The sequence below is a fragment of the Puntigrus tetrazona genome, chromosome 3, assembly GCF_018831695.1.
Source record: "Puntigrus tetrazona isolate hp1 chromosome 3, ASM1883169v1, whole genome shotgun sequence".
Classification (NCBI taxonomy): domain Eukaryota; kingdom Metazoa; phylum Chordata; class Actinopteri; order Cypriniformes; family Cyprinidae; genus Puntigrus; species Puntigrus tetrazona.
This window is the reverse complement of record NC_056701.1, coordinates 23,261,915-23,384,827: the sequence shown is the minus strand read 5'-3', so window position 1 is coordinate 23,384,827 and position 122,913 is coordinate 23,261,915. Positions and strand designations below refer to the sequence as shown.

Sequence of the window (122,913 nt, the reverse complement as noted above, 5' to 3'; positions counted from 1 at the left end):
TTAAAAACATGAATGATCTAAGGATCAGTGACTGTTTCAAAAATCTAAATAAAATGTCATTTTATGCTTACCCGAAAGCCTAGAGTTTCTACATCGGGCTATTTTCTTCTTGTTACCATTTTGTTGATTCTTCTTTCTTTTTACCCCTTGTGTTCCTTTTATTTTTTCCGTCTCCTCAATCCAGTCAGATTCTGATGAGCTTCTCCCATCCTTCTTTGAATCTGGAAATGATTCATCATCCATCCTGCCACAGCCATTGATTCTGTCAGTGATTTTTAGTGATCAGACGCCTCTGATCATAAACACTTGCTATGTGGTAAACATCAAAATATATATAACTAAATATACACAAAAACTGTCCTTATCTTAAAACGAGAACTGCTACCAAAACTAAGAAGTGTTCCGACATTTAGTTTGTTCTTTGGTGAACACATCACAGCAGCTGGATTATTAGATGTTTGGCTGCTTTTACTTTAAGAGCTGACGCTTCTCAATGTACACGCATGCTTGTAGTTTCATTTATGCTTTATTATGAAATGATACATAATATTTTTCATGCAACTGAAGAGCATGTGCTACGAGCACAGTATAACTTTTTTCTTTTTTACTGACATATGGTCTGACGATATTTCATCTGACCACAGTTCAGTACTTCTACTGAAATACTGAAATATTTCTTACTTCAGTAATGGCGGCGATTGTTCTAGCGGTAAGCTCAGGAAATTAGTGATCGGAGTAATGAATAATTGTTGTGTTGTAAGTTTGATTTTAGTTGTTTAGAGTGTATAGTGTAACTTTGTATTAATGTCCCCATTTTCTTATAAATCTTCTAGGCTGTGTTGGAAGAGGAAAACGAGGAGATGCGATGATTTTACTTAAAACACGCCTCCCGGGTTTTGCAGTGATTGGTGCAAGATGCCTTGGGAGTAACTCCAGTGATGAAAACCTCAAGATTATTGTAAGTGATTCGGATTTGTGATTGACATGTTTGTCTACTTGCTCACTGGACGAATTTTATACTGTTTACACTGTATAGCACTGACAACATAACACGCCTGTTACCAATTTAATGACTACTGTGACAAGGGTCCCGAATGGAGAATCAGCGTCGCCCCGGAAAACAACGAGGAGCACCTGTCCGCAGCTCATCTAGAGCCCGAGGCATGCTACAAGGAGAGCCTTGACTCCATGAGGCTAAGCACTAATGCCAATTCTCACCGATCAGCCCGCTCACAGAGGAGCACAGCACGGACTCACTGCACCGGACCACATATTTGAATTACCACTATTTCTTAGCACCACTTGAGCTCTCCTTGATTTTTTTTTCACTTTGTGACGCTACTTTATACACATATAAATATAACTATGCATGTGTTATTTCTTGAATGATACAAGTGTAAGAAATAGGCAACCCAGCAAAATGATTTTAAAGCTCACTGAGGCTGTCTCTCTCTTGTATGTTAGGTAAGGTCTTTGTGTGTGTAGCCTATATAACAGGATTCCTCAAATCCTAATGGAGATCCAATGCACCGCAGAGTTTAGCTCCAACCCTGATAAAACTCACTACCTGTGATTTTCTAATGATCCCGAAGACACTGATTAGCATGCTTAGGTGTGTTTGATTAGGGTTAAAGCTAAACTCTGCAGGAAAATGGATCTTGGGGGCCAGATTTGAGGATCACTGCTATATAACAAACATACAACATTCACCTGGTAATAAGTGTCTCTCATAAATTATATATAAAATTCCTTTTGATTGAAAAGGTTTATCACATTTGATCAAATAATACGCGATACTGATATTTTTACTTATTTAAATAATACATAGATAATACATTTATACAATTATCTGTCCCCTCCCATTTCCTGTTTTTAGCGAAAGCTGACATCCGGTTTAGTGGCAGCCACTTCCTGCTGACAGCTGCCGATTTTTCTTCTTTAATGTTTTAATGAAGTTGTATTGAAAGTAACTTTTACTCTAGTCTTTACTACTTTATTAAAATTAAGCTAAACAAAAAGGCAAAGTTTGCTTTCAGAAGCCGTCACGTCTCTCGCCTGGTGACTCGGTCGGACAACAACAAATGTCGGGAAACGACACCTCTGGCCGGTCACAGATACCACACGGACGATTGAGTATAAAGACGGCAGAAATAACTTGATGTAGACTATTCTGGTTAAACGGCACGCTTTTCCTATCAGAGGGGAACGACTGTTTCCGCGCGCCGACTCCGCCCACTCAGCTATGACGCGACACAGGCCCGGGCAAGAAAAATAAATCTGTTAAAAAAAACAACTCAGAAATTATGAGAACGTTGTTTACAAAAACTCAAATGAAATGCAAATACTTTCTTTCCAAACACTTTAATTACGGAGAACTTGTCAATTCTACGCATGTTAGGAAATTAATTATTTTTGTACACAATTCCCGGTCGCACCACGTGATATTTTAAGGCTAATAGATTCAAATATATATATTTACAATCACTTAACTTAACATTTTATTATGAATGTGTGTGTACCCGACATTCTTAATGTTTGAACAACTGCAATACATGTTATCCTTAGCCTATGCATCCTTCAGGCTACCTTGTCATTGTAGCCAAAAAGTGTTATTGTTTAATTAATTAATAGCAATAAACCCATATGTTTTCGAAACGCTTGTTTTAGGAAAAGTGCAAGTAAAAAAGACTATCTTTTGTAAAACGTGATGGCTAATTCGAAAGCGAAAGCGTTAGAGACCGGTTTATAACGCCGAACGAGGAACGAGCTTAAAGCGAGATGTCTTCAGTTACACGCATTCAAATACTACTCTTTAACAGCAATAATCATAACCTCGGTTGTTACCTCAAACAGCGGTGTATTCTGAATTATCGTCCGGCTGATAGTAGACAGAAACCGGGAGGAGCGCGAGCAGGGCGCGCGCGCACGACTGGGGAGGATGCGCGAGGTGTCTTCGCTTCAGCTGGCATTTTAATCATCATTTATCATCACAATGCTTCAAATAAACCTTAAATGAACCACAAGGCCTATTTTTTATTTATACATTGAGCTCCAGTAAGAGAGGCGGGATGTTCCATACCATTTCTTTTGCTGAAAACTATTGAAGTATGTTGATAAACAAACACTTGCAGGTTTAAGTAAATAAATGGTGACTTTAAATTTAAATTAAACTTTAAATTTGGGTAAAGTATTATTATATATATAAAATACAAATGGCTACAAAACTAAAATAAAATACACAAAAATACCTAAAACAAAATATAATAATAAACATAAGAAACACAATTTTAAATTAAGGTATTTATTTATATGTAATGTATATCTGTATGTACAATATTAATAATTATAAAAAAAACCATGCAGAATAATAAACAACAAATGATTCAAACAACAAAATGCTGCAACACATATTTTTTTTTTGCGCTATAGGTTTGTTAAAAAAAAAATTATTTATCTCAGGTTAAAACACAAAGCCACAAATAAATTAAAAAATATAAATTTTTAGAATAATTTTCCCCAAAAAAGAAGAAAAGAATACAAATATCTGGCTCTGTAGTGCTTTTAATGCTATGTATTTGGTGGTGGGACGGGCTGTTTATCAAAGAATGGAAAATGAAGCAGGTCAGAAAGTGTGATCAGATTGTTAAGGAATCTATTTAAAACAATTATTGTTCTTGCGGTTACAGAAATGGCACCCTTTTCCTTTAAGGTACCTGAACAATGACAGTGATGCTCCATTTCTACATGGAGCAGAAGAACAAGTTAATAGTAGCAGATCTTTATACTGTCATAATCAAAAATACCAGAAGTATAATGTTGGGAAAGACTTAATCCCACACTGCATTTGAAATATTTCATTACAAAAAAACATATAGTGTTGAACAGAACAAAAGTCCTGTACTGCATCCATCCCTCTTCCAATATGCTTATTCTTTGCAGGACTGCAAAATTAATGCAAATTGTACATATATATACATCAAAATGAGATCTAATGAATATTCATAATTACTATCAGATCTCAACTGTATCTTTGAGAGGATTGTAAAAGAGAGCTGTCACTGAATACTGAAGATTTTCCTGAACTCTTCCTCAAATATTTGCTTCAGGCTGGCACCCATTCGGCCAAAGTCATTGTCCTTTAAAAAGCAACGAAATACAAATAAATCTGTCAAAAAAACTAATGTCATGTATGTCTCCACGTATAAGATTGCAAAACAACTTCATTTCAACAAGCCATTGATCTGTCATTTGATTATTTATTTATTTATTATGTAAGATGTTTCAGTGACTCTTACCTTATTGAACTTGCTGCAGTTGCTGAAAATGAGTCGAAAGTCAGAGACGAACGCTTCTATCGTCCGATACTCGCCACTTTCCAACTTCTGCTTTATTCTGTCCAGCCACATCGGCTGAGTTATGAACTCAGAGTATCTGGGCACCTGGAAGTCATTTTATATTGTGTTTAATGCATTAGAAATGTCAAGTTGACTACTTAACCATAACCCAAACTATTTAAGTTACACTAAAGCATGAAAAGAGTATAATTCTGAAGCTGAGTCACATGAAAAAGAGTCAATCTCACCGTTGGTCGTGGGTCCTCAACAAACACCTTCTGGATGTCCTGTCTGTACACACATAACAGGAGGTAGTGGCAGTGCTAAAGATGACAAACAACACACATATCTACTGTTAGGACCATAAATAATTCCTTTGTATTTAAACCTGCTTATCAGCCTATGTACGCAGCACTTTAAGGCACTGATTGTCTTACAAATGTTTTTATATTCAATATTAAAAATGCTATATTTATGTGTGAGTGCGTACCTGGTATTTACCACCTTATGGTGATCAAATGTCCTCACAAGGATAGTAATACCAGTAAATCATGACCTTGTGGGGACATTTTTTTGATCCCCGTGAAGAAAACAAGCTTATAAATCATACAGAATGGAGTGTATTGAAAATAGAAATTGAAATGTACAGCTTAAAAACCATCACTCTTATGGAGTCCCCACAAAAAATGGAAACCTGTCTGTGTTTACCAATATGTGTTGAGAGATTGGGGCGTCGAAAGCTTCTTGTTCAGACACGTTACTGGAGTCACGCCATTGCTGGCTGTTTCTGAACACGCAGAAGGTACAAATCCATTCCCTACAAGCAAACACACACATATACAGGATGAATGTACAACACGTGTCGTATACTTGCTGAGTGAATGATTTCTATGTGTGTGTCTCTCTCACCCAGATGAGTCTTCAGGTACAGCAGGTAGGTGACAGTCTGAATGAAAAGCTCGTGGACACTCGTCACAACACACGAGATCTCCCATAGAGCGACACACATAACACTCATCATCATTGTTCTGGGCCATCTAGTCAGACAACATCACATTTCATCATCATCACAGAAATAAGCTTAAATGCATTGGGGGTAACGCATTAGAAGTAACACGAGAAGGAAATATCTAAGTTACTTTTTTTAAATAATTAATGCAAGTTTCCCATGTATTGACTGCCATGCTGAGAGAAATCGGAGGGTAAGTGCTGAGGCGTTGCGTTTGAACATGTTAATGTAGTTCTTAAATAAATATGAACATGTATTTACTGATCTCAACTGTACACAAAGGGATAATAAAATAATAAAAACAATAAAATGCAAATTCAGAATATTATACAAACCTACGATACGAGTCAGCAATATTTTGCAAAAATGACACATTTGTATTTCATTTTTGTTATTGCTGAATAGTGTTGTACATCATATTCTTCATGCTATTTGTATGAACTGCACCCTACTGTACAGACACGCATTTACATTTCCTTCAGCCTGATTTAACTTTTGTTGTGAAAGAGCTTTTACATTTGTAAAAGAATACAGTTTTTATATTTAAAACAAACAAGCAAACCCTGGCTTAAAATATACCCAGATTTAAAATATAGGCAGTAGCACAATATTGAAATGCATTGCTTTTAAAAATGTAATTTTCCACAGTACTGTCCAAATCTATGTGAGTTTCTTTTTACTGTTGAACACAAAAGAAGATTTTTTCGCACTAATATAAATAACTACAATAATTACGTCAACTGTTTGGTTAACTGTTGGTAACAGTCTTAAAAATATCCTCTTCTCTGTTCTCATAATCATAAAAAATGATTAAATATTTCAGATTAAGATGTTTCTTACCATATCTTCCTTTCGAATACTGCATTTCACACATACACACAGAAGTGAATGGATGCACAAGATGTCTTTCTAGAAATAACAAGAAAACAAACAATGAATAAAGAAACAAATAAATAAATACTCGTGCTTTTTGTAGGCACTCTCCTATTTGGTACCTGGAGTAAAAAGTTGAGTGTTTTTCCATGGCACAGTATGTCTTTCTTCCAGTGTCCATCAGTGAGAGTCGGCTCCTGCTTTACAAATTCCTCCGGAGTGAACCATCTTTCCTCAGTACGTATACACTTCCCACGATACCCTGCAGCACAAACGTAAACATAAACACTTCCCACTCAAACCTTTTATGCAGACAAAACAAACTGAGTTCTGCACAAAAATCAGTGCAAAAACGTACCTGACGCAAACCTGTTTTTGTACAGAGTCCCAGTAAGTGAAGCACAGGTGACCGGTAAAGAGGGAGCCTGAAAAACAGACAGATCTGACATGTCTTCTTCTTCAACTCTCTCTCTTAACTCTGTTCCTCCTCTTCTCCCTCCCTGCTCCTGGAAATCATCATCATCACTTTCCTCCCTTGAACCAGAGCTCGTATCTAAATATTGAGGAATAAAACACATTACTGCATTCAGACAGACAGCAGAGAGCGTGTGAACGAGTGAAGATGACGGGTCCTCACCTGCACCGGAGCTCTCAGATGAGCTGACAGGAAACCTCCCATTCGTGTTCTGTAGGAAGTAACAAAGTGACTAATGAATGTCAAATGAAAACAGGGGGAACGCAAAACCTGACATTGCGCATAGAGTGACAGCGTACTGTTTGGACACATGTTCTCGTTCTTCTCTCCATCGGTGGACACCGAAGATGCTCCTCCTGAAAAAGGATAAAGAAAGTGAAACACTTGTATACGAGCGGTCTCTTTAATGTAACTATACATTGGTATTTTAACTGAATGTATTTAATGCAGCTATTTATTTGATTTCATACAAAAATATGTTCTGTACTTCTGTTGCATCTGTAATTCCTGCTAAATTGTGAGCTGTACAATCCAACATTTTTTCAAACAAGACAAATGTGCAAGTTTTCATTCATAACAGTAGTTGTACCAATTAAGCAGTAAAATAAAAATGCCATTAAAAAGTGCATGCAAATTAGATATTTATGTTCATGCAGATATTGTACATTAGGAATGCACTAAAAACGAAATTTTGCCAAATAAATACATCAACCTGATAATGTATTGACTAAATACACAATTGTCACGATGGCAATCTACATGTTTTGTTGACTCTGAACTTTAATTTAAAAAATGTCTGTTCCCCACTCTTTGTTCCCTTGTTCCCTCAGAGTCAAGTTCTAGTTTTTCTTAGTTATCATTCATCCTTGCTGTTTTTAGCATTAGTAGACCACTGCCCATGTTTTGGACCCCACTTGGATTATTACTTGTGTACCTGGATTATCTCTCTCGATTTTGCCCTGTTGGATTACGTTTGCCATTGACTGACCCTTGCTTGTTCCCTGGACTATTCTTGTGTCTTGCTCATGCCATACCTGTATACTGCTGTATATTGCTCGACCCTGACTGTATTTTGACCACATTTGTTGAAATAAAGTTTTCAAATGGATTCGCACGCCTCTCGTCTTGCCAGTATTTGTGCAGCATAAAATAAGTGTACAAAACCCAAGCACAATTTGCGAATGCTTCTTTTGAAAAAAGATCCAGAGAATCCCAACAATCTGTAAGCGCTTGCATTATTTACTTCGATGAGTTTCTTAAGCGGCGTGTTTCTGCAGCGGATGCTGACTTTCCAGTTTTTGCACTTTTCCTTCCCTGCAAACTTCTCAAAGTCATTTGGGGTGAACCAGAGTCCCTGGGACAAGATACACTCTTCCCCTGCAGGAGAAAAAGACGGGATGCATTCAGACCCATAATAAAGAATGGCAAATACATACTATAATAAAATAAATAATAATTGCACTAAAAACTCAGTGATGGTGAACCTCTGGGCAGTTTCTCCCGATAGAGAGTGCCTTCTTTATCCCCACAGGTTACAGGCAGCTGAGTTTTATAAATAGGCCATGTCCAAATTTCTTGCTTGTCACCTTTCTTCACAGGAGATGCTGAGAAAGAGAGAGAAGAGAGTGAACAGGAGAGAGTGAATACGTCAGGCACCAGGAAACAGAGTGCAAGTGTTAGTTAGTAGTAGCGATACTAGTATAGTTTTTAACATTTTGAGTAATTTAGTTTATAATTTAGTAATTTAGCAAACTTTCCAATTTGTTCTCATTTTTAGTTATTTTAGTACATCAAGAACAAATGAAAATATGAAAGTAAGTTTACTCTGCAACTCTGCAAAAATAAAATGGTTTATAACATATTTTAGATTGTTTAGTTAAGGTTTCCCCTTCTAGGATCGCCACCTTAACGTGGTGGAGGGGTTTGAGTGCCTGAATGTCCCTAGGAGCTAGGTTGTCCGGGGCTATATGCTCCTGATAGGGTCTCCCAAGGCAAACAGGTCCTAGGTGACAAGCCAGACAAAGAGTGGTCCACCCCACCCCTTATGGATAACAATAATAATAGAGTCGCGACGTTTGGTTTTAGGGACATGGAACATCACCTCTCTGGGGGGGAAAGAGCCTGAGTTGTTGCGGGAGGTAGAGAGATACCGGCTAGAGATAGTCGGGCTCACCTCCACGCACACCTTGGGCTCTGAAACCCATCTCCTCGAAAGGGGCTGGACTCTTCACTACTCTGGTGTTGCCTGCAGGTGGTGGGCTGGTGTGGGCTTGCTCATAGCCCCCCAGTTTAGCCGCCATGTGTCGCCTCCCTGCGACTCCAGGTTGGGGGAAGGACTCTCACTGTCATTTGTGCCTACGGGCCGAATGGCAGCGTAGAGTACCCGGACTTCTTGGAGTCCTTGGGAGGGGTGCTGGAAAGTGCTCCAACCAGGGACTGAGGGACTTCACCGCTCACGTTGGTGATGCTATCGACATCTGGAGGGGTGTGATTGGGAGGAACGGCCCCCCGATCTAAACCAGAGTGGTGTTCTGTTGTTGGAATTCTGTCCTAGTCACGGTCTGTCCATAACGAACACCATGTTCCAGCATAAGGGTGTCCACTAGTACATGTCGATGATCGACTTTGTGGTTGTATCATCTGATGATCTGATCTGTCTTGGCGGCAACCCCAGAAACCCGGTGGTGGACACCGGAAGTAAGGGATGCAGTCAAGCTGAAGAAGGAGTCCTATTGGGCCTGGTTGGCTCGTGGGACTCCTGAGGCAGCTGACAGATACCGGTGGGCTAAGCTGACCGCTGCCCGGGTGGTTGTGCAGGCAAAAACTCGGGTCTGGGAGGAGTTTGGGGAGACCATGGAAAAAGACGGCCTCAAAGAGGTTCTGGCAAACCATCCGACACCTCAGAAAAGGGAAGCAGTGCCCTTCCAGCACCGTATACAGTGCTGGTGGGAACCTGCTAACCTCGACTGGGGATATTATAGGGCAGTGGAAGGAATACTTTGAGGATCTCCTCAATCCCGCCACTGTGACCAGCTCTATACCCTCTTCAGGATACTGGAGGGTTCCTGGGAGTTTGCCCAACCAGTCCACATGTGTTTTGTGGATTTGGAGAAGGCATTCGACCGGGTTCCTCGTGGTGTCCTGTGGGGGGTGCTCTGGGAATACGGGGTAAGGGGCCCATTGTTAAGGGCTGTCCGGTCCCTGTATGATCAGAGCATGAGCTTGGTTCACATTGCCGGTATTAAGTCAGACTTGTTCCCAGTGCATGTTGGACTCCAACAGGGCTGCCCTTTGTCACCGGTCCTGTTCATTCTTTTTATGGACGGGATTTCTAGGCGCAACCGGAGGGGGTCCGGTTTGGTGACCACAGGATAGCGTCTCTGCTTTTTGTGTGCTTTTTGCGTCTCTTCCTCCACCTCTCAGAGAGGCCAGCTGAGGTGGCTCGGGCATCTGTTCCCGATGCCTCCCAGACGCTTCCCAATGGAGGTGTTACGGGCATGTCCCACCAAGAGGAGGCCCCCGGGGAAGACCTAGGACATGCTGGAGGGACTATGTCTCTTGGCTGGCCTGGCAGCGCTTTGGTATTCCCCCGGAAGAGCTGGACGAAGTGTCTGGGGAGAGGGAAGTCTGGGCGTCCCTGCTTAGACTGTTGCCCCCGCGACCCGGGCCCCGGATAAGCGGTAGTAAATGGATCGATGGATGGATAGTTAAGGTTTACTTTATTATAAGCAAAAAAATATTTTGTTTTAGTGCTATTTAAGCCAAAGAGAAACTAGACCCTCTGAAGTTCAGGGACTCACAGAACGAGGGTTTTTTGTCCGGTTTCTTTCGCTTGGGTGTGGACGCAGAGGAAGGACCAGGATCATCACTATTCTCACTACTTCTATCATCTTTACTTCTCCTTCTTTTGTAGCTCTTCTCCTTTCCTTTTTCTGCCTTTCTTTCACACTCCTCCGCTGTCTCGATATCCGGAGGTTTCTCATAGAGTTTGAAAGTGCCTGGGGCAAAGGAAGAGTAAAAAGATATGTATATGAACATATTCTTGATCTATTATAGTAAAGTTGCTGATAATAGTAAAAAAAAACACTAACCGTCCTGCAGACTGTTTCTGAGGATGCGTAGTGTTGGATACAGCTGCAGGATATGATCTTCAAACACACAGCGCCAGAACCGATGTATATACTCAGATCTGTTTTTCTCCACCCAGTCCAGAACCTCATAGAAGCCCTTCTCCTTTTGCTTACGAGAACGCATCTTTTTCACACTCTACAGACAAGAACAGAGAGAAAGACATGAAGGAAGATGATCAGCAACCATGATTACAAAAAAAAATCTGATTTACTTTCTATTCCTCCAATAACCTGAAATTTTTTTTATCACTGTTTCCACAAAAATATTAAACAGTTAAATATTAACAGTTTTTCTTAATTGACTAGAAAATCAACATATTAGAATGCTTTCCGAAAGAGCTGAAGACTTCTAAAAATGAAGCTTTATTATTACAGACATAAATTACATTTTTTAAATTTTAATAATAGTTATGATATAATATATATGTAATAAGATCACAATATTACTCTTTTATAACCATTACAGGCAGCCTTTGTGTATTTTTGGTGTATATAAACAACACAGAGAAGCCACAGCTTTTGTAAAGATGCTATATACAGCACGTTGGAAATTTGGTATTGCTATTGCTCACATTAGGGTGCAATGGCCAATAACTATGGTGCAAATGATAAAAAAAAAAATTCAATATAAATAAAATAAAATATATTGTCTTTACCAAGTTACTTTGTGGTAGAACTTTTTGTTTAGTTTCAGAAATAGAGTTACTATATAAGAGTTACAGCTAGCCAGATAAACCTCTAAAACGAAAGTAAAATACACAGGGTGGGTGAGAGAGAGTGTGCATGTAAAGGTGGGCGTGTTTCTACCTCGTAAAGTTTCTCCGGCACCAGATCGTGGTCTCGCAGCTGAGTGAGAAGTCTGTGCGGTTCTTCTAAGCACGAAATCTCTGTCTTTTTCCGGTGGAAGAAAGGCAGCAACTCTTCATTCGTTAGAAAGTCTAACGGGTCCATTTGGGTGCCGACTCCCATTAATTCGATCTATAGCGGGGAATAAAATCATTTCGGTCACTTTACAGATGCCATGCTTAATAACGCGCGATGCAACGCGTACAGTTCCGTGTCAAAAGCATAATTATAAAGCAACGTCTCACACTCTTGTACCGACCGGATAGGCCAGATGTTACAGTACGCATATTTCGCTTGCATTAAACGCAACAGCCGCACGCTTTCTCGGTCTCTTGCGTACCTGTCACCGCCCGAGCCGTTTCAACAGGTCTGTGTATTTGACACGAAGAGTGGTGAAACAGAAAGGTCTCTTTCCAAATCTCCCGCCTAGATGTATGGGACAATCTGCCTCATAAAGACAGAAGAGTACGGAAGTGATGTAGGGAAAGCGAATGTTGACCTGTTGCAGGGCTGGAGTTCCGCTAACCGGGTCATTCGGGCGCAACGACAACAAAGCGCCGTCGGGACATTAAAATAAATAACAACAATAATCATTTAATTCATGCAAAAATGATCTGTCTTGAGATCGATCCTTTGCGCTCAATTTGTGCGGAGATTGTTTCTGGCTTTATTTAAGTTTAATGCACGACCACGTTAACATTTAAAGTATGCAGCAAAAATCAGCTACTCTGATCAAGTTTGCCATTTTTGTAGAAAGCATAAATTTTTTCAGTGAAATGTGTTTCACTAACTATCAATGCCACGTGTCTTAATGAATACAGGGTGTCCGTGTGAGAGGTCCTTAAGATTTGCTTATGCTCCCATTAAAAGAGCCCTGTAGGCTATTTCATTTTATGATGAACTCTTTGTTTCGTTTATCGCGTGCTTTGTTTGTGTTTATTTTTTCCACAGTAATGAAAACATCTTTCATAATGACAGCATATTGTGATACGGTAGTCTGCAGCATCGCGCATACCTCGTATTAAACAAATCTAGTCAGAGTAAACCAAAAGCGCATTATAGCACATGAATGCTATATTGCTACGCAGTGAGCGGCACCGAATATAGGGATTTAAACTAAACACCTAAGAAGTAAGTCTGAACACAGATAATTAAAAAAAAAAAAAACTGCTAATTATTATTGTTGTACTTTATTAACAAATTATTAATGTTAACAACATCAAGCATGACATGAATGAAGAAATTATTTAGATTTTGCATTTCGCACCTACGTTAAAGCTGGCATATGAAAGCTGCGGTTCGTATGTGTTGCCTCTTTGTTCGAAACTGTAGAGTTTCTGTCACTACAACAAATTCCTCGTATGTGTAAACATACCTGGCAATAAAGTGATTCTGATTCTGATAATAGTATTAAAGACATGTCAAATCCACTCCTGCCGGTTGGCCACTGCTTTAAAAGGCTGATTTGGATATGCAAATGAGAGACGAGTACTTTCGGTAGTAATGTCTAATGTCTAGAAAATATCTTGGAAGAAACTCAAGTGAGCTTCAGAAGACGGGCAATGCAGCGCACATGGGAAATACTTACATAAGTGTGTGAGTCATTTTTTAGTTCACAAAGTTTTGTTCAGATGCCTATACGTAACTGCAGAAGGCGTTTGCTGGCATATTGGATGACATTAATTGTTGATACATACATCTGTCAGGTCTGTGCTCAGATACTGATTGATGTGGAAGGATGTGGAAACAGGCATATTCATGTTGATAGGCGTTACTGTTTCCTGTTAGTCTTTACATTATTGCAAAGGCTAGGTTTAGGGTCGGGGTAGGTGTGGATGTTAATAAAACACAATCTGATAAGTTAAAAATGTAATTTACGGTTAGTTTCCCGCTATTGTTAGCTGCTGTATCCTTTCGTGTTTTGAAAAAAAAAAAAAACGTTCGAAAGATCTAGTTGGCAGAAATCCAGCCCTGTAACGAGTTAGTGCCGTCTTTTATACACCACTTCCGTGTTCTTCTCACTTCATTAATCAGGTCGAAACAGGCAAGAGATCTGGAAACAATTCTTTCTAATCCTCGTGTCAAGCACAGAAATATACAAAATCAGGCAGGTAGGCAAGAGTCAGATATGCATATTGTTCTTAATGCACATATATATATATATATATATAGGCAAAACATTACTCTATATATACTGTATATATACATATACATACAGTATATGTAGAGTAATTTTTTGCCTTTTTTTAATAAAAAGGCATGTTTTTCATATGTATAGTATTCTACCAAATGTTTTAACTATTAACAGTACATATTAATGAAGCTCTGGGAAAATAATTATAGATGTTTAGACACTGTTTGCGAAAGTATTCTGCCCTGTTAGTGACATATACATAGCTATCACAAAATGAGAAAGCTAAAAGAGAAAGCTTTTTTTATACAGCATATGTCCCTTATGTAGTATTTTTTATTCTTGAAGCAATAACAAAACAATTATTGATTATTAGAATACGTCTTGATTATTAATAACATTTCGGTTTACGTATTTAACACTACAAAAAAGATCACAGCAGCGTGAGTTTGAGTAGGCAGCAGGTGCAAAGCAAACTCAGGTTTTTGCCGAGCTGGTAACCCAGCTGCTCAGCGAGATGGAAAACATGGAAAACCACATCTCCATTCTCTCCTTCAGGGAATGAGGGTTACATATGTAACAAGATGTTGGCTTTGAGTCCTTCACTCTCAATGTAGTGCCCCTTTCAGTGTCCTGTGCAGGCCTCCTACAGCCCATCAACAGCCAATCACTGCCATAATAAAGCTTGGAGGATATTTTTAAATGTACCTCTAATTGTATTCACCTAAAAGAAGAAAGTAACATAAACCTAAGATGGCTTGAGGGTGAGTAGATCATAGGGTAGTTTTCATTTTTGGGTGAACTATGTCTTTAATAATCAAAATAACCCAACTGCAGTTGACCTGAAAATGCACAATTGTTTTTGCAAATTTTAAACTTAAATTTCTCTTAACTCTTGTGGAGTCATTTGCACTGAGGACATGATCAAATTGATTGCATATATCAATAAAAAGGTAAATAATGAATCTGAAACAGAACACTGTAAATAAATCTGCATGCAGTTATAAAGCCACTAAAATGCTTTCATGTCGCACTATAGAGTCGGCACCCAAATGGACCCGTTAGACTTTCTAACGAATGAAGAGTTGCTGCTTTTCCTCCACCGGAAAAAGACAATGATTTCCTGCTTAGAAGAACCGCACAGACTTCTCACTCAGCTACGAGACCACAATCTGGTGCCGGAGAAACTTTACGAGGTAGAAACACTTTTCATCCACCTTTATATGTGACCCTAGACCATAAAACCAGTTATAAAGCTCAGTAAGTTCTATTATATAGTTCTATTATAAGTTGTGTAGTTTTAAATACAGTTAAGTTTCAATTATATTTTCAGTAATTAAAAGTTTAGCAGAATGAACAGATCACTTCCAGAGCACAGGCATTTAAATTGAAGATTTCTGACGCAAACATATAGCGACACAAAATTAAAGCATGCAGAGTCTGATCTAAAATCTATTATTTATTTAGTATTATTATTTTATTTAGTTCTTTCTTTGTCTCATGCTTTCTCTTTCATACATTTGGTTATAGTGACCTTACCCTTCAGAAGCGAGTGTCAAGCGTTAAAACTCATCAGATGTCACCAACAGCAAAAAGTCGTTGATCGTTTTATTCATTTTAAGGCCATTTATGAATGTATGTATATACAAGTAGAGTAGCTTATCGACGGCGCTCAGGTGGGGGGCAGAGCATTGAAATGTAGAATAACTAAGGGGTGACAACTTGCTGATATGAGTGCAATAATTCCAAATGAATGCCTAAAAAGATCAAATCAAATTTAACTTAAATTTCTTACCATTCTTACCAGCATGATATTACATTCAGATATCATCACTTTACTGTAGTACTGCACCTCCACTTAACTTATTAAGCATACGTTTAAGTTTGTCAGTATTAGTAAGTACAAGTGTGTCAACTCATTGTTTTGCATATTTAGGCATGATACGTCCTTTTATGTCTTTCTCTCTGTTCTCTCTCTGTTCTTGTCTGTAGAGTGTGAGAAAGGTGCATTCTCGTAAGCAAAAGGAGAAGGTCGTCTATGAGGTTCTGGACTGGGTGGAGAAAAACAGACCCCAGTGCATGCATCGGTTCTGGCGCTGTGTGTTTGAAGATCATATTCTGCAGCTGTATCCAACGCTACGCATCCTCAGAAACAGTCTGCAGGACGGTCAGTAGGACGGTGATTATTATTAAGATCAGGAATGGCCAAAAATATTGGCTCCCTTACAATTCTGTCAGAAAATGCCACTCTTCTCTCATAATATTTTTGCAGTTGCAAATGTTTTGATATTCATGTTTGTTTGTTTTTTGCATTGGAAAAACACAAAAAACATAGAAGAAAGTCAATGCTAATACAATTCCATACAGAACCCCCCAAAATGCACTGGACAAAATTATTGGCACCCTTAACTTAATATTTGGTAGCAACCACTTTGAAAAAAATAACTTCTTTCTTAAACCTCTCTACTGGAATAACTGCTCCAGGTCATTCAGGTCATCTCTTCACGGGTGTTCTATGAGATTCAGATCAGGCCGTTTCAGAAAATTTCTAAATTCTCTGGTAATCATCAGGTTTCATGATAGCGCTCACACAGTCAATGCATCCAGTGGCAGAAACAGCAAAGCAACCCAAAAACATCTTTGAACCTCCATCATGTTTGACTATAGGGACTTTCTTGGAAGGCCTCTCTTTTCTGTAAACAGTGCAGTATCAAAAAGCTCTACTTTTATTCCATCTGTCCAGAGTACAATCTCCCAGAAGGATTGTGTTTTGTCAAGTACGTTTTGGCAAACTCCAGTCTTGCTTTTTTATGCTTTTGTGTCAGCAGTGTCATCCTGGGTTAGTGCGAGCTAACACTGTTGTACCCTGTGTCTGCAGATCAGCTTGAATTTGTTTGGAAGTTAATCAGATTCTTTATCCACTATTTAAACCCTTCCGTCCACGTTTAGGGAGCTACAGTGCCTTGGGCTGTAAACCTCCTGATGATATTGCTCACAGCAGACACAGGAACATTAAGATCGCTCGAGATCACTTGTGCATGTTTTTCCTCATTTTTTTCTCTCAGATCCACAGACAACACTTTTTCACATTTTCTAAGTGTTGCATTTTCTGACATAATTGTTAGGGTGTGGATATTTTTGGCCATGACTGTACTTATATACTGTATCTTTTTCTTCTTTTCTTCATCCCAGGCACTTTCCAACTCTATGAGAAACCTTTGGATATTGACACACGGAAGGAGAGTGAAGCAAAGGCAGAGAAGGAGAAGGAGAAGAGCTACAAAAGAAGAAGGAAGGATAATAGAAGTAGTGGGAATAGTGATGGTCCTGGTCCTTCCTCTGCGTCCACACCCAAGAGGAAGAAACCGGACAAAAAACCCTCGTTCTGTGAGTCCCTGAACTTCAGCAGTTTTCTTCACGATTATAGTTAACATTGAATGCAGTAATGTGTTTTATTCCTCAATATTTAGATACGAGCTCTGGTTCAAGGGAGGAAAGTGATGATGATGATGATTTCCAGGAGCAGGGAGGGAGAAGAGGAGGAACAGAGTTAAGAGAGAGAGTTGAAGAAGAAGACATGTCAGATCTGTCTGTTTTTCAGGCTCCCTCTTTACCGGTCACCTGTGCTTCACTTACTGGGACTCTGTACAAATACAGGTTTGCGTCAGGTACGTTTTTGCACTAATTTTTGTGCAGAATTTGTTTTGTCTGCGTTAAAGGTTTGAGTGGGAAGTGTTTATGTTTACGTTTGTGCTGCAGGGTATCGTGGGAAGTGTATACGTACTGAGGAAAGATGGTTCACTCCGGAGGAATTTGTAAAGCAGGAGCCGACTCTCACTGATGGACACTGGAAGAAAGACATACTGTGCCATGGAGAAACATTCAACTTTTTACTCCAGGTAATGAGAATACAATAATAAGAGAGATAGCATATCAAACATACGATTGTTTAATTGTGCATTTGTTTGTATGCTTTTTTGTAATTTTCAGCAAAATATACTGCGCATCCACTCCTTTCTGTGTGAATGCGTGAAATGCCGTACTCAAGAGAAAGACATGGTGAGAAACATCTGAAATATTTTATCATAAGCAGTCATCGTAAAAATAATTTAGGTAATAACTTAAAGTCTCAATCTTTTAAATAAGTACATTAATGTTCATGTAAAGATGAGCGGTGACAGCAGAGTTGGGGATTAAATTGCAGCTTTATTAAAATAGTGATGCAGTCCGGCTAAATCACCAGAAAACAACATCCAAGGTGAGACAAAAGAGTAAATCAAAAACAGACAAGGGTCAGGGCAGGCAGCGAATGAAACGGGGAGACACCTGAGAAATGTAAGGTACAGCAAACTAGACTTTTTTTGACTGAAAAATGTTGCACAGTCATTTTTTCTAGCTTCCAGTCTCATCCGAGTCCAGCTATTTTTACCTGTACAAAACAGTTCATTTTGTTGCTTGATATGTTTAAAATTGGTGTGTCTTATCATGATATTTTAATGTATTATCTTAATTATGAAAACACAGGTTTGTAGTGCAAACAGTTCTACAGTTTACTGCGCGTTGTTGCTTCTAACAAACCTGAGGTTCCTGGCTTACATCCACGTTCAGGAAAAAGGTGGATCGTATGAGACTAATTAGGTGATGAGATACAGATGAATGTGATCAGTGAGAGTATGACACCAGTCTAGATGGAGTTTCCAGCTGGTGATCGTGTAAATAATCATTAAAATAAAAGTTGTGACCATCACTAAACATTTTATATAACATTTGTTTTTTAATGTTTTTGAATAACTTTTATATTGTTTTAATTGTACACGTTAAGTCATTTAATAACAGACACTTCAAGCTTTCTTTAGATATACCGTATTTCTCATGTCTTTTTTGTTTTAGTGACATATTTCAGGAAGATACTTACAGAGATGAAAATTCAGAAATCACATCCTTGTTTTCTTTTTTTTTTACAAAACCAAATTAAATTATTGAAATAACTTTGAGGTTTACATTGTAGTTTTTTAAAATAAACTTGAGTAATTAGCAATCAGAATTTTTTAATTCATCAATCATTAATGTAATCAAATTACAATTTTAAAGGAGCAATTATTAATTTGTAGTGGATTACCTTTTTTACCATGCTGAGAACAATTCTCAATCCGACTCGGATTTTTGAGTTGGACGTGACACTTTTGTAATTGTCATGCATCTCTCAGTGATCGGTTCTGAGCAGATTTTGCTTATCTCAAACAAGCCTATTGTGATTTTCTTTCAGATGAATCCAAACAGAGTCATATTAAAAGCTGTCCTGACTCTTTTGAGTTCTAGAATGTCATGGGCAGGTGTTTTTGTTCAGTCAGATTGAGCGCATTCACGATGCATCCATGTTAAATGTGCATCTCACCGGTCCACTTAGCAGAAGTAAGGAAAAAAAGTGTTTATATCATCTTAAATATGGATATTTATCTTCCAAAAAAACATTGATTTGCTACAGGAGGCCTTTATTTACCCCCAACAGCTGTGCAAGGCACGTTTTATTGTGCTTAGATTCCTATGAATTAAAGCAAGTTTGTAAGACATAAGAGCCATTTCTATGATGATGAAATGTGATGTTGTCTGACTAGATGGCCCAGAACAATGATGATGAGTGTTATGTGTGTCGCTCTGTGGGACGTCTCGTGTGTTGTGACGAGTGTCCACGAGCTTTTCATTCAGACTGTCACCTACCTGCTGTACCTGAAGACTCATCTGGGTGAGAGAGACACACACATAGAAATCATTCACTCAGCAAGTATACGACACGTGTTGTACATTCATCCTGTATATGTGTGTGTTTGCTTGTAGGGAATGGATTTGTACCTTCTGCGTGTTCAGAAACAGCCAGCAATGGCGTGACTCCAGTAACGTGTCTGAACAAGAAGCTTTCGACGCCCCAATCTCTCAAAACATATTAATGGTAAACACATGCATGCACACACACACACACATTTTGCATCTTTTGAGCTAGTTCACCCAATTACTGTCAATTACTCACCCCCGTGTCGCTCCAAACCCGTAAGACCTTAGATTATCTTTGAAACACAAACAAAGCTATTCTTTATGGAGTCTGAGAACTCTTTGACCCTCCCATAGAGAGCAATGTTTCACGATCACAATCTTTGGTTAGGGTTATTATTAAAATTTAAGGTGCTCAGATTTTTCAGCAAGTTTAGAAACAGAAGAGTTATTTATGGTCCTAACAGCAGATATGTGTGTTGTTTGTCATCTTTAGCACTGCCACTACCTCCTGTTATGTGTGTACAGACAGGACATCCAGAAGGTGTTTGTTGAGGACCCACGACCAACGGTGAGATTGACTCTTTTTCATGTGACTCAGCTTCAGAATTATACTCTTTTCATGCTTTAGTGTAACTTAAATAGTTTGGGTTATGGTTAAGTAGTCAACTTGACATTTCTAATGCATTAAACACAATATAAAATGACTTCCAGGTGCCCAGATACTCTGAGTTCATAACTCAGCCGATGTGGCTGGACAGAATAAAGCAGAAGTTGGAAAGTGGCGAGTATCGGACGATAGAAGCGTTCGTCTCTGACTTTCGACTCATTTTCAGCAACTGCAGCAAGTTCAATAAGGTAAGAGTCACTGAAACATCTTACATAATAAATAAATAAATAATCAAATGACAGATCAATAGCTTGTTTAAATGAAGTTGTTTTGCAATCTTATACGTGGAGACATATTTAGGCGATTATTGATGATTATTGTTGATTTCACGAGAGGACATTGGATTTTTGACAGATTTTTTTTATTTTGTTCTCTTGTTTTGAAAGAACAATGAGTTTGGCCGAATGGGTGCACGGCTGAAGCAAATGTTTAATGAAGAGTTCAGGAAAATCTTCAGTATCGATTAACAGCTTTTACTAATTTCTAAAGGATACAATTGAGATCTGGATTTTAAATGTCATTATAACCACTGTAATAATAAACATTCTGAAAAAAAAAATTATACTATTAGACATTTCAAAAAATGTTTAAACTACTCATGTTTTTTATTTTGTAGACCAGAATGTTCTCAATTTAAGCCAGGGCTGTCCAAACTCAGTCCTGGAGTGCCGGTGTCCTGCAGAGGTAATTCCAACTCTAATCAAACACACCTGAAGCAACTAATCAAGACATGTTAGAAGATTCAATGCAGGTGTGTTGAGGCAAGTTGGAGCTAAACTCTGCAGAACACCGGCCTCCAGGACTGAGTTTGGACAGCACTGATTTAAGGTGTTTTACACTGAATGGATCGATTGGCTGAACACAAATATGCCATCAGAAGGAGTAAAGAAGGATTTTCAATAGCAACATTTTAAAGGGGTCATGTGATGCGATTTCAAATTTTCCTTTCTCTTTGGGGTGTTACAAGCTAGTTAGCGCATAGATATAATCCCTCTCACTAATAAGAGTTGCAAAGACTAAAGTCTCAAAACCAAGGAGATATTCTTTATAAAAGTGATGACGTTTCCCTAAAAAGACTCGTTTAAACATGCCCCAACTTTTTTTCCAAAAGAGGACATAACTAGAAATCAGCGGTTAAGTTGTATTTACAACACTGTTCCAGGACAATTCGAAACAAATATTAATGTTTGCGCCTTTGCAGAGAATGATTTCTAAAACCTGCAGAGCGGCCTATGCTGTCTGTGCACAGAGACTATAAAGTGAGACCAAATTTAACTCTGCAAGGACAGTCTGGTGCTTCTGACTCGCAACCTTTTCTTATTAAAAGAACATGCTACTTACTAATCAAACGCAAGTTTTGAGCAGCATGGAGTAATGCTTGATGTTTGTCGTTTCTACGATCACAAATGCAGATGGAAATGTTTATGAGACGCAATGCAATGTGACGTGTAAAAAGACAGCACTAAGTTATTATAATAAGGAATTATGTCCCCACTGGATGCAACAAATACCTAATTTGTAATGGCTTTTATTGTTTTTGTGTCATCGTGCTGGGACATGGCATCATGTTATGGTAAGAGGAGTAACATTTTTGTCAGACGCTTGAGGTATTCGCCCAATCACAACGCCCAGTGCTGGCCAATCAGAAAACACCTCGCTTCTCAGAACAATAAAGATACAAATCAACAGGAAGTTTCAGGAAGAAGGGGCATAGAGGAGTAACAGTAATGTACAATAGGAAAAGAATGTGTTTTTTGCACCTTAAACTGCATAAACATACTGCATTACACCAAATACACAACATAATGTTCTTTTTAGCAACATCATATGACCTCTTTAAAATATGGCATAAAAGTAATTCTACGATTTTGGTTATTGTAGACAAAAAATTAAGTTGTACTTTTGAAAATGAAGTTAAGAACAAATGTTATAGTTAAATTATAGTAACCATTTTTTAAATAAATGTTTGTATTATTGATTTCAAGTTTGTTGAGTAAAACTTTTCTTATACCCTATTGCATTGCCTTTGTGTCATTATTTGGTGGTTGAAAGAAAATTAGTGTGTGGATGTGAAAAGGACGTGCTTTTGATGTCAGTTTAATATTTGGCCTGTACTCTCCGTGGTTTGATGAGCGCTGTACAGCCGTTGATGCCCTGGTGCTCACATCTCCAAAAACATCAAAAGCGATTTTTCAAATAGACATTTACTAACAAACCATGTTTGAAGTCGAAACAAGTACATTCTTGACTAAAAAAGCTCTTGGGCTTCAATGATAAAATGAAACCTTTTTAAATGTGATCTTAGGACCACTTCACAATTATGCGTGTGATTCATAGAATAAACGTGCACGGAAAACACATGTACCCGTCTCTCAGATGTGAAATTCTCAAATCACAAATGATCTTGAACTTGTGAATGGTTTCATCTCTCTGCCTTGTAAATGACTCTTATTTGATGTCAATTACATAAAAGATCACCTGTCAGCGAGCTGCAAAAATAACTTATATTAAAAAAACCCTGCAGTTATCCCGACAAGAAAAAAATGTGTACGTCTGCTCAGACCTTGACATGATGCTTAAAAAGGCGGTTTTTACATATATGAGCATTGGCATGGATTTAAGTGTAAACAGTCAATCATTTAATCAGTCAATCATTTTTTTATTTATGTAGGCTTTTAACAACACAGGTTGTATCAAAGCAGAAGAATACAATGATAGGGATGTATAATGACGAGATTGTACAGAAATATAATCAAATCTAAATTACGTACCAAATTCAGAAAATAAGCACCTGGATCTGTCTTATATACATGTGAAGGAGCAGCAGTAATGTCTGAGCATTACTGGGGTTTACTGGGTTCTGACTCCAGTTCATACTCCTTCAGCAATCTGTAGAATTCTGCATAAGCTTCTTCAGAGTCGAGAGCATCCAACAAGACTTTCAATTTCCTTCGTAGTGGTATTAGATCAAGTTCTCTGTAAATTTCAACTGTAATCATGAACATAGACCATGTGGAGATGTCTGTGTTTGTTCACAAATTCAGATTCTGATTAAAAAAAAAAAATAAAAAAATTCAACTTTTCAAAAAGCTTTGTGCGCAATAGAAAAAAACCCAACAGATTCTGATCCTTCTCTGAGCAGGGAGTTCTATACATCTTGATCTGGCGCTATAAATAAAAATAGAAAAATAAGTCATAAAAACCTTTTACAAACCAAAACCTATAAATGTGCTTCAAATGTCACAATATTCTATTTAGTTTCTGGCAGAATGACACTTAACACTTATCACCGTATGTCAGGTAAAAGTGCACTCAGGAATAAAATAATAATTTTAAAAGGAGTCATCAGATGCCCGTTTTCTACAAGTTGATACGATCCTTTAAGTACTTCAGTCTGGATCCAACCCTTAAATGAGACGACCAAGAGCTGATGCCAACCCACAGACAACATACAGAATTACCCAATTTTTTCATAAGTTAACTATATTACGTTTCTACAATATATACATTTCCTGTAAAGCTATTTTGCAATGATTGTATTATAAAAAAGCACTGTACAGATGAACCTGAATTCAATTATAGTAAAATAATTGAGCTGTTTTAATCAAGCCATTCTAGTCCATGATGCTTTAAATGCTAATGAGCTCTGTTGACCCCGCCCCTCTCTTCTGTGTTGTGACAAGCAGACTGTAAACATCAGCTTTAAAACTGGCTAATTAGCATGTAATTAAACACAGCTAACTTGGGGGCGGGGCTAAGGTAAGACGGCCTTTTGAATCAACTCATGGGCGGGGCCTGTGAAAAACTACATCATTCTGACCGGAATCTCAAAACAATCTGATATGAGAACACTGTGTGGACTTTTATAATTATAGGATGGAAGTGTACACACTTTCAACACATTTATGTTCAAACAACTTATAATAACCCCTTTAATTTATATTCATTTTAATTTTATAATTTATTTAGGAATAATATGTGTGTCTGAAACAAAAGCTTACATACAATCACGATGTAGGTTAAATCTGTTTTAAAGCTTCTATTATTTGTATGCTTTTTTATTTCACAACTGGTTTTACCTGGTTTTATCACAACTTCATACCCATGATAAATTCTAGCATTGCCAGCAACAATTATTTATCATCCATTACCTGTGAGAAGGATTTGTTGTGGAAGCCACACTTCACATTCATCAGTGTTATCCATAAGACTTAGCTTGACCTCCTTATGCCCGACATTCACAAGCACTTTAAATGTGGGATGATAGTCTGGACCAAATTTAACCTTAAACGTCTGGAAAAAAACAAAAAAAAACAAAGAAATTCTTAGGCAGAAAAAACTAAAAGGCCTGATAAATCAGTGTTAATCATTGTGCTGAAATGTGCTAAAAATTGTTTTTTTTCTCCATAATTTTCATTTTAGAACTTTTAATTATATTGTGGAGCTTTTTCAACAAAAAATAATGAATAATGTTTAAATGAAATAAGATGTTACCGCTCTATGCACTGTAGATATCTTTGGTTGACAGCACAACTGGTATTGTGTTCCTGGGACGAGACAACACTTTGAACTGGTTTCAATATATTTATTCTTCATGTGCTGGTTCATGACCTTAAGAAGAGGTTGGGTTTAAAAAAAAAGACTGTGTAGACCAGCAAGAGCCTAGGTAACAAAAACGGTCCCTCGCTACATAATGAGACAAAGTCTCCTCAAATAATAACTGAACAGCCTGTTATTTTTAACACATGTAAGAAATTTCACATTAAACAGCGGCATTTCCTCAGAGGAGTCGAGGGAGGCAGTGCCTTTTTTTGTAGTACAAAAACAATAAAGCAAAACAATGACAATATTACAAAGTATAAAGTTATAAAGTTGTATAAATAACTTTCTGTTCTAAAGAAACAGTCTCCAAAGCAACTCCAGCAGGCAAAGTTAAGTTAAAGCGGGAGTCTGTGTCTCTCTCGCCTCTCCTGATCCCACCGAGACTCCCCAAAGTGTGTCGCAAGTTTTCTGGGAGGTAATCGAGAATAAATGGGGAAAAGTCAAGCAAGAGGAGACAATGCCCAGTATGATTGGATATGACTGATTGAACCATTGATGTCACATTTTAATCATGTCCCTACTACCTTTCTGGGCCTTGTCTATGCAGATGATATGCTTTTGCATTGTGGTGTCAAAATTATACAAATTATACACAAAATAAGCCATTTTACGATTATACGCTCATCAGCGTGCCTCATATTAACATGCTTTGGACGGTCACAGAAACACCATATAGAGCGGTTTCAGTGATTGATAAATAAAAATGACAAATGTTTACGGAAAATACATGATCTGGAGTGAAGGAGGTCCAATCTTTACCTTTGCAGCCTGAAAAGTCAATTTGAGAAATAGTACATCCTGCAGTTTGAGGATGTGCAATGCTAGAGCCTCGATGCAGACAGGCTGAGTGCTGCATTCATCCAATCAATGACATTGACACCACAAATATGCAAATACGAATGTGAACCCATGGTTTAGGAATGTAAACTATTGGTAAATTCTGAACATTGGGCTTCTATGATATGGATCAGAGACACGAACACAAACCCACCCAAATGTCAAAACCTGGTTTTTAGTATTACATTATCATTAAAACAAAACGTATCAATACCTCTGAAAGTGGAACATTCCATGGGAGCAAATGGACATCCAGCATGTGATCTTTCCTTCTCACAGTTACCGGGCGGAGGAAGACAAGTACTTTGGCAATGACAGGGGAAGGAGGAGAGCTCGTCTTTTTTATGAGCCCAAAGATGGAGAGATCTTTGATGTCAGTCACCACAAGAGCTTCAGTCACTTTAACTGGATTGATTATTATTGGTACATTACCACCAGTGAAATGGGCTATCGATAAACAATCCATGTCATGCTCTGTAAAGAACACACAAAAACAACAATTTCATTTTGCATATTCAGATGGCTTTCCAACAGAGCTGATTATTTAAGCCCTCACACTGTGAGAATTGCATGCATCGGTTACAACTAGCATGTAGAAGTGACGCATACCTGAGAATTTTTCACAGTGTGGAAGGTGCAGTCCTGAGATTAAACCATTCAAACAATTAATGTTGTACAAGGGTCCTGCAGGCTGCATCTCCCCCAAACCCAACAGATGAGGATCCCATGAGACAGTGTTATAACGCACCTCTCCTTCACCCTCCATCACAAACATAAGGCTGGTCAGACTGCAGCGAAACTGACCAGCATATGGACACACAAACCTGGAGGACAGATCATTTTCATGTTATTAAATAATAATGTCTTGCATCTTTTATTATGTGAGAGTGCAGGGTGTGAATCTAAATCTGCAACAGCAAGAAAATGAATAAGGCTAACACACACACACACACACAAAGGGGTTCAATACCTGTATACTTTTTTGTGTTTGTCTTTGCGACCTTCCTTCAGTATTTCAGGTGTAATCTCTTTTGCAATTTCTGATGACTAGAGTAAAGGAAAAAACTAAACACTGGCACCTTTTCAAACAGGGTACAAAATGTTAAAAAACTAATAAAAGCACATATTAAGAGTAAATACAATACAATATAATAACAATACAACAAAAAAACTGAAGTTTAGCATGTAGGATAGCTAAAGGTTTTCTTCATTGCATGGTTTTGATGCCAGCTTTCTAAGATCACACAAATGGCATTTTATTAGTTAGGAATAACGTCACCTTTTCAGTATTCAGAAACATTCAGCAGCTGTGAAAAGAAGGTTTTTTATATGTTGTACGTGCTGCTAAATGACAAAGCCGCAGGATTCTCTGTTTCTCTCCAAAATCAAAATGAACTGAGCTTGCAGTTGTTGTATATACTGTGTACAAGTAGTACAGCTTGAAAGGGGAGGGTTGATCAGATGAAAATACTAAATTACTAAAAATGTCAAGAATGCACAAATTAACATAGAAAATGGATGGTTTTACAAGTAATGCTTCACCCCACATGTTTAGTTAAGCATTAACTCTAATTCTTAAACGCTTGGCTAATGTGTTCAATGAAATGTACATTTTGAATAATGATAAGTGGATGTACAGTGTTAAACAGCAACAAAGTCATGTATTGCATCAATCCACTGACCTATGTGAGGCTTCAAATTTTATTTGAAACAAAATGGGAAACATCTCCCGGCCCGGACACGAAAAGGATTGACAGATTGATAGCTCTATCTCGATTGAGATCTAATGAATATTCAGACTCAGATCTCAAGTGTATCTTTGAAACACTTTTAAAAGGCCTGTCATTGGATACTGAAGATTCTCCGTAACTCTTCTCTACAAAATGTCTTCAGCCTGGCACCCATTTGGCCAAACTCACTGTCCTTTAAAAAGCAAAAAAATTAAAAATAAATAAAAAATAAAAATCTGTTCTCTTCTAAAATGAATCATCTCAACAATAATGTCTAAGACGTGTTCACGACTGCAAAAAAAAACAAATTTTAACAAGCTATCTGTTATGTGGCAATTTATTTGTTATGTAAGACGTTTCAGTGAATCTTACCCTATCGAACGTCCTGCAGTTTCTGAAAATGGGCTTAAAGTCAGAGAAGAATGCTCCTACTGTCTGATACTCGCCACTTTCCAACTTTTGCTTTATTCCATCCAAAGACATCCGGTGATTTAAAAAGGCTACGTCCTGTCTGTACACACATAACAGGAGGTAGCGGCAGTGCTAAAGATGACAAACAACACATATATCCACAATTAGGCCCATAAATAATTGTCTGAGCAGCATATGTACTGTAGACATCACTTAAAGGCACTGAATGCTATGACAAATGGCTTGTTTCCACTGAGTGGTACCGGTTAGTGCAATACAGTATGGTATGACTCGGGATGGAACACCCTAATCCAGTGTCATCGTTACCCTTACTTGATAAGTGTGTATTCGATCGATGATAAAACGAGACAATAAGCACAACTTTTTTGTCAGTTTTAACTCTTATAGCCATTTTAAAAGTATAAGAGGCTTAAGAGGAAATAAAGACAAAAGTAACCATGCGGTAAAGTTCAAAATAAATAAAGTTAAACATAACTTTGTACTTATCAAAAAATTGGCAAGGCTGCTCGAAGTGGAAATCGGAATACAACATTTTCAAATAGGCGCTCTCCTTTTAAATAGATTATAAATTTATTGCACGTACACAAAAGTGACGACTTTAGGCAACCAATCACGGTTCTGCAGTGAGTTTAGCTCCACCCTTTTGGTACCCTTTGCTGTGCTAGGGTGCTTCCTTATGGAAGACTACCAAAACAGTGGTACAGATTGTTATTTTTACATCTTGACACTGGAAACTGACATAATTGCATAGCGTACCGTACTGTACCGTACACTCTGTGGAAACGAGACAAAAGTGTGGGCACCATAAATCTTTATGGTTATCTCTTATATTAAGGTGCTGAATTTACCAATATGTATTGAGACACTGGGGAATTCAAAGCTTCAAGTTTAGACATGTTCAGAGCGGGGTCAAGCCGTTGTAGACTGTTTCTTAACTTGCAAAAAGTACAAATCCATTCCCTACAAGCAAACACACACATATACAGGATGAATGTACAACACGTGCCGTATACTTGCTGAGCTAATGATTTCTATGTGTGTGTCTCTCTCACCCAGATGAGTCTTCAGGTACAGCAGGTAGGTGACAGTCTGAATGAAAAGCTCGTGGACACTCGTCACAACACACGAGATCTCCCACAGAGTGACACACATAACACTCATCATCATTGTTCTGGGCCATCTAGTCAGACAACATCACATTTTATCACCATCACAGAAATAAGCTTAAATGCATTATGCTCTTGTATTTTGCATTCTTGTTTAAATACATGAGAATCTAATCACAAGAAGTTGTATTTGACTGCAAATGGCAAAAAATTGCAGGTCCACGATTTTTTTTTTACATTCATAAAGGGAACAGAAGAAAGAGTTGTGGACGTAAAGCTGTGGTCGGCAACAGGCAGCCTAGTGAGGTGGGTCAAGCAGAAGTTGCCAAGGTACTTAAGAAGCTCTTCGGTGGCAAGGCTTCCTGGGAAAGTCTATGCCAGGGTACTGCAAAGGAAAATTTGTCTAATAGTCGAATCTCGGATCCAGTATGACCAGGCGTTTTTCATCCTGGTTGTGGAACAATGGACCAGCTCTACACCCTCTAAATGATTTACACTTTGTCGCCGGTCTTGTTCATTATCTTTATGGACAGGATTTCTACCACACCCAGTGGCCGAAGGGGATCTGGTTTGGGAACCACAGGATCTCGTCTATGCTAGGATGATGTTGTCCTGTAGGCTCTATCAAGCCAGAACCTTCAGAGCTGGAGCAGTTTGCAGCTGATCCTGAAGCGGGTTAGAATCAGCACCTCCAAGTCTGAGCCCATGGTTCTCAGTCGGAAAAGGGTTTCAGCTTACTTACTCTTAAATATGCATCGCATAACCTGCTTTCTGACTGCTTATCATAAAATATTTCAGGTAGGGATGTTTCTCACCATGTCTTGCTCTTGATCGGAACGGATGCACAGGATCTTTTTCTAGAAATTACAAACAAACAAAAAAGCAAACAAACAAATGCATAATTCAACAATCGTATGTTTGATATGCTATCTCTCGCATTATCATATTCTCATTACCTGGAGTAAAAAGTTGAGTGTTTTTCCATGGCACAGTATGTCTTTCTTCCAGTGTCCATCAGTGAGAGTCGGCTCCTGCTTTACAAATTCCTCCGGAGTGAACCATCTTTCCTCAGTACGTATACACTTCCCACGATACCCTGCAGCACAAACGTAACACTCAAACCTTTAACGCAGACAAAACAAAAATTCTGCACAAAAATCAGCACAAAAACGTACCTGACGCAAACCTGTATTTGTACAGAGTCCCAGTAAGTGAAGCACAGGTGACCGGTAAAGAGGGAGCCTGAAAAACAGACAGATCTGACATGTCTTCTTCTTCAACTCTCTCTCTTAACTCTGTTACTCCTCTTCTCCCTCCCTGCTCCTGGAAATCATCATCTTCATCACTTTCCTCCCTTGAACCAGAGCTCGTATCTAAATATTGAGGAATAAAACACATTACTGCATTCAGACAGACAGCAGAGAGCGTGTGAATGAGTGAAGATGACGGGTCCTCACCTGCACCGGAGCTCTCAGATGAGCTGACAGGAAACCTCCCATTCCTGTTCTGTAGGAAGTAACAAAGTGACCAATGAATGTCAAATGAAACTCAGGAAAAGCAAAACTTGGTACATTGGTATGCTGAAAAAACATACTTTTTTAATACAGGTTTTCTTTTTACGCTTCCTCAGTGGACAATGAAGACGCCCCTCCTGAAAAAAACGAGAAGTTAGGTAATCAAATGTATATCAAGGGTTTGATATATTTAATATGGCTCCATATTTACCTTATGTTATAAACTTAAAGGGTTGATAATAGGGCTGGGTACTGATACAAATGTTTCAATTAGATTTCTATTCAAAAGCTTACAATCTAATATGATTCAATTTTTAATTCCATAATGATTATTTTGGCTATTTATCAGCTACAGGAAATGGCAATTTTCCTAGTAAAAAAAATGTATCTCTCAATTAATGCTATAAAACACAGCTGAGAGTCAGTTGGTACTACATTATATTATTTAGTAAGAAACAATCAGTCTATAATTTTAATGGTATGGTTACATAACTGTTATATAACAAAAAAATCCAGAAAAAAACACTTTAAAAAAAGTAATCAATTAATTAGATTTTTAATAGGTCAAATAAGTATTTGATCCGCTATTAATCAGCAAGATCTCTGCCTCCCAGTTGTCTTTATACAGGTTATAAACTAAGAGTAGGAGCACTCTCTTAAAGGGAGTGCTGGTAAACTCAGTTTATTACCAGTAGAAAAAAACACCTGTCCACGGATCGATCGATCCATCCATCAATCAATCAATCAATCAATCAATCAATCAATCAATCAATCAATCAATCAATCAATCAATCAATCAATCAATCAATCAATCAATCAATCAATCAGATTCAAATCAGACCAAAGAGCTGTCCAACGATGTCAGGGACCAGATTGTAGATCTACACATTGTAGATGCTGGAATGGGCATCACAACCATGGCCAAGCAGCATGGTGACAAAGTTTTTTAGCAAAGATCCCAACAATCTGTATGTGCTTGCATTATTTACTTTGATGAGTTTCTTAAGCGGTTCGTTTCTGTGGCGAATACTGATTTTCCAGTTTTTCCACCTTTCTCTCTCCCCAAACTTCTCAAACCCACATCGGGTGAACCAGCGTCCCTGGGACAAGATACACTCTTCCCCTGCAGGACAGAAGAGTAGGATGTTTTCAGACCAAACACTGCACATAAATAGCATAATACTATAATAACATATGTGATTATGAACCTCTGGCCATTTTGTCCCGATAGAGAGTGCCTCTTTTATTCCCACAGGTTACAGAAAGCTTATGCTCGTCTCTTTTCTTCACAGAAGATGCTGAGAAAGAGAGAGTGTCTGGGACAAAGAAAACAATAAAAAGTCGTATTTATATATGTAGCCATTTTTGCTTTATCATTGCGTAGGAATCCATATAATAGCAGCCGATGTTACCTCTAATTTAGTTTTTTCTTGATGAGCATAACTTTTCTCTATTGGCCTCATTTCGAACACCTGAGTTATTATAGATTTGTACAACACACAAACAAAAAAAGGCTGTAACTCTTAACTTTAACGCGCCATTCATATTTGAACCTTGAGGTAACTATAGGATGTACATTTAGGTCACTTTTGGTAAATTTTATCTAAAATATAATAAACAGCCATTCAAAAGTCTGGAATCCTGGCAGCCTTTGCAGGCATTTGTAACAATATATATCATGTACATATTTTGTAATTTAAAGGGGTCATGCTGATTTCCATCAGTTGATATGATTCTTAATGAAAAGTCTACAACCTACTTTACCTAAAATTTCTCAATGGTAGTGTAAAAAACCTAAAAATAAGCTCTTTTCATAGCAGGCCATTTCCTTGCTTGTTGCTTTAAATGCTAATGAGCTAATTCACCGGTTCTAACTCTACAGCGGTTTACCCTACAATGGCAATTCTTTTGCTTTTACTAGAACTAGAACTAGATTGCGTCCTCAGGACTGCAATTAAGAACCGCTGATCTAGATAACAAAACATAAAGATGATAATAATCAAAAACACTAACCGTCCTGCAGACTGTTTCTGAGGATGCGTAGTGTTGGATACAGCTGCAGGATATGATCTTCAAACACACAGCGCCAGAACCGATGCATGTCCTGAGGTCTGTTTTTCTCCACCCAGTCCAGAACATCATAGAAGCCCTTCTCCTTTTGCTTACGAGAACGCATCTTTTTCACACTCTACAGACAAAAACAGAGAGAAAGACATGAAGGAAGATCCATCCCTCACCACTAACTTTGTATCGCACCCGTGTTGCATTGGCTTTTAAAAGACTAGTTTGATAATGACTTTACTCGTCTGCTGTTGAAAAGAAGGGGTACAAGACACCTAAACACTTTTGGCCACCAGCGTTAATCCAACAAAAGTCTGAAAACGATTATGAGGTTGGGTTATGTGTCATATTACCTAATGAGATAAAAAGAACTGTTTTGACTTATGCTACCTTTCATAACAATTTAAAAATAGGGTTTGTATTTTGCAGTTCTACGCATGTAGTTGTTGTCATTTCATTATATATATATTTTTAAAGTAAGCTAAACAACCAATAATTTATTTCATTCATTTTGTCAAATTCTAACATTGTGTTTAGAACTTCATGTATGTAGTGAAGGACAGCACATAATGTGTTAAAGTATACCTTTCTGGCACATTACATATCTTCAACACAATGAATCAGTTTTAACACACACAAAAACATCCTGCATCTCTCCCATTAATGTGCAAAAATTTGTGGCACTGTTATAATATGCAGATTTACTGAAACACAAATTAAACACTGAAGAACAATAAAATTACATGAATAAGCTACGTTACATAATACATATATTCAGCAAAATGCTACTCTTATTTTTCTGGCCGACCGAGTTTATGGTCATTGAAGGTTTTTACTGAGGTACATCTGACGTTATACGTGACATTATTAGTTTACAAGCTGTTAAACTGATGTCTTTCCCGGATGAAACACTGACATGAGACAGACTTTCGATAATTTGTACTCCTTTTTTCACCATACCATCAAATGTTTATTCATTTTAATTTTGTGCTTAAACTGGTGATGTTGACTTGAAATTTTGTGATCCATACATACAAAAAAAGAAACTACAGAAAATCTAATAGAAAATAAGAACTACAGAGTTTACAGAAAAGGCCCAGAGAACCTTCAAGATAAAAGAATTGGCCAAAATCACAACCGAACAATACATGCAACTAGTTTCTGTACATTTGTATGTGCGGATTACTTGGGCTGTCATCGATGTCTGGTGAAAATTTTTTAATCAACAGCACATTATTTTCTGGGAACAACTGCGGCATGTTCAATACTTATTTCACCCCCAACTCGTCACATACTGATGCTTGCTCAGGTCCCTTGTATAGACTTGTATAGACTGTATGGAAATACATTTTTAGTAACTTTTACTTTTAGGCTATGTTTTACAGTGTTATTGGTACTTGAATACAATACTTTGTACCTTACAGGGTAATTTTGTGACAAATGTACCTTAAGTACAAAAACAATACCTTATTTTTCTGTGTGCAGGGATAAATTTTATTTAAATGTATATTAAAATAGAATATGTATATGTATATATATATATATATATATATATATATATATATATATATATATATATATATATATATATATATATATATATATATATATATATATATATATATACACACACACACACACACACACACACATATCTATACACATATACATATATTAGTTTTGTTTTTGTTTTTTTAATATTCAAATTTAAACCACCATTGAGTGTTTGATCACAGATGGAAGTTGGTCATTTACAGTTGTTAAAATATGCTATTTATAGGCTTTTGGTATTAGCAAATTAGTATTTTATATGTTACACATTCATTATTATGAAAACGTCACATCTCAAGAAAATCACATACAATCATAATCATAATGTGTTTATAGTGGCTGTTGTCTTATTTATTTCTGTGGTCAAAAAATCTTAACATGTGAGCCATGTGAACAGTATGATACACATTAGTAAAAGGATTTTGTCTATATACACTTTGGACGGCCTCAGCATATTCTATAGTTAGTGGTGCCTGGAGAAGTGGGCATACTCTTAAACGCTGTCTTTAACGTGTTTTTAGGGAATATCTGCATTTTTTTCACATTTGATTGAATTAGTTATTCAGCGATTAGTAGTGGTCTGAGATGATTTTGGCTAATGCAGGACACTACTGAATTAGAGGGGATTTAAAACTGGGTACACGCAAAGCCAAACAAACATGGTGAAGTTTTTGCAATGCACTATGAGGCACGCCAAAAAAATGTGGCAGTGATATTGTGAAACTCAAAAAATCATCCAAATGCTCAAAAATAGCCTATGGGCCCCTTTTAGAAAAAGTACACTGACAAAGTACACTTCCCCGGGAACAATGTACTGGTGCGGTTGAATGTACAAAAATAATGTTATTATGATACCATGTCCAAAAAAAGTGAGAGAGAGAGAGTGTGCATGTAAAGGTGGCCGTGTTTCTACCTCGTAAAGGTTCTCCGGCACCAGATCGTGGTCTCGCAGCTGAGTGAGAAGTCTGCGCGGTTCTTCTACGCACGAAATCTCTGTCTTTTTCCGGTGGAGGAAAAGCAGTAACTCTTCATTCGTTTTAAATTCTAGAAAGTCCATTTAGGTGCTGACTCTATAGTGCGACATGAAAGCATTTTAGCGAATGCAGCTTGAGATGCGATGCAACAGATGCAGCTGTATTTCAAAATACATTATAATAATGCAACGTCTCACACTCTTATACCAGCTGAATAAAACAAATGTTACGTACAGATGTTTTGCTTGCGTGAAACGGAACATCTGTATATTGAGTAAAGTTACCTGTCGTCGGCCGAACTGTCTAGAAGAAATCGTGTATTACGGTATGTGACTCGAGGAGAGGTCAAACAGAAAGAGTTGCTTCAAATTTCCCACCTCTATCTTTTAGCCTGTTTAATGTCGTGAGAAGAAAGTGGAAGTGGTGTAGAAAACGTTCATGTTAACCAGTTACGGGGCGGGATTTCTGCCAGCCGTATGGCTGCTTTCTTTCAAAACACCTACGCATGACAGCAGGGCGAGGGTAGATCTTAGGCACACCGTTTCTTACCAAGATGTTCATCGTAATTGCACGTGTTCCAGTTCTGTTAGTTACAAAAATGCGAACAGAGGTAATAAATGCATGACTTCCTGACTGAAAAAGTTTTATTATAATGCAATCAACCATGTGCGTTGATCAATAGAGGTTTTTTGTTAATGGTTTCTTTAACCGACCCCTTCAGACCTGAGAGCAAAGCCGTGCTTATTTGAGAATAACAGCTACGCCTTTCCTTCTTCGTGTGAGCGTTTGGCCAGTGGGTGTGGACAAGTCATGACTTTTCTGTATGACCCCTTTGGACCTTATTCTTGAAACGCAAAATGGCCAACAAAAAAAAGCATCAAGTACCAAAAGCAGCCCATAGCAAATTTGTAATTTGTCTTTAATTGAGGAATATACATTTTTATATATGCTAATAGGCTTTATATGTAACGATTATCCTAGCACTCACACCTCTATGTGAGCTTTCAGTAAATATACATTGTTTTAAGTTTTTTGTGGCGTTTGCATTCATACGGTTGTTATTTTGTCCACCAGAGGGCGCACATGATCTAAAAAAATAAAATAAAAAAATAACTTGACTTTCCACACAGCAGGTTTGTTTATTAAAGTGTAAAAGTCTTTAATAAAAATGTAATATAAAAATAATAATAATTAAAAAATTAAAAAGGAAACTATTTAGATTTTTGTAAACATCAGTCTATTATACCGATGTCTCTTATATTGATACTATTTAGTTTAATCAATAACACTTATTATCTGTGTATTTTATAATATCGGGTTGTATGATTTAATACATTAAATCATATAATGTAGTAATCATATAATATATATTACCAGCAGAAAAACATGCAGTCACCAAAATGCAGCTTGTAAAAATTATCAGTTTAGTTTTTTTTGTTTTCAATTAATGGCATTTCATCTGGGAGTTTCTATAGGCTACAAACCCTCCAGTGTTTTATTGGACAATATTCCCCGGGATGCCGTCCTCGCCCATCTCTCTTCACGGAGCCTAAAATTACCGCTTTGGAGAACGACAAAATAAAATATTAAAAATGAAGCAGGGAGCAGTAGCACATCTGAGTCACTTTCAATCCCCCTCGGAACTGTGTGTTGAAAAGATGAGTTTACTCGCTCTCCAAACCTTTGCGGCGACTTCTTCTTCTTCTAACACAAAAGAAGACATTTTGAGTGACTTCTCTGAAGAAGAGTGCGATGCTTTAAAAAATATTTTCAGAAATTACCTCAAGAACTATGCACTCAGGAAACAATACCACACGTCAACATGAAAACGCCTCCGCATCCTTCCTTTCTTCCTTCTCTTTACACTGCTTTTTAATCACTTCGCTGACCCAGAACAGTACAGTTAATGTACGATTTTTTATTTAACAGATCACATCAATCGGTCTCCGAAGACAGACCTGACAGATGTATGTGGGCTCAATAATAAATGTCATTAGATGTGTTAAACAACACCTTCTGCAATTACATATAAGGGTTTTGTAACAAAAGCCTGCATTGTTGGCAGGTGCTGCATTTTCTCTGTTTTGGTATTTGTGTGTATTTATTACTCACGGTCCTGTGCCTTATGTAAGTAATTCCCATGTGCTCTGTATTCCCAGTCTTCTGAAGTTTACTTGGAAACAGTTTCTCGCAAAATATCTCAGACATTAGCACAGTTACTTTGCATCTCTCATTTGCATGTTCACATAAAATGTCACCTGAGAGCAAAGCACACATTTTGTTATCGTTGAATGTTTTCTTTTAATAAAACCTGGCAGTTTGCTTCGAAAAATACCATATTTTGCGCTCAACGAGTCAGGTTTGGAAAAGCTCGAGGGTGATTAAACGGTGACAGACTTTTCATCAATAGGCAAGCTATCCATTTAAGTGAGCTGTCTCTTTAAATGCAAACGTTAATTCCTGCTTAGCTGGCGATGCATCGCAAGAATCGAACCGGAGACGTCAGGCACCCTTTTAAGGAAACATGAGCACGCGCAACTTGACGTCAGAAATCCTGGATTTGGGAAAACATACGCACACGATCAGGCCATACGCAGACCAGCACCAGCCTAAAGCCAGACCTCTGCTGATCTCCAAAGATCCTTTACATAACACGCGGCGCTTGTAAAAGAAGAGGCCGGGGGAAATCAGCCTTTTAAAGCAGCGGCCAACCGGCAGGAGTGGATTTGACATGTCTCTATCCCCACAGCGAGCAGACGCCATCCACCGCATCATTAATTCAGAGGCTCGCCGCCGTCCGCGAAGAGGCCCATCCCCAGCGTCAAATCATGAACGTGCGGCTTCTGCGTTTCCACAGCTGAAGTCCGGTTGCACAACACCCTGAAGCGCAAACAAACTAAATTACAGAGATGTTACTAATTAATTAAGCGCGCTCCGCAAGCACGAGAGGAGCGAAGCTACGCTAGAAATCATAGATTGATGGGATTAGTATGCAAACTTGCCTGAAATGGCGGGATCGAAATGTGCAACTTCCAACGGCTATGTTTGAAATGACTGAAGTACCGCTGCAGCCTGAAAACTATGCAGTATGTAGTATGCAAAGAACATCGGATCAACCTGCTATGTTTGTCTAAAAGAGCAGCGCGCAAAGGACTTTTAGACTTTCAAAGGTGCTGTAGACGAAAGTTACGGAGATATGTTTTGCACTCATTTTTCCTCCAAAAATCTTCGTTATGCGTTATGATAAAGGAGGTTGGCTATAAAGCAGGAATGGCAATCAAATTAAAATGATGGTGAAACATAAAACCATTAATTTAAAGTTGTTAGTTACATCTTAAGCTTATTGCAAAATATGCATAATACGCACACGATAAACACATGAATTTGCCTTTATGAGGTCTTCTAGTGGCATTTAGCTACCAGTTTTAACTGCTACTTAAAAGCAGCTGGCAGCACTGCTCTTTCCACGCAATTTGCTTCCCACAACTTTTCTGCTTGGCCTCATGGGTAATGTAGTTTTTCCCATGAATTCTACCGATAATTAAAATATTGCAAAGCAAAATGGCTTTAACAACAGCATTTACCAGAACTCACAACAGGCCTATAAAAGGCCTATCAGCAATTTCAACCCACCCCCACGTAACAAAACATTGTGTATCCCACACTCAATTTCATCCTCGAGTTGATGCATACTTCTGTGTTAAATGTTACTGATTGCATGGTGTGCCCAATATTTTTTTTGAATAGCAGGCATGATTCAGTATATCATTATGCTGTTCCATTGCACATACTGCCAGAGCTTTCAATTACGCACGTATGCAAATAAATAAGCAACAAAGCGTCTTGTTAAGATTCACTTAAATATGACCCATTTCCATATTTATCTGTTCCACAAACCCGCTTTCTTGCATATTATTTACGTCATTTTGACAAAGCGTCACACATTACAATACTTTGCAGCATCTTCGAGACAACAGCCTGCTGTCTCACTCATGAATACACCAGAGCATCCTGCCATCCTGTTTATTAATACTGTATGTGTCAAGAGGCTAGACGTCAAGCTCAGGGACAGACTATTAAATATTCATCCCCCTTCCCCTTTTATACTCTTTTTTTTTGTGTGCATTACCTTGCTAATTCTTCTCGTCCGTCAATACTCTCTCCACACTCTCTTCCACGTGGACGGCCGCTCCGTTGTTTGGGCTTCAGACGGAACCGCTGAGGTCGAGGAAGCATCTGGAATCCGGCGGTCTTCTAATTCCTGCCTGAATAAGAAATTTATGGATGAAAACTCAACGCACACAAATACAAACACCGTGTGAGTGACATATCTCCACATGTGAGGGAGGGAACGTGTTGGAAACTCTCTGCTGGTGCATTCGCTTACTCGCTGCCAAGCTATGAATATTTCATTCCCCCCCGAGTGAGAAAGAAAGAGATTGAGAGAGATGAGAAGTTATGAGAGGAGTCATCGCAACTAATCGCAAACAGTTGCATGATTGGGGAATAAGACCAATGGCGATGGCAATTACATTTTTACTGCATGTTTGATCAAATAAATACGAACAGTATTGTATACGGGTATGCGTTTTATACCAACGATTCAACCGACATACGTCAAAGGTCATCATTTTAATTGATTGCATCATTACTGTGTTTCTTGGTACGGTAGTGTATTCCTTCATAAATAAGGTTATTTGTCTACTACAGTAAAAAATTGTGAATTCCTACGAAGAAATTAAATGGGAATAATTCTTCGTAAACCAATGCTCCTTTAAATGTGGGCTGTTTCCATTCTACCCTATAACGTCCAAGTTATGTTATATTGTGAATTAAATCACAGCTAAAGGGTCACTGTTAGGAGCCTCACAGTTATAGCATAACTACCGACTAAAACTTAACTAAAAAGTAAAACGTGTGCATGTAAACATACATTGTGTTTGACCAATCAGCGCCCGCAAAGGGGGGAAAATAAACCATAAAAACAAGTGAAAAGAGACACCGAAAGATAACTGATTTGTATTCATCCCTCAAACCCACTCTCATTCCCTCACTCACGCTCTATCTCACATCCAGTTCACTTTCTCACTTCACCATCAATCCTCTTTTAACACACACACACACACAGTTATGTAATCAGTGTAATCCCTCTGCTGCTTCATCTGAACATTCATGATCCACAAATCACTGATGATCTTCATCAACTGCTGCTCGCTTTTTCATCAATCACTCTACATCTCTCTACCGTTCAATCTACACTCTCTCTTTTCTTTTCCAGGAAGGTTCTACTGCGAATGACAAATTCCTTTTCTCTTCCATCTTCCCCCTCACCCCCCCTGTGTTTTAGTGCATATTTTACCGTAGTGTAAAATCTCAGGCGTGATACATTCCTTCTGTCTAATGATCTCGTTTCGGATCTGATCTTTGGCACGCATTCCTCTTCCTGCCGTGTCTCTCTGCGGTATGTTCCTGGTCAGCAAAATGTCAGGCAGATCCTGCAGTCCCCCAGAGAGAGCTAAGCTGTTAATGAGGAGCGCGAGCCAGAGACACGCGGCACCAGCCCACCATCTGATCTGAGTTCAGTTCATCTGAAATACAGAGAGCGGAGAAGAACAGAAAGAGAAAGACTGGGAGATGCAGTAGAGAGAGAGGAAACAGTATGTCTGGGCAAGAAATGATCGAGACACAAAGAACACAGAAAATAACATGGATATTAGGAAAAGTTTGTAGATAAAGTCCATGTTAATGGAAAACAAGATAAGTGGCACCAATTTATATATATATATATATATACACACACACACACACACATTTAGCTGAAAATGTACTCACCCTCAGTTCATCCAAAATGTAGATTTGGACAAATTTAGCATTTATCACTAAGCATTTATTCACTGCAGTGAATGGGTGCCGTCAGAATGGGAGTTGGGAATGACAAACTACATTACTGCAATAATTAGCCAGGGAAAACATTTTATGGGACCCTGGAACAGTAGATGCAGCCAAACACATGAATATCTCTTGGTAATTAAAAAAAATATATATTTTGTATAACCAAATAGAAATTCTTCAGATTTCAAGAATCTGTTAATGGATATTCAAACTCAAATTTTGCATTTGCCGATACCACACAGTAGACTCAAATGTGTTTTTTTATAATTTTTTTATTTATCTAAACAGAGCAATTATTGCACAGAGTTGACAAAAATAATTGAAAATTGAATAAAATACCATAATAAAGTCATTAAAGGTTTTTACTGCATTTAAACATTGCAGGAAGAAAGATGGAACATTCTGATAAAATCTTGCAGCATTTAATCTCAGCTGAAATCAAAAGCACTGTTTGTACTCGTAACCGTTTCTCAGGATGACGACTGTAACATATTTGCATACATCCTTTGAAATCAAACTGATGAACTTGGCAGCAAGTTAGGTTTATATATCAAAAGTGTCAAAACAGCAATCTTTTAAATTAGCAGTGACCTCAAAAAAAAAAAAAAAAAAAAAAAAATTTAAATGACATTTGCATCTGTTTCATTCATGTGCACTTAAAGGTAAACTGTTCACTTTAGCACTTGGACCTTAGCTGCATTAAACAATTGCAATCAGTGGCATGACTGAGCTGGACAGAAACAATGGTTTGGAGGCGGAGCTACCAAGATGGGAAATTTAAGTTTTCCATCCTCCATTTATATGATTTCATTCAATAACACTCATGGCACAGAAATTCCTCCCATAATAAAAATACAAACATTTCCGTTACATAAGCATGTATAATGTACCATCCAAATAGAGCTAAAGACTGTTAGAACAGGTTTAAGGTTTTAAACAGTACCACATTTTGACAGTTAATGACATTTATGGAATTCAGGGCTGAGATGTCGTACCGAAAAAAATGAATAAAAAAGTAGTAGCTGTATTATTGCATGACTACAGAAACCTTCAGAAATCAAGTTCTGAAAATTTATATAACATTCAAGTAATCACACACTTCAAATGCTGGTTACGTAAAGAGGGGGAAGAGGACAGGGCGTAAGATTCTTGGGGTGACAGCGAAAGGATAGGGGGGAAAAAAAGAGAGCGAACGATAAAAGAGAAAGAGGAATCTGAAACAGGTGGTCGAGCAGCCCACTGAGAGAGACACTGCTGGACAGGAAACAGAATGAAGGAGACAGACAAAGACAAAAAGAGAGAGAGAGTGAATGCATTTTTTAAAATGACACATGAAATGGAGTGCAACGACACACATTCTGTCCTGATCAGCCTCACACAGCAAACACACTCCTACGACAACCTGCCAGACAAATACAACAGAATACTCAGAGCCTCAAAGAGAGCGAAAATCAGACTGACGCTTCAGTACATTACTGTACATTCACTCATAAATGCATTCAAACAGACACACAACTACATTTAACTGTAAAGGTCCTAAACTTTCTTTACATTTTTTATATTTGTCATTCTTTATCATTAAAATTGCTGCTTACAATGCATTTTACCTCAGAAATGTAAGACTACTGTTCAAAGGTTTGAGCTGTTGTTTTTTTTAAGAAATTCATATTTTCATTCTTCAAGGACACATTTAGACATTCATTAGATTGCACAAGATTTAAAATAAGCACTTCTTTTAGACTTTCTGTTCATCGAATAATCACGGACAATACATACTGCAGCTTCTCTGTTTTCAACATTGATTAAAAAACAAAAAAGGTTTTTAGAACGATTTGTTACTGAAGGATCATGAAGTCTGTTGTAACGACAGCTCAAACTTTAACTCTGACATCACAGCAAATTAGAAAACACTGGTTTTAAAATCGTAATATTTCCCAATATTAGTGTTTTTGACCGTTTTTTCTCAACCTTAGTGAACTTATGATATCCGCACTCAAACCTTTTAACAGTAGTCTATTCCCAAATGAAACGATATATTCATCATCAAGAGCAGGACTGTGTAAAGTGAGCATTACATACCTGAATGAATGAATAAATAGCTATTTGCTTATTAGTAAATGTTATTCAATAGCACACGTGAGGTCAGAAAAGGCTTTTTTGGATTAATGTACACAATGTACACTTTACAGTGAAAAAATAATGATTAATTTCTGAATGAAAAACAACATTTAGTTAAAAAAAGAGGGTGGGGCTGCACTTTTATCCAGTTTGAACTGACTGGCCATTAAAATGAGCTTAACAAACCAGAGTTCATTCATTCATTCAACAGTGATGAATGCTTAATAAGGAGAAACTTGAAAATAAGGGATTCAAAATCACATAAATTAGAGTACATTTTGATGAAAGATTACAAAGGCAAAAGTTTTCTTTGGAATAACGTGCTATAATGAATTGCACACATTAAAAGACAAACATTTTAAAAGAAAGTAAACAGCGCAGGAAGAGGAAAAAAAAAGAAACATTTTCTAAATGAGGTCCAGCAGTCGGTTGCAATCAACTCCATAGGTTCGATTAAAATGATTTTAAAAGTTAACAAAATTCCTTGAAATCTGTGTTTATGGCTAACAATTAAAGCCTTTAAAATGTAAGACAAAAAAAGAGTGATCTGAAGAAGTGCACAAGAATCTGAATCCCCCCCCCCGCCATACAATTTCACTCGCGCACACACACACACACACACACACACACACACACACACACACACACACACACACACACACGCATACAGTACGCATCTCAAGTCAAATAGGGCTGCATAGTTAGGACAGATCCGTGAGTATAAATATCTCACAGTGGCGATTATGTGGGCAGGAAGCAGCATCAGGAGCATTTCCAAACGCATACGGCCAGACTTCCCCCAAAGAACATGTAGAGCAGGTTCCTGACTTCATGGCTCACCTCGAACCCAAACCCCTCGCCGATCACCACATGCCACGAACTGCCAAACTTCTTATCCATGGACTCCTTGATCATCTTGGCAGCGCTCTGAAAATAGAGTGAACCAGCGAGAAAGAGAGCGAGATGAAAGCATGTAGGCTACTGGAACAGTCCAGATGGCCAGACTGTGAGCGTGTGAAACATCCTGACTCAGTACTAGACGGAAACACAGAGCCCAACCCCACCTGTGTGACCTGGGGAGCACATTTATTTGAAAGCCTGCGCTTCATAACACACACACACACACACACACACACTCAAACCTGACTGACCTCATTGTTGGAGGCAAATTTCTCGCAGGCTGTGACGCAAAGCTCCATCGTCTCCACACGCATCTCTTCAGGCATATCTGTGTGCTGAGGATCAAAACAACATATTCCATTCAGGCTCTTACAGCTGTGACACAAATTTTTATTTTAGTAAACAAATAAATTATAAAGAAGAGCCAAAAAACCAGGGGTCAGTAACTTTTTTATTTATGATAGATATGATAACTTGAACAAAAAAGACTTCAAGTATTTCTTGATCATGTGACACTGAAGTTATGATGCTCAAAATTCTGCTTTATTATCACAGGAATAAATTACATTTTAAAAGCATTCAAACAGAAAACTATTATTTTACTGTAAAAATCTTGAAAAATATTACAGTTTTACTGCATTTCCGATCAAACAAATGCAGCCTTGGTTAACACAGGAGACCTCAACTTTTGAACGGTTATGTTTATGTTCATTGCAATAATGTAGAGAAATATTAAACACAAAGAATGTTGCGTTAATCAAAATATTAAAGGTATAATTCACCCAAGAATGAAAATTTCCCCAGAATTTACTCACCTCCAAGCCATCCTAGGTGTATATAAATTTCATATAATAAATTTAACACATGTTTTCTAAAGCAGAGTTTTTTTATTTTTAATGAAAACATTTTTTTTTTTTTTTTTTTTTTTTTTTTTTACATTTTTTTAAAAACTGTTCATCTGAAAGAAGAAAGGTATATACACCTAGGATGGCTTGGAGGTGAGTAAATAATGGAGTAATTATCATTTTTGGTGAACTATTTTTTTTTAAAAAGTAAAAAAAGACGTCCATCCCAAATAAAGAAGCAGGGCAAATATTATGCTTGAGGGGAAAAAAAGAGGGTAAATAGATGTTTAAAATCCCATGTTTTGAAAAAGGATGGAAAAGGGAGCAGTTTGAGTGACCTAACACAGACAAAAACACAGACAAATCCATAACTGGTTATTTCTATCTAGGTCACAGCAGCAGTCGAGCTGCACCCACCCTGATGAGTGGAAAGCTTTGCAGTCTTTTGTAGTCGGCATCCTCTTTTTTACCATCACCAGTTTCTGCCATCCTTTTCTTTACTAAAGAGAGACAGAAGGATTAGTGCTGTGGGATGAAAGGAATAATCAGAACATTGGGTCAAAACTCTCACCCATTTTTAGTATTGGCAAGGAGAATGAAGAACACGTTTGTTTGTCCGTGAACAAAAGCAAATGTGGGTTACTGTCCACATCGAGTACGTAAAGGCACAAAAGGACTAGTCTTATCGTGAATTTACAGATTATACTTTGTGATCCTTGAAAATTGGGACCCCGGTTTGAGCAATTGGGACATTTTAAAGTTTTAAAGCTATAGTTATAACTATATAAAAAGATCACGTCACTGGAGTAATGACTGCTAAAAGTTCATTTTAGCCATAATAGGAATAAACTACGTTTTTAAATATACTGAAATACAAAAGAGTTATCACAATTGCAATAATATTTAACAATATCACTGCATTTTTATTAAATAAATGTAGACTCAGGAGAGAATAAGACACCTTTCAAATACATTTCATTTCTATCATTTTCATTCAACTTTTATTTAACTTAACTTGACCGAAACGAAAGTATTTTTTTTTTCTCTTTTCTAACTTCAAACATTTTACAATTGCATGCAATAAATGCATAAAATGTTTATTTGTGCAAATCTTGCTCTTAAAGTTCATGCCATGGAGGTTGTCAGTCACTTTAAAAGCATTTCACAACATTTATCTAACATCCGATTAAAAGCATTCGGATTCATACCAAATAAAATTGTTCAAATAAACTGTGCAAAGGGCAACAGAACCAGAACTGGACCAGAATTCTACACACTTCATAAGGTTTCATATAGATGCCAAAACAAACACTCGTTTCCCGTCTTTAGCGCGTCATTAACTAAAATAAACTGATAAATTAGTATGAAGATAAACAAATTATCGAGTAACTGTTAAGCGTTTGTTTTTAGCATCTCTGGGCTAGCGTTAGCTTGCTAGCTCGACTCCATTAACCTTCGACTTGAAACGTTACAACTGATAAACAGCTGAAGGAAAAGGAGAAATGTAAACATGTAAATCATTTAAAGCTCGGTAATAATAATTTTTTTAACAGCATAGCTCAATTACATACCGCTCTGTAGCGCTGTGCACAGACAAGTTCCTCTATTAGTGTTGTCATGGAGACACACCGGCCTCGGCAACCTCCGACCCACGTGACCTGTTTATTTCCGCCTCCGTCCACATCTTTTTTTTTTTTTTTTTTTTTTTTAATCTTTCTTTCTTTCGTATCCTTTGACACAATAGCGTGATATTAGTTTATTTTATTATATTATTAGTTTCTTTTATTTGTGTATATATATATATATATATATATATATATATATATATATATATATATATATATATATATATATATATATATATATATATATATATATATATATATATATATAATACATGTATTTTAGTAACAGTATTAAAAAAAAGACCTGAAAGTGTGTTTTGTGTTAAAATTAGGTCGGTGATTTGGGGCACCATACCAATCTGCCCGTAAACCTCTGGTTTAGATTATAATGGCATTAAAGCCTTTCGTTTCCCTCGTGAACGGTCGGAGAAAGAGGGCAGAAAGGTAATCCCGGTGGAAATTATTACATTTTGGAGATTAAGGAAACTACTAGGCAATGTGGGCCACCTACCTCAGTATGAGAGTGTGTGTCTCATTCTGGGACAAAGCATATAAAAAGCTCATTGCGAAGTTAATGTGATCTGGAATATAACAAATTCAACCAAAGTCCTGATAGTTTTTAAATGGCTCACGCTTCTTTGATTCCTTTGCTTTGTTTTGTTTGTTGGTCCACGTGCAGATGTTATTGAGCGGGCTGCCATCAGCACCCACACAGCCAACACAGATAACAGCATTTCATAATAGAGACTAGAGGTTAAAAGACCTCCTACACATCTTTCCCAAGCATCATTCTCTTCTCCACAGGGGATGTTGGTTTGTCTGTTGTTCGGGAGCTTGCTGTGCTTTTTTTCCGCACCTTCAAATACTTTGTTGCCACTTTTATAGCTGTATAAACCTCAAAGTAGCAAACAGAGTTTCTCAGGATGGTACTCTGCACGAACATGCTTTCTTATATATCTTTTTTTTATATAGAAAAAGCATTTTAATTGTTCTCTAAAGGCGTTATGGGATAGTTTGACCACAAAATGACTTTTTTTTTTGACTGCTAATTTACTACTCCCAATTTCCTTCTTCCGTTCTGTTAAAAGATATTTTGAAGGATACGGATAACCAAACAGCTGATAGACTCCACTGAGTGACTGCAAGAATAATTACTATGGAAGTCAATGGGGACACATCAACTCTGCGATTAGACACATTTTCACAATGTGTGTATTATGCAAAACCTCGAGACCTCCTTTCAAAAAACGCATCCAGACTTATTGGCCTGTGCGTCTCAGAGATGGATTTAGCTAAAGCATGCTGGGATTGTTTTTAAACTCTGAGACAGCGAAAAATAAAAAGCAGACAGAGACAGATGCACACATACTCAGAGAGCTGGGTCAGGTGAATTTGCTGGCTGAGGCACAGATGATGGAAGACAGTACTCTCTGCCTAATCCTCTCCTACAGGATACACTACGACAACCGATAAAGACATTAGAAACGGTTAAATATAGCAAACACAGGTGGGTGATGCTAAATTAAGACATGCATAGAAAAATATTATTCGGTCCGAGAGCAACTGTGCTGTTTTTCAGCAACTAAACATGCTCTTTTTTTAAAATGACCAAGCTGCGGTCAGAAAATGTTCTCCAGAATGGAGTCGCATTTTAAATAGTTATTTGATCAATGCCTATTTGAACAAATTGCACAAAATCTGTTTCGTGCCCGAAATCTGTTACCTAAAATACACATACTACATTCAGCTGATGTGTACAAGGATGAAAGGAGCTAATAGACGGAAAAAGTTAACAGCCTCTTGAGAAACATTTTACATTCTTTCACATCTTGGATTTCATCTCCTGCTTCAGTAAAACACAAATGGAACAAAATCAACACCTAGAGAGAGAGAGAGAGAGAGAAACAAAAGAGCTCTGGTGTTCGTTGTGCTATATATTTTAATTCTCATTTTCATCTTAGATTTCAACACGTTTGATCTCCATTTCAACACAGACAAAGACAGAATGCAAGAAATGAACATTACAGGACAGAAGAAGAAGAAGATTTAAAAAAATGTAAATGAGCAAATCCTCCGTGTAGAAAAACATTCAGGCAAAAAGAGAGAACTTTATATCCAACTTCCAAGGTATTTCTTCGTTCTTCGTAACAAATATATTCCCGGAAAAGGTAACAATCATTTGTAAACCGCTCTTATAAAGCTTTTTCATGTACATTTAGAGAATTGAACATCACAAAATGACCACTGAATGCAAACAAACAGGCATTGCACTAACAACATCAAATACACTATACATCCAAAAGAAGAGATATTTAGTGCTGAAACACAATTCCCAACCATTATGATTATATTGTGCCGTCCAATCAAATGGCCATGGAATCTCAAAACACATGCTTGTAAAACAACTGTTTGCACACATAACCACATCCAAAATAATCTCAGTTCTGTCTATCAGTGTGTGTGTGTGTGTGTGTGTGTGTGTGTGTGTGTGTGTGTATATATATATATATATATATATATATATATATATATATATATATATATATATATATATATATATATATTATATATATATAATGGTTATGCATTTGAAAAAACATTCTTGTGTTTGACAAGGCCACAAAGCAGGCTTTTTCCAGCCTGCTGCATTTTACATATAAATAATACATTGAGTAAAATCCACATAAAGCATATCATATGTGCGGCGTAATTTACATAAGCTCCCAGATGTCTTTACAGTCACAGTTATGAAGAGAGATAGATAGATGGTGGAACGTACATATAGTGGAGAGTATTATACATTCATCATATGGAATGTTTGCCGCTTTTTGCTTTTACAAGTATTATTTTGTTGAATAGATTTTCGTATAAATCTATATAGGCTGTACATGCTAATTTCCCAGCATGAGAAGATATTTGTTTGTATGTAGAGAATTGCAGTTTAACACTGAAAACCGTTCTCAGAAAGCATGATACTGTAGGTGCCACATTGTAAAGGGTTTCAAAACCATGGCTTTAAAGGTTAACGTAGTTATTCTATGAAATATTGCTAAAGTATTCATCCGGCCAAACGCCTTCTTCGACTGCTCCCTTTTCGGTCTGTTCGTTCTGATTCAATGCGATTCTGATGGTGTTAAAGGGATTTTAATGGAGAGGAATTCAACCAGGACTGCTCTGACCAATAGGATTCAGTCTGCTGGAGTGATCACCATAGAAACAGTGTGATTCAAAAACATCTAAAAAAAAAAAACTTGAAGAGATCAAACATACAAAAAAAAAAAAGTATGTGAAAACGGCAGACTAAAAGCAAACAACTTGAGCTGTGCGAGTGTGTTTTTTCTGAACTAATTTCAATCAAATACACTATATAAATAACAACACATCTGAATGGGTATGCAAATATTTGCTTTGAACCGTGGGGAAAAAATAAATCCTTTTATCAGGCACTGAGCCTGAAGATCCCACATCAAATGTTCACACCGATGTTTGCCACTCAGATGTTCAACAAGGTATGACTAGTAAATAAGGTGTAAATAATGTAAACAGAGAGATACTTTCCCACGCAAAAAACTCGCCCCTATGATGCAAAAGTGTCGTGGTTCGCTGTCAGTGCATCGCTTTAAGATTGCAAAGATGTTCTGAATTATTTTAGTACGTTACGAGTAGAAAAAGGAGCCTGTGAAACTGGATATGATATTGTGGTCCCTAGATGTGGCTTGTCTAAGTGAAGGTGTGGTCACATTAATATTGGTAAACTTATTCTTGGCAAAAAAGATCCACTGTAAATAGCATGAAGACCACCTCATACAATTACAAACCTATCAGCTTTCTCTTGGCCAACGCAACGAATCCACGCGACCGATTTGAACCCGTTGTGAAATCTGCAAATCTTGCAAAACAAACAAACAAACAAAAAAAAACAATGGTAAACTTGATCGCAACAGTTCCCTCCACAATTTCATTATTTGTTCCAAACCTGTATGGGTTTCTTTCTTCTGTTGAACACAAAAGATGATATTTTAAAGAATTGCTGGTAGCCGCTGACCTCCATATTATGAAAAAAATAAAAACAACTGTTTGGTCACACACATTTTTCGAAATATCTTCTATTGTGTTCAACAGAAACATTTAGGTTTGGAACAATATGAGGGTGAGAAAATGACGACAATTTTTTATTTGTGTCAGACATGGTGAAATATAAAGTAAAAAATGATATCGAGGAATAGATAATTTCATGTCTTAACACCTCAATGTGTCACGAGCCGTAGAGTTTAATTTGGTGAAAAATCTTCTACTGTTCTACTAAAGAAAAAAGTCAGCTAGCACCTTGGATGACCTCGGGGTAAGCAGATAAACTTTTTAATTTTTTAAGTCTAGAATATTATCATCAGCCAAGAGAAAACCACAGGTTTGATTGCTTCTAAAAATAAGAGCACAGTTCTCCTCAACAAGCCACTTGATTTGAGGTATCATTCTTGTTTGTAGCACAAGCGGTGTGGGACGAGTTATGCGTTATTTAACACTTGGGGTTAGTGCTTTGTTCAAATCACTAAGCCTGAACACGAATGATAGTTAGGCATGTCAGGAAACACCACTAACCAAAAACTCTGCCTTAAAGAAATCAACATGACCATGTTGTGGTTTTGCCCTCTGATCAATCTGTGCTATCTCTGAACACCCTGCCTTTGACTCTCTGGCCCTCAACAGGAGCCCATCACTGTCTGGCGCTGTTGCGATGCTCACAATGATCGGCTGGTTGTTTGGTGACGCCTCCGAAAACCTCCACCTCGCGGCTGGTCCATGGGACTACGTTACCCAGCATGCCCGTGCTGCAGCGGGCAAGAGCAGAGAGCTCCATGTGTGAAAGAGGCCGGTCCCACATGTTGAACTCAGACAGCTCTCCCACCACAGCCCGGGACGCTTGGAAGCGAAGACCGCCCATTGAGCTCTGCAGGAGACAGGAAAGTTTAATTCAATTATTGCAGCTCTTTGAAATTGTTTGTGACGTTTACGAATAATTATAATGCCAGTGTAGTATTTAGATTGTGCAGCAAATTATATATTACTACATTTTTACACATTACATGTTTAATAAAACAATGTTAAAATTGTTATTCATCTTATTCATTGAAATTATTCATTAAATTCAATAGGCAGATTACATTAATAAAACTCTACTTGTTTTTTTCATCCCATTTATTTATATTTATTTTCACATATTTATTACAGTGCAGATTATCCAAATTAAAATATGATGTGCTACAACTCTGCCCTCAGATACAATAAATACATAGATGTTTATAGTGTAGGCTTTTATGCATAAAATATATTTAAATACTATTTTAAAGACAACGTAACAGCAAGCAAGAACTTACGACCTTGTAGTTAGAACTTTATCACTGTACATCCATATATTGACTTTCTCAGAAGCCTTACTTTAAAACACTTTAATTTTGGGAAAAATTTAATTGCACTATTGCTTTTAAACAAAAACACACCATATGAGACAATAAAACGCGATGCAGCATTTGTCCTAAAATGTGAGTGATATTCAGCCAGTGATATACAAAATGAAACATCTCTGGAAACGCGGTTTTCCTTTTAATTTTGTTTATCGTAGTCAGACCACATCTTAAAAACACAACCCCAGACTACATACAACAACATGTACCAGAGACTAACTTTAAGCTCTACAGGGTCTAATGAAAGGATAAGTATGCTGGAGGGATGAAAAGGCAGGGAAAGGATAAACAAAAGGGTGTGTTTCGGATTTGTGTTTTGTGTTGATGGTGACTTTTACATGCTGTGTGAATGCCAAATGCTGTTCATCTTGACCTACCACCGTCTGGCAACCTGTTACAACGGCCAAAATCTGACGTACCTGCTCTTGGCCAAGTATGAGAGTTCCTCCCGGTCGGATGCTGTGACGGGTTGCCAGGTCATTTCCTTCGAGCTTTAGTTTGCCCCCTAAGTAGGCATGCCACGCTCCGGCTCTCCGGTTCCAGCTCACACACACATGCTGCCATCTGCCCACTGTTAAGTTCAGAGGTATCGGCGCCACCTACAGGACGGAGGATCAAAAACTATTCAAATTACTACCCAATTCTGATCGAGAGCACTTTGGAAAGAAAGCCTGGCAGATTATCTGACTGTCCACTATTACAACTTGAACATGAGCAAAGCAGTTAAATCGCAGTCAGAGGTCAAACTGAGCATCTGTTCATCTTTCGATAAAAACGGTGCCTTAAAAATCTCGACTGTATCCTATGAATTCGCTTTTCCTTTGAAAGGCTGTTCACACTATAACTGTAATATCTATGCAAGTTCATTAATCATTCTAATTACATGAGAATAGGAAAGTCAACACCACAGAGAATAATTTTTGAATTAATTGAAATTGACAGCCAATCAGAATACACCTAATTTTACAGTGCTTAAATTTTAAGCAACATTCAACTTAATGGTAGCGTTTACATTACAGTTTGGAGGTGTGGATGCTTATTATTCCTGGGCCTTTAAGCTCAGTACTATGAGTTTAACTCCAATGTGCTGCTTTACCATTTTTTTCTATAAATACCGTAATTAGTACTACAGATTGAACAGTGTCACAAACAAACGTAGTTTGAAGGTAGTAATGTATTCTTTAGTGAATGACTCTTATGAGCCCATTCTTTTAAGTGCAAAAACAAACAAACAGCACAAACAATGCAGTCCAGCTCAAAAAAAAAGCCTCTAATGAGGCAATTCTTTTTAACTACCTGGTCTCACGGCATAAACACAACTTGGTGCACTTTTTAGTGAGACACAAAAATACGTACCAATAAGTACATATCACTACAGTTTCCAAGAGAAATGTACACTTTGAAACGTTTGTCCATTCTTTTTCGATTAATAAAGCAAAATGTCCATACAATTAATTGAAGAATATCATGTCACGACTTCAAAACAATATTAATATGCTGGGATATTCGAAAACGGATGCTTTTAAACGTTATCATCACACATATCCAGCTTCATATCTAAGGGTTTTCATGAAGCAAAATAATAAAATCACAGCAATATGTACCTATATCAACGCAATAAAAACGTGCCAGGGTTCATGTATTGAACCTGTGTTTCAGCCACACTCAGTGGACATTTCTCTTTGAAACTGCAGCGAAATGTACAGAAATGCACGTAAAAACAGTGTTGCACAAAAAAACGCTTTTTATGAGACCATGCTGCTTTTTTAAATGCTCTAAAATCAACCAGTGTTGTCAAATTCTTAAAGAAAGTATGAGCCACTTCATTAAAAAACATTAACAATGAGTAACAGCGACCGATTCCCCAACTAAGACTTAACAATTAAGATACACAGCAGAATTTTGTAATTGTAAAATAAAACATTAAAATGATTGAAGGTTATTACATGAAACTGAAAAAAGTATTCATTAAAAATATTGCTAAGAAGAATCAGCGTCATTCATGTCTTCGCATGATTGTCAAATTTGTTTCTGTGATGCTCTACCTCATTATTAACGATGAGCTCAATGGGTCCATGAACCAACTGCTGAAGCACAAACTCGTGGCTCTGGTCAGAGACAGCGTAAGAGACTACCGTTCCCAAGACGCTCTTTGCAGGTTTGATCCACATGCAGACCGTCAGAGCGTGGAGGGCTGGGATTTCCTGCTTTACAGTGGCGTACATGGAAGTGCTGCGTACGGGGAATGAGAGCCTGTAACCTTCTGGAAACTTGTTCTCGGAGAGACCTGAGAGAATAACGTGAGAAACAGAAGGAAGGGGAAACAGGGAGAGAATGAAGAAAAAGAGAAATGAAATGTAAGCACAGACAAGACTGGATAAGAATGTAAAAAAGCATGTTCCAGGTTCAGTAAAAGCTCTAATGAATGCATCCCCGGCCTGCTTTTGAATACCACAGAAATCATTTTGATTGTAAAACTAAACAAATACGTGACCAAAGCATTTCCTCAGGGTTTACAGTGAAAAATGTATCTTCTAGTACCACTTCTGAAAGAATGATTTGACAGCAGCTCATATGATAAACATTTACAGAACAACAAAAGTATAAGCCGCTTTTAAGGCATAGAGCTTAACTTGTTTCAAATTCGGAGTTATTATAATTCATTTATATTATGCATTCTTTTGTCCATCTACATAATGAAAATCCTCCCCTCGTTTACTTATACTCTCATGTTGTTTCAAAACATTATTATGTGTTATTTTATGTATTTATACTATTATATGCATTTGGGAGAATGCTAGGAACCAAACTAAAATGGAGCCCACTGACTCCTATTGCATAGACCACAAATAAATAAAACAATGGACAGATGGACCTGGACTGTGTATTTGTTGGACATTATGGATGGAACTCTTAACTTCTCGTATACATGCATCCAAAGGTAAATTTAATGTTGTGTTATTTATCTTTTAAAGTTTTAAAAATGCAACATCTATTATTTGTTTATTTAAAGTCTACCAGAGGTGGGGTAGGCTGCGGTGGGTTCCAATTTACATCGTTTCCTTTTTGTATTATCTTACTGTTCCCAGAAGAAAATGTAAAAAAAAAAAAAAATGCTGAAAAAAAGAAGAAAAAAAAACGCAACGCTCAAAATATCTTCTTTTATATTCTACAGAAGAAAAAGAAAATAATACAGTTATAGCAAAACTTGAGTTGTCATTTTTGGTCGCTCTATCCCTTTAAAAAGCTCTTGATAAAATAGGTGTTTTTAATCAATATTTCCTCCGGCAGTAAATCTGACCTCTGCCTCACCTTTCTCCAAGCTGCTTATCCTCTGGTGTACAGTGTCCAGTCCGTAGTCGATATGCTCCTGATGTTTCTGGGTCTCTTTCCGCAGCGCTTTCCTCTCCTCCTCCAGCAGTTTTATCTTTCTCTTCAGCTCTCCTTCCAGATCCTCCACTCGTCTCTGCGCTGCCACCGCCGGCGTACGAGCGGCGACTGCTTTCTGTGAGCCCGTGTCTGTGTGATTGAACGCCGATGGGGCCATTTCAGACTGTAAACAAGACAGTGATGTAAAGTCACTATTTTCAGCTTCTTGTCCTGTGCACGGTGGCATAAGAACCAAACAATATATATATATATATATATATATATTTATATATATATATATATATATATATATATATATATTTCATGAAAACTGAACGTTAGAGTTCATTCTAAAAGCAAACTCTGTCGTTACTTACATACCCTCAGACTGTATTGTTTTTTCGGTCTGCTAAACTCTAAAGAAGAAGCTTTAAAAAATACAGCGTTTCTTGTCCCCATTGACTTTTTTATGTTCATTAATGTGGAAGTCGACGGGCACCAGCGATGTTGGGTTTCACAATGGCGAAGAAACTCAAACATATTTGGTGGGTAGCAGAATTTGCATTTTCGGGTAAACCATCCCTTTAAGTATAGGCCAATTACAGTGAAACAGAATCACAACAAAGTAGCATACTTCCCCCGGTTGCATGCAATAACAAATTCTATTCTCTTCTATTCTGTTGTGGGGTAAGCAGCCAGCTTGCAGAGCTGTCATTCACAGCTGCAGGAGTCCATAATATGCTTTCAGTGGAGTGTCATGTTTCTCATCTCTCCCCTGCTGTCACACATGCTGAAGGCTAGCCACTGATTGGAGAACACCAAAAATAGGCTATTGAAGGTTTCACTCTGAATTATGACTAGGGTTTACCGTTTCATTTCCTTTCCATGTAAAATATGGGCCATTTACGACTTCAGCCTTCTAGTAGGCTACTACGTCAAGATTCAACTACATTAGACCGCTTGATTTGGGTTAGACGGGGGTTAATCAGATGCTCTTGATGATGGAGGTGTAATCTGTTTCTTCTATCGCCTCATAAACCATAAAAACTGAGCACGGAGCCCGTATTTCCATGGAAACCCAATCAGGGAGGCGCATCTAGCGCACGGCGATAAATCACGGCGGAGGCGCGCGCTCGTACGTGAGCTGAAACGCAAGCGATGCACTCACACGAGAGATGAAGTTTACGAGCACACTGCAGCACGTACACCGACAGCAGGTAGAAGGGTCCTAACATGACACTCGTCGCGTGCATCAACAGGTCAGACAGCAGGCTATCTGACATCTAGCGCCAGCTTTGTGTTATAAACAGGTCAGTGCCGCGCGCTCGTTTAAATTATTCAAAGTGCCTTTAAATAAGCATTGTTTTTTTCCTTTTAATAAAGATAAATAAAAAAATAAATTAAAACAACTGAACGAGAAAAAGTATCATTAAATTTTGTTCTTTAAAAAAGTGTATTAAATAAATAAGTAATAATTTTGTATGTAATATATATATATATATATATATATATATATATATATATATATATATATATATATATATATATATATATATATATATACACAACTTATGAAAAACAACTTTTATCCGTCTAAAGGCCAGTGTGACGTAACAAAGGGAGCCATTTTGTTGTCATGTGACATTTATATTTTTACATATTTTAACATTTTGTAAAAAGGTACGAATAAGAACAAATACAGCAACTGTAGGAAATCTTATTTATAATTACTTTAAATTCATATCACAAATATTTTACCTTAAAATGAATGTGTGTGTATATATATATATATATATATATATATATATATATATATATATATATATATATATATATATATATATATATATAATAATGTGAAACCAAAATCAATGCAATGCAACCTTTTGGATACATTTCCCAATCTGACCATCTCAGCCATGCTTATTCGTAATCGACCCATAAAACTGCTGTTGTGTCCCACATATTCCCGACCACCTTGTTAAACCATCTCAAGGTCTCGCGCCTTCCTTACCTCCAGTTTCTCGATGCGGTCTTTCATTTGAGTTATGGCATGCACCAGCTCGTCCATCGCGTGAGCGCTCCGCATCGAGGACCCCGCATCGTCCCGCATCATGAGTTGCTCCTTATTCTCTTTCCGCGCGTCCCCGAGCGCCGCGCTCCGCTCCGGGACCCTGCGTCCCTTCAAGCCGCTCTCGCATTCCGACAGCTTTCCCGTCAGCTCCCGTATGGTTCTCTGATCCGTGAGGATCTCGTCCTTCTGCTGCAGGACGGTCTGCCGGAGCTCCTCGGCGGTGGTGCGCAGGTACCCCCAGTCCTCTCCCGCGTACAACGACGGGTCGTCCGCTTGTTGCTGAAAGTTTTTTGGGTTGCACTCACCGGCGGGGACAGGGGTGCAGATGAGTCTGCTGTAGGTGACCTGCTGCTCGCTGCCTCCGGTGCCCAGTCCCGTTAATCCGTAGAAGGTCGGCGCCTCCGGTCCCCCTCGTTCCCTGCTGGTCGCGTCGGTCCCGTGAAGAGCGTCCAGCGGTCCTGCTCGGGCCACGGAGCCGGTGGAGAACGTCTTCCCGGTGGCGTCCGGTGAGAGTGAATGGTTGTCAGCCAGGGGCTGCGCTGCGGTCGCGGACGCCGGCGGAGATCCGCTGTGAACCGCGGCGATGATGCATATAACCGCTCCGATAAACGCCACCATCCCGGCGGCCAAAATGACAACGATGAACTTCAGGGTGGCGGTTAAAAAAAATCAGCGACGATGAGAAACAAAAGATAAAGGGGAGACGGTTAATTCAAGAGTGAATTAAGTTCATCGGTTGATTGTTCGGCGCTTTTAAATCGCTTGCTCCGCGATGTGCCTGTCCACGAGCAGGACGCGTCTCTATGTCTCCATCTCGGTGTTACCGTAGGGACAACAAGAGGTGGGGGCTCGGCTACACGTCGGGGGTGGGCTGCGTTTGAGAGGGAGGTGGAGACAGCACCCTCCTCATGTCAGACCAATGTGAGCTACACAGATTTCATATAGCCCGAGTCTGAAAAAAAAACCCTGGAGTGCTTAGGAAAGCGAGTATGCAGGATGAAAGACAGGGGGCTGAGTCTGTCTAACCGTATCTCTCATCCATGCAGGGAGAATGGGAAAATTGATTTTATGATCTAAAACTGATTTGATTTTTTTTGTAGGATTTAGATTTGTTTTTTTTCCCATCATTTAGGCTATTCAACCTTGTTCCAAATAAATATGTGTTTCTTTCTTCTATTGACCAAAAAAGCTGATATTTTGAAGAAGAATGTTGGTAATCAAATAGTTGAGGGTAAATAAATGATTGATTGAATGAATATATATAGGATATATATATATATATATATATATATATATATATATATATATATATATATATATATATATATATATATGTGTGTGTGTGTGTGTGTGTGTGTGTGTGATACGAATACTAATGAAAAAGTTCATTTAGTATGCATAACTTATGGTGACATCAGTGCTGTTGTATTTTAAATAGTCTACATTGCACATATCAGATTTTCAAAATACATCGCAACGTTTCTGAAAATATAGTTTGTAAAAACCAAAAAGAGATAGCGCACGTAGGTGTGTTATCATCAAAACAGACTTCCAATGGAATCTTTAACTGGTTTGTGGAAGCCACCAGATAAAAAAAAGATTTGATAAATAAGAAAAGAAAATGAAAAAGATCATTATTTTCTCCCAGTTCTTTCTTTTTTTCCTCACAGCTCCGGGAACAAATCATATTTGCACGACAAGCTCAGATACAAACTTGAAATTGCAGTAAGAATAATGAGTAACATTTTAATTTTTTCTTTTGTGGCAGAAACTGATGTGTGAAATAAACTCAGAATTCAGAAGAAAAAAACATCTCACAATTATAAGTTTAAATCTCACAATAAATTATATACACACACACACACACACACACACACACACATATATACATATAAAAAAAATAAAAAAAAAATAAAAATAATAAAATATATATATATACACACACACACATATATATATAAAAATTAATTATATATATATATATATATATATATATATATATATATATATATATATTATTTTATTTATTATATATATATATATATATATACACACATATATATATAAAAATATATATATATATATATATATATATATATATATATATTTTATTTATTATATATCTATATATATCTATATATATATATATATATATATATATATATATATATATATATATATATATATATATATATTTTTTTTTTTTTTTTTTTTTGTTTGGGGGGATGGTAATAAAAACAAGCTGTGGCAACATATTTGCACACCCTCCTGTCCTCATTAATGAGCATCCCAGCAAGTAAGTGAACCTTGGAATCCCCCGGATCCCACACTGTCCCCGGTGAAGCGTGAAATCACCGGAGCACGGGAAGATTAGTGTCCTGGATAAGCATGACCTCATCGTTTCACATGCAGCAAGTCTACGGGGTCACCCTTTTATGTGTAATCCACCTCCACACACACACACACCACGCGTGAGGAGGATGAGAAAAATCGTGCGTAAGGGACCCAGCCGACAGCAGAAGATTAACACAGATTTATATCAAATAATCCCCAGCGATCATGTTTAATGTGAGGATTTCTGTCTTTCTGGAAGCTTTATGTTATTTCAAACTTTAAATAAGAAATTGTGGACGGTGGCTCCATTTCAGCTGTTTTTGCCCAGCTCCCGAACACTATTAGAGATAGTTTGGATTCAGTGATGGTGGAAGACAGCCTGTCATATACTTTTATCCGTCTGGGAAGAAAAAGGCTTTTTTTATTTCAAAATCTCCTTGATTAAAATAGCATTGTGTTGGTGCCATTGCATAATGAAGTCACATCCAATGGGTCCAGAGACGTTTGATTGGATCAAAGTGAATAGGAAATGTTTTAAACGCATATGAATTCATTCTGTTATTGCTGTTACATAATCAGAAAAGACGATCTAGTCACCCTCTCCTCTCACTGCCACCGTAATTCTCTTCTAGAAAGTTAGCATCCTCCGGCATGTTCCCTGACTCTGTCGCTTAAAACATCACGATCATCCACAAACCTTCTCTGTCAATCCCTAGTAAATCGAGTGATTACACCTCTGTTATTGAGATTTATTGACCACAAATACAGCCTTGTGGGCCTGGATTTGATTCACTACGTTCAGGGGAGCTTGTGGTTGCCAGCTGCTGTTTTTGTAAAAATGTGCAGCAGAGGTTAGAGAGGGAGACGAGAGGGGTTGCTATTCCTGATTTCATTAAGAGCTAAAGTGGGACAGCAGTCTAAGAATGGAGTGTGTCGCTCTAAAACAGAAAGACTGACTGTGCTGCGTAAGAAACGCTAAGAAGGTCACCGCCTGCCTCTATAATACCTGTCTGGGTACAAATGAATTGAAAAGTAGTGCAACAACAAAAAGGCAGACAAAAGATGGCCTAACATAGATACAGTGCATTCTCTTTATACTCAATCTTCTAAATAATCGATTTACAAATGAAGTGTCCTCACTACTAATGGCATAATAATAAAAACCTCTTCCTTTTCAGGAAGCGGGTTGTTGTTCCTTTGAAAGTGTTTTAGTGCTGCCCTCTGGTGGACAGTAACATAAGAGCCCTCTGGAAATCACTACATCGGTGCTTGGGTTGAATATATATATATATATATTTTTAAATAAATATTATACAGTGCTTGAATCTGATTGGTAAACAGCCGGATTCATTACAACCACAAATAACTTCTACATGCATATCAAAGTGACGGAGCTAAACACCTGCTGAATTATTATTATTATAATTTTTTTTTTTTTGCATGGACTTTTATTTTGAAAACTATGGGAGTAGCTTAAGGCGAGAGCTTTAAATGAAAGTGAATGTAATGGACACAACGACCTTTAGACAAGGCTTAAAGTTAGACAAGAGTTAAACATTTGAAAATACAGATATTGAGAGATATTCACTGAAACAGGTACGAGGTGGGCAGTTTATAATGTTCTCTTAAAAGGTTCTCAGGTCAGCAGACAGCTGAAGTATGGCCTAGCTGAAGAACTTTCAAATTGATGCAATAAATATAGTTACCGAAATGGTATCAGAATGTTATGAAACGTTTGCATATGTAACCTATTTTTTTCATATGCTTTATAATATGTAAAATAAGATAATGGGAAATAAATGAATTGAACAGATATCTAAGAATACTACAGTGATTTGTAATTATGCAGTGTTTGTTGGACGTGTCTTGAATGATATCTAGCTATGTGTTTTGTGTTTTTGTTAGTATTAGTATTGCATAAATACTCTCAGTGCTTATATGAGATTAAACTACTTAATGTGCATTTTGACATAGCAATTAACATAGGTCTTTTTTTAATTTGGCAGAGTAGCTACAAATGCCAAAACGCTATAGTTTTTGATCACTGTAAATACTTTCTAAACGAAAAGATTAATAACTCTATACATGTGCATGATGTCTCTGAAGCAACTTTTATGGTTGTGATTTATACTGTGAAATATGTGTTTTTACTTCTTTCTGAAAAGACCTAAAGAGCAATGGCACAATCTCCACCAACACAACTGAAAGAAAAAGAGACCTGGAGAAAGAGTACAGAACTACTTCCATGTAAGTCAGTAACAAAGGATACATAGGGGAATGAATTTGTTAATATCTGTGTGTGTTCACAAATGTGTGCGATTTTTTTTTTTTTAATAATTTGTCTTTCTTCAGCTCTGACATGCTCAAGTGGTCCACTAACCGAGGAGCTTCAGTGTTCAGTGTGTCTGGATGCGTTCACCAATCCGGTCACCATCCCATGTGGACACAACTTCTGTAAGAGCTGCCTGAACCAGTGCTGGGACAAGAGTGAGGCCTGCTACTGTCCGCTCTGTAAAGAAAAATTCAGCAAAAGACCAGACCTCAAGATCAACACGGCTCTCAGACAAGTCGTGCAGCTCTTTAAAGAAAAGCCTGGTGCGACGACATCTGAGGTTGTCTGTGACATCTGTGATGATAGAAAGCTGAAAGCCCTGAAGTCCTGTCTGGTGTGTCAGAGCTCTTACTGTGAGACTCATCTGGAGCCACATCACAGAGTCCCACGATTAAAAAAACACAAACTGGTAAACGCTGTCGAAAATCTGGAGGACTATATATGTGAGCAACACCAGAAAACTCTGGAGCTGTTCTGTAGAGACGACCAGACACCTGTGTGTCCAATCTGTACTGTTACTGACCACAAGAACCACAACACTGTTCCTCTGGAGCAGGAGAGTGTGGAGAAGAAGGTGTGAACTACATCAAATATTACTTTTGTTTTAAATAAAACGTGTTTTTTTAACCAAAGGATGGAACATCTACAAGTGATGTGTCCATTTATGTTTATAGACTCAAGTGATGAAGACACAAGCAGATGTGCAGCAGATGATTCAGGACAGAATGAAGAAGATTCAAGACATCAAACACTCAGCACAACTCAGAAAGGCGAGTTTAAAAATGAGTTATGTTTTTATTTATGCTGGCCCATATTCACAAAACATCTTGGTGGTAAAAGAAGCTTGTAATTTGCAGATTGAGAAGAAAACTTTAAAAGTATTGGGCATGTCAGTTTTAAATCTACGACTAGATTTTTGATTAGGGAGTATTTCACAAAGTGTTTTAGCACTAAAACTATCTCCTCAACATTGCTCTGTGAAACAATAGGAATAGTGAAGAGGACTCCTAAGTCACTAAGAAGTAACAGCTTTTCATGTGTCTTACTATGAGCCATTCTACTCAGCTAATTAAAAGGCTTTTAATATATACAGCCCAGAATGGTTTGATTCAAGGCGTTAAATTGCAAATGAAAATCGAATCTGTACGTTGATCTTTTTTAGCAAAACATGGAGAAAGTGAAGGTGGACAGCACTGAGTTCTTCGCTGCTCTGATGCGCTCCATTGAGAGATGTGAGGCTGAGCTGCTGGAGAAGATGGAGGAGAAAGAAGCAGAGAAACGTGAAGAAGCGCTCGTTGAAGAGCTTCGGAAGGAGATCGCCCAGCTCAAGAGGAGAGACGCTGAGCTGGAGAAGCTCTCACACACGGAAGATCACCTCCACTTCATGCAGGTCTGTGTCCTCTGCGCTCAAAGGAAATCTGACAAATCTGTTTTTAATGTTGAAAAATGTCTTCTTTTTCCTCCTGTAGAATTACTCATCCATGTGCAGAGCGCTCAACACTAAGCTGTTGCCTGATATCCGTGCCAGCACTCCTGTGAGTCTGAACACCATCAGAGCAGCTCTGACTCAGCTGCAGCAGACTCTAGATGAGAAACTCAGTCAAACCGGTAACTCAATATCATAAAGCTTATATTTGGTCATTTTATCAGTTCCTGCATTACCTTCGGAAATCAGTTTACGACTGGTTAGCATCGTGCTCTAGAGCAACTAGAGAGCAAATATAAGAAGTGCTTTTTTTATTTTATGAAGGTAATCAAGAGAGAAATCAAACTTATGTAACAAGCCTTATGTCACAAAATATAATTAGCCTAGAGAAAATCTAAGGGTATCGTTATTACTTAAAAAAATTGTTAAATACCAAGGTGCACTCTTTTATCATCATTTGTCTCCACAGAGCTTAAGAGGATGCGCTTATATGCAGGTACACAGATCTCTCACATTTACAAATAATACGAGTTGAAGTTTAAATAACTCTTTAAATACATCAAAATCGGATTCTCTCTCTCTCGCAGTGGATGTGACTCTGGATCCTGATACAGCTCATCCTAACCTCATACTGTCTGATGATGGAAAACAAGTGAGCAACGGAGACGTTAAGCGCGATGTCCCAGACACCCCGGAGAGATTTGATCACTGTGTCTTTGTATTGGGGAAAGAGGGATTCTCCTCAGGGAGGTTTTATTTTGAGGTGCAGGTGAACAAGACTGGCTGGAATGTTGGAGTGGCCAGAGAATCTGTCGTGAGGAAAGGGAGAATCACACTGACACCTCAGAACGGATACTGGGTTATATGGCTGAGGAATGAGGACGTATACAAGGCTCTTGGAAACTCCACGATCGTCCTCTCCATGAGAACGAAGCCCCAGAAGATAGGAGTGTTTGTGGATTACGAGGAAGGTCTGGTCTCCTTTTACGATGTGAAGTCAAGGTCTCATATTTACTCTTTCACCGGCCAGACCTTTAATGGGAAACTCCATCCATATCTTTGCCCGTTACGAAACAATGAAGGTAAAAACTCAGCCTCGCTGATCATCTCGCCTGTCGATTGCAACGAATGAATGTACACTCCATTTATGAAAAAACTATTTCAAAAGAAAGTTCTCTAAACAAGGAGTTAAATGATGTATGTAAACGATGAGAGAATTTTAATTTGTGAATTATCCTTTGAGGAGGCTTACCTTACTTAAAGTCTTCCAGCTCCACTCCTTTTCACAGAACCCGTTTTAAACAATCTATGAGAATGAATGGCCACACAGCTCTGCTTCTCCTCACAAGAGAAAACGCAGACACTTACAGCTGTGTGAACACACTAGTGGAGTAACAAACACTGAAATATTCCAGAGAGGTCATTAATTTAAATGTTTCTTTTTACACACGGTGAAAGTGAAATTGCATGTTAAACATTACAACAATTTTGAATAGATGAAATAAAATGACGACGTATGAATTGTACATCTATTCCCTGTATTCCTGTATTGGCGTGCACAAATGAACACTTCATAATTATCAAAATCACAAATGCAATTCCTTTATTAAAACAGGGTCAGTGAGCTTAGCTACACTTCTACTTCAAAGACGGTACAAAAATTGCCATGATTTTCAACACTTTGTCAATTACAAATCTGTACACAATACATAAGCAAAGCAATGAAAAATAATTATCGTTTTGCTATGGCCAGTACAGAATAAAAATCAAGCATGAAGTTATTATATAAAAATTCATATTTACAACAAAAAACGACCGAATCAAAAGGACACTGAAAGCAGGAATCATTCACGTAATCATCACCGGCTAACAAGACGGTGAAAAAAGTCAAACGTTCACACAGGGTTCAACATTACAGCGAAAACAATCACAACGAGATGGGAGTTTATAACTCAGAACATATAATAATGGAGATTCAAAATATATTCCCTTTCTGTCTCAAACACATAATCACAAATGAAGCCAGATCAATGTCAAACTGCACAGAACAGATCAGAAGTTACACAGTGAACTAAGGGATTATTCTCAAACGTGTGGGGCATTAATGATCTGCGCGTATTCTGTGTGCTTTACAAGCTTCGGCTATCACTACAGATGTGATTGAATGTTGGCTTGAAAGTTTGAAGGTTCACTAGAAGTATATTCACCTATTATAAGGTGTTTGGTTGACGTAGCGTAAGAACTACAGTTAGAAACTTCCCATTAAAAGCTATAGGATATTTAATAATCTTGTGAAATCAAGTAAGTGGCATTAGAAAGGAACAGTCTGAAGGACAGTGATGGGTCTGCTGGATGTAGTTTGAACAATGTGTATAGTATATTTCATTGGCTTTGTCAAGGCAACGTAACAAAAAGTTTAACACAATGCTTTGTATATGAAGTAATGGGAAAGTCATGCCCATTCTGACGTACATGAAACCAGAGCTGCATGCTCTTACTAAGAAATGAATGCCACATATTCAAACTTCACTCAAATGAATCACACCAAAATAAAAAATTATGTCTGATCATTTCGAAAGTATTTACATATTCAAAACCTCTTCCTTTGCAACAAAGGCACGAGTGCATTGATGTTTAATCTTCTTAAATAACACAAACGTGAAAACATGCATTCTAAGTGCTGAGGAATTTCCAATCCCTCAAATTTGCCATTTAAAGAAAACAAACAAAAAAAAGAATATGGCTAAACAAACAATATGGCTGAACAAACAACTCCATTACAATAAAAATCCATTTTATGCAGGTCGACGAGAGAGTGTGTCCTTAAAACATCTTCATCGTGGAGGTTTGAGCTAAACTGTCAGCAGATGTGGAGGAATAATAAGAGTCGGGATTCAGCGGGATGAACAGAATGATGCGCTGAACTCAGAGCCAATCTCCTGACAGGGATTTTGAGAGGAAATCTTCATTCTCAGTCTCTCTCCATGCACAAGTCTTGGAGTGCTGGTTAAGTGGGATTACAAGGGAAGCCCATAAGGCTCAGAAGAGTCAGTGTTTGCTGAAAATATCAGGGCTTTAGGACCAACAAAGTTGGTGTAAGCTGCAGAGAGCAGGACTGAAAGCTTAATCTTGATGACAAGAATAGAATTTCATAAGAAACTAAAAATAAACAAAAGTTCATAAGTTGTTATAACCTACTCTGAATCAGACCAAAAATGCACATGACGATTAACACATTAATGAGACTACACAATGAATTTTAAATAGCAACATCACATAAATTAAAGTTAATGTAATCTAGTGTAGCGCTTCTGGCAATTAGTTTTTAAGGTCAGTCAAGTCCTGACTTCAAAATAAGGTATACAGAAGGCTTGTAAGACATTGAGAACAAGGCACACTGAGAACATAAGGGGAACTACACTATGAGCTCATTTTATGACCCTAAGCATTGTGTTTGGCCACAGCAAATGTTTCCATATCAATGATATCACCATCCACTTTATCAGGCTAGTGTGTTTCGCTTGTGCCTCTTCTTATTCAAAACCTGACACTGGCTTGCATCAAGACCCAAGCCCATGGGGTTTAAACTTCACTTCTCATTAAAGCCTAACTGGAGGGTAGAGACTGTTCCAACCACATCAGGATTAGATCAAAAGCTCGCTTTTCCCAGAAGGCTCTTCGGCAAAGTCTAAGCAAATACTCTTTCTCCGGATTCAAAGTCGCAGACTCCACACTCTCTCTGCTGAGATTTATATATCCCTGTCGATAAAGAGAGAGCAGGATGATACTTGTGAGTGACAACTAGGCGACATGTCTGTTTGAACTGAAATCGAGAGATAAAGCGCTAGATCTTATGGACTTCATTTGACCTCATAGCTTTTTACAGCACAAATATCGAGTCTCTTCTACAATAGAGCAAAATAGCTTAAATTGAACCAACTTGTCTTTAAAAAGGAAAACATAAATATATATATATTTTTTACCATAAATACACTAGTCATTAAATAACAGGTAATATTCCAGATAAATGGATTGGGGGAAATCTAGAAAAAGCACAGGAGCAGGCTTAGGTTCCTCAACATTGAGCATTAAATCTGCATTTCAGCTTAGCAACAACAAAACCTCCTGTTCTTCATTCTCTCTACTCCTCTCACCTGAGTATTTCTAACTATTAACAGAAACCTTGGCGAAAAGGGACAGTGAGCAGGACAGCACTATAAACACTTGGTAAAACATACAAGTTTGACACAAATGGTTGAGCTGTTGACCACAGATGTTGTTATTCTGCCTCATTATGAAGGTGCTGGCTATAAGAAATGGAAATGCTTAAAGGTGGAGGTGTTTGTGTTAGGAGTCCTGCCATTTGCCGAAGCCTAACTATAAATAAAAATAACCAGGTTCCAGAACGAACTGGTGGGTGAACTGAGAAAGTTTTATGGCTATAAATATTTCTTAGACACAAAAGATCCACACTCACATTTTTTGCATCTATGCATCTTATGGTCTACCGGACTGAGTGTTTGGATGAGTGTTTGGCGCAACAACCTTTTCTATTTGTTTATATAAATATTTCTTACAAGCAAAGAAACTGCATTCTGCTGTCCTAATGACAATTTAGTTCATTTCCTTTTGAATATTCAACAATTACTGCAGGTAATTTCATCAATAAATTGCCCTGTTGACTATTACTATTAATTAAATAAATTTAGACCCTAAAATATACTTTTACATTACTAAAGAGTTCTTAAATTGAGGCCCCAGTTGTGGTTTACAGCACAAGCACAATTGAAAGCTATTGATGCTATACATAATACATTCACTCACAGAAATAACTGAAAATGCCACAGTAAATAGAATCCAGTATGGAACTGAGTATGAAGATGCAGATAATACTTGGTTCATATTTTATACTGCTGTTCAAAAGCTTAGAATCACTATAGTTTAATTTTTTTAAAGAAAAAGGATGCACTAAATTGTTGAAATACAAGTACACTGTAACTTTATGAAAATTCAAGTTTCTACAAAAAAATATTGCGCCACAACCATTTTTACCAATCATATGAAAAAGGAATATTTCTTGAGCTCAAATTAGAATGATTTCTTAAGGATCATGTGACTGCAGTAATAGCTGCTGAAGTCACATCTGCCATCATAGAAATATATAAATTTAAAATGTTAAAATAGAATCTAATAAGATTTGAGAATACTGTTTGTACTTGCAAAAAAAAAAAAAAACTATACAAAAACCTTACCAGCACCAAACTTTTGAACAGTAGTGTACACATACAAACCAGTGAGTAAGGATATAATATATATGGAATAAATACCATACAGGAAGTTGCTTGGCACATCTTTAAAGAAGCCATTGTTGAGAGATACATCTTTAGAAAGGTCCATGTGTTCAGATTAAACACAGTGAGTCAAGAGACATTCTTTCATGGTAATAAAAGTCATGGCACAGTGTTGTAGAGTGGACAGCTTGCCCACATCTCTTAAAGACTCACATGAGCACCGGGCAGCAGAAACTGTAAACAAATTACTAACAAACCTCCTAAAATCCCTTCTGAAGGCAGGAAGATGCAGTATCTGTGGTGTCCGCACTCATGTTTTGTTGGGGTGGTGCTTTGGCTGTTTTGTGTCATGTTGAGCTGATGTATTTTTGGGGTAGCAGGGAGGAGGAGTAGCGGATGGTGGATGACAGAACTCCTTGATCGTGACGGTGAAAAGGTTAGCTGTGATGTCCGTGACAACCACATTGGCACACCGGGAGCTCATGTCAGGATGCCAGTCCAAATCTTCCTCTTCCTCCGACGGTTCCTCGGACACGGGCACCTCTGGGACCTTTAGCGGATGGCGGCCAGAGAAGGGATGGCGTCGTCGTGATCGCCTGTCCATTTCATGAGGTACGGAAAGGTCCAAGATGTGTTCGTTGTCTTCAGAGGATGACGAGGCAGAGGATGATGAGGAAAACATAGGAGAAGATGGAAGAGCAGAAGGACCCGAGCTGTTTTTGGATGCCACAGGTTGGGCGCTGAGTTTGTGAAGGGCAGGATCTTGGGACTTGCTTGCGGAGGCTTTGGGTGGCAATGAGGAATGCTGGGATTGGGTTTGTTGTGGGGAGGGTGGTTCGCCGTCAGAAACTTCAGAGCTCGAGTTTGATGGAGGCAGTCCATCAAGAGTCTGACTTTTGGATGCGTCCAGCTTTGAACTTTGGGAGGAAGAGAGATTGTTTGTTGTGTTATTACGACTCTCTCCGCTTTGAGTCTGATTCTCTGCATTTTTCAGGGAGTGAGAATCAAAGAGTTTTCCGAAAACAGGAAACCCAGAACTTCTAATAGGGGGCTGGATTCCTCGGTAGGACACCTCTCCAAATCGCCTGTTTTTCCCAATCACCCTGTTTCGGGAAGGAATCTTCTGCCGACCAAAATGGGACTGCTGGGCAGAGGGCACATGCGTCCTTCTACTATTAGCAACTCCACCATTCCCAGCCTTGTCGACCACTTTGAGGTTCAGAATGACCCGTCCTTTCTTCACTTCCCTGGGTTTGACTTTACGATTGAGAATGCGGACAGTTTCTGAGAAAGGACTCACTGTCGGACGGGAAGAAAAAGGATTGGAGGGGCCGACTGTTTGGTCTAGGCGGGGCAAGGGTCGACGTGCCATGCGATGGCAGCGGTGAATATCTTTCTTCAGTTTGGGTTGAGCGGTGCCCGATTGCAGTTTAGCGTTAGAAGGAGCGGTTGGGGTATAGGACGGTACAGCCGAGGGCAGAGGGAGCTTGGAATGCTGCTGGGGACGAGTGTGCTTGAACTCTGGGACTCGTGAGGAAGTCTCTGCAACCTGCGCTCTTGACTAAAAAATTGGGAGAATTTAAAAATTATTCACTTATTCAGTTATATAAGTTTTAGTTTACCAAAAAAAAAAAATTACATTCTGTCGTTTAATACCCATAAAACCTTTGTTCAACTTAGAAACACAATTGAAGATATTTCTGTCCTTTTAAGTCTATTCAAACAAAAACGTACATACTTGACAGGCAAGAACCAATGAGGTTTATTAGTCATGCATCAATGGGCTCTTTTGAGATGAGCAAAATCTGCAAAAAAATCACCCGTGATCACCATAAGATGCATGCCGGTTAAAGAAAAGTATCCGAGTTATATCCGCTTGCTTTGATATCATGTTGACGTGTGCCAAAAACCAACTGCACCAATTGGTTAAGACAACTATGATGCTGCATTCTCATCTAAAATGTTTTAGTTTTTTTTATCTGATTTCATTTCATTTATGTATTTCAATTATGCATGATTGTTTTCAAACACTATGACCAGCGCAATCTCTGTGTGAGATATGTGATTATTGTCATATTTTAATAAAAATAAAAAATTAATATTTAACTAGAAATGAATGATAAATACAAATCTCATATGGAATTGAATAGTCTTGTTCCACATCCTTTTTTCCCATATAAAAGCAAGAGAGCTGAAATTATATGGCGTTTATCAGCAGCACAGGGCAAGAATGAGAATAACATGACATCTGCCTTTGATCTCATAGGCATCTGTTCCACTCCTGTCCGTCTTGTCAGCACTTATTTCACTCCCTTCGCTGCAGCTGCCTACTCTCGCCTACATGCGGCAGTGAGGGGAGGAGTGAAAAAAGTGCAGGCAAGACGGACAGTTCTGACCTTTCAAAGTGTAACAAGTGGAGCAGAATATCTCCTATTCTCACTTGTGTGCTGCTGATAAATATAATATTATTTCAGTTCTGTTACCTTTATATGAATGTAAATATGATGAACAAGACACTGAAAATGCTTGCTTTTTAAGGCGGATGTAACTCTGCCCACTTTTCTAACCGGCATCGATTCTGTGTAGACTTTGCTCATCTCAAACAAGCCTAAGGACTGAGCTTTTGCAAGAACCAATGAGGTTTGTTTTTGAAAGTCACGCAATGATGTTTGAGCTTTTGCAACATCCTACTACGACATGTGTAAAGCGAGAATGTTCAAACTTCCGTTTGTTATATTTGATGTGCTCTGCGTATGTGCTTCGATCAGTGTTTATATGTAAATTAAATCTGTTTAAAGCACACTTCATAAGATTTAGATTCAACTGCTTGATTCCTATGAATATCTGTGCAGTCTCTTTATGAACATCAAACCTGTGCCCGCATTGACTAGAGGTCTGCATTCCCACGGGACCGAACATATTTTGAATTTCTGAGGTGTGTGCAAAAAGCGGGAGAAATATGACTCATGGGACCACTGCAAAATATAAATATCTATATAAGAAATGCTCACTGATTTTGGGTAGTATATGACAGCAACAGAAAGAGCCTCGCCGCGACAAGGTCGGAAGCATCACGTGTGCAAACTTGGTAAAAAAAGCCTACGACACCTGAGGGAGAGAGATTCATACTGAAACAGAACTGAAATATCCACATAGATCTCTGCATGTGGGATTTTAGGCGAAGCTACTTATTTTTAGAGGAAAATGAAAAACTATTCCTGCTTAGACCTCTATAGTTGACTTTCCTTGGAGGGACAGAAATTGCTTATGTTTCATTAAAAACACCCTAATTTGTATTTAGAAGATAAACAAAAGTCCTATGGATTGGGAACGACAGAATGGGAATGATGACAGAATTTTACTTTTTGGGATAACGTGATATTTTAAAAGCCCATTTCCAAAAGAAATGACCTAGACGACTTTGCACACCACAAAATATATTTATTTTCACTCAGCTGGTGTTGCTGACGTACCTTCAGAAGCAATGTTTTAGGTTTCGGGCCCCTCTTTTTAGGTCCATACATCTCCTGCTCCCGCTCTCTGTGTAAAAATATGAGTTGTTTAAAAGGGTTGGTGATTATGCCAGTGTCTGCACTGTTTGTGCCAGTTTCAAACATCCTCTGAGCAAAAGCATGACTACAAAGTTTTACTTCAGACTGTGTATTCATGTGATGTGGCTGCAGATGTCTGTGTGAATGCTTCCTGTGGGTATGCAGGAAAGACCTAGCTCTGAATCAGGGAGACCACTTCAAACAGAAGCACCAACTGTCACAAACGAATTTAACGATCACGAAGGCGTTATTTTGTCCTTTTCCTTTCAGTATGTTAATCAGGAGTAAAACAATGAAACACACAACTCACTTTTGTTCAAATGCTGCAACGAGTCGTTCATCAAGGATGTTCTCCTCAGGTTCCCATGTGCTGTACCTGCAAAATATACATTTAACATCCATGACTTATTAGATATACAAAACATAACTAATGAATCCAATTTTTTGTTCACTTACTTTATTGCCCATCCTTTCCATTTCACTAGGTACTCCATCCGTCCCTATGGAACAGACAGATCAGATTCAGTTCCCTACATTTCTGGAAGACATATTTTATTGACGGAATATTGCATTAAAATCACTCTGTTATTATTTACTCTCCTTCTTGAGCTTACGAAACCATATGCTGTTATTATAACACGTGAATAGATATTCTTTAAGAATGTTTACTCGGGTTTTTCTATACAGATGATGCTTCAGAGATCAAAAACGCAGTGCAAATATATCATAAGTAGGCCGGTCCGTATCTATTCTTTCTTTACACCGTTTGTTCCATTTAGGGTTGAAATATTAAAATATAACCATTCAGCGATGAACCCGGTCAAGTACACGCGCATGCGTAGTGTAACACAATAAACAAAAAGTTCTTTCATGTATTTAGTATCAGGGGATGCTGGTCATTTGACAACCAATATTTTGTTCCGCACAGTCCCTGAAAAAAACAAATCGCCAATCTTACTGAAAACGAAAACGAACAGCGAGTCGAACGCAAAAAACGAGTGGTTGCTACGCGACGCGACGCCACAGATATGCTATAGAACGCAAACATTCCATTATAAATTTACGAAACTATCATCCCGCAAACGCGCGAAAAGGGCTCTTTGGCTGCTTGTAACGCACTGCAAAGAGCTCCTCAGTTTAAGATATACTGCTAGCGTTCTAGTCGGGGTAGCGTCGCGTCGCACGCCTGCAGTGTCGATGGGGTGTCAGACGAACCGGCCTTTGTCAAAAATTTGCACTCCGGGCAGACACAAAAAAAAAGCTAACGCGCTAACAGCACCAGCTCCAGCTGGCGCCGCTCCAATCTAGCGACAGTACACAATGCGCTGAGCTCAAAAAATGAGCAACTCTGTCAGATTAGCGCCCTATAAACACGTACGCACGCACAACTGCGAGTAATACGAGCGGTTTTGTGATCGCATGGGAAAGCATGCTGCTCTATTGCAGCTGAGTGCACTGCGGTCAGTCCGCGGGGCTGAAGTTTAGTGCGTTTGTAGGCCGCAGCGAAAGGAAATAAAACGAGTCTTCATAATAAACGCACTGACCTTACGGATGCGGCGCTTTAGGATGGCCTCAGCGGCAAACACTCGGTCCCCCGCCGCAGACAGCTCCATCTTTAGTGGGACAGCAGAGACGGGTTCTTCCGCGGAAGCGATGGACAGATCCTGCGCCGTGGAGGAGTGAACCAAACAAACACGCGCGCGCCTCGAACACAGCGGCCCGTGCAAGAACACACTCACCTATCTACAGATAATAGACATTAGGGGAGATAGAGTAAAAAGAAAAATGTTCTTCAAAGAACACATCTATCTATCTATTGGTCTATTTATAAATATTAATGCATTTCATTTGTATAATTTGTTTTTATTATATTATTTTTTATTTAAAATCACTAGGCTATGCTTTGTATATATAATTTATGTAATTGTATTAAATATGTATTATTATTAGATTATTATTATTATTTATATGGATAATTATCTATCAGTATACTTAATAATTATAGTTTTTTTTATTTTATATATGTTTATACATTTCAAAATCATTGTATATTATAATTTAACTATTATGCTTATTGGGGATAATGAAGTTATATATATATATATATATATATATATATATATATATATATATATATATATATATATATATATATATATATATATAAATGAAAAGCAGGTCTATTTAAATGAAAAACAGTCGAATACATGCATTTAATAAAGGCTCTAGCAAAGGTTTCTGATCACTGCACTGAGTAAAATGCAAAAAAAATTGGCAATTCAACACCAGCCCTGTCTCCTATCTCAGTGTTTACGGCAGGTGTCTAACCTCAGTCACACTTTTATTACTCTGCACTGTTCAATAATTCACAGGCCACACGGGTGACAATAGCTCACTGTTTCCCTCTCTCTCTCTCTCTCTCTCTCTCTCTCTCACACACACACACACGCACACACACACAATCTCACAAACTCACCAAGACAGGAGAGGACACAGGAGACAAGGGGGAGACAGCAGTGGGTCATCTGTCAGTCTGGTTGTTTGTTGTTTAGTCAGTGGATGTTGCTTATTTGTTTGTTGTACCACGGTGTCAGATCAGGATGTCAGGACAAAACAGTGATCAACTGCACCGCACCACTCTGGCCATTTACACGGTAAGCCTGAAGCCTCTCACCACTAAGACCGAATTAGACACAATCACATGTACTTATATTAACTGAGTAGAACAAAATGAATAAAGCACGTGTAAATGTAATTCAGAAAAAACTATAAAAAATAATTATTACATTGTTACAGCTTGAAAAAAACGTGTATTAACGTATTATTTATCAAATATTCGATGAATTGTAAAATATTTAAATTATAAAAAATGCTAGAAAGATTTAATAATATAATATAAACATATTTCAGTTATATCAGTGATTTAGTAAGAGCGTTTTGTTGTGACAAACAGCAGTGTGAAACCAAGGTGACAGATTGATGTGGAGGGACAACATGTGTTGACGTTCGATCTGATATCAGACTCTCGTTCTTATACTGTTTGTCCATCCTCTCAGAGCATAATGGAGCAGTTCAACCCAGGTCTGCAGAGACTGGTGGCACTGGGAAACAGCTACATTCAGGCTTTCCAAGGCAAGTCAACGCGAGAAAGAATAAATGCAATAGACGGTTAGACTGAAAAAAGCTGAAAGCAAGTAGAAGCAAAGTGGCTGAACTTTGGCCTGTTGGCCGTCATTGATGATAATAAGTCAGCATTGCTTCAGAGCCATTGTTTAATGACTGTCTATTTTATGGGTCTTGAGCTTTACTAACTTACTAGTGAAAGACTTTAATCTTTGAAAGATGACTATATCCAACGGTGTTCTGTTAGTTCATCCTCATTCAACAGATTAAAGATCCAATGAAATTACTTTTTGTTGTTTTTGGTGATCAAAAAACGGGGTGCCAAAAAAAACTAAACATTTAATTTCAGCCCAAAAAAAAAAGAGACAAGAAAGTAAAATCTGATTAAAACGAGACAACAAATCAGCAGATACAAAACAATTCAAAATGCAAATAAATTGTCTGTCTAACAAGTCTGAAATGGTTGGTTCAGCAACAAAACTAAATATTTGTCGTCACATACTTGCACATGTCATTCCAGACCTGTAGCACTTTCTTTTTCTCTGCAGAGCACAAAAGAAATCAGATGGTTATGTGAAAGCAAAGCAGGCTTCTTCGCCATAGCTATCAAATCTCATTTACAGTTGCAAATATTTAAAAACGAAATATATTCAAAATACATTTGAATATTCAAACGTGTCATGCAGGCTTGTTGTATCGGGTTTTTGTCCCTGAATCCAGCGTTGAAAGTGAATGATGGCAGAATTTGAATATTCGTGTGAACTACTCCTTTAATGTCTTATTGAATTTAAATACAATGCAACATTTTAACTCGTTTTTAATAATTAATCTTGTTTTGAGGATGTTTAAATAGTGATACCTGTAAAATTAGACCGCAAATGAATCAAAATATTAGTATGCTTAATGTCTATTTAATATTTTTACTTAAATCGGTTTTATTTATTTCATACATTTCAAAACCATTATATCATTATACGTCATAGTTATATGTAATAACATATACTATACAATATTTCATATTTTGTTTAATTGTAAATATATTGTTAAAAGTGTGTTCGGTGGATAGTGAAGGAAATGAGAAATGTTTTTCAAGTATTTAAGTAACGTAGCTTACATGAAAATAAAAATGACTGAATAAAATTAATGAATCCATCATATCCATAAATGTGACCCTGGAGCACAAAAGCAGTCATAAGTAGCACGGTTATATGGGTCAAAAATATGGATTTTTCTTTTATGCCACAAATAACAAGGATATTAAGTAAAGATCATGTTCCATGAAGATATTTTGTACTTTTCCTACCTTAAATATTTTAAAACCTTTTAATTAGTAATATTCATTGCTAAGAACCTCGTTTGGACAAGGCAACATTTAGAATATAGGCCAAATTTTACATATTTATTCTCAATATTTAGATTTTTTTTGTACCCTAAGATAGAGTTGTCTTCCAAATAGTCCTATCCTAACAAATCACAGTGGATGCTTATCTCAAAGAAAGCTAACTGATATTGCTTTGAGAATGCTAAGACATTATTACTTGTAAAAAGTCAAATGAATGAAATCTGTGTGTGGTATCTACAGCCCTGGCCGTCACCAGTGAGGCCTATTTCAATGCCCTGTCTAAGATGGGTGAACAGGCCATGCAGAGCATGTCTTCCCGATTGCTGGGTAAGCTTTTATTTCCTCTTATCATTTAATTTCCTTTCCTTTCACGCTTTTAAATTACAGCAGACACGTTTCTGTCAAACTCAAAGATTTTTGATACACAGTTCATTTTCTTTTCTCTGATAAATATGTACTTTCCATCGCAGGGACAAAGCGGGAAAGAAAGGGAGTTACGTGTGTTTATTGAGGGTGATAAATTGGGAGGGAGCCAGTGCCCTTCACGCACTCATATTGTACTTTGCTCTTGTAAATTCGCCATGTTTCTCCTCAGATCTCTCTTTCACACATGAGCGTTTATGTGTGTGTGTGTGTGTGTGTGTGTGTGTGAGTGTTTATTTATAGCTGTCATCTATCACCCTGTTGTGGCTTAATGGAAAAATTTCATTAAATTTCAATGGTGCTTTTGTTGCTATGAATCATATTTTACGACCGCAGAGAGATGGTATGAAAGCGTGGGTGTGTGTGTGAGTTTTGTAGTCGATATCAGATAACTGCACCTCCTCTGTGATGTTAAATAATAAATGATGACACAACGTCAGCTTGGCAGTGCAAACATTCAAGGCTAATACTTGCACTTTAACACATGGACACTCGAGCGGAGGCTGTTCTGAGACCGTATGCGTGTGTGTGTGTGTGTGTGTTTGTTTTGCAGGTGATGTTTTGATCCAGATCTCAGACAGTCAGAGGAGACTCACCAGTGAGCTGGAGGGAGTGGTGCGTTACCCATCCTGCTCTGTTGACCCCATATCTTCCATATCTTCTGCTCCTATGACGTTGTTGACATAATGCATGTTTGATCGTCATGTTTAACGAGTCTGTGTGATTGATTCAGTTCCGCTGGTTCCACTCCGAGGTCCTTCGAGAGATGGACGACAATGTCAGACTAGATAAAGAATACATATCGGTGAGTAGTTTGGTGTATGTTTCAAAAGCATTTACATTTCAAGAACCGAAAAACGTGCATAAATGGCTAACTTTAGGAGCAAAATTAATGGCTACCTAATTAAAGATGCTTTATCTTTTAACCGACTAGAGAACACTATCTGATAACAATAAATCTAAATCTGAACACTAAAATGATTGACGGTGATGTTGTCGGGTCACTCTCTCCTCCAGAACAGCAGGAGGCGCTATGAGATTGAAGTGAGAAACCAGGCATCGGCACTGGAGAGACAGATGAGGCGAGGGGTCCTCCAGGTGAGAGCAGTGTGTGACCCTTCCTGAATGGCACACTGGATTTATTTTTGTATGTCTGTGGCATTCAGAGAGTGTCTCTTTTGTCATGTTTAGATTCAGAAGGCAGATTAGGAGCGCCCTTATGACAGCTTATTGCAATAAAAATGATTCTTTTTGACATTTAGAGACGGGATAATCTGAAATCAGTCAATACTCTGTGAAGAACAAATGACATTTCAACAGGGATTGGTTAGATGTTTTAATAGAAAATGACTTGTCTTATGCTCACCAAGGCTGCATTTATTTGATATTTGACATTATTTGACATTTATTTGATAAAAAATTTGCGATTTTATTCAATTTAAGAAACATTTGAACGGTTGTAATCCACGGCTTGCACTTTTTTACCAACTACTTAAAGGGTTACTTCATGCCCAAATTAAATTTTTGACATTGATCGCTTAACCCCATGTCCTTCTCAACCCAAAAGCTTAGTTTGTCTTCACTGATGGCAGATGGAGCATTCAGACAATGTCCTTCATATTTCTCTGCACCTTCACATCCACGGGACAGTCACAAGCCTCCTGGTTTTGATCAAAAATATCTTGCATTTTCTTTCTGAAGACAAACATAGCTTTTACGGGTCTAGAATGACCTACCCTAGGTGATTAATGACAAAATTTTCATTTTGGGATGGAGTAACCCTTTAAAGTAGAAGCTCAATAAAACAGCTATTTTTATAAATCCAAACGAATGCTCTAAGACGTTATTATCATTCATGATGGTATGACATATGAAAAAGTAATGATAATAATGTTGATGGATGTGTGTAGGATGGCAGCGATTATGTGCACTTTCTCCAAGAGTGCCAGAAAGAGGCACTAAAGGAGGAAGAAAGAAGATATCGATTCCTGGCCGAGAAACACAGCAGCTTCACCCAGTCCATTGCATATCTCATGAACAAGGTTAATATCATTACTTTTCATTAGTATCCATAATTAACTAGTTGCTTAATGGGGTGGGTTTTTGGGTTGGGTGCAAACAAAGTGATACGGAGATATTGGGAAAAAATGGTGTTAATTATTTATATGCTTCGTTTTGTTTAGTTTTTTGTTGTTTTGTTATATAAATAATAAGTAGCAAAAAATATTTGGGTATCCCTATGTTATTATTCTTTTTTAGAGTAGGATTTTTTTTCTGCCAATTAAAAGGTCTTTGAGAGTGCTCAGTTTGATTAATGTGTGCTTAAGTGTTTTATTCCTCCCACAGACAGGGGGCGGCCTGCAAAACAGAGCTGAGGGGTGGAATGATCTGGTGAATCACACAAGAGAATCCCGTCCACGCACTCCTTTACGACTGGAGGACAACAATGTGAGATATAATGGCACAATAGTCATATTACAATAAAGAACCACTTTTTTATTATATTCAAGAACACTTAGTGCCTCTAAATCAGAGGTTCCCAAACTTTGAACGTGAAGGGCCAAAAATGAAAATTAAAAGTTGCATTATATTTAACTTTATTATATTACAATGTATTAAATCACATAATTTTTTAAAGTAGTAAATTATTTTGAATTAAATTCACTTTTTTGCGTTTCAATGTTTCTGTGTAATTCTCTCAGCTTGATGTAAACCGCTGGGCAGAGCAACCACTGGGAACAGTTCCCTCTAGAGGTGTGGAGAGCTTATTTTAAAATGATAAAAGACATTTGTGAATATTACACACTGTTTTTTGTGTTTAGTACAGCTAACTTTCTCACCTTCATTGTAGGCCCCTCCCCTCAGCCCAGTCGTTCCAACTCCGTCTCGGGATTGGCCGGAGGCAAAGTGATGCAAGCAGTGGTGCCCCACCCTCCCTCTGCAAACTCCACCCTCCTGCCGTTCTCCCGAGGAGAAACTATCACCATACTCGTTAAAGAGCCAAGGAACGGCTGGCTGTTCGGCCGCTCTGACAGCTCTGGACGGTGAGACGACCCCATTAATCCAGATGCATATGAATATAGCATTTTAATTTTAAAATGTTCTGTCAACATTAACATTTTCAGGCTTACAAAAGATCACTGAAATGTCATAAAAATTATCTGTGCATGTGTAAAACGAAGCAATAAAAACTCATTGAGATGATACTGAGAGACTAGACATACTACATAAAATCATCACGCTATGCTTATGGCACGATTATTTTATTAGCAAAATATCTCTATGGCGATGGCGTGTCCAGATCACAATCACGTTGCAAATGTTTTCTGAAACACTCTCATATTTTGCCACCGGACAGCAATTGCAATTAAATATTGTGTTATCTTATCTTATGTAATATGAAGATTGAACAGAGTAACATTTATCTTTAGCAATACTATGAATATGAATAACACATAGCAGGCATACACTGGTAATGTCTATTGGTATGCGTCACATGCGTTACTACACTACTACACTACAACGTGATAATGTCGTTTTCAGTTTTTCCATTCAACATTTTCGAAAAGCTCCATTTTCACTGGACAAAAATGTTATCTCAGCGTGAATGGAAATCCAAAACGTGAAGAAAAAGTTTGGATTGGTGCAGAAGTAGCCTTAGACTGAGCTGGTAACCTACGTAAAATCCTAAATCCGAACTCCAGTATCCATTCATGATTCAGTGATGCACTGAAACACACATACAGTGCTTTCATTTCCTGTTCATTTGATCTGCATGGTTCAGGCAAGGCTGGTTCCCTGCTGCTTACGTAGGCACCATTGACGAGCCACCTGGACCACCTGGCCCTCCTCTCTCCAGGTAAGCCGATACGGCACGTTTCCCAACGCCCGTGCTTCAGTCTCGTGACCTTTGACCTCTGTCTCTGTTCAGCAGCAGCTCTTTTAGAAGCAGCAGCAGTATGAGTAACTTCCTCAACCCACCCGTGAGCAGCAGGCAGCAGACGGCTCCGCTTGCACCTGCACCTCCGCCACCGTTACCACCTTCGTCAACCAGCAACTCCCGGCCGGTCACTCCCACCCCTTCAGAGAACAGAGTGAGGCCTGTTTAACTCAACATAGACGGTGTTAGAGGGAATGGTCACACAAAATTGTAATTCTGGCATCATTTCCTCCAACACGAAAAAAGAAACTCATACAGAACTGGAGTGACATGGAGTAAATTATGCAGAATTTACATTTTTGTGTAAATTATCCCTTTAATGACACATTTTTGTTCAGTAATGTGACATTTTTTTGAATTGAAATTAGAAAAGCAAATTGAATTAAAATTATTGTGCAACAATTCTTTTTCCAAATAAAAAGATTACATTTTATTAAAAAGGTTGATGGCTAAAAAGGGATAAATCAACCGTTTATTTACCAGCAGGACTGTGAAAAGTGAACTATATGACAGGTTGTAAAAAGATTGTTAATTTCAGCTAAAAAGGAAAATATATTACATTTTAATGATAGATTATAGAGATTTTGTATGAACATCCATTGTGTAACGTTCATGTTTACAGAAAGAACATGTATTAAGAAAGCAAACAGGGTCCGATTTAATTCAATTAGACTTTTATAATTGAAGAAAAAATCTTTCATCAAACAACATTAATAATGCGTGCGAAGTAAAACCTCACATGCAGCAGCTGGAATGTAGTAATTCTTTGAGTGTGTTTTACATTCTGATGTGGTTCGTGGTTTTATTTTCGAAGATCTGCTGATGCTCAGAATATTTTAAATCCTTGGAGAGACTCCTGACTGTAAGCTAATGTAAATGTGCAGATGGAGAAGAGAATTTTAAGAGTTTTTTTACGACTGTGGCCAGCAGGGGCACTGTGGTGAAGTGCTGTTCTCCACAACACCTCATCCTTCATTCTGGTGGCTGCAAGGGGGCAGCTCTTTCTGCTGACGGTCTGTGTGTGTGTGTGTGTGTGTGTGTGTGTGTGTGTGTGTGTGTGCATGCTTTGATGTGATCTTCTGATACCACAAAAGGGCTGCAATTACATATGAGCCTACTGCTTCCGAATCCTTTATTGTGGTTTGCTGTGGCTGTACACTTGTATTATGATTTTGTGATTTGAGGAAGTATTTCTAAACGTACATCCAGAAATATGTTCAGGTACTTAAACCTTCTGACAATCATCAGTGCTAAGTAACTTCTCTTATTTTGTTTTTTACAGAGACAAGATGACCATGACTCTCGACCACAACTTTTTCCAAAGTTGGTAGAACGTCTTGTTTTATACCCATTATCCCCCTGTTTGTGTTGCTTTTTGTTCTCAAAGATCTGTGTGGCAGGTCTATGATTTTAACATGTTCATTTTCTCTTGTTTTACAGAGGCACAAATCCATTTGCCACTGTGAAGCTGAAACCCACCAAAACCAACGACAGATCAGCTCCACGCATATGAATAATATTTCAGACCAGCTCCTTAACAGTTCATCGATGGCTAATCAGTGCTGCACATTTGACTGTACATTGTTCAGCCATTTTCCAAAACATTAATTTTAATTCTTTGTAATGAGTATAAAGCATTATATCAAGCACAAACCGACTCAAGAATGATCAACGACTAGTCTTTAAAACTCCATTAAAGCAGGTAGTTAAGATAATTTACCTTTATCTTCAGGCCGTTGGAGACCCTGTGGCAGCAAACACAATTAATAACACTCTTTTATATGTAATGGCCTCATGAATATTTGGCCGGTTAAGTCACAATAAAATATATGAATTTCATGAGCTGGAATATTCAAACAAACACTGTGCTTTAGGAGATGGGTGAAGTCAATTCTTCTCAAGTAACATTGTCTATGAACATCTTGGAGCAACATCTGATGGAACCTGAAAACGTGTTTTTGTGACATGTCTTGCTTGAAAACTGTCAATTTAAAAATCCACTCGGTCCACATGCTTTGTTATTTTGTCACGTAACGCAATGACATTTTTAAACGTGGCGTACATGTCCAGATATTCGGTCATTTCTGTGTATTTTATTTCACTTACATTCTCTTGTAGTTTTATGTTCTGGGTTTGTTCTGACCAACCTGTAAATGTGGGTCAGTGGTTTTAAGTGCATCTTTACATTTTGAAATAATTGTAGATAATTTGCATTATGTTTGAAAAACACCCCTTAAAGCATCACGTGTCCTCTGAATGCACTTTATAAATGTATACTGTCATGTTTGTTGCTTTTGGGGCTGGTTTAACTACAGTTCTGTGTGGTCTGCCCTCTGGGACCTCAGCATCTCTGATAAGCCACTATCGGTCTCTCTCTCCCGCTCTGTGCTTGAACTTTGTCTCTCGGCTCAGTTAATTCATCTGACGCGTCCAATTATAAGCTGCATCTAAATTGGCCGTTCTGTCTGCTTAAGTGCGTATAAAGGGAATGTTCATTTTAACCTTGACACTAATTGGTGTGACCTTCTCCTGAGGTGTCAAGCCCATTAGTACAAACCCATTTGTAGGGATGCCTTGCATGTTATCAGCATTTGTTTTTTGTTGAGAATATTTTCCTGTTTAATTGATGCTGAATATTCAAAACACAAGTACGTGCCTGCATCACAGCAATAATTTGAGTCTGTTATGATTTGACCAGCGAACACAGGAAAAGATACAAAGTACAGTCTTTCTTGTAGATATCTTGAACTAATTCCTGATCTGTTTAATAAATAAGATAAAATTGATTTAGTGTTTCTGAATGGGTCATTTATTAAGAGTTTGCTTAATAACTAAATAACTAAAAGTAGCAACGCCACTTAATTGTTCACATCCCATTTTACTTCCAGTATATCAGCATTTCCTTAAAAATAAATGTAGCTCTTTTTTTAAACTATATGAAGTAAACAGACACAAACAAACAGATTCATCACACACTGGAACTCTTGAGGCATTTTGTCTTTATTTTGTTTTCTTTCACAACTTGACCTCTTTCTTCTTTTGGTGTGTTTCACAACGGCTTGTTAACGGAGGGACGGAGAGAGTTTTGAGGGGAGGAGAGGAGCGGAAGATCAATAGGAGAGATTCGAGGAAGATAAAGACGGATGAAGAATAGTGGCCGATGAACGGTGCTATGTTTACTTTTCTATTATATCTACATATTGCCGGCATGAGGTTTTGCCCTGTTGAAGGTCTCTTGGTCTATACACTAGCAGAAACACTCACTTTTGTATAAAAAGGAAAATAGATAGCATGAAGGTCAGTGTGTGTGATTGTGTGCAGGGAGGTGTTCAAGGGGGGCGTGCGAGTGTGTGTGTGTGTGTGTGAGCGTGTGTGTGTGTCTGTGCTTCAGGGAGGTTAGGCTGAGGTCGAGGTCAAAGGGTCATGAGGTATGAACAGGCCAAGAGTCAGAGTCACTTATTCACGAACCAGAGCAGCAAACTCTGAAACAGAAAGATATGGAGAGATTATTAGCATTATTTGATGAAAAGGTACGTAACATGGGTTAGTAAAAGCGTCACATTCATAAGAACTCCAGACAATAAGTTATAATTTAATCAGTTCTGAAAATTTCCATATGCATTTAGAGAATAAGAGGCATGGTGTCTGATTCAGCTGACTCTTATGAACCAGTTCTTTTTAATGATTCAATCTAAACGACTCAGACTTGTTATCAGTTTGAATTAAGACTCTCACTATAATTCAGTGAAGTGGGATTTGATGGAACAGGAACAGGCTTCCATATGAATCAAGTATGAATCATTATGGAAATTAAATATATATATAGTTCTTATTTTTTGTCTGGAGCTCTACCAGTTCAAACTGCGGAAACCAGGTAGTTTAAAACTTAGTAACTTAGTAAGAACATAGTATGTTTTGAAAATATAGTGTTTTCTTATCTTATCACTTATCAAGTAAGTTAGGGCTCCTGCTGGTGGAGAAAAATAAATAATTGCTGTGTGACGCCTGTGCTGTTATACTATATTCCTCTATTTTACCTTCTGCTCCAATCTTTCCATCTCCATCTTTGTCCGCAGCCTGCAGGAATGCTTTGGTCTCCTTATCGCTCAGGTCTCTCCCGTTTGTAGCGAAATGCTTGAAAACAAACCTGCACAAAAAAAAGAGCGAGTCTAACATCTTTCAAACGTATTGTGTGTTCACCTTCGCTCTGAGAGTTTCAATTACAAATCTTACGGGTTACATGCTATTTGTTTGTAGTGTAGAAATGATGTTGTCTTACTTTAGTTCCTCCTCCTCTATAAAGCCGCTGTTGTCTGCATCCAGGACGTGGAAGGCCTTCTTCACATCTTCAGCCGACTTTGCCTTTAGTCCGACCATCTCAAAAAACCTCTTGGGGTCAAATGAGTCGGCGGCTAAAAGAATAAAAACAGAGAGAATCATTGACATTTTGTCTGGAAATTTGTCTGGAGCTTCCATTAAAATGCAAATTTTGTCAACTTTTCCTCACCCTGAGGTCATTCCAAATCTGTATGGTTTTCACCTTCACAAAATGTGAAGTTTTTATTGTTGTAATAAAAGTAAATAGAGTTTGGGACTATCAAGCTTTAAATAGAACAAAAACACCATAAATATGTCATAAAAGTGGTTCATGCACTATATTTCAAGTGTTTTGAAGTCATATAATAGTATGTGACAAACAGACTGATTTATGGTTTGGATCCCTTAAAGCCTACCCTCTTCTTTGGCACTCTAATCAAATATGGTGGCATTAGACAGGTTTGATATAGTGGAGTGGAAGATTTTAGTAAAATTGTTTGAAATATAGTGCATGAGTCATGTGAACTAGTTTTATGGTACTTCTTTGTCATTTTTGAGCTTAATAGCCCCATTCTGTCTTTCATAATAAACTTTCATAATAATAAAAGAAAAGAATCAAGATATAGATAAATAACAATTTTGGCTTCTAACAGTTATGAACAGTTGTTTTTTTTGCTGCTATCCATTTTGCAATAATGCTCTCATTTGTCATTCAAATTATAAATCCAGTTAAAGTGGTGCACTTTAGCCCCTCCCTAAATATTAATTAGTTTTCGCCAAGGTTATTTAAATAAATGTGTTTTTATTTATTTATTTACATTTATTTTTGTCCTTTGTGTTTTCTGCATTGTTTATCATTTTATAAGTTAAAGGATATTCACTGCACAAAGACTTTTAGTTCAATAACGATATTTTTTTAACAATATTTCAAAAGTCAAATAATCGTTTTTTCTGTAATTATGATGGAAGTTAAGTTGTTTCTATCACTAGAAAGCGATTAAATAAAGGATCAATTTAAACAGAATGCATTTTGAATTTAACTAGAGATGCATGGCGATGGAATGTAAAAAACTCAAGGCACACTTTTCAAGAGCTGATTTAAATTTTTCTGCAATGTTCATTTCAGTGTCATGCTTGAAGCGCTGCAAAACATGCGAAACATGATTGCATTAGTCTAGCTCAAAGAAAAAGGGGCAATGAAAAAAGTGAAAAGCCTCTAAAAAAGGTAGCTTTAAAATAACTTATATTTACATTTCTCATAAAAATTGTGATTAATCTTTCTGCATGCTAGTTGTTTTCAGGTTTTTAAAACCATATTTTAGAGTAAAGGTTCTTGCACACTGATTGAAATTTTCATATGCATTTTTCATCATCCTTTCCTATAAAACGTCTTGTTGCGAGTTAGAAAATGCAGACAATCTAACCTGATCCGAATTTTTTAATGACAGAGAAAAGTTTCGGGGGCAAATTATAAACATGACTGACACAACATCGGTCATTTTTAGTTTATTCTCTAACATGTGAAAAATTCTGATGAAAATTTCAGATTTGGCCTTAAGAGTTCTTATGTGAAGAAGAAATAAAAGCATGAAGCTCAGGATGGCACGACAGAATCACCTTGAAAGGCGTCCAGGGCTTTCTTGATGTCATCAGGGTTGAGGATGCTGTTCATGGCCATTTCTACAACTGCAAAAAAAGGCAGAAAAAAATATTAGCACTGATGTACTGTATCGTAAAAAAGCAACACAACATGAAACTATGCAGCTGACCAGAGCAAGATCATGAACAGAAGGAATTGATAAAAGGCCTTCAAGAAGTCATAAATTATAAACTAGCTTCGAGGGGTGAGAGAGCGTCAAACGTATGTGTGTGTGTGAGATTCTTTAAAGCATACAGCTCAGGTCCAACTCCGGATCAAAGGAGAAAACATTTTGAAGGCCATTACATCCTGCAAAACCAGTGCCCACAATCCTTCAGTGATTCCAACCGCCTGAGACATTAACATCAGGTGTGCACTGCTTTCAAACGCTCATCCAGACCGGCTCCGCTTCATTAAACTCTGGCTTCAGTCCAAACCAGCAGCGGAGGAACAATCTCAGAGAGCCCAGAGATCAAAGATGACTTTAGCTGCAAATGTGTTTTTAATCAGCACACATTCGGTGAACACTTATTTCTTAGTTTAGACAAGGTTCTTGAGACAGGCGATCATTTCCACGCAAGTCATGATGAGACTTAAAAAGTTTCCTAAAAGGTTTTTAGCAGTCTTCTCTGTTTCTTTCTCGTCGAGTCCTTCACCTGCCCACAGCTTCGAACTCCCCGTTGCCCTTTTTTCCCCCACACGCAGCAGTATGGGTAATGTGCAGGTGTACAGTGAAAGCACAGACTGTATTTCTTCCCTCAGCTGGCTCCCCGTTTCATTGATCTGGATCAGGTGGAGGTCAGCTGGGCAAAATCGAGCTTCAGCTGACTGCTGACTGGAACACAGTGAGGCTGCTGACTTTCCTCAATGACGTTCGGTACGGCGAGATCGGTTCAACGAATGTGAAGATTTAATGTCGAAGTCAGCTAAGCTTGCAAAGAGTTAGAAACGCTGTTTGGGCGGCAAATTAGAATATTAAAATGATTTCCGATGTGACACCGAAGACTGGAGCAGTGATGCTAAAAACTCAGCTCTGGATCACAAGAATGAATAACATTAAAGGTATCATAACTTGTAATAATATTCTGTTGTTTTATGACTTCTTTCACAAAAACTGTTCCCAAACTTTTGAATGATGTGTAACGCCTCCACACTGTGCCATGAGTGGGTTCGATTACGTAACACTGGTGGGCTTTGTGTGGTGCTCATCGACCTACTCCAGCTCTGCTTGAGCCAATCCAGAACCAGAGATCCAGATAGAAAGCAAGGCTAGATGTGTCATTTAGATGATGCTTTTATCCAAAGCCTCTCACCCTCCGCATATTACCAGGACAGTCTCTCTGATGCAACCTGGCACGTCAAATAACCAGTTCCCTACGATGCTGCTACTTTACTGATCACGCTTTCTCAGTGTTTGAACCTCAACCTTTCAGTTATCCCCCTAGATCTTTAGTCAATAGGCTTGACTGCCCCTAAAGCCTCCTTCAGTGATACCAGACAGCACGTCTCCTGAAATGAAAATCTAATTACAAGACACACTATTCTGGGAATACTAAAAGAAGAAATGAAAGACACAAGCAGACCGACAACTCACTAACAGTCTCAAAATGGCTGCATAACATTCACAATTGGTAAGTACCTATCTATTTTTGTAATTCAGTATCCTGAGATATATATATATATATTTCAAAATCAGGAATTAAAATGGAATTTAAAAAGCATTTTCTATTCAATTCCAATCGCACAATACACACACATACTGTACAGCAAATACACAAAGCAGGAAAGAGGCAGGTGAATGGCATTTCAATCATATGAGGGGCCATACAGAGTATCAGAAACCGCACAGACCATGAAACTTGAATGTTTTTCATACTTTGCCGCTCGAACGGTCTGACTTTGCTCCATCTGCATAAAAACCAGGAGATTACTTTCTGCAAACTGAGCAGAATGTTAAATCTGTTTCTTTCTGCTACAAAAATAATGTTTTGCTCACTCTTATAAGCCTGACCGAGACTTTCAGTGAGAACCGCCATCAAAGGCAGTCATTAAGACACACTGAAATAAATGATAAAATATTCAAACACTTATATCAAATGTAAATTAACGAATAAAAGAAAAGCTAACATCGTAGCTGAAATGAAAGCTTCCTATTTCAGTGGTCTAAATATCACAGGAATCACACTCGGGATTATCGGTGAATTAAAAAAACAGGGTCAATATATTCTTTTTATATTTTGGATTTTAAATGGTTGTGGGTTCAATTTATTAATATCATAATTAATAATGACGGTGAGGTTTGAGGATAAAACTGACCCCAGTTATTTTAATAAAACTGACCAAGACAACACGCTAAGCAAAAGTAAATGGTAATTAATGGAAATACCTAAAAGATCAAAATAAGATTATAACAACTGCATGGCTTTAAAAAAACACATAAAAAAAACATATGGTGTATAATTTTCTAACTGCATTTGACATTTTCACAAGCTGTAAGCACAGTAATGACAACTTTTCTAATTTTATGTTTATGTTTTTGGTAATGGATCTTTGCTCATCTTTTTGCATTTCTGCCTCATTTTGACCACAACGTGTAAATGCGCAAGTGGATCGGCTTATTCTTTTCTAAATGATTCATATCAGAGTTGCAACTTCAAAGAAGTCTAAGCTAATGTTTTACTAACCTTTAGGAGCGAAAGAGACAGAAGAGTTGTGTTTTACTCAGAAAGTCAGATGGGTTGTGGGAGGATGTCACCTCACAAAAAATGCAGCTCTATTCCCTTCATTATTCACTCTTTATAACACAATAAAGTAACATTTGAATGTACATTTTAATACACAAACACGTGACTAATAAATAAAATTATTTTAAACAAAACTTAACGTAGGGGGTCACACAAACCCAAACACACGTTTTGAGCAGGTTTTGCTAACAGACATACGGCCTTAGCCGAAGTGTTTTTCATGCTTACTTAAGATTAAAGGTATGAGACATGGGTATAACACAAGAAGAGGGAGAGATAAAAACTTACAAAAACTAATTTCTGTTCCTCTTTTTTGATCTTACAGGGCTCCGCTGTGTCTGTTTTCGAAAATAATATTGCGTCTTGCTCCAGGCCTGGATTAAAGTGTGCCTTTACACCTAATCAAACCACATTGTTTATATGGTTAATCTCTGTTTCTCCACGAACCCCTTGCTTTCTTGTATCTGATTTTATTTCCTAATTTTCACACTTCTTGGAGATAGAAATCGGCTGTCTTTTATATCTTTCCTCACTCTCCCATCAGTCTCTTGATAAGCATCTCTCTGTAATGATCCCATTCTCTCCGTTTCCATCATCATCCATTCCTCTTCTTAATAAATGAAGTCGCTCAGTTAAAAAATACCTTAAGTGGCTCCTTTTTTTTGCCCTGTATGGGTCTAAATGTTAAGCTTTAATTTTACATGCAAAGACAGCGACTATAAGCTAACATGTGAATCCTAGCAGCTATATGCGGATATCAGTCCACAAAGAGGTCTGTGAATTTCTGTGGGTCCTAATATGTACTTCAGATGATAGATTTCCCCTATATATTTTCAGTATATACTATAAACCACTATGCATTACAATGTAGCCTATTTACTTCAGAATCAGTTAAATAAAATACAGTAAAATACACCTATTGTTACGGGAGTGGTAAGCAGGAGAGCACACAACTAACATAAGGGTAAAATAAAGCATTTTAATCTACTCAGAGATGAAATAAACAATATAAATAAAGGCAGGCAGGCAGAATGGACGAAATCACACGCACATAAAGACAAGATCAGACAAACAGAACTGAAATCACAGGACTTAAATATTCAACGGAATCACTTAATAAATGAGACACAGGTGAAAACGCTAAGACAATTAACTAAAGTAGGTCACAGGGAACACATGGCACATGACAAAAACAATAACAAAGTCCAGAGAACGTGACACCTATAAAACCCCTATAATATAACTATTAAAATCATTTTTGTTAACTTGAATTATGTGTGTTTGTGCATACAGTATATTTAAAAAAAAAAAGAAAAGAAATGTTGATATAAATATATGTAAATATATATATAAGTCAAAGCGCCAAAATTATTAACTAGAAATAAAAAAACTTAAAAACTAGAATAAAACTAGATTAAGATAAATATACATTTGCTAAAAATTAAAAACAAAAATGAAAACATTTTGCTCAAAATATTAATAAAAAGTATAAAAGTGTACAAATACTAAAATATCACTAATACAAAATAACTTACGATGCTGTGAATGACACAGTGTCCTGCGATGTTTGTCACAAATATACATAATTATTCTAATTATCATAATTTAATAAACATATAAAATAAATAAGAATAAATGAATAAATTCAAAAATACAGCTTGGCCAATACTGCTACTAGGCCTACTGCTACTATTTTTAGTACTAATAATAACTTTATTGAATATAAGACTTCACACTTTCTTAATGATTCCAGTCAAATAAAATGTTTGTTCATTGAATTACTGGGAAAAAGAAATGAATAAAATAAAGACCCTTTAATATCAATTCAACCACTAATATGAATCATATAAAATCTACACTACAGAGATACTGCATTACTATCTGTATATCTCCGAGGGATGGTGCTACAAGCCCTCTTGAAGACTGTTTCTTCTTCGTATCTTTCACGTCTCACGCCGGTTGTTTCCCAGAAGGCAGCATTCTTCTGGTAAGGCTTTCCCCTTTCCTCCCACCTCAAAGTCTCCAATTCCCCTTCCTGAGGGCTAATTTTATCTCTCTCCTTGCGGCTCAGCGAAACGCCGAGGCCCTGGAGCACCATCTCTAATCCTGCAGCATCACTGGGCGTAACTGTCAACTCTCATGAGCCCCGCTGGCAGCAGGGCCAGGGAATGTGGAGATTGGCGGAGATGCAGATGAAAGGGCGCCTGAGAGAGAGAGAGAGAGAGAGAGGAATCGGCAATGACAGCCACGGCTACAGCTGCCATGCTGAGAGCTGCCCTTAATGCCCTGATCTCAAATACATTTGACCTCTAGTCTCAGTCCAATCTTCCAAACGGTTGCTTACTGTGATTTTAACAGAAAAAAAACTAATGTGTTTATTGCACTGTTCATATTAAGAGGCTGCTCATAATGGGCTGGGGTTCGTCATTTAACTCTCTCATCAGCATTTGGTGGCTATCAGTGTGTTCAAAAGGTACAAAACAGATTTCAGTACTTTATAATAGCATAATATCAGTTAATAGAATTACGGTATTTAACTGTAAATTTAACTTAAAACCGTAAAACCAAAAACGTTGTTACTGTAAGAAAAAGTGTAGAGGACTTCGGAGATCTTGGTGCAGAATAACTTTATTTACAGTTCAGCAGTGACGAAGTATACACAGTACTTCGGATTCAGAGGAGTCAGAATGAACCGACTCAACATTTTATACTGTTTTAAGTTCATCTTCTCGCTAGACATGTAAATGAAGTTTCTTCTTACGTGTAAATTGCGGATAACAATGATAGTGACAACCTTCTGTTCTCGCATCTTTGGTAGTCCTTCAGGTGAGAGCGACATGATGTTATGGTGATGGGATTATCTAGAATCCTTAGAAGTTATAATCATATGCCCTTTTGGTCAGCAGATGGTTCTTGATGGCCTGTTGCCAATCCCGCTCTATAGGTGATGAAGTATCGCTCTGGTGATCATATTTACATATTGAAAAACTATCTCTATGATAATTAAGCTCTTTGTATTGAAAGGAGAATAGTGAGAGTGAGAGTCTGGTCGAGGCAGACTATAATTCTTACACTACTGTATTTTTTGCGGTACAATTCCGCCAACCACAGGTGCCAGTTTTCCACCGTAAATTTCACACATTTTTTTGTACAGAATCTGTCTGTAAAGGTCAAAACTGCTGCAGAGCATTTAGTGAAGTGTCACGTATTAAAGAGCGAGTGTTGGGAAAGTTACTTTGAAACAGTGTGCTACTGCAACAAATATACCCTTCCTACTTAGGACTGGTTTAGTGGTCTATTCCAGTTCTCAACTGCATATTTTACATGTCTCTCTTAGTTAACACACCTGCTTCCGATAATTAGCTCGTTAGAAGTGAGCTCTGTGCATGAACTGTGTTCCGATCGACATGGTCCCTACACAGTGGTCATTACTCCCTACTCCCTGAGAAGGGGAAATCTGTGAGTTTACTTCACTTCAGAACATGTATTCATGAATTTGTGTTGCGTAACCTCTTCGCACACGGACGAGCGTGACCTCTGTAAATAAATAATTTTTTTAATTTACGTCTCGCACGCTTCAATGCCATTTGAATGTAACGTATATGTTCGATTCTAACTGGAATTATGGCGGACTATATTGACGTGCGTTTCACAGGGCATTAACGTTCAACTAGAACAAATTTTTGAAGCGATAAGACAAATGTGCAGATATTTGCATCAAAATGTGCAGTAAAGAAGGATTAGAATTGAGAACTGCTGGTCTGTGGGGTAACAAATATTATCTAGAAGATGAGTGATAATTTCCAATTTGGGTAAATTCATTTGGCACAAAACTTTATTAGGGTTCAACTGTTGCTAGCGACACTAGAGACTCTTGTGCGGCATAATGAAATGTATTTGAAAGCATTGTGGGCTTTGGATGAAGACGAATGAATGCATGTGAAATCATTGTCCAGCTCACTCTGCTGCAGTGTGATATTAAAAAACCTGCAACGTAGCATTTCGTTCTGCTTCATTGCTATTTGTTGGAAAAATGATCTTGTTAGAAGGAAAGCTATTCTAAAAACAGCTGAGCCACTGTCATGATACTGAAAAATGTAAACATAAAATAATCTAAAAATAGAATATTGATAAACACGTAACAATATCAGTAATGTTATGTCCCAGTCTAGGGACAATATGGAGTAACATAATAATAATAATACTAACCGTCACAAAAATGTATAGCTACATAAATGCATTAAAGGAGTAATCAATCATTTCCACTTCATCAGACTTCTTCACAAGCCCCGAAAAATAGAATGCTTTTTCCTGTCCCTAATGCAAAGTCTTATTCTGCCTTCTAGTTCCATATATCGTGAATACGAATGTATTGTTAAGACAAACTTGGACAGAAAATTATCAGGGGAGCAGTGACAGAGGAAACAGTTACGAGGGGGTGCATTAAGCTGTTGCTTGCCAGCATTCTATATTATTTATTTTATTCTGTTTTGCATCACGACATGCGCATAAAATGGCTTTCAGAAAGCATTAAAGTGCCCCTATTATGTGTTATGAAAGGTTTGTATTTTAGCTTTGGGAGTCCCAAACAACAGGTTGTAATGCATGCAAGGTCAACAACCTCATTTGTTCAACATCTCCCAAATGATTTCCAAACCCCTCAGATGATTGGTCGATTTTATTTAAAGCAGGGTTTGTGAGCTTTATCGCTCCAAAAGTGACACCTAGTGGCAAAGAATGAATTAGCATTTTCATTTAGACCAAAGCGAGAATAAAGTTTTCCCAGGTCTACATGTAACAAGTGGGCGGGCAATATGCCCATTGTTTCAATGATCTTTAATATAAACATAGTAGATGCATAAATATAATTCACTAACAATTTATTTTATTTTATACACCTATTAGTTGTATAGTACTAGAATATTAGCCATTTATTAGCGCTAATTAAGCACACATTAATGCTTTAAGCCCGTTCATACCAAGCACGATCATGATAAAGATAACGATTAAGACAGTTCTAAAAATAATTTTCAGTGTTGAAGAATAGCAGACCACAACTATAACGATAAAAGCACAGAGAAACGATATCATTGGAATCATTTTCAGAACATCTTTTTTTAGCTGATGAACAGTATAAACATTGACAGCCAATCAGAATCCATCCTGCAATAACAAGCTCGAGAATTTAATAAGGCAGGTGCTCTTGAATAAACAGACGATATCGTTCGCTGATGCGAATATTGTTATCGTTATCATTATCTTTCTAGTTTCATGTGAACAAGCCTTTATTCTACATCCATAATTCTATTCAATACCTAAACTTAAAAACTAGCTTACTATTAATAAGCAGCAAATTAAGAATTTAGTGAGTGAAAAGTTAGTGTTACCATTTTAACATATTAATGTAATAAAATAATTTTTATTTTAGTATGTTTATTTTTATAGTATTTTTAATTTTTTATTATTTTTTTTGTATCTTTTCCAAATGTTTCAGTCCTATTTTTCATAGTGCACAATCTCTAAAATGTATTTGTTTTAGTGCACAAAACAATTGTTTCACGGAGAGAGAGCGTGAAGTGGGAGATGGTGGCTCCCTGGGCAGCGCGCTGACTACTGAACTGAAGAGCAGATTGAAACACACCCATGAGCTTCGCTGAAGACACAACGAAGGGAGGAGAAGGGCATGTCTTGAACAGGAGGAGGGAGGCATGGAGAGACTTCAAAGGCACTGAATGCGTGAGAAAGATAGGAAAACAGTCCAGTGCCGGGGAGGAACAGAGCGTGTAGAGGAGTGAGATGCTTTTCAAACGGTTGAGCTGCCGCTTTGCAGAGCACTGATTTCGCTCCGACGGCCTCTGATGAGCTACACACTACAGACCAGACCAAACCAGATCAGACAAGACCGGGCCAGCACAGCACAAACCAGACTGCTGATTGACTAAGCCTGTCAAAACCAGTCAACACTAGTCTTTCTACAGCATTTGCATACGCTATGGTCAAATGAAATTTTTGGCTTAAAAATGACATAAATCTTCAATATATGGATTTGATTTGGTAGTTTCACACAGCCTGCTGCAGTCTGTAATATCATTAATATGTTTCAATCAACAATACCAACAAGAAAATGAGAAAACCACTGACCGTGCTTCATTTATTTCTTTGTTTATAACAGTTGACTGTTTACTTTAATAATTACTTGCAAACACTTGGAGCTATGTTTATTTAATTGAAAAATAATCGAAGGCTACACGCCATAATTTAAATATAATTAGTTTTTTATTTATAGCATTTAATAATGAAACAAATAATGGTGTTCGATGGCATACAGGATTTGCCGTGGTGCTGAGAACCATGAAATATAACTCGGTTTTGACTACAGATGGTTTGGAAAGGCCAACCGAAATCAGACTTCATCTCACTGTCAAATCAAGGTTATCAAAAAGCACCGTATGATGTACACAGCAAGACAAGAATAAATATATATATTTCTATCGCAAATGGCAAAATTCAAAAGAACAGCATTTACTTGAAAGAGACGTTTTTACTGTCGCTTTTGATTCATGTGTACTTGCTGAATAAAGTGCATTCCTCATCGCTGCTGCAGACCTGAAGATGGGCTGATCGTGTAATCATGCTGTAATCAGGCTCACTCAAGAAAACAGAAAACACAACAATCTAACGGAAACGCTCTGCATTCTCTTTCACACGCAATGCAGGCAAAAACATGACACTGAGCGAATGGTTCATAACCGGATGCCTCTGGCAGCTTTGTAATGGGAATACAGTATTCAGTGACAGAACACAGCCACACACACACGCACACTCTTTATTCATACTGTCTCAGAGATCAAGAGAGGAAAAGAAACAAAAGGAAATTCGCAAAAGACAATTCTACTCCGCTTTCATCAATAATGAACACACGGGAGAGAAGGAAGCACAAACTTCAACAACGAAATGTCGTCGGAGGTAAAAACACCCATTTCATAAACATGAGAAGCAAGGTCAAGACCGAAGACCTTTTACAAACAAGTGTGACTTGGAGCGAAACAGCACAAAGGTCAGCAGCAGAGTCTTCTCGCTCTCTTTCTCTCTGGTTTTCTTTTAAAATTGATCGGCTGCTGTTGTTCAAAGTAAGCTGGAGTACATATACTTCACGAGACTTCATGAATTTTTTATGCATCTACTTTGGGAGAGTCAAGGTTTTCGGAGCAATATGTGAATTAGACGGCGCAAACAAAACGTAATTACAGTGGCAGATATAAACAGGGCTATAACACAAATCACACTAATTGTACATAACATTATCAGAACAGTGATAAGCGTAGCTCTCTCACCAACTAATACTTAACCAATTCAATTTAAAGGGGTAATATGATGTTGCTAAAAAGGACATTATTTTGTGCATTTGGTGTAAACAACTCATGGACTCGTTAGTAGAGGTTCCAGGACCAGAAATATATTGGTCAGATAAGGGAAAATGTTGGTGTGCCTCCAGGAACAGAGTTGGGAAACACAGGCGTAATGCAAGTGTGTTTATGCTGATTAAGGTCTTTAGGAAGACCAAACAAAGTAGTTTCCCTTTCACAGCATCTCCAGAACATGGCGCCAGCAACAGCACTACGACGAGAAAAATAGTTCTGCCTTCATCTTTGCGTAAACATTTTGGCGGTGTTATGAGAGACTTCCCACACAGTGAGGTAGAGAAGTGGGGGCGTGTTTAAACAAGCCTTTTTAGGGGGGCAGGGTCGAGTTAACTTTTCTAAAGAATATCTTTCTGGTTTTGATTTTTTGCAACTTCAGGGATCTTATCTATGCGCTAACAGCTTGTAACAGTCCAAAGAGAAAGGAAAACTTGAAATCGCCTCGATTTCTGAGAACGCTTTTGAGTTACAAAAGTGGTGGTTTTTTATCATTGTGGGGTGGTTGTGTACACACACTGCCAACACACATTTATGATCAGACAACATGTAAAAGTGCATTTTGCGTAATAAGTGCTCTTTTAATAAAGTTTTCAACGCTCTCAAAAGAGCCCGTGTATGAAATATATTAAAGCATAATTACCACTGCAGCATCTGCTCTACATGAATATCTAGACATAAAACTCTTCTGAAATAATGTTAAATGAAACATTGTGTTGCTTTACTTCATCATCAGTACTATTAAGTAAACATCTGTGTCAGAAACACCTGATAAACATCTTGCAGAGAGGTAGAGCAGCATCTGAGCGACAGACGCTGTCACGCTTTTAACAGACTGGAGGACACACTACATCTGCAAAAAACTTGCTAGATTTAAAAACTAACTAGATTTAAACAGTTTTAAGAAAACCAAAATGGTGGTCTTATTATGATGTAAATCAATATTACCTTTAAAAAACCAATATCACACTCTCAGCCATGCTGTACTAATAAAACTAACAGTATGATTGTTATGACTGAAAGCACATCAGTACAACAGCAGTTCCTTATGTGATATTGCTTAAGTAAAAAAGCAAGAAGAGTCAAACATTGTAGGTCAGAAGTGAAGAGAAACCAGGCTTTCCAGGCTTTCGTGTTGAAGAGGGCCAACATGTCTAAATCTTTGCACGCACAAGACGAAAACCATGAATGAGAAATTAGGAACGACAACGTCTTCTGCAGAGCCCAGAAGGAGAGTTTTACATTACGGCATGCTCAGTGATCCATCAGCTTACTAAAACACAGTCGCATGTGAGCAAATACAAAGGGCACAGCAATCCGGCAATGTGAGTCTATTAACGCTCTGAATGGAGAGATGGAAACACAATATATTTGTAGCTATACTGGCAAATCTGAGAACAGACACAGAGTGGAAGCTGGTAAAAAGGCTTTTTAGTGCCCATCAGGGACTTTATTCTGAAACTACAATCAGTTTAGCCTTCAGGGTCTCAGCGAAATGTCTTTCGACGTGTCCTAACTACACATGACACGACAAGATTCAAGCAACTCTACATGCGGGGCAACATATCACAACCAATCAGAAGCATGTGTGGGCGGTCTCACAATGATTTATACACAAATTATGTTATGAAATAAATTTGTTGGTTCATAGTTCACAGTTTTAACGGACACCTTTGCTTTATTTAGCATTCATATGTATAAATCTAAATCTCGAAAGAGCTTTGTGGTTCAGGTTCTAATATATAATTTTTTAAAGAGAGAAAGTTGTTGTGCCCAAACCTCAAAACCTGTATGTCTGAAAAGGCCAGAATTTCCTCTTTAAGAATGCATCAATACACATAATGAACTGCAGCATGTGTACTTTCAGATAAATTCACTAAAAACAAATGCGCTCTACAGTGAACCAAAATGAATTACTGTTTCCCAGGAGGATAAAACGCACGCAAACTCCACCGCGGACAGTTATTATGAAATATTGAAAACCTCTAATGGTTTAGTTAATCATTTGCTCCTCAGAGGAGAAGTGATGGAAGAAAGCCAAAAGCCTGATTGATTTAAAAGTCCGCATTTAGAGAGTGGAAACAAAACTCATGACAGACGGTCCAGAACTCATTTCTCTTCACATCAGACACATCAGTTGATAGCCATCAGAAAAAGCCGTCAAGCAGTCTGAGAAAGATGATAGAATGATCATCCAGAGGAAACGGCAGACCTTAGGAAGTTTCAATTCATAAAGCTGTTGGGTTTTGTCACCTTTTGCTCCTCTCACTGGCAAAGAAGAGGACAAAGAAGTAAAGTGAAGTCGACAGAGTGAATCAGGTTCATCAGTACAATCCATCATTGCCTGTGGTGTGCAATGAATCCCAAATACTGCCCTTTCCCTCCCACGGTCTTAAACCGGAGCGGTGGCTAGTGACTACTAGCTAGTAAAAAAACTTGAAATTCCACTCTGTCTACATGTATCGAAAAAAGCACATTATTTGTTGTTTATGTAATATGCATCACAATTTTTCCTGTATCAGACCTGAAACTATAGACAAGCTTTACTCTTCACCACAAAAAGTGCAGTGTAATAGGTCCTTTTCTGATCTTCCTTAATAATCCAGTCCCATACAAGGCATGCTGGGAGCTTGGAATAAACTGCTCAGTTTCGGCAACAAACATGATTAATGAAGTCTCAAACAAATGAATGAAGTTAGCTTCCATTGTACAAAATTAAATGGACCGAACATAAAAAATGATATTCTGACAAAATGTTCAAGAATTGTTCTGGAGTAGCTTATTTTAATTAAGTAAATTAAACAGGCAGCAAAATGTATTTGTTTTATCCAGTGTCCCCTAAGTTATTGGCTCTCCATCAGGTGGCCTGGGCTCAAAAGACCCACAAGTGGGTCGCAGAATGACTTAAAATTATACAATTATTATTTTTAATAAAATAAATGATATCATATCATATTATCTAATCACTATATATATAATGGACTTTTTTATAATTTGATTTGGTCAAATTCCTTTTGATTTCTCTTTCAAAATTTTCTTCTTTTTTTATTAATTTTGCTATTTTTAGTCTTTTAGCTTTTTCAGCAAAAGTAATTTGAAGTAATCAAAAAGTAGGAAATCAGTACATTGTGTACAGTTTAATAAGAAATATCTTACTTTATATGAGGACTTATATTAGACCTTTGAATAATGTTTTGAACTATGGGGCTCAAAAAGTTTGCAAACAGATCACTGATTTAAATAAAAGTGGTAAAAATCAAAAGTGCTTCACTTTCCTTCCTTTCACGATCATTGACATCAAACATGATGCATATTTGAAGTACATGAACAACTACAATTAAAATGATTAAAAGGTTGGTCATCACAAAACTTGGCCTCAGAAGACTTGGAATTTAGGATTCATATGGTATGAACCACGTTTATAGCAATTTATTGGTAACAGCTCATAACAGGATCTGATTATTTTTTTATTCTACAGAAAAACCGCAGCTGGGACATTTACTTTAATACCTCTATCAGTCTTTCACGGACGATAGAAAATAGCATGGCTCAGATATTAAAGAATAGAAACTGTAGTCACTCCAGTTTTCTCACTGCAACTATGTTTTATATCAAACCTGTGTTTTCATGCACTCAGCTGAATCTCCAAACTATGAACGCTCTGTAAAACAAGATTTAGACTTAATCTGATCTAGATTTCGCCCGCAGCTCGAACAGCTCCCTTCACCTGGTGTTTAAACAAACCTCAGTTGTGCGTCAGGTCGTTAAACCCGTGCTGTTCAGAGAAACCGCATTGCGGTTGGAAGTCCAATTCTGCTCAAGGTGAGAGATCCCACGAGCCAGGAATGTCAGATCGTCATTACCGTCAATTACATGGGCTACGGGGCACGGATGCTCACGGAGAACTCAGTGTGTGCGTGTCTGTAGTCCTGCGGTTAAGACCGGTTAACACCCTTCAGTGCATTTCTCTGCTGTTAATGATGTATAATTATCCAAACCGCACTAGACTCGGGGGAAGGAGTCTTTTGATTTTCTAAGTCTTCAGTGCTTGTCCTCTGTCTCACTCTGTCTCTATCATTGGCTTCACTGGATCAATACAAGAGAGAGTCAGAAAGTGTCTCTTTCTATTCTCCTCCCTTTCTTCTCTGTAATATATGTCCCAAAAAGTACTAAGCCACACTTTTGGCCTTTTCACGCTTCAAAATGTTAACCCATTTGCTCTATTAGTGCCATAGAAGAGCCATGTTTGTGCCATTGTAGAACATTTAAGTGAATAGTTCTGTGAAGTAAAGAACATTTTAATATTCTAAAGATCCTTTTGGTTCCGTGGATGGCAAATGTCCTTCAAGGAACCATGGATGCCAATAATAAAACTTTTTTTTACTATGTAGAGTTACTGTAGATCTAAAAGCCTCTTAAAACCCTGATAAAACGACAGATAGGCGCAGCTGTATTTCCTATTAATGCAGGAAGTTTGGGAGAGAAAGTGTAGGATGAGTCATCAAAAATTTTTGGTCTGTTTTCCCAGAAGCAAAAGGCTGCTAAATGCTAAATATTCTAAATCAGCTAAAAGCGAATTTTGTCAGCTTTTAAACATTAGATTATAAATGGCTTTAAAGTTAATAGACATGGACTAAAAGCTACAAAAAAAACCATTCTGATTTCAATGGGTCTTTGAAATGCATTAGTGTCATTATATTAAAGAGAGGTCACACAAGCACGATATTTCAATGAAAGAATTCTATGGCTTCAGATGATAAAATAAATAATCTACTTTGCAAAACTGAACGTGAAAGCAAAAGCATTCTGTCATCATTTACTCAGCCTCATGCATTTCTAGTCCTGTATGACTTTTAGAAAAACGGTCCGAATAACATTACATGAAAAACCCTGGGATATTTTTCTGAAATATTTGTGTGTGTGTGTTCTGCAGAAGTGTCACATCTTTGGACTCTGTGTTGTTGTTTCATGGCCCATGTGTTCAGTGTGCCCTAATTTCAGTTAATTGTCTTATTGTGTTCAGCTGTGTATTAATTTACTTTGTGTATTTAAGTCCAGTATGTTTCAGTTCAGTTTGTCCGATCATCGTTGTTTAATGTGTGGTTATTTTCTGCCTTCCTGCCTGCCTGTAGCAGTGATATTTTCTTGTTTGCGAATTATTAAAACTCTTAAAGTGTTATATGCTCGTCAAGTTCTCCTTCCCTGAACCACACCGTGACAGAATGATCGGACCTTTAAAGTTTGATAGCGGTGTGTTTTCCCCTTTTTGTTTTTTATTTTGTAATGTTTTCCCTGTGGAATGACCCCAATTTTCTCATCCTCCTGCTGAAGCAGGGGGATCGCTCTCTTGAGGGCTATACGGAGGAGTTTGTCGCCCTTTCGAAACGACTCACGTTACCCAGACAGCTTCCTGTGCTCAATCCACTTTCGCAGACTCAACACCTCCACACGAGCGAAGCTGTCGGGGAATGATCCTCAAGAGAACATTGCTGCTTACATCGAGTGGGTGCTTCGTCAGTGACTGTTCAGCTCGAGGACAACGACACCAGCTCCACTCCAGATCTAGAGCGCAGCCCATCACTTCACCGTTACGCGGAGCCACAGCCAGTGCCCACCATTGACAAAGGATCGAAGTCCGCTGCGGGTGGCTGATAATCCATCTGTGGCTACTGGATTTACAGGAAGAGCTGGATGACTTGGATCTAGAATTAGACCTGGCACCGCCCCTATGTCCTGAGTTCCTGGTCCCGTCCAGCCGTCTTACATTCCTGCTGGTCCCGTACAGCTGTCATGAGTCCCTGCCTCAAGGGCGCACTCCAGAGACTGTTTCCCAAGGGCGCCCTCCAGTGTCCGTGCAGACTGCGCCTCCTTGAGTGCCCTCGCACAAAGTCTGACCACCTTCCCACTCTATCCAGCCGTAGACCTGTCGGCTCTCCCTTGGCTCCTAGCTTCCCCCTCTTCACTGTGGCCCATCAGTCCACCAGCTCCACAAGGCTTCATCTTTCCTCCGGCTCCGCCTTGGTCTGTCGCCTTGGGATTCTTCACCTCGTCCCTCCATCCCTCCAGCTCTGTCAGGCTCTTCCATCTCTCCAGCTATACCTGCGTCCTTCTCGTTCCCTGTCCCTGCATCAGTCGCCGGTGCCTTCGGCGTCGCCTAGGCCCTCCAGCTCCTCTGTGTTAGCCTTGCTCTTCGGCTCTCCGCCACCGTTGGTCAGCCCCATGGAGTTGACGGCCGTTCCTCCTCCGTCGCTCCTCCCTCCGTCGGCTCCACCGTGGGTGCTCAGGGCTGTGCTCTGCGTCCTCTGGATATCCTCCTGCTCCGGACTCCTCCTGTCTCTTCCCTGGCTCCTCCCTCCATCTGTTCCTCCCTGGACTCTGTTTGCCAACCCCATCCTGGGGGCCCGTCCTCCACCGAAACCTCATCCTAGTTCCCGTTATCCCCTTTTTTGTTTGTGTCCTGATGTTACTTTAAGTGCGAGGACGCACCTTCCAGGAGGGGGGGGTAATGTCACATCTTTGGACTCTGTGTTGTTGTTTCATGTCCCATGTGTTCAGTGTGCCCTAATTTCAGTTAATTGTCTTATTGTGTTCAGCTGTGTTTTAAATAAGTAATTTACTTTGTGTATTTAAGTATAATTTACTTTGTATGTTTCAGTTCAGTTTGTCCAATCGTCATTGTTTAATGTGTGGTTATTTACTGCCTGTCTGTAGCAGGGATATATTCTTGTTTGCGAATTATTAAAACTCTTAAAGTGTTCTATGCTCGTTGAGTTGGGTGGGCTATCTGTTTTTCCATTTCGGGGCCCTTTTAAGTATTAAACTCCTAACTCCTGTATCGAGTGTGTCACTGACGTTGCATTAACATTAGAGACAAGTTCATCGATCTGTGCCACAGTGTTCCGAACTGCTCCGATTTATCCACTCAGGAATAGAAAGCACAGCTTGATTCAGGTGTGTCCGTGCCCAGACGGCGTTATGTCCTTGTCAGACAGATTGTGGCTCTCTTATAGGACTCTAAGAGGTCTGGAATGCCTTCTGCTAAACCAGGACACTCAAACCCAAAACACATTCAGCTGCTGGTCAACTTAGTGGCTGTTAACGTGTGTGTGTGTGTGTGTGTGTGTGTGAGAGAGAGAAAATAAACAGACCATCTGCTGTTAAGGTTTTTTTTTGCCGTGAACACACGTGTTATTTGTGCTAAAGTCTAACAGAAGTCATTTCAGAAATAGATTTTTCTTGACCTTTTGAAGGAGTTTGGGGTGCTATATAAACATACTGTACTTGACAATCCTGAAAACCTCTTTAATTAGCCCAAAAATACTTGGAAATGGGAAAAAATCACTAATTGTAAAATGGTTGGACCGCTGGCATGAAAAATAAATATACGAGATGTCTGCCCTCAACACTGAGAAGTTTACATTTTCATGTTACTTCGATGCATGGGCTATAAATAAGTTGGATACAGAAAAAGAAAAGGTCAATGCCCAACGCTCACCGAAAAAAAATCGTCAAGAATGTGTATTAAGACGCAAGCACCTTAATAAAATAGCATTTTTTCCGAAGTAAATGCATTTTTGCATCCTTCAACCTTTTACGCTAAAATATAAAAGATTTTAAACTAAAACAGATAAGGATTGATAGATAGATTTTATCAATATTTTCAATCATTCAAATGCACAGTATAACAACCCCCCCCAAACCTCTTTAAACATTTAGGATGGAAAGATAAACCACTGCTGAGTTGAATCAGTAAATCATTTTTCCACATTGCTGCTGTACTGCAGAGCACAAGTTTGAGAAACAGAGAAATATTCCCTCATCAATTATTGATGGAGGGAGGAGGAGAGGTGCCATGGAACAAGGGATGTGGTTTTTCTCAGGATGGTAAAAATAAAAACAAAGTAAAATGACTTCGAAAGAAAGGTCTGTATTTCCTGCACATAATGAAACAGCCCTGAGCAGGAAGTCCAAGGAATGGGAGCACATTCAACAAAAATAAATCACCGGCGGACAAAAAGATGGTCAAATTTAGAAATTCATAAATAATTTTGTGTGAGCAATTACAGAATTTTTTTGAGTAGGACAGAGCATTTTCCTGGTTGTGTGTATGTGTGTTTAGAGATAAGGGCTCGGGAGAAAACAAACCTTGCTCTCCAGTGAAACAAACTGAGAGTAGAATCAGGCTATAGGGTATTTTTGGTCTTAAAGAAAAGGAAGATTTAAAAAAAAATTCAATAAAGTGAGTTCGCACAAAGTTAATGCAATACCTGAAGAAACATCTGAAATCCCGTTGTCTCTATGGGACCACAGAAATTGTTCACCCAAGCTGTGAATGTCTTCTAATGAACTACTCTTTTTTTTGAACCATAGGAATAAAACCATTCTGGGGTGTGTTTCCTGTACAACAGCATAACTCACTGCTTAACTATATAAGAGGTTGTTTCTGGCATAGGATGAAAAAAATATTTGTTTTCATCTCATAATTTAGATTTTTTTTTTTTTGCATTGAATTGCCAGATTACGTTTAGAATTCAAAATGTTACATACTGCAATTTTCTGATTAAATCTCACTTGTCTTTGCTATTCTGAGTTTATATCTTGCAAAAATTAGATAAAAAGTCACAAATATCTTTTACATTTTTTATCCCATGGTGAAAATAAGCTTCTGTAACTCTACAGCACATCACTGGAGAAAATAAGTAATTACTTACAACTTTTTCCAGAAAATGTAGTTGCACTTGCACTGTTTGAGGTTGGTGTGTCATTATTAACACCACTTGAGAAATACCTTCTGCTAACAAATTGATTTAAAATTGCAATTAATGTCAGGTTATTAGTTCTTAGTCTTCATTGTTTAATAACATTGTGCAGTACAATGTACTCCAGTAGGCTAAACACGAAGTTCGTTCAGGCAGCTGATGTCTCCGCAATTTAACTTGTCCGAAATGCTGCTGTTACAAACAAGGCACCTGTTGACAATCGGAATATTTTAGTTTGATTCATTGCATGTCAAACTTCAGTGTTCCCTATCACACAATGAAATGAAAGCTGGTATACTTAACCATGAAAGCCATGTGAAATGTTCTTCTGAATTGAGAGTAGGCTTCTTCTTTTTAATATCAATAAAAAGAACCAAAGTGAAAGATCTTCAGGGAATCAAAAGTGATTCCTCCATGGCACTGCTGCAAAACCCCCTTTTTTTTTTAGCTTTTTCTTTCTACTAATGAGAAACTATTTTAACCACAGGTCAAGAGCTGCGGTTCCAATCACATACGTTTGGAATGTTGTTTCCAAATGGTTTCGAGGGACACAGAATTGCGGAACAACACAACTTGCAACCACAGTTGACTAAAAGCTGGAATAATACATGACTTTAAAGTCATTCTGATAACAACAATCTCACGCGAAACTGGCTTCCAGGAGATGGATGGCACATGCAAACCCTCTGAAAATCACGGCAAAAGTCTTGTAGTGAATTGCATTTGGGAAACATACCTCTGATTAGTTGATGGCACCACAGGAACGCTTTGAGTAACACCATTTAAACATTTAGCATTTAAACACACAGTATAGGGACCATTTCTCACTATTAACTAGCAGCTTATTACAGTAGCATGTCTATTATTAACATATGGCTGCGCTTATAAAGCAAATATTCTGCAGGAACATATTCTACATCCCTAATCCCACACTAAACCTAAACTTTCATAACTATCTATTAATAAGAGTCTATGAGGCAAACGCCATAGTTAATGGTTTAAAATAAAGTGTGACTGAACATTCACAGTCCTAAAACTTTCACTGGCTAATATCCATAAACTTGATGGCAGAAGGTCAATTTCACAGTTACAAAAAGCGCTAAAAATGTATTTGTGATATGCGCTGTTCTTGAAATAAAAATACTAAGCAATAGAGCAACTTCTCAATGGCTGTTTTTGCATTAAGACATTGTAGCCGTACAATATCTACCAACCGGCCAAAGCTTGTCTCCTTGTAAGAAACAGGCGATAGACTTTAAGAAGCAGAAGACAAAGAGGAAATAGCTTTGGGTAAATGAAAGATGTGTGTGTATATAAATGTGCCCAGTGCGTCAACAGGAGTGATGGGATTGCCAGTTTCCTCTCTGTCAAGCTCAGTCTTGCATAAGGCTCATTGCATGCTGCAGGATTCCCACAATGCATCACTGCCACAGGGCAATATGCTCCTCCAACTCTGCCATCCGCACACAGTGCATTTGCCCTTTCATCTGTCCATTCATGCTGTTAAATGTCTATTCATGATTCACTCTCAGAACTTCTTTTTGAGTTTGTGTGTTAACACGCGCACAAAAATGCATCTCTTGTTCAGTTGATGGACGAATCAAAAAGGATTTTCTTTGAATTTTAATATTAATTTTAAAATATTCTTGTAAATCATAATTTGGAGAGCTTGAGTGTATAAAATTCCACGCACACACACATAAATCACCTGTACACACACACACACACACACACACACACACACACACACACACACACACACACACACACTCACTCTTCTGTGTGACTGACCTTTGAGTTCAGCTTGTCTTCTGTTGCTGGATTCAGAAGTTCAAAACTAGAACTAGTCCTGGTGCATTGAAGATCGCGCTTCAAAAACGCGTTTGTAATACCTGACCACCATCTTGTGTGTGTATGTGTGCATGTGTGTGTGTGCGTATGTGTTTGTGTCAAAAAGATCAATGATTCGACCTTTGGTGATAATACAGGTGACATTAGGTGTGTCATAAACACTTCAAGCTGAGGAGAAACACCTAAAAATAAAACACCTAAAAATACTGCACACTCGAGTCATATTTAAAATGGTCAGAATTAGGGATGCACAATATAACATCTCTGGTAATTATTTGTATGTTATACTGAACTAATGAAATGCATTTACTGTTAATTATTGTAAATTTTGACAACTAAAAAATAAAATGGTACATTACAATACAAAGTAAAGCATGAAAGAAAAAACAAGAAGCCGTGGTTTACAGTGAATTTCTAACATAAGGGTCGTTGTTAGGCATGACGCGAAGCAGAGCAACACACACATGTAAACAAAGGAGTCATTTATAACATATTCAAACTTGGCTCAATTAATCAGAATCAAAGACTGGAAATATCCGTTTTATCGATTCAATGTAAAATTTGAAGAAGGTAACGTTAAACTGTGTTATTAAATTATTTGTGTTTTTAAAGATGACATTTAATAGTAAACATCCATTACTGGTCTCAGTGCATCCCCTTTTCTGAGCATGATTGGAAATGGATATTTAAATACATTTCAAATAATACAGTAAAAGCTTCAATTAATTATTTAAAAAAAATGACAACTCAATTTAAGCATCATTGCAGCTTATGAAAAATAAATGTTTATTTTGCAAAAGATCATGTTTAACAATGTTATTACATCCTTATTTTTTAAGGATTAGCTTTATGTGCATATAAAAAAATAATGTACAAATATAAAGCACAATTAAATACCCAATAATTGATTCTACCACCAAAAGCAATTATACTGGCATATAATTGATCAGATAACACAATATCAAAGCAAATATATCTTTAGAAAGAAAGAAAATCGCTGCCAAAAGTGAATCTTTTTGAAAGAGTTTGTGTTATTATTTTTAACCTGCTTATGTGTTCATGTATTAGTGTGTTTAACAGTAATTACAGTACATTAAGAGAGAAGCTGCAAAGTGAATCAGATACAGACACTGGAAGTGAGAGAAGGGTGAAGGTAAAAACAGATTTCAGCATCAAAACAAACATAATCATCTTAAAGAAACCTTTATCCTTCTGCCAAAACATTTATCCGAGGCCTGACGTCCAAACACCCACGGTATGGTACGCATGTGTTCTGCTAAACAGAAGTCAACTGAAATACACCTACTAAAACACCAACACACTCACTCCAACCAACACTGACAATCACGGTCACGCCATTCCATTAACTAGAGAAAAACAAAGGAAGGTGAAGTAATGAATATAGGCAGCCTTGAGGAAAGTAGTGGACAAGTAAAGAAAAGAGGTAAGAAAAGAACAAGGACAAAAGCCAAAGAAAAGACGGACAGATTAATGAAGAAAGGTATTGAGGTCTGGAACAAAGTAAAGTTCTCTGTAGCAGCACGAAATAAACTGATCTGAGATCAGACACCAGGAAGCGGCTGTGGCTCACTGCCAGAGAGCATGCTGGGAGATTTTAGTGTAATGTCACTGGCCTCTGTCACAACTAGCAATTAAAAATGATCAAGCTATAGAAGTCAAGAGCAAATCTGTTAACATTGACATCAGTAAGTTTAAATAGAGATTCAGGAGCAGAGACCACGACACAACTGAATACCTGAAGCAAGCTGAAAAAACATTAGGACAGCTGATTTGACTAAGAGGGAAGGGAAGGGTGGGTTCGAGATAAAGAGACAAACAGTGCAGTATGAGGTGGACCAATAGAAGAAGGATTCAGGAGGTGAGGCCCCGAACTTCAGCTGACCGGTTACCTCCATTAACAGTGGAAATTAAGCTTAACTTGCATGCTTCACTGATTGATAACTGAGAAAAGTCGTCTTGTCTCAGAAGTGATCTCAACTAAGTCTCATCCATACTCGGATCTGCCATGAAATGGATTCCAAAATTGAGAATTTGCACAAAATCTATGAAAATAAATGCATAATATATAATCGTATGACAATCGCGCCTTCTGCCTAATGATGATTTTGATGGCAGCCCTGCTTTTCAGCACTAATTTTTCCCTGCATAAATCCTGTAAGTACTATATACCGCCAAAAGGTGGTTTGCACTGACACAAGCTGTCAGTAAATGTGTTTTCTTTCTTTCAGTTACTGTTACTAGCATTTAAAATCATTTTTTTAATTTTACATTTTAAAATATTACTTACAACAAACATTATGAAACAACCTATTTTAATTAAATGTAATTATTACAATTATTTATTACAAAAAATAATAAAATCAATTTATGTAATTTTTTGTAATTTATGTAACAAAACCAAAATTACTACATGAGCACATAATGCATTATTTGTATTAACAAAAACTTTAGGAATAACGTAGAAACTGTGTTTTAACATTGTACATCAAGCTCCAACATATGCTACTAATAATTATATTCATAATAGAAAGTAAGCAATAAACAAAGAAATGAACTCATTTAATTACAAACTACAAGGAAGTCAAGAGGAGCATGCAAGCATAAATTTGCCACTAATGTGTTTGTTCCAGCTGTTGTGCCCATCTGAATACGAGCTAATCACTTTTGTTTAGCCGTAATATCAATCCACAGATTTTGTGCGATTAAATGGTGGAGAAAATGATCTCGAGTTTACGCCACTAGTCCCGTGCAGATGTTTAATGGTGATTTGATCGAAGTGACTCTCTGAAAACAGGCTCTGGTTGTTGGCGGACAGTATGCGACAAATGTTAATTCCTTGCAAAACTGATTCTGGGTTTGCTGCCAAAGTCATTAGTGGATCCTTCAGAGTTTTGGATCTGTGAGGAAGAGTGCTTTTTGAAGCATCATGTTAATTAACATTTTTACGTAACGTGTGTATGCGCCCATTTGTATCTGTGACGCTTTTGTATTTTATTGAGAAAAAGAGCCGCTGATGAGGTTACTTATAGTTTTCTCTGCTGGCAAATACACTCGGCCCTTTTAATTACAGTAATAACAGTAAATAATTGGCAATTACGAACATCTCTCGGACACGGAAGACTTTACCAAAGCTTTCTGCTCATTAAGAGGGGGATTTATGTGTCTGTTAGCACTCGAGATCAATATATGTACGCACATAACTCTCATTATTATAAGCATAATGACTGTGTTGCTCTCGAATGCAGCACGTAATTGCTGTCAACAACCGATGGCTGTCGGAATCAGGGTCGGAAGTAAACTTTTTATGAATGAAACTTGTGTTTGTAGGTGTGGTACGTTGCATGTATGTCATTTTCTCATATATTTGTAACAAACAGAAGAACCCTGAGGTTCAGAATCAAAACTAATCCAGAACGGGGCCGGTCTGAACTGGTTTTGAGGAGGAGCTATCACTAACCAGATGTGGATTGTTTGCACAATGAAGAACCCCTTTCAAACAAATTTCAATTCTCTGCTAATTCATCTCTCTTTGTGCCATGTTAAACTATTAACTTCATTTTATTCACACACCTCCATCCTAGTATGTTCATTTCTTTTCTCCTGTCCTCTATTCTTCCTCCACCACCTTGTTTCTCCGCAGCCCAGCTCGCTCTCTTTTTCCTCTCTATTTCCATTCTTGTCATGTCCACAGCTTATAGCGTGAAAAAAGAGGACCAACATAAAATCAGTATTCTCCTCGTGTCTGGTGCAATGTGTGTGTGTGTGTGTGTGTGTGTGTACGAGTGTGTGTGTGTCTGTGGAGGGGACTGTTGTTCGCTGTTTAAGAATCCTTGAAAATAGAATTAGTCGAGGAGTCCCTCCGCAGTCAGCAAATCTTTAGTGTAAGACACGCGAACCAACATGAAAACACAACAATTCAGCAGTAATACCCACAACATGTTTAAACGAGCTTAAAGGAAGTGCAATTAATAGCCCCAGATGGGATCTGCAGATGTTTTGCCATTTCCTGTGGAACGGTAAGGAAAATATTTGACTCAAAGGAACAAAATAATGTAAATCAGACAATAGCTGTGTTTGAATAGTTGAGTCAGTAAACTGAAATGAAGATTCACAGATAAACCAGACACTCTTGTCATCGGATCATTAAGCGAGCAAAAACTGAAAACAGATTCAGTCTGATTTCTGAACTTGATGGTTCACTGAAAAACTAAACTATTGATAAATCGAAGAGTCACTCTGACTGAATCGTTCAGAAACATTTTTGCTATTCAGTTTTGTAAATCAATCAGTTCACAGAAAGATTTGATTTTAAAAGATTGATTCATTTACAAAACAAAAAAAATTATTTGTGAATTGAAACTAGTGCTTTAAAATAATTAATTGTGATTAATTGCATCCAAAATAAAGGTTTTGTTTACATAATAAATGTGTGTTCTGTGTGTAGTTGTTATATATATATATATATATATATATATATATATATATATATATATATATATATATATATATATATAACAATATACACACAACACAAAAACACATTTAATTATAAATGATATATCATAAATTCATAAATCAATATATTTAATACAGATTTTTTTCTGAAACATTTACATGCATATGTATTATTTATTTGCTTTACAGCACTAGTCAAAAATGATTTAGTTAAAAAGATTTACTACAGATATTTATACAGGTTTTGTTGGGTTTTGAAAGGTTAACTGAAAAGATTTAACACAAAAGAATGACTTATTCACCAATCAGACACTGATGTGACTGGACCATTGAGCTAGAGGTTTGAAATTGCAAACCGATTTAGCCATATTTTGAAATAAGTCATTTGGACCATTTAACCATTTCATTGAAAAGATCTGACTTTTATGATTCATTCAAAAACCAGGCTGCAAAAACTGTGGATACGGCTGCAAACATCTCTACTATATCATAAGTGAAAAACTACTCTGAAGAGAGCAGTATGTGCAAATTAAAACTGTGACTCTACTTCAGTCGAGATTCCAGAAATAGAGTCATCATCCCGTGAAGACACTAGTAAGCAGCTGTAAATTGAGTCAGTTTAGTCCAACTGGTGAATGAATCACTTAGACAGGTTTTGTGAATCAACTTAAAAAAAAAACATATAAAAATAGCTATAGTATAATTATAATAATTATACTACAATTATAGTATAATTATTCACAAATCAGACATCACTGGGACTGGATCCTTGAGTCAGTGAGTTAAAACTGAAAACAGACAGACAGGTTTTGTTAATAAACCACTGCATTAAGAAGATTTGACTCAAAACAATGACTCGTTCACAAACTGAACTTCTTTACATCCCCACGAGAAAACATGAAGAAGAGCTATAGCAAATCTTTTCATTCAATCTTTTCAGGTCACCCACAAATCTATGCTTCAGAAGACTTGAAAATGTGTTTTTCTATCACTTTTATGATGCCCCTTAATAAACCATAGCGTTTTTATGAATGACAGGCACTCCAAGAGCTTTCTGCAAAGTGTGAGTCAGATCCATTTAGCATACAGACACCAGCGCAACTGTTCAAGACATCTGAAGATAGCGTGCATGTGTTTAGCCATGAAAAAAAAGGTGCTCTTCTATTCTTACAGCTAAGACGGAGACAGAGAGGTCCTTTATCAGTATCAAGGGCAGCAGAGCACTAGCTTCTTACAGCGGTTCAGATATTGCGACATAAATCTACACGAACACGCACACACTCATACACACAGTTGCTTTACACTCTAGTGACCAGCTTGAGCCTGGGGCAAAAACAAGTGCCGTATAGAGAGAGAGAGGACTTACATCTCATGGTCGTACAGGATGTAAATGAAAGTAATGAGCTATATATGCACACACACACACACACACACACGCACAAACAAACACACACGGAGTAATACTGTAATAATGGCCTCTTACTGTAATTGCCCAGAGCCCTGTGGGTATTAAAGCACTGTTCGGCCTAATTAAGTCACTTCATTCCACACCGTGACCATTTCTATCTTCTGGCTATCCCAGAATTCACTGACTTCGAGCGGTACAGTACATGTTTGTGCCTTGTCTGTTTTTACAAGGAGCAAAATGACCTTCAGAATTGCGGTGTGCCCTCAGGAATGGTGTGTTTGATTGGTCTGGCACAAATGACGAGGATTCTGGCTGGTTCTTGGTTTCTAAAGAATATTGAGAGCACTGTGGTTGTTTTTGCTTGTATGTGATACAGAGGATATTTCTGAGCATGGAAATGCATAAGTTCCATATTCAGATTAGAGGTCATCAGTATCAACAACAGAGCCTGCAAGAAACCTAAGCAATTGTGACTTTCTGTTAGTTTATATAACTCAAAAATATCTTGTGAGATATATAATATCTCTCAGAATTGCGAGAAATAAATTCACAATTTAAATCTTTTTTTCCTCACAATTCAGATTTGTTTCTCACAGTTGCAAGTTTTTGTCTTACAATTTGTGCAATTATGACTTTATATCTTGCAATTTTGAAAAAAGTCATATTAACTTAAAACTGAGAGATTGAAAGTCAGAATTAAGTTGGAATTTCACCTTTTAATTGTTTTATTTAATTGCATGAACAAGCTTCCATATTAAAGAGCTGAGATCACCCACTGAAGGAGTAGGGAACACTTATTCAATAACAAATATTAAACCTTTTCCCTCAATAAATTCATAATTTGCTGATTATTAATAGTAAGGTAGTTGATAAGTTCAGATATTAAGATAGGATTAGATGTAGAATAAAGTCTTAATATGTGCTAAATTGCTACTAATAAATGGCTAATATTCTAGTAATATGCATGCTAATAAGCAAATAAAGCAAAGAAAGTGTTTCCAAAAAAACCTTCTGAAAAACATTTATTGTAAAAAACACCAATTGAACTATCCCTTTATACATGCATTTGATTCGGATAGAAAGAAAAGAAATCATTTGTCCCCTGCTGCATGTGAATCATTGCCATTGGTTCTGTGAGAGTAAGGGGGTCAGACTACAGGATAATAAGGCTAATTATACCTCGGAGGACAAATCAAAACTAATCTTGATTCAGCAGGGGACCGAATCACAGTTAGTACTGACTCCAAGGCAGTCTCCTTAACCTCTGGAACTCTATCAGACAAAAAGGACTTGGGAAATTTTTCTGCTCCCCACAGGGTGAAGACATGAAATCCTACTGGTCGCCAGATTGAAGTTGCGAGTTCATACGGGCTGTTGTGACTTCTATTATTTTGCCCTTTAGGTGCAAGCGTCCCTTGAGATCAAGTGGATTTCTGAGATGACAAAGCAGAGATACTGTAACTGAAAACCGCAATTCAGTGAAAAGCAAGGAACGCGCTCTCTCCCTCTCCTTTTCTGCTGACCGAATGAATTGAACTGATTGACCTCTGCAACAGAGACAGAAAGAGAATGAGTCTGCATGTGCTGCATAATATATATATATATATATATATATGTGTGTGTGTGTGTGTGTGTGTGTGTGTGTGTGTGTGTGTGAGAGAGACAGAGAGAGAATTAATACTTTTATTCAGCAAGGACACATCACATTGATCAAAACTGACATTAAAGTGATAGACCTTCATAAATTTTACAAGATTTCCATTTCTAAGTAAATGCTGTTCTTTTATTAAACTTTCCACTCATCAGGTAGTACTGAAAAAAGGCAGCACAGTTTCCACAAAAATACTGAGCAGCTGTCTGCAACAATGATAAAAATCAGCATACTAGAATGATTTCTGAAGGATCCGAACTCACGATGCTGAAAATTCAGCTTTGCGTCACAGGAATAAATACGAAGTAATTTTAAATTGTGGTAATATCTAAAAATATTTCGGTTTTAACACTATTTTTGATTAAATCAATGCAGTCTTGGTGAGCATAAATGCCTTCTTTCAAAAAATTAACAATTCTCAAGAGCTCAGCCGCTTTTAAAAGAATGTGTTCAAATTTAGGGCATATCACCGTGTATTTAAGAACATCCAGAAAGCTAAATAAAGAACAGTGCAAGTAACAGGATAAGACAGAGTGAGTCTGTTTTAGACTGGTCTCCCAGCGGACCTCCGCCACAGCGCTGACCTCATTTAGGAGGTCAGGGATTGGTTAATTGAAGGTGTGACTCCTGGTGTGACACAGTGACCTCGACGTCAGTCTAAAGTTAGACTTTCTCCTCGCCGGAGCAAAAAATACTCACCTTTAAATTCTAAAAAGAGCTTAGAAAAGATCGGTCGCAAGCATTTGGCTCAGCTTAGCCAAGATACCAAAGTCTGCAATCAGAAGAGATTTCAGTAAACAAAAACACCATAAAAGCATCATAAAGTGAGTCTTCCGAGGCTACGTGATAGATTTGCATAATTATTGAGAAAATGATTCATTGTAATGTAAGTGTGGAACGTAAGAGAATAAGGAGAAAGCAGGAAGGCTAGAGATACCACATGCATTCCCACATGTTTAAACATCAGCTTTTTCTACAGATGTATAAATTAACGCCACACACAGACTACACCGCCAAACACCAAATAACGATTTATCTCGCGCTGATATTAACACGCCGGCTAATGCCTCTGCGTGTCTGTCCATTAGCATACGGTTCAATTCTGAGTGGATAATTAGCAGGTGTTTTAGCGTTATGGATAAAATCCAAATCAGATAAACACACAAACACACGCATAGGAAAGGCTTGGCGTCCAACACACACACACACACACACACACACACACACACACACACACACACACACCGTCATTTCAAACACTCCTGACACCCACACAATGTCACTGACAAGGACACAAACAAGAGTGCGGGATTTGTTTCTTCATAATGGTGACTGATCCATCATAAACACATAACCAGATTACAACAAACCCAACTGAAGGCCTGTGAGATGTGATCAGCAATAATGATAAAAGCACCACTAAACATATTAAAGTCAAAACAATAATCAGAAAAATATACAATCTAAAATCTATCGGGACCATGTATAGCTTGATTTCATAACGTTCATGAAACATGCAGATGGTTGCTCTGAGAACAACAGGGATCAGATGATTTTATCCATTTTTAACTGTAATATTTGTTATGACAGCAGCACATCTCCCTGGCATAGTGTCAGTATATTACCTGAGAACCTGAACACTAATGTTATCCAATGCCAATGTCAATATATATGTCCAGTTTATTTTCCAACTCGCCCCCAAATTTGCTCGATGGGGTTGAGGTCTGGACTTCGAGGATCCAGCTGAATCCTTACATCACAGGAAATTCTGCTAATAGTTTGCTTTATGCATATTTTAATTGCCTAATCTAGAATCTAGAATATTATTTTCTCCTTTTCAAAAGTTTTTTTTTTATAATCTGGAAAGTAATATCCTTTCTCCGTACTGTATATTATAACGCAACAATGGCTAAATTTACTTGCAGAATTTAAAGGGACTGATTATAATCTTGGTATTTTATTTAAATATAAATATTTAACTCAGTTGTATTATTTTATTGTTTTTAATTTTTTTTTACACAAAATACTATGAATTTGTGTTTAGTAAAATGCATTTATTAAAAATCTCAACACTATTAACAGCATTATTTATTGGTTATGGACACTGGTTGAGGGACGTAACATGAATATAATGATTACCTCAGTAATATCAATATATGTATACACACCTTTTTGCCATACGCACTTTTTTTTGCAATATTTCATAAATACAAATTCTAAAAGAACAGCATTTATATTAATTTGTTCAGTAATTTCTTTGCAATCTTATTTTCTTTACTCAATTAAATCTTTAATGCCACTCCTTATGTATTTAATGCATCCTTATTGAGTAAAATGATTAATTTCTTACATATCGTTTTAGAAATTTACTTGCAACCTTTACAATGACCTTTTCAGACAAAACCATATAAATTGTATAAATCTCACTAATATGAATTTAATATTTTATATACAGTATATAATTATTTAAAAAATGTGAAATAATTTATTGGTTGTCAACCACAACACAAACATTGTAACCTTATTACTATCAGAAAATAAGTCCAACCCTAAATTAAACAAGTCTGATGAAGACGCTCACAAGTAAAACTAGACTGGAATCAAATCTATTAGTATGTACTGCAGTGGTCTGCTGTAGCACTAAGAGCAGAGGCAGTTATCAGACCGTTTGACCTTGAAGGAGCTTGTGAACAGGCGGAAATGGTTAAAGGGAATCTGAACTTGAATTTGCGGGAAATCTAGCGCTTCTGACAGCTCAAATATTGAGTTACGACTCAGAATCAGCCTCCTGCTTTGTGAATGTGACTGGAAGCAGAAAGCTGTGACGCTGTTCTGTATGAGCAGCTGTTCAATGCATGCGGCCGCAGAAGCGCTTCTGTACGAGTGTAGATTTAAACAGATGTGTCTGTGCAGGAACACGACTTTCTTTCTTCCGTGGAATGCAAAGGTGAAAGCTTTTGACACCATTTCATACAAGCCGATGTCTGAGAAACAGACCACTTCAGTCATTTCAGACTTGAAGCGCTGAAATATAATTCACGTGAACAGCTTTCAAATTGGTTTCATTTAGTGTTATTACAAATACATAAATAATTTATAATTGATTTACATTTACATTTAGTAGATGGTTTTATCCAAAGCCACTTGAAAGCAGTACAAGTATTTTTTTGTCCTATGAAATGACACGATTGTGAGTAAACAATGCATATCTGCACCATATCCTCCAAATCACAAGTCCCTTCAGCTTTAATTAGTATGCACATGCAGTTCTGATGAGACATCGGCCGTAATTGCTTTGATCGTTGTACGTGAGGCCTCTAATGCGGGGCTGAAATAACGCAGACCTCACAAAGTCTTGAATCAATTAATCTATAATTTCAAGACTGCCACAACAGTACAGCACATTAATTAATCTCCAGAAAGCCTCAATGAATGATGTGTGTGTGTGTGTGTGTGAGAGAGAGAGAGAGAAAGAGGGAGAGAGAGAGAGAGAAAACGAGAGATAGACAGAAACAGATCGCAAGAGATAGGTGGCTGTTGAGTTTCATCTAAAAGCTGCCCACGTACGAGAGAAATTCAAACATACACACACCATCCCACACACACCAACATTGCATTCTCTATCTGCCAATACTCAATTAGTGTCAGCTGTCCAATCTCGACTGCTCTCGCATCCAAAAACACACACATACGCAATTACACACACACACTCAATGTCTATCGGTTCATCCAAGACTGTATGAGCAAACACACACACACAGTTAATGGCCCATAGCTCCAAAAAACTAATTCAAATTCAAAGAAACAATAGGTCAAACAAACATCACATAAATTAAAAAATACAACAAAGAAAATGTATCACATTCTCTGGTTAAATCTTTTATAATGGTAAATTTACTTAATGGGGTAGTTCACCAAAACCTGTAAGACTTCTTCAGAACACAAGTTAAGTGCTTTCTGACCCTTCATAGACTGCAATGTAACGGACAACTTCAAGGCCCAAAAAGATATTAAAGACATCATTAAAATAGTCAATGCGACATCAGCGGTTCGACCGTAATTGTATGAAGCTCTCATGAACAATTGTTGAGGACAGCTGTTTGTTTTCTTTACACAGAAAAGGTATCCTCATAACTGTGGGTAAAAATTACATAAAGGTGAGTAATTAATGACAGAATTTAAATTTCTTGGTGAACATACCCTTCATTTTCAGACTTTAAGTAGACTAACTCTCCTTAATGTGCCCAAACACCATTAAGCTAGTCCATGCATACATTCATTTCCTCAAAAATGACAAACGCTAGTGCTTTCATTGTTGCAGTTATTTATATCATTGCGAAATGTACACTCTATTATCGCCAAGTTCTGGTGTATAATATAATGCATACAATTATTAAGATATCATAAACATTAACATTAAGATTGTCTGAAAAAGCTGCTTTAAAACGATATGAATTGTGGAAAGTGGTATAGATAAATTGACTTGATTTGACTTTGACTGGTTTCGTGGACCAATGGCAGACGAGGGGAGTGTTTCAAAAACAGTTAAACACAATGATTGGTTCTGTCAACTGAAGTGCACCAGCAGACACGTGATGGCTGCGGTAAGTGCATTAAGTCCACAAGGACGTACAGCGCTTTAAATGTCATTTTAGATTTTGGAAGAAAGCTCGGAAGGACTTTTGTGGGCTCCAGAACAGTTCTTTATCAGTCTGTGTAGCATTATGTCACCAAAAAAGTGTGGACTCACAGATGGACTGCACCTCTGGGACAGAATCATCCCATTTGGTGCCGTTAGCAGCGTAGAAAGTAAACATTTCACCCTTAAATCACGACGAATGCACCAGAGAACATAGAGGAATAAGAAAGAAACTGCACGGTTTAAACTGGTAATCTCTGGTGGACGGTTAATCCAGTCAGAAGGGTTAAATAACCAAAAATGTGCAAGAGACTGAGCATGTGTGACTGATTTGGTTCATTAACCAGAGCAGGCAGTCTGCAGGAGTAATGCATCTTTCAGTCACACACACACACACACACACACACACACACTCATGCACACTTTGTGCCATCACTGCAGAATGGCTATAATCTTTTTGCTATGCTATCCTTTCAGCTAACACGCTAACCCCATTCTAGCAGTCCACACACCCTGACAGCGTGCATCAGAGAGTATCTGAACTCAAAGACATGTTACTGCACCAGGACAGGAGCAGCACTAATGCAGCCAAGCCCTCCGCCTCATTCTGTGCCATTTATGTGAGTCTGTCCCTCTCTTTCTGTGCAATTACAGCATCTGGACTTTAAGAAAAGCGGCATGTGGACGTTTAGCTTACATTCTGACCTCAAGGATGATAAAAACATCGCAGGGACGGTCGCCTTAATAACTGCACCATATAATGTCTAAAAGAACTATTAAATATAATATCAAGTTTCTGTCAGGGTTATGTTTAGACATACTAAAATTAGCTCAATATAAAAGAACGGAAGTCAATGAAAAGTCCTTGAGTGCATGCATGCATGAGAGAGGAAAAAGTGCTCAATTAGAAAAGTGACAAAGGTAAATCAACTAATGCAGATGACGTAATTATTATGAGAAAATTATAAGACACAATGTCGTTCATCTCAGTACATTTATAGTGGAATATATGCATTTAAATGACACTCCAAAATCAGAGATGGACAGACAGACAGAAAGAAAGTAAAACAGACAGACAGCGAGATAGACAGGCAGACAGATAGATGGATAGATAGACAGATCTATGCCACATTGCCTTCATCATAGTGTTGAAGTTTAAACCCCTTTTTAATGAGCGATTCATCAAGTTCATTTGTATGTGTCTTCATAAAACTCTTTGTCACTCTAAATCCAATTTTTATTAGATTTAATCTATTACATTTTTTAGGAATTCTGTACAAGCTCTCTCCTATCACACACACACACACACACACAGTGCGGAGGGCTGGCAGAGCTCAGCTGTGGTTTGTGAATGGGATATTGCATGAAGATGATGTTGCAGCCACACTGACTTTGATATGAGACGACCACCTCTTCCTGCCTTTCAGCATCCTCTAACAATTTTAGTCTTCCTCATACTTGGTAACTGACCAATTTTTCACTGTACTTTCTGTCTCACTTCCCTTACGACTCTCGCGCTTGTTCTCCTTTCTGTCTCCATCCCATCAAGCAGTTCCTTGTTTTATCATCACATAACTCTTCCCCGTGAGGTAGCAGAGCATGCCTGGAGTCTTACCCGTTGGAGAGTGAGCTGGAGTCCCAGGTTCAGCTGGAGGTTCAGGTCTGCAGAGGAACGAGACCGGCAACGCACAGACAGACAGCAAACTGGAGCTTGAGCACACCAAAGAGAGAGAGAGAGAGAGAGAGAGAGAGAGAGATAGACAGAGAGGGAAAAGGAGAGAGACAGAGCAGGACAGAGACAGAACACTGACTAGTTGGAGGTGAGATGAAGGGGAGAGAGAGAGTGTGAGAGGAAGATAAATGGACAGAGAGAGAGAGAGAGAGAGAGAGAGAGAGAGAGTGAGGGAGAGACAGACAGAGAGAAGAGGAGGGGCTTAAGTCAGAAAGGAGGGACCGTGCGATGCCGTAAGAAAAGCAGTGAGAATCAGTGAATGAATGAAGGACCGACTCAATGAATGAGAGACAGATTAATAAAACAACCAATTAAATGAAGGAAGGAAAAAGAGAATAAACAAATGACAGAATAATAGGATCGAATAAACAAATTAACGAAAGAATGAACAAATGACCTAATGAATGAATGAGAGAATGGACAAATTACTAATGAATTACTCACCAAAAAAAACAAAACAACAATTGACCTTATGAGCAAATGACTGAAAAAACAAACAACCAGGCAAATGACTAAATGAAAAAAAGAAATGGCCGAGTAAGTTTTTGATCATCCAATGAATTACGAACGATGTCTTAAGTCGCTGGGGTTTATTTTGGCAACAGCCAAAGAATACATTGTATGGGTCAAAATAAATGATTTATAAAGTAAAGATCATGATCCATAAAGATATTTCGTAAATTTCCTACAGTAAATATGTTAAAATGCATTGCTAACAACTTTAAATGAATACCCTCAGATTCCAGGTGTCCAAATAGTAATTTTTTTAAATTATACTCATGACTGCTTTTGTGGTCCGTGTATAAAAACAAATTAACTAATTAACAAATAACTGTATTATGAATATGTCCATTAAATAATGCACCAATGTACGAACAATTGAATATCTGAATAAACAAACAAGATAAAATATGATCAGATCAATCTCAAAGCAAAAGAAATTATGTAAAGTCCACTAAAATAACAGTTCACCAAAAAATAAAACTATTTACCCTCCAAGATGTACAAGCCCAAGTTGTTTGGAGCCTAACATTATGATTTTATTTTTTATCGAACTACCAAATTTACTGCATGTTTTAACAGTTTTCTCTTTATTAGAATGCCATAAAAACTTTGGAGAGTTTAAATAAGATCTCAACACTGTCTCAAACTGTGCCCATCTGCAAATCTGTGCTCAAACGTAACTCTTCT

General features: G+C 37.7%; 9 protein-coding genes across 17 annotated transcripts in view; 3 read left to right on the top strand and 6 right to left on the bottom strand.

Moving 5' to 3' along the window:
* The window catches only part of LOC122341358, a 19,528-nt gene extending 7,360 nt beyond the window's left edge, over nucleotides 1–12,168 (bottom strand). The window contains exons 1-17 of the mRNA XM_043234706.1: nucleotides 12,008–12,168; nucleotides 11,629–11,799; nucleotides 10,783–10,957; nucleotides 10,492–10,689; nucleotides 8,176–8,295; nucleotides 7,935–8,068; nucleotides 6,991–7,047; nucleotides 6,854–6,902; nucleotides 6,575–6,769; nucleotides 6,339–6,478; nucleotides 6,184–6,252; nucleotides 5,244–5,371; nucleotides 5,043–5,151; nucleotides 4,583–4,657; nucleotides 4,296–4,439; nucleotides 4,060–4,136; nucleotides 72–262 (exon numbers count right to left, since the gene is read on the bottom strand). Coding sequence (XP_043090641.1) covers nucleotides 72–262; nucleotides 4,060–4,136; nucleotides 4,296–4,439; nucleotides 4,583–4,657; nucleotides 5,043–5,151; nucleotides 5,244–5,371; nucleotides 6,184–6,252; nucleotides 6,339–6,478; nucleotides 6,575–6,769; nucleotides 6,854–6,902; nucleotides 6,991–7,047; nucleotides 7,935–8,068; nucleotides 8,176–8,295; nucleotides 10,492–10,689; nucleotides 10,783–10,957; nucleotides 11,629–11,790 — 2,023 coding nt within the window. The 5' untranslated portion in view covers nucleotides 11,791–11,799; nucleotides 12,008–12,168. The remainder of the gene's footprint in view (nucleotides 1–71; nucleotides 263–4,059; nucleotides 4,137–4,295; nucleotides 4,440–4,582; nucleotides 4,658–5,042; nucleotides 5,152–5,243; nucleotides 5,372–6,183; nucleotides 6,253–6,338; nucleotides 6,479–6,574; nucleotides 6,770–6,853; nucleotides 6,903–6,990; nucleotides 7,048–7,934; nucleotides 8,069–8,175; nucleotides 8,296–10,491; nucleotides 10,690–10,782; nucleotides 10,958–11,628; nucleotides 11,800–12,007) is intronic.
* Nucleotides 12,169–13,192: 1,024 nt separating this feature from the next.
* LOC122341902 (nuclear body protein SP140-like protein) lies at nucleotides 13,193–22,249 on the top strand. 4 transcript variants are annotated; one of them, XM_043235590.1, is made up of 12 exons: nucleotides 13,193–13,263; nucleotides 14,838–14,994; nucleotides 15,791–15,965; nucleotides 16,991–17,185; nucleotides 17,269–17,466; nucleotides 17,558–17,697; nucleotides 17,789–17,857; nucleotides 19,414–19,541; nucleotides 19,634–19,745; nucleotides 20,061–20,135; nucleotides 20,279–20,422; nucleotides 20,621–22,249. In XM_043235590.1, the coding sequence occupies exons 1-12, from the start codon at nucleotides 13,241–13,243 to the stop codon at nucleotides 20,699–20,701; spliced, it is 1,497 nt and encodes a 498-aa protein (XP_043091525.1). In that variant the 5' UTR covers nucleotides 13,193–13,240; the 3' UTR covers nucleotides 20,702–22,249. The 4 variants fall into 4 exon arrangements, with proteins under 4 accessions (XP_043091525.1, XP_043091526.1, XP_043091529.1 ...); XM_043235591.1 differs by lacking the exon at nucleotides 13,193–13,263 and adding an exon at nucleotides 13,635–13,778; XM_043235594.1 differs by lacking the exon at nucleotides 13,193–13,263 and adding an exon at nucleotides 13,667–13,774.
* A 636-nt stretch (nucleotides 22,250–22,885) lies between these two features.
* Nucleotides 22,886–39,411, bottom strand: LOC122341898 (nuclear body protein SP140-like protein). Of its 3 annotated transcripts, none has more exons than XM_043235580.1 (21): nucleotides 39,171–39,411; nucleotides 35,326–37,921; nucleotides 34,981–35,137; nucleotides 32,469–32,643; nucleotides 31,664–31,771; nucleotides 31,445–31,578; nucleotides 30,536–30,592; nucleotides 30,399–30,447; nucleotides 30,117–30,314; nucleotides 29,898–30,037; nucleotides 29,757–29,798; nucleotides 28,888–29,015; nucleotides 28,684–28,795; nucleotides 27,776–27,946; nucleotides 27,527–27,596; nucleotides 26,644–26,713; nucleotides 26,283–26,497; nucleotides 25,888–26,147; nucleotides 24,729–24,845; nucleotides 24,386–24,527; nucleotides 22,886–23,281 (listed from the first exon to the last, which is right to left on the bottom strand). In XM_043235580.1, exons 3-21 carry the CDS (start codon nucleotides 35,122–35,124, stop codon nucleotides 23,220–23,222), a joined length of 2,394 nt encoding a protein of 797 aa, XP_043091515.1. In that variant the 5' UTR covers nucleotides 35,125–35,137; nucleotides 35,326–37,921; nucleotides 39,171–39,411; the 3' UTR covers nucleotides 22,886–23,219. The 3 variants fall into 3 exon arrangements, with proteins under 3 accessions (XP_043091515.1, XP_043091517.1, XP_043091516.1); XM_043235582.1 differs by having other exon boundaries at nucleotides 22,886–23,402; nucleotides 39,171–39,410; XM_043235581.1 differs by lacking the exon at nucleotides 39,171–39,411 and having other exon boundaries at nucleotides 35,326–39,154.
* A 1,776-nt stretch (nucleotides 39,412–41,187) lies between these two features.
* On the bottom strand, nucleotides 41,188–46,449 carry dnal4a (dynein, axonemal, light chain 4a). The gene is made up of 4 exons (XM_043235619.1): nucleotides 46,368–46,449; nucleotides 45,214–45,296; nucleotides 44,203–44,286; nucleotides 41,188–43,978 (listed from the first exon to the last, which is right to left on the bottom strand). The coding sequence occupies exons 2-4, from the start codon at nucleotides 45,283–45,285 to the stop codon at nucleotides 43,814–43,816; spliced, it is 321 nt and encodes a 106-aa protein (XP_043091554.1). The 5' UTR covers nucleotides 45,286–45,296; nucleotides 46,368–46,449; the 3' UTR covers nucleotides 41,188–43,813.
* Nucleotides 46,450–48,342: 1,893 nt separating this feature from the next.
* Nucleotides 48,343–58,231, bottom strand: LOC122341901 (neuronal pentraxin-2-like). Its single transcript, XM_043235589.1, has 5 exons — nucleotides 57,267–58,231; nucleotides 55,196–55,436; nucleotides 53,929–54,170; nucleotides 52,303–52,482; nucleotides 48,343–51,369 (listed from the first exon to the last, which is right to left on the bottom strand). Exons 1-5 carry the CDS (start codon nucleotides 57,942–57,944, stop codon nucleotides 51,136–51,138), a joined length of 1,575 nt encoding a protein of 524 aa, XP_043091524.1. The 5' UTR covers nucleotides 57,945–58,231; the 3' UTR covers nucleotides 48,343–51,135.
* A 2,891-nt stretch (nucleotides 58,232–61,122) lies between these two features.
* Nucleotides 61,123–64,944, top strand: LOC122341900 (E3 ubiquitin-protein ligase TRIM39-like). Of its 2 annotated transcripts, none has more exons than XM_043235587.1 (8): nucleotides 61,123–61,256; nucleotides 61,826–61,907; nucleotides 62,013–62,566; nucleotides 62,667–62,762; nucleotides 63,155–63,382; nucleotides 63,462–63,600; nucleotides 63,888–63,914; nucleotides 64,006–64,944. In XM_043235587.1, exons 2-8 carry the CDS (start codon nucleotides 61,838–61,840, stop codon nucleotides 64,548–64,550), a joined length of 1,659 nt encoding a protein of 552 aa, XP_043091522.1. In that variant the 5' UTR covers nucleotides 61,123–61,256; nucleotides 61,826–61,837; the 3' UTR covers nucleotides 64,551–64,944. The 2 variants fall into 2 exon arrangements, with proteins under 2 accessions (XP_043091522.1, XP_043091523.1); XM_043235588.1 differs by having other exon boundaries at nucleotides 61,130–61,263.
* A 51-nt stretch (nucleotides 64,945–64,995) lies between these two features.
* On the bottom strand, nucleotides 64,996–73,992 carry LOC122341903 (chromobox protein homolog 6-like). Of its 2 annotated transcripts, none has more exons than XM_043235595.1 (5): nucleotides 73,805–73,992; nucleotides 72,717–72,760; nucleotides 72,571–72,636; nucleotides 72,183–72,249; nucleotides 64,996–70,270 (listed from the first exon to the last, which is right to left on the bottom strand). In XM_043235595.1, the coding sequence occupies exons 1-5, from the start codon at nucleotides 73,871–73,873 to the stop codon at nucleotides 69,020–69,022; spliced, it is 1,497 nt and encodes a 498-aa protein (XP_043091530.1). In that variant the 5' UTR covers nucleotides 73,874–73,992; the 3' UTR covers nucleotides 64,996–69,019. The 2 variants fall into 2 exon arrangements, with proteins under 2 accessions (XP_043091530.1, XP_043091531.1); XM_043235596.1 differs by lacking the exon at nucleotides 73,805–73,992 and adding an exon at nucleotides 72,930–73,765.
* Nucleotides 73,993–74,700: 708 nt separating this feature from the next.
* baiap2l2a (BAR/IMD domain containing adaptor protein 2 like 2a) lies at nucleotides 74,701–83,874 on the top strand. Of its 2 annotated transcripts, none has more exons than XM_043235608.1 (14): nucleotides 74,701–74,914; nucleotides 75,317–75,392; nucleotides 76,966–77,052; nucleotides 77,702–77,763; nucleotides 77,882–77,953; nucleotides 78,166–78,246; nucleotides 79,059–79,190; nucleotides 79,495–79,596; nucleotides 79,851–79,902; nucleotides 80,000–80,192; nucleotides 80,933–81,007; nucleotides 81,080–81,242; nucleotides 82,371–82,411; nucleotides 82,529–83,874. In XM_043235608.1, exons 1-14 carry the CDS (start codon nucleotides 74,861–74,863, stop codon nucleotides 82,599–82,601), a joined length of 1,263 nt encoding a protein of 420 aa, XP_043091543.1. In that variant the 5' UTR covers nucleotides 74,701–74,860; the 3' UTR covers nucleotides 82,602–83,874. The 2 variants fall into 2 exon arrangements, with proteins under 2 accessions (XP_043091543.1, XP_043091544.1); XM_043235609.1 differs by having other exon boundaries at nucleotides 74,702–74,914; nucleotides 81,083–81,242.
* Nucleotides 83,875–84,070: 196 nt separating this feature from the next.
* Nucleotides 84,071–121,837, bottom strand: pvalb6 (parvalbumin 6). Its single transcript, XM_043235617.1, has 5 exons — nucleotides 121,606–121,837; nucleotides 87,023–87,091; nucleotides 85,368–85,500; nucleotides 85,126–85,235; nucleotides 84,071–84,570 (listed from the first exon to the last, which is right to left on the bottom strand). The coding sequence occupies exons 2-5, from the start codon at nucleotides 87,081–87,083 to the stop codon at nucleotides 84,545–84,547; spliced, it is 330 nt and encodes a 109-aa protein (XP_043091552.1). The 5' UTR covers nucleotides 87,084–87,091; nucleotides 121,606–121,837; the 3' UTR covers nucleotides 84,071–84,544.
* Nucleotides 121,838–122,913: the final 1,076 nt, after the last annotated feature.

What these genes read in the sequence shown, in the direction of transcription:
- LOC122341902 (XM_043235590.1), top strand. Translation starts at nt 13,241, where the DNA reads ATGGGAAATACTTACATAAGTGT. An exon ending in GGACAAAAAACCCTCGTTCT is followed by an intron (nt 17,186 to 17,268) that starts GTGAGTCCCTGA and finishes CTCAATATTTAG; the next exon opens with ATACGAGCTCTGGTTCAAGG. An exon ending in TTGAGGACCCACGACCAACG is followed by an intron (nt 20,136 to 20,278) that starts GTGAGATTGACT and finishes AATGACTTCCAG; the next exon opens with GTGCCCAGATACTCTGAGTT.
- LOC122341898 (XM_043235580.1), bottom strand. Translation starts at nt 35,124, where the DNA reads ATGGACTTTCTAGAATTTAAAACGAATGAAGAGTTACTGCTTTTCCTC. An exon ending in ATCTGAGAGCTCCGGTGCAG is followed by an intron (nt 30,315 to 30,398) that starts GTGAGGACCCGT and finishes CTCAATATTTAG; the next exon opens with ATACGAGCTCTGGTTCAAGG. An exon ending in GGAATGTTCCACTTTCAGAG is followed by an intron (nt 24,846 to 25,887) that starts GTATTGATACGT and finishes CCTCTTCTTAAG; the next exon opens with GTCATGAACCAGCACATGAA.
- dnal4a (XM_043235619.1), bottom strand. Translation starts at nt 45,285, where the DNA reads ATGGCAGAAACTGGTGATGGTAAAAAAGAGGATGCCGACTACAAAAGA. An exon ending in AAAGCTTTCCACTCATCAGG is followed by an intron (nt 44,287 to 45,213) that starts GTGGGTGCAGCT and finishes TTTGATCCTCAG; the next exon opens with CACACAGATATGCCTGAAGA. An exon ending in AATTTGCCTCCAACAATGAG is followed by an intron (nt 43,979 to 44,202) that starts GTCAGTCAGGTT and finishes CTCTATTTTCAG; the next exon opens with AGCGCTGCCAAGATGATCAA.
- LOC122341901 (XM_043235589.1), bottom strand. Translation starts at nt 57,944, where the DNA reads ATGGTGGCGTTTATCGGAGCGGTTATATGCATCATCGCCGCGGTTCAC. An exon ending in ACCGCATCGAGAAACTGGAG is followed by an intron (nt 55,437 to 57,266) that starts GTAAGGAAGGCG and finishes TCTTGTTTACAG; the next exon opens with TCTGAAATGGCCCCATCGGC. An exon ending in AGCTCATCGTTAATAATGAG is followed by an intron (nt 52,483 to 53,928) that starts GTAGAGCATCAC and finishes TCCGTCCTGTAG; the next exon opens with GTGGCGCCGATACCTCTGAA.
- LOC122341900 (XM_043235587.1), top strand. Translation starts at nt 61,838, where the DNA reads ATGGCACAATCTCCACCAACACAACTGAAAGAAAAAGAGACCTGGAGA. An exon ending in GAGTACAGAACTACTTCCAT is followed by an intron (nt 61,908 to 62,012) that starts GTAAGTCAGTAA and finishes GTCTTTCTTCAG; the next exon opens with CTCTGACATGCTCAAGTGGT. An exon ending in ATCACCTCCACTTCATGCAG is followed by an intron (nt 63,383 to 63,461) that starts GTCTGTGTCCTC and finishes TTCCTCCTGTAG; the next exon opens with AATTACTCATCCATGTGCAG.
- LOC122341903 (XM_043235595.1), bottom strand. Translation starts at nt 73,873, where the DNA reads ATGGAGCTGTCTGCGGCGGGGGACCGAGTGTTTGCCGCTGAGGCCATC. An exon ending in TAAAGCGCCGCATCCGTAAG is followed by an intron (nt 72,761 to 73,804) that starts GTCAGTGCGTTT and finishes TCTGTTCCATAG; the next exon opens with GGACGGATGGAGTACCTAGT. An exon ending in GTTGCAGCATTTGAACAAAA is followed by an intron (nt 72,250 to 72,570) that starts GTGAGTTGTGTG and finishes ATTTTTACACAG; the next exon opens with AGAGCGGGAGCAGGAGATGT.
- baiap2l2a (XM_043235608.1), top strand. Translation starts at nt 74,861, where the DNA reads ATGTCAGGACAAAACAGTGATCAACTGCACCGCACCACTCTGGCCATT. An exon ending in GGGAACAGTTCCCTCTAGAG is followed by an intron (nt 79,903 to 79,999) that starts GTGTGGAGAGCT and finishes CCTTCATTGTAG; the next exon opens with GCCCCTCCCCTCAGCCCAGT. An exon ending in CGACCACAACTTTTTCCAAA is followed by an intron (nt 82,412 to 82,528) that starts GTTGGTAGAACG and finishes CTTGTTTTACAG; the next exon opens with AGGCACAAATCCATTTGCCA.
- pvalb6 (XM_043235617.1), bottom strand. Translation starts at nt 87,083, where the DNA reads ATGGCCATGAACAGCATCCTCAACCCTGATGACATCAAGAAAGCCCTG. An exon ending in AGCCCTGGACGCCTTTCAAG is followed by an intron (nt 85,501 to 87,022) that starts GTGATTCTGTCG and finishes TTATTCTTTTAG; the next exon opens with CCGCCGACTCATTTGACCCC. An exon ending in ATAGAGGAGGAGGAACTAAA is followed by an intron (nt 85,236 to 85,367) that starts GTAAGACAACAT and finishes TTTTTTGTGCAG; the next exon opens with GTTTGTTTTCAAGCATTTCG.